This window comes from Seriola aureovittata, chromosome 19 (assembly GCF_021018895.1).
Source record: "Seriola aureovittata isolate HTS-2021-v1 ecotype China chromosome 19, ASM2101889v1, whole genome shotgun sequence".
NCBI lineage: Eukaryota > Metazoa > Chordata > Actinopteri > Carangiformes > Carangidae > Seriola > Seriola aureovittata.
The window spans coordinates 1,721,825-1,847,500 of NC_079382.1; the positions used below are offsets into that span (position 1 = coordinate 1,721,825).

The 125,676-nt window shown below is 41.6% G+C and overlaps 2 protein-coding genes across 2 annotated transcripts in view; one reads left to right on the plus strand and one right to left on the minus strand.

Annotated features, from left to right (window-relative positions):
- Positions 1-60,449: 60,449 nt before the first annotated feature.
- On the minus strand, positions 60,450-118,520 carry nmbr (neuromedin B receptor). Its single transcript, XM_056405149.1, has 5 exons — positions 117,659-118,520; positions 92,841-92,982; positions 91,918-92,133; positions 70,348-70,586; positions 60,450-68,171 (listed from the first exon to the last, which is right to left on the minus strand). The coding sequence occupies exons 1-5, from the start codon at positions 118,084-118,086 to the stop codon at positions 68,009-68,011; spliced, it is 1,188 nt and encodes a 395-aa protein (XP_056261124.1). The 5' UTR covers positions 118,087-118,520; the 3' UTR covers positions 60,450-68,008.
- A 5,348-nt stretch (positions 118,521-123,868) lies between these two features.
- The window catches only part of gje1a (gap junction protein epsilon 1a), a 2,963-nt gene continuing 1,155 nt past the window's right edge, over positions 123,869-125,676 (plus strand). Inside the window, exons 1-2 of the mRNA XM_056405165.1 lie at positions 123,869-123,907; positions 124,663-124,845. Of these exons, the coding sequence (XP_056261140.1) occupies positions 123,869-123,907; positions 124,663-124,845 (222 nt within the window). The remainder of the gene's footprint in view (positions 123,908-124,662; positions 124,846-125,676) is intronic.

A 125,676-nucleotide genomic window follows, 5' to 3' on the forward strand; every position in this document is an offset into this window, starting at 1 on the left:
ACTTTTGCAGCCTTCACAGGAGGAAAAAAAAAAGCAAATAAAGAAATAACACTCCCAGCATCGAAGACAGAGACAGTTAGAGACCAGCTGCTGAAGACAGTGGGACATCCAGCAGAGACAGAGAGAGACAGATGTTTCCCTCAGGAGGTGGTAGGAACAAAAAAACGGAGTTAAAAGACGGTGAATACTGGACAAACATTTATCACAAGTTAGCCATGACAATTAAGGGATAATATATCAGGGGTCGGTGTCCGTCAGCTTCTTCTAGAGGCCGAGTCAAAAAAGCAGCAAGGTCAACTTCTCAGACACACTGGAATCATGTCCATTACTGTTGTCTGCACCGTGCATGTTGTGCATAGCATAAAATAAAAACTAAGATTCATTCATATGAATATTTCAATATTCTATAATATTTAATATACAATGTTTTATTTCTATTAGTTATCATCTGATTCTGATTCTATATCAGTCCACAGTGGTTAAAACACTGAATGTAGAATCAGCAGTTTAAAGATAAATTATTTTCCATTAAAAATAACTATATCAAGAACTGTTATTGATCCCCTCAGTGCAGGAGTGTGTGTGAGGATAATCTGTTTAACCAGTGATCCAGGTGGATTATATAATTACCAGGCTTTAACCAAAGCCCCGGTCTTAAAGTATCTGTGGCCTGAAGCCCTGTCTTCATTAATTAGTCAGAGAGCTCTCCTGCTCTAATAACCTGCAGGAGATGTGGTGGAGCTTTCAGCCGGCTCTTCACCCTCCATCAACACGCTGGCGAGACGTGACGAAGAAGGACGACTCTGTGCCACAGGAAGCCGACTGGTGGGAGTAGAATGGGATCAGACGACAGGTTCAGAGCCACCGGGGAAAAAAACCACTGGAAAAGTGTAAAATATGGGACTTTTAAAAAAAAGTGCAGATTCTGACTCTCAATACAAACACACGCACAAACCTTCCACGATAACAATTTGTAGGATGCTGTTGTTTTAACTCCACCAATGCTGTGCTAAAAACTACAAATTAACGAGCAGCCATAGCAATAGCTGACTCTTATATATTGTATGGCTTCTTAAGCCACAGCTCCTGGGTTCCTCTCTCAGAGCCACAACAGAAAAACAAGAGAGAGAGAAGAGAAAGAAATAAACAGAGAGTGTAATTACTCTTTCAAATGCCAGAGGACACGATTAAAAGAAATTCTCCATCACCGATTCATGTTTCATCACTTTATCACAACCACACCGACATCGGACCAGGAGGAGTCGTGTTACACCCCGCACGGACAGAGCTGATGGAGAGGCACAGATGCCAACATCTGTACTGACTGTGCAGCCTCATACAGCACAACACAAGAAAGTTTGCTTTCATGAAAGAACAGGATAGTGATACAGATGCACACACTTATACCTGCATACTTTACACCATGAACCTGAGTGGCCGCTGGGCGTCACACTACAGGTTTCTCAGCCTCAGTCTGGTCCAGTACGTCGCGGTGTCATGAACTGCTTTGGACAAAAACTCAGTGATGTTTGGCTTCAATGTTCCCCGGTGTTTTAGCTGTGGTCCAACAATCCTTTGTGTTTTAGTTTTGTTCCAGTATTTTTTGGTGCTTTAAACTTGTTTTAGTAAAGATTTGTGTTTTGTCCAATTTTCCCTTTGATTTGAGTTCTTTTCTGGTTTGATATTCACTGGGGTCCATTTTAGTCCAAACTACAGTTTGGTACAAAAGGGGGGTTTTAGTTTGGTCAGATATTCACTGATGTTTTTGCTTTGGTTTGTAGTGCAGTCGTTTATCAGACCTCATTAAAGATCCAGACCCAGCGTGAACCCCGCTTCATGTCACTGGTTTTCACACTTCCATGCCCACACACTTCTTACAGGCTCTCTCAGTCGCGTACATACGTTGTGATGCACATATTTGACACCTACACAGAGAGAGTTCAGGTTCAGGGGTTCACAGAGAGAGGTTTTTTAATTGCTTGTGCAGGGACAGTTGGATGGCAATGTGCAAAAGCTTCCCCGGATGCTGTCACAAACTGTCCCTGTGCATGCTGACCTATAATCCTGATTCCATCGAGCCTTGTATGATGTCAGTCAACTTTTTGCTCTTTAGGTTTGACTTTGTGCCCTTACAGAGATGACCATCCATCCATCCATCCTCTATATACCCTCTTAATTCTGATAACATCAAAGCACAGGAAAATACAACATATATTTCAACATCTCATAGGTTGATCTTGACACAGATAAAACTCTATGATGCTAAAATCATTTGATTTTGTGAGACGAAAGTTTCAAGCTGCAGAACCGGGCGAACTTGTGTGAAGGGGCTGAAACTGAAACAGAACTGAATGTAAGACATGCTGTGGTATTCATCTACTTGTGGCACTTTGCTGTTGAAATACATATAAGCAGAGATGTGTGTTAGACATTTGGCACGATCGCAGGTCTGGGTTTAGTGTGTTGTGTTGTGTACAGTGTGAAAGCCGTTCCTGTTGAAACTAAAGTGCATCAACATCATTACACTTCAGTCTAATTGGATTCTCCGTGTTTCACATCTCTGAAGCTTTTCTCCCAAAACCATCACCAAACACCATCTCTGTCAATCCTCCCGCCCTCCCTCTCTGTCTCTCTCTCTCTGTCCGTCCTGCAGAGCAGACTCCAGTCATCTTCATCATGAGATCCCTCCAACAAAAACGCTCCGGATGCAAACTCGTCTGAACAAATAAAGATACTGGGGAGTCCGTTTGATTGAGGTAAACTGCGCTTTGTACAAGCTTCGCCTTGAAAAAGAACCGACGGCCCAACTGAAACACTCCAAGCGCCGTACTCCTGTCCACAATGTGCCGTTTCTGTAGGAGAAAAATGGTGTTAATGTTAATCTACGTTTGTTTTGTTCCTCGGCAACCACCAATATTCTCTGATCCAAACACACATTGTGTTTAGATATTTTCTGACAATTTATTAGCAATAATTCCTTTGTTGATTGATTGTCATTATCTTCTTGGTTACTTAATCTCCTGTGTTCCTCTCTACCTGGCCGCTGTTGTTCACAAAGACAAAATCACGTTTAAACACCTTTTGAAACAACAATTTAACATTGATTTGAAATAATAGCCTTTTGCTTGTACTGTCCTGGCATTACCCTTTAAGTGACACAGATGCTTCATTTTAAATGGACATTGTGTCAGACAGATTGCAGCAGTTACTCTGAGCAGCTCCTGTGAGGCATGAATCTTGTTACACACACAAATGTATATAAAACGCAACAGCGGAGAAAAGTCACATATTTGCTCAGTCAAGCTGCGGTCGAGTAAACATTAATGGAAGTGATGGTGTGAATTCAAATTATAAACCGCTTGTGAGGAACGTCCATGTCAGTTTTTCAATGTGTGTGTTGACTTTTGGGAATACATGAGAGGTCATGAATGTATGTATGTCTGTAGCTTTTTTTTTTTTCTTTTTCCACCACTGTGCCCCGGAGAGCCTCCCGCCCTGCGCTGAGACCTTTTGCATGAACCACTTCTCCCATCGCCAGACAGCAGCAACGACCTTACAGGATGTCAGAGTCAATTCGTATTGACACTGGAGCTGCTCCCGCTAATCCCACCGACGTCAGCGAACGTACCCAACATCGGTTTTTAACATCATTGGAGGGGAAGAGCCTCGAGGTCAAACTGCTCAGTCGCTGGAAACGTAAAGGAAACCCTCACATCCACCTGCTCTCCGACTCTTCTTACACTCACACACAGAAACATTTCATTCACATCATTCCCACAGGAGTTTCTACTTAACTTATTCTCCTTGACTAAGTATAAGTAATAATAGTCTTTTAGTCACTTTACACCAGGTAAACTGAATGTCACATAAAGAAAATTTGTCAACTGTGTTGCATAAAATAACCAATGAAAATAGGTACTTATGTTTAAGGGGATCTCCCAAATTTTCCTATATTTTATTGTTAAATTATAACCTCAGTTGTTTCTATTTCCCCTTTAAATGCCGCCAAATTACATAATTTCTTTCAACAAGAAAATTACAGATCGCCAAAATAGTTTTTATGTGTATTTTGTATTCTGCATCATAGTTGGTTCAAAAGTAAAAGACAAATTTAAAAGTCACATCAGAGCCTCAGGTCTGATGGAATGTGTTGTAGTAGTATGTAATGGTGGAAGGACTATGGGGCAGTTTGTGGGAAACAGGCAGCAAGGACACAAGTGAGACTGATGAGCATTGTGGGTTGTCCACTACCAGCTACTAATATCACTAACGTCATCACAATTTAACACGATCTTACTTAGATCCAGATTCATGTCAGTGGACTGGTTGCTATCTGGTCGCTATGCAATGACGAGCTTTACAGTATGAATCCATTGAAAGGAATGTGACACGGCAACAAGAAAGGTCATTGTTGAAATGGAAACAGTCAGTTAAAAGCACAACTCTGATTTGACACCATTCAGTCAGTTACTCTTCTCTGGATACGGTCGCCCAAGGTGCGACTTTCTGAGTGGGTGTTTAGAATTGCCCAAGTTTCCCCAAGCACATGATCAGCGCCTATGCTTTCTCAATAGCTTCAATTCATTGTTGTTTCTGGTCTTTTCAGAGGATTTCTTAGCAAAATAATAGAAATAATAAATAATGATTAAAACACTTCCTCTATGAGCTTGAAACATTTCACATTTCAATTAAACTGACTCATTGGAGTCCATGGCTGCAGTATTGACTGATTCATTGGTCATTCATTCATTCAGGAGGTGAATGTGAATGAGGACTGTCGAGATGCACAGATTTTTTTTTTGTGATTTATAATGTCGTTTAGTCCTGTCAAAGAAAACGTTTATTGCCTTTTCAAGCAGACATCTCTCATATCTGAGTCTCTGGGTCGTTTCTGCTTTTCATGAAATGTGATACGACTATTAACTGCAACAAAGGTTGCGTCCATTTGTTCTTCCACTACATATTCAGATGAGCTCTGGACCTTTTGGTTTCTCACTTAAACCCCTCCCACCAGATTTCTGAATGATACAAACTTACAAAATGTTTTCCCAAGAGTCAATAAGAAACAGTAGTTTTTGGTTTGGGGATAATCAAGGGCCGTTTCTTGAAAAATTAGATATTGATTATTTGCAAAAAGCTACATCAACTGCCACTGAAAATAAAAATAACAATCAAACATAACTTCTAAAACATTTTCAGTCAGGGATCAAAGTGCATTTTATAGAAATCTGTGCACATCAAGTAAACCTTTCCCCAAAAACACAAGAGTGTTATAATTAAATCCATAAGTAAAACGTATCAAGTTGTCTTTCTGTTTAACTGAATTCAATCAGCTGTTTTTTGATGCTGATGTTTCTTTTCTCACGTTATGGCCTTTCATCAGCAGGCAGCACAGAACTGTCCTTCATGAATGTATTGTCTCTTCACTCTTTGAAGTTGCGTCTTTAATTGTTTTTCCTTTTCTCTTGACTGAGAAAAGGTTTCAATACTGTGTCAGAATATGCACATGAACCTTATTTACACATGAAGAAACACACTGAGGAACAGGACCCTTCTATTACCGTTGAGTTAACATCAGAAAATCAAAGGTAAAATAAAGTAGAATAATAAGTACCTGATAAAAGCAAATACAAACTCACTCTTTTAATGAAGAGCTCGAGCAGTTTTCCACACAGCTGAAGGACACAGTAAAAGAAGGAGGTTAATTCACTCCCTGCAATATTATAAACTGATCCATAATCCAGCAGCACTACATCTGTGGTCCAAATGAAGCTGCGGTAGTTCAGACAGACAGACATTTTCACTCACGCTTCAATTCAGCCAACATATGAAGAAGCACCACTGCTGAACAAGCTTTTCAGATTCAGGTATTTAGCCTTTTTTCTTTAATCGTCACTTAGTTTGATCAACTTTTAAATGGTCATGTTATCTCCGCTGCATGTTTATATGTTGATTTTCTTGAACAGGGCAAAGGTGAGGAGCTGAGATAAGTGATCAGGATGCCTCCCTGCTGCCATATTCTGGACACATCCAACTTGGAGAACACGCCCATGGCAGACAGATAACGCTGGAGGAAGTGTGTATATTACATCTGGACGGGGAACACCTCAAGATCCCTCAGTAAGAGCTGGAGGACATGAAACATCTGGACTAGCTCACTTAACCTGCTGCCACAACAACCAAGACCTCGATAAGTGGTTGAAAATGGGTGGATTGACATGTATTGCTTGACAGTGCCTTCGTAAACTGTTAGGAGATTAATGTGAGTGTGTTCAAGGATGAGTCACCAACAGCTGTCTCCAGTGGTGAAAAGCAACAACAATGTTAACTCTTGTCTCTATCACGTCTTTTCTTAAAGTTAGCATGCTAACCAGCTAGCCCCAGTCCGTCTTTTGCACAACCAGGTAACTGCAATTACTTTACAGGAGCTATTTGTAAGTTTAACTATTAATACATAGCTAACGTTAGCATTAACAGCTGTTTACTTACCAGTCTAGAAGAAACATTGCAAGTTCAGCATCAAACTTCTTTACTTAGCAAGTTATCCAGCTAGCCCCGGCCAGTCTTGTCACTTTCCAATAGCGACTCACTGCAGCCTCCAATCTGCCCTGAAGTTGTAGCGCTGCTCAGAGGACGTATTATAACCTCTTGGAAATGCAACAATGGGCATGAGTCTTGTCGAGCGCCAATCACCACCTTCTCCAGACAAGAAAACACATTCAGCGGAACAGATAACTTACAAACAGCCACTTTAACCTATTCTTTCAAACCATTTTTTTTTGATACCTCAAGTCCAGACAGCGTATTATTATTATTTATGATACTGCTATATGACTCATTGGCTTCAAATAATTTTGTTCTTGTGTTCTGCAATAAGTGGCTTCTCCTCTAGGAGTCGCGAACAGGGCTCTCGAAGCCGTCACGTCGCGTTTACAGCTGAACTCTGCAGAGATAAAGACGAGGAGGATGAGCTGCACTGGTGTTGTGGCTCGAGGGCCCTTGACTCACCAGAACAGGCGGCCCCCTTGTTTGCTTGCAAACACATCCATCTCGTCTAATGACTTTACCCACTGTGACTTGTTTTCTACAGACGAGCCGCTCGGAGCACAAGGTAGAAAGTAAGCAACATGGAGACGGAGCTGAAAAGAGGATGCACTATGAGGAGGAAGAGGGAGAGGAAAGAAGGATGAAGTGTGAGAGGGATATAAAGAGAAACTGGAAAGATTAAAAAAGAAGAATGAGGGAAGGAAAAGATGAAGATGAAGTGTCAGGAAAGAGGAGGTGAGAGAAAGAAGAGATAGTGGTGTAAGAGATGAAAAACAACAGATTAGAGGGAGGAGAGAAAAGAAAGATGAGAAGGAGAAGAGACAAGAAACAGAAGAAGAATGACAAGCTAAAGGTCTAGGAAAAATTAAAGAGAGGCTCCAAAAAGAGGAAAGGAGAAAGAGATGGATGAGAAGATATGATGATGAAGAAACAGCAACATGAGAGGGAACATTTTGAGATGTTGGGGGGGAAAAGAGGAGAATGGAACCAAGGACTAATGAAGAGAGGAATAACAAAAGAATCCAGATGTTGTGAAAACGGAAAAAGAAAAAATGAAAAAGGATGGAAAAAAATAACAGGAAGCATTATAGGAAATGAAGGAGCCAAGGAATCAGGGAAAAAGAGGGCAAGGAGAGAAGTGACAACAATGAGAAGGAGGAAACAGTGATTATAGCTTGGTCAAAGTGAAGGAGGAAGACCTATAAAACAGAAGAAAAAGGAAAATGAAAAGAACGCAGGATGAGAAGGGGAAAACAAAGGTGGTTTTAAGACTTGAAAGTCCTTTTATATCATGAAAGACGAAAAACAATTGAAACAAGTAAACAACTGTAATGGAAAAGTGAGGAAACTATTCGGGAAAAGAAGATGAGGGAGGAGATTAAGAGGAGATAAAGAAGAAAAGGAGGAGGGAAAGCAGACACAGTATTGTGTCTCTCTTTGGGTGGTATAAAGTGAGGCTGATGGCAGGTAATTCCATCACCAAACAAACTATTATCAGCTTTCTCTCAAGAAAACAACCACACACCAGCTGTGTTTGCTCTGCTCCTGCTTCCACACAGCTTCCTGTCAGACTCAACCATCTGTGATCATTAACTTTATTTCTTGCTCTCTGTAACAAACAAAATCCCCACTATCTGCGGTTAACGCTGGGATTTCACGTTTCACAGCCCGTTCAGGTTTCTGATTCATTGTTGCACCTTCAAACGACGACAAGACCGTTCGCATTTCCTCGATCGACACCTTTGAAATAGCGCGGAGGAAGTGAACTCGTCAGCAGTGTCTTCATAGTGCCTTCTATGAAAAGTGGCACGTCACAGTCCGGGGGGGGGGGAGAAGATTTCACTTCCGCCACTGTGGGTTAATAAAAAAGGCAGATTTGCCAGTTAACCGCTTCTCAAACCAAAAAGTTGCAACCAGCATCTTGGGGAGGCTTTATGTGTTTGGAACTGAGTTTGACCTATCAGACAGCACAATGTTTTCTGGGTAATTGGTGTCTGATTGTTGCTTGCCTACTCGTGGAAATGACTTCTATATACTAATCATTTGTCTTTTGAGAGAAACATAATACCACCTGAATGTTTGTATCATCACTTTATACATTTTGTCTGCCTTTGCAGACATTTAAGAGACTGGAGATGGGGAAAATTTCTTTTAATAAATGTCCCAAAATGGTTTGTATTGAACATGTCTGCAAACTGTTCACTGACAATGTATTTCACTTCTTCTCTATACGATATCTAATCTTGGAAAAAAGATTTTAAAAAAAGGAAAAGAAAAAGGTTTCCCGGTACGACATGAACACGGTGTAATGAAAGAAGCTATCAGGTTACCTGGTGAGAAACATAGGATCCTGATTCTCTCGGAGCTTGATACAGACTTGATGCTGCTGCTTCCTTTTTGTTTTTCTAGTTTGTCTCTTTACAACTCCTTCAACTTTATGGAAGCGCTACGTTAAACTCCTAAAGTCACTTTATGGGGGAAACTGGAAGCGGACAAATCAAATTTACATTTATGTATGAATGAATTTCACAACTAAAATGTTAAATTAACCATATGTTCTCTGTATTTTCAAAATAAAATGAAAAGAAAGTGCATCTTTGCAATTTGTAATTTAAATGTCATTTAGTTTACAGATGTCACAACAATGTCACGTTTCATTTTAGTGTGTTTTTATATAAATAGGCTGCGTGACATAAAACCAACACATGATGTGTCGTTTTCTTCTTGTTAGTTGTTTGTTGATGATTTCCTTTGACAGAGTTTTATTTCTGAACACAAGGTGCCCCAGTGCATTATGGGTCACTACAGTCTCTGCTGCGACATGGTCGATGTTTGTGTCAATAAACCAGGCTGTGAGACAAACACTGTGTTCCCAAGGTGCAGGCATAATGGCAAAACTGTTTGTGTGCGTGTGTGTGTGCGTGTGCGTGTGCGTGTGTGCGTGTGTGTGTGTGTGTGTGTCTTTCTTATGTCTGAGTTTGCAGGGTGTCTTTTATGTGAGCATGTGTGAATCTATTTGTGTGTTATTGAACTGCTCTTGACATTCTGAAGACTGATGGCTGAAATGATGAATGAAGACAGAGAGAGAGAGAGCAGGATGGAGGGATGGATGGAGGGAGAGGAGGAGAAGTCTGTCAACACTTTCAGTCAACACTTCACGGCGACTTGCAACATCAGCTGACAGGTCTTTCTTGTGCTTGTACTGAGTGTTACGTTAGTTTTTATTCTGCACATTTCTGATGAAAGAAGAGAGGAGGTGACAACAATGATGATACACTCGTCAGTTGTTACCACACACCCACAGCCACAGCTTGTGTTTTCATTTCTCTTTTTTGAAGTCCAGGGTTTTGACTCGCAGGCTACATACAGTTTTCCATGAAATCCATTAGTGGGGGGTTGATTTCACTGCTCAGCACTAAAACGAATGATTCCACATTTTCTATATGTAAAATTTTAGGGAAATAAAATATGAATGTTTTAATCTATGTTTTATTTCTGGTTAAACACAGTATTTACAGGTGTATGTAATGTATTTGTAATTGTATTGTATAATGTGCTGAAATGAGTGTTTTGATTTTTGGCAAAAAAAAAAAAAAAGACTACATTATACTTGACTGCAGTGGGAAGAAATTTAAAATACCCAGCATGCATCAGTAGATCAGTGTTTTGCATGTGGTGTTTGTGGGGTACAATGCAGCACCCTAAAGAAACTGAGAAAGATTGAGGAAATTGAAAACTTATGATGTTAATGCAACACATCACACAACAATGAGAAATATACACATTTCTCATGGATGGCAACATGGAGGTGAAAATCTTTATTAAGATATAAAACTTATATAAATAAATGTTTAAAAACTGCAGAAGGATTTAGGTTTTTTCCCCCTTAAGTGAAATAAATAAATAAATAAATGAATAAATAACTACGGTTCTGAAATTCTCCAGATGCTAGCTCATGTGATATGTAACTCTACACCACACACACACACATACACACACACAAATGTATGTACTAGCATTTATATAATAATTCAGTGTTTATCTTATATGAAACGGCATCATCTCAGATAAGATGTTCATACTCTTGACCATCTGTCTGCTGAGATTAAATGAAGTGACAAACTCTCAGACATGTACATGTAAAGTGACTCATTCATGCTGAAAACACACACACACACACACACACACACAGGTGAATATTCTAGTGGACTCATGAGGGTGGGATTGTATCTGAAATATGGCTAACCACAAATCTGAATTATAAACATCCATAAGGACCATCTGTGCCAATTTTGATTCCCATATGCTGGTGCTGAAGAGGATCTCTGTTTAATGGGCTCCGGCATCCTCTCAAATACTGCTGCTGTACTACACAGCTGTGTGGAAATACTTGCGAGTTAATGTTTCTTCATTAGCACCAGAAACTGGAGCTGCGAGTTGATGACAGAACCCGAAAGTAAATACCAGGAGCAGAAATGTATTAAACCAAATTGTGAGTCGACCAATTTGGTCCAGACTGAAATATTTCAACAGCTACTGGATGGATGGTCATGAGACGTTCATGTTCCCCTCAGAGTGAACTGTAGTAACTCTGGCGCCATCATCAGGTCAACATTTCAATTTTATCCATTACTTTGGTTTATGAATAAATACCATGATGTATTAGAACGAACAGGATACTGCTTGTGGACTCTGGTCATAGACAATATGTTGTGACAATGTTGTGACGAAACAAGTTTTCGTTTCCCTGGAAACTTCTTTGCTGTAACTCAATTCCTGTTGTTTACAATTTCTGTTGTTTCAGTATTTTCTTATGCAGCATGTCTCGTCATCCCTTCTGTACGGTCCAATCAGTGACGGTGTTTTGGTCGTAAGATAAGATTGTCCTTTATGAGTCCCGCAGTGGGGAAAGTTGCAGTGTTTCAGCAGCAAAGTGGACAGAACAAAAGAAATGCAAAATGAAAATAAATACTAAAACATTACAAAATTTAAATAATAGATAAATAATATAGCATAGCATTATAGTATGTACAAAAAGATTTGAGAAATATGTTAAAATGCAAAAAAGACATCTTCAAGCCTCCATAGAAACATACACTTTTACAGAAAGTGGGATTTAATTTGCAATAACCTGACATTTAAAAGATAATTTAAGATGGGATTTATTTTTGTGAGGATTTATTTGGCTATATTTTTAATGTTTATTGGGATAATTCATGCAATTTCCTTAATTTTAATTTGCCTTTTTTCTTTCTCTAATCTGTTTTTCTTAATGTCCGAAGACTGAAGTTTCTGATGGATTTAATGAGCTGATGTCAGTCAGTGACATCATATAATATTGTTCAACCTACTGGTGCCTTTGATACAAGGGGCACACCCCCACGCTGACAGATCTGTGGCCAGAGAAAACAGACTGTAAGGTAATCACCTCTGTGCTTTTATTAAATAAACTGATATTTCTTCCATTTTTATGGAGCAATTTAAGCAACACACCTGGTCCCTGCCTGAGACCTGAACTCATCTTCCTTTGACATCACAGTTTCTAAATCCTGTCAAGTCACTAAAAAGAGGGAGTGAGAGGAGGAGTGTGTGAGGCAGACAGGCGGATGAGTGTGTGGTTTGATGTTTGTGGTCAGGGCTACTTACAGTTGTCAGAATGTGAAGATTTAGATGAATTAGATGCTATACACCACCACCTGTCTGTCACACACACACACACACACACACACACAAACTGCTCAGGTGAGACTGATGATAATGCCTTGCACCTGCTGACAGTTCATTTATTTCCATTGGGAACTGAAGTGTTTTGTCCTCTTATATATTTTACGCTCTCTTAGCTTAATGAACTCTTCTCTTAAGGCTCCCTCACACTGGCGTTTAACATGGATACACTTTGTGGTGAAATCAATTCATTTGAATCAAACCGCTACAATCCATACATTCGCTTGTGAGGTGAGTTTTTCTGTGTGTCAAGTTCAACTGTGGCCAAATATGAAGTATGAGTTTGTGCAGTTGACCAATAGGAAGCTACTTTAGAATACTGAACTTTGATGGAAGAGAGAAAGGAGGAGTCAAAAATGGAGGAAGCTGCTTGACACCGCTGATCTCTTTCTAGAGCAACTGTTCTCCAACTGCAAGAGTTCTATTGACATTTAAAAAAAGATTGTATTGTTGTTTGAGACTGTTCCAAACCAATGACAGCCCTGTCACAGCAGACATTTCGCTGCAGGAAAAGCACTGATATAAATACTAAAATTAAAGATTTGCTGTTGCCATGTTGCCATGGCTTAGCCCTGCTTGAATAGAACATCACCATCATTAATATTATGAGTTATGAGTTATGAACACCTCTTTTTTTCCTACTATAACAAACTAATTTGACATTTTCCCTACAAGTGATTTTGTCTTTGTGTGAAATCGTCTTCTGTCATTGGCTGAGGCAGAAGTAGCGTGACTGTAGGTTGCCACTAACCCCCTAAATTCCCAGTCACACCAGTATTTGGAATGAAATGTGCCAAACTCAGTTCCCTCTTCTACGGTCAGATTAAATCTTTTGTCTTGAGTTCAACCTAGCTAACGTGAATTTGGATCACTGACAAACTGTCTTGACAGGATTAAGCAAACAAAGTTTTATGCTCTGCCAGAGAATGAACTGTTTCACAACAGAGGCAGTATGTAGCGTTATAAGAATAAATGGTACAAACTCTAAATAAACTGATCATCCCATCCCATTAGCAACCCATCTAATAAGCTTGCTCAGTAAATAGCATTTTTTCCCTCTCCCCTGAGTCTATATTTGAATGAAATAATGTCCAAATCTGAGGGGAGTAAAGAGCCCAGTGCTGAAGAAATAGAAAGTAGCTCTCAGAGCTATTGTAACTATTGTTAGCATGTTCCTGGATGGCTAGCATGTTAGTGGTTAGCTCAAAAGCTAGTGAGTAGTCAATATGACCAAGTCACTAGAACCAAATATTTCCAGAAGAGTGAATCTGTTTGTGTTACATTGAGACTGAAAAAACGAGCAGGTTATAATGACCCACAGTTAGGTTTTGTTGCTAGGCGACATATAGTGGTCGTAGTAATGATGACAGGAGCAAAGGGAAATTGCAGTGACGTAGTATAAAGAGAGACAAAGTCCATGTCAGGAGGAGGTTGTGGTGGATGGATGAATATGACACAGGAGAGCGATGTTCCATTCCCATGTGAAACCAGCGGTTTATGTTGTTTCTTTTATAAGTTAACCACGTTGTTATTATTGTAACCATGACAACAAAGATCGTCTAATGTTGAGTAAGTAGTTATTTGAACCAGAATCATGATCTTATCCTGAACCTAACCAAGCCATGACCATTATTATTATTATTATTATTATTATTATTATTATTATTATTATTATTATTATTATCATTATTATTATTGAGTGTTTATTATGGAAACCATGACAACCGAGGTACGGTATGCATGCTGCAGTAGGGGCGCTATTTCAGGAGATACTTCTAAGGATCGAATCAGATGGTTGGAAAAACCACCTGTATGGTTGGTGTGGTTGAAGGACTGGTTGGTTACATTTAGGGTGACCAGCCATCAGTAACTGTGGAGGTTTTGGTCTAGTTTTACTTGACACAAATATTTTAGTCTAAAATCCATCCTTTTTCATATTGTTTTTTTTTTTTTTTTTTTAGCTCAGTCAGGTCTTGAAAACTGGCCACATGAATCACAGCACATCGTGTGACAGGCCTATTGGGCCATTTATGGAGCGACAGACCAGAGCAGGTGATTTCACTGATTAGCACAGAGAGGGAAACACAGAGGAGCTAATGAGTGAAATCACCTGCTGTAGTCTTTGGCAGGGGAGACAATTTGCTCAAGTGTCCTCTGCTACAGAGATGAATAGCACTGTGTCCATGTCGCAATAGAACAGAAATGGATGCCTCAGTGCTCACTTCAAAACACTCGAAACTTTAGTAGCACAGTAATTTCTTTGACCTACTGTTGAAATTCATCAAGCATACAGCAAATGATGGTGTAGTGTGCAATTTGGTTCAAATCTAAGAAGCAAGGAAAGGGCAATAGCATTCATAGAAAAAAACATTCATGTTTAACCCTATTGTCGTTCAAAATTATAGGATAAACCCTGTTTTCATTATTGTGTTTATTCCCTGTATCCTTTTCTAATGTCATTATTCCTGCACCGCTGTTTTAGGAGTCAGATGACAAATAAAGGAAGAGGGGGAAGTATGCAAACCAGCATTCCAAGTTCAAGTGACTGAAGCATCATTTTTCTTACTCTGCAGCCTGTCACCTCTCGTCTTCAGTATGACATCACACATTCTGAAGCAAAAGATGGTGCGCATTTGTGTGGAAAACCACTGAACTCATTGAAGAGTTGGGCACAAGATGCACAAGTAGAGTGTGTGTGTGTGTGTGTGTGTGTGTGTGTGTGTGTGTGTGTGTGTGTGTGTGTGTATTGGTGGAAGAGTTTACTGGTGTAAGCCCCTTTACAAATTGATTTTACACCACTGGCACTTCACTGCAGTCTCACTCTGCAGTGAAGTGCCAGTGGTGTAAACTCAGCATGAAGTCATACTTCACAGCTGAAGAGCAAACAGGTGAAAGATTGTAGAAAAAAAAGCAAAGAAGAAAACTTCGGGATACAGTCACAGCAGCAGACACACGTCTTTCTCTATTATTTTGGAGTCAGCTGCTTGTTAAAACTCTGACAACTGCATTTTGTATAAGCTGGAGCTGAGATGAGACACGGCCAATGCAGGAATCAGTTTCTTTGCATCAGGAAAGCCAAAGATATGGTCTGACTTTTGCACTGGTAGAAAATAGAAAATGCTGTCCTAGTGATGAAGTCATTATGCATACCAAGGTTTAAATCTAAGACGAACCAGGAGTTTTACCTCTGGTTGAATCTGCTTTTACAATCAGCACTGATAACCATTATTTCAGTTTTGTCTAATTTAATTTTAAATAGTTGGTACCCATCCATCCAAGGTATCAGTTTAAACTGTTGGAATCATTTGTGGCTAATGATAGGTACATTTGTGATTTGGAAGCATTTTTATGAACATTTACACCATGTTGCATTTACATCATGCATGTATAATCAAAAAAAGAAGGGGACCAAGTATCGAGCCCTGTGGAACTACATGAAATTTAATGGTTATTTGAAACATGCTCTCATACTCTGTGTGAAGGGGCCTTCAGACCTGATGTCAAAAAAACTTAATCCATGTTTATTTCTTACATTTTAAAAGCCACCCAGTCTGATAAGAGTTCAGGATTACTACACAGTGGAGCATTTAGCAATTTAAGATACTGACTGTAATTTGCAAAGTCATTGGTTCGAGTCTAGCTGGGGAACTTTGTTGCATGTATTATTTTTCTGTCACCTCTACACTGTCATTTTCATACAAAGACATTTTTGTGTTTGTGATGATGTCAGTGTTTACAATTTGTCTGTATTCTGCTTTTTCAGTTTCCGCTTTGTGTCTGATCAAACAAGACTCCCATTTTTCACACCCACTCTGTAAAAGCATCATTATATTCTCCTAAATTAAATCTGAACGGAGTGACACTGCTAATGATTAAGAGCCTATTTTTCCTCCTATTGATGCTCTTGTCATTGGGTTTCGTGAAATTTAAAAGGCAAGTGTTCATCCCGAGTCACTGCTGATTTCTGACTTGCTGGACTGTTGGTGGATCAGTTAAATGTGTAGGTGGATAAATGTGGGGACGGTGGTGGTTTTCTGAGTAATTTGGTGGATGGTTAACAGGCATAATGTTATATCCATGGACTGGGGCGGGCTGGTGAGAGGGAGGGACTGTTAGGCTGATTCATGTTGTGCTGTACCCCCACAGCAAACAAATGAGCCTTTTCATTCATTCACATATTCATCAGGAGCATTGTATTTCAACAGTGGATTGAATTAGATGTTATTTTCTTCCTTCACTCTATAATCTGTCTCCTCACCTTCTTTTCTTCTCTGTCAATCAATTGAATGCATCATTTGCCCTCGTATCATCCAGAAACGCAAGCTGTTTTCAGTTTAATCAATTTGCAGACAAATGCATTTAACTGCAGAGAGATGTCCAATTAGAGTCCAGGGTTGTGTCGCAACTCGAATGAAATTAATTCTTCCACTAGGAGGATGCAAATTATTTTATAATGAACTGTTTGCATTGAATATCACTTTCAATTTGCATCAAATGACAATGTTCTAAATATATCCGGTTTTAAGAGTCATTTTACACTGAAATACATTTCTCCTTTCTGTTTCTGTTTATAAATTGATTTAAGGAGCAGGATCAGGTTCATTATGATGAAAGAAGCTGGATTAATTGGCTTCTTAATGGAAGGTTGTGAATTACAGTTTTTAAGTATTTTTTAAATTTTACTCTACACAAAGAGAAAAAAAAAAAACCCCACCCATACCTGCTGGTGAATAGTTCTTTACTCATCACCACTGCTTTGGTATTTTGGTGACTCTGTAGGAGGAGAGAGCCTGAACTGGGCTTATCAAAGGTAAAAACAGGAGGAAATTGACCTTGAAAAAAATAAATAATTTCAGCAATGGAGAAATTTATTTCTCAAATTCAGTAATAAGACATTCCATATAACAGTACAAATGAAGAGAATGTAGAATCTAATTGTGTACTCTACATCCATCCAGTGTTGTGGTGGTGACATCGAGTGGGTGAAATCTTATACTGAACTATGTCAGAAGCTACACCAGAGGAGCCTAAAGCTGGATTCACCTTTCAAGCCATCAATACAATAAAGAGAGCATCTTTGTGTAGATTTTCAAATTCTCATCAAAATTTTCATGAAACTGGCTCCATTAAAAGTAGCTGAAATAACCATTAACGGCTCCTGTTTGTACTCATGGATGTACAGTCAACTATCATTGTATTAATGTGATGCTGAAGACAGGTTCTTGAGATGTAAGGTGTGTGTGGTTTTTCTATGACTTCTTGTTTGGATTTGCTGACGTTCATTGACACCGAACATCAGATACAATTATATCTTCAGGAAATATAAGCCACACTGAATGATATTAATGAAGGTAATGAGTTATGAATCCCACATAGAGGATGATTTTTGACTCAAATTCACATCATGCAGTATATTTACCCCCCTTCAACTCCATGGCACCCCCATGCTATGGCTTTTTTCTTTCTCCCTGTCTATTACAGACCATTTCCTGCAAATTACAGATGGTTAACATGTCATCCAGAACATTAAGGCTTAAATTACCAAGGAGCCACAATGAATATTTCTCTTTCCCCCTGTGATTTTAATGCAGTCCAAATGGAGAATATATCAAAGTCAAGTTACAAGTTAAGTCTATTTTATCAAATTAAATCCAAAATCATGAGATTCATGACTCTTCTGTTGAAAACCAACCCATATGAATGAATAAATGAATTTCCCAGTTGTGGGATTAATATAGTTAATCTAATCTAATCTAATCTAATATGAATTCCAATAATAGAATTATCATTAAAGGGATTAAACGGATCAGTTTTAAATCTACCACTCAGTGCCACATTATCAGGTTAACTGTATCGTTCTAAACATCATTATGAAGGGGAAAAAGTAAATAGCACACGATGATAGCATGTGGGATTTCTAAGAACAAAGCTATTAGTGGGCAGTTTTTCTATCACTGTCTCTGCTTTGCCTGCTAAAGGTAGCTAATTAGCTGCAATAGAGAAGGGAACAGCTGTCCTCCCTGCTCATTTGCTCTTTGTTACATTTCATATAACAGATGCCCCCATCCAGAGTTAGTAAAAGTCAGCTGAAAGAGCAGTTAGATTTACATCAGATTATCTCTTCACTCTGACGGTATGGATTCCATTTAAAAAAAAAGGAGAAAAAAATCTATTGACTCTCTTCTATAAAGTACCACTCTCTCTCTGGTCGGTATAAGCAGCATGTGACGATTCATGTCACATTAAATGGAGGGAAATCTCCACCCATCCTGGACAAAACAGCACCGTGATTACTGTGTTATTTCAGTCATCTAACCAAAAACACATTAAAAAAAACCCATAGCCTCGCCAAAAGTGCTAAAATGCTAACTAATTTCCACGTTTTAGGATTCCTGCGGCACTCTGTACCGCTGGTGCATGTGGTTATATCGAATGGTTTTGCTGCAGACTTTTTTTTAAGGTAAAATATTCTGTCCATGTCTGTTTTAAAGTAGAGACACTAGAAACTTCTGACAGGCACAAACTGTACTCAGCCACTGCAAACAGCCAAAGTTTGTGTTTAGGTTGATCTTCTCCAAACACTTGCAATGCACAGTGAAATGTCTTCATTACTGTGGTGTCTGTGTTAAAAGAGATGCAGATTACATGTAGTATCAGACCATTCGAGGCCATGTTTTTAGATGAAATATATTTTACATAACTGTAAATAAGTAAACAAATAACAGTCTTGTTTTTTGTCAGGATGTAAGCTCATTTTTTCAAGGTAATTTGATTTTTCTCTGGTCATGCTCAAAGGAGTTGTTAGCAGCTTGTATCAATATTATCTTATATTCCTGATAAGGAAGTTGGAAAACTTTGGTGCAGCTCCAGTTAGTTTATTTTGGCATTTGATTAAACAGAATGATAAAACTGCTACTTTGGACCATGAATCAGTCACTCATCTTATTTAGATGTAATCTCATGCAGTTAAGGGCTTCAGTTTAGTTACACTTGTTTATTTTCATCGCTCAAAGATTGAACCAAATAATAAAAGCGTTACTTCGGACTGTCAGTGTGCTGGTCAGCGCTGATGGGAGGGGAGTGTTTACCTTTCATGTTGTCTGGGCCTTGACGTGATAAAATCAAGCCGTATTTCAAGATAGCACAGCCTCTGTGTGGGTGCCAGCCTTGACAGAGCTGGATCTGTTGGCTCTGAGAAGGAAAATGAAAGGACGGCTTGAGTTTTCGGCAGAGTTTTCGGCGGAGTAGACGTACGACCAAACAGGAGTAATAAAAGCAACAGTGGCATAAATTCGGGTGATGGCTACACAACCATGTACACAACCAGAAATGTGCACTTGAACGTATTTGATTTGCTACTGCAGCACCTTGTCAATTGACATCAATGGGGCAAAGTTAAGTCAGGTTCAATTTTATTTCTAGAGGCCTCTGCGTTGGCACCCCACTGTGTCAAGAGACTGGTCTCATTGAATTGATTGAAGGGCTGACGTTGGTCTGAATGTGTGAATGAGTCTAAATGAGGCCATGGAGGGAAAATACTGCTGTATAGCCTCCACTGCATCCCTGATCGGTCTCTAAGGACCCTTTGACTTTCGAGTGTTTTCCTTGACATTCATGGTGTTGCACTTTGAGGTTCTCATTAACAGTAACAGAAGTAGTTGTGAGTAAGAGAGCTTGACAGAGAAGGTAAAACCTGGCCCACTTTAACACCTCCATATACAGGAAGGCTACTTGTCAAACAGGCTCAAATCAAAAACCTGTTAAAAGGTAAAAATGTACAAATTTACCCATGTGGCTAACCTAAAAAAAGGTGTTAGTTCAGAAAAATATTAGGAAATGAAAATCTAGAATATAACAATAATATAGAAAAATTGGAAAAGTCAGTCCCCAGATTTAATACTTCACAGAATCACCTTTTTGCTTTAATTACTGCCATCAATCTGTTTGGATATGTCTAGCTCAGCAAACCTAGATTGGGGAATTTTTGCCCATTCTTCCTTGCTGGACTGTTGTTCAGTCAAATTCCATGGTGAGCAACAATGGACTACTTTCTTCAAGTCCATCTATTTTCTATCAGATGACTCTGACTTGGCCACTCAAGGACATTCACTTTCTTATCCTTGTTCTTTTGGTGGTATGTTTAGGATCGTCGGCACCACCTCTGTGTAGGCGAGTCAAGCTCTATGCCAAACTGGGGACACCATTTCTAAGGGGGGGAGATGGTTTCGTGAACGGTGACATTGTCATGTTTAAATAGAAAAGGAACAAATACAAACTAACAACTGTGAAATTGTCAACACTGAAGTTCTTTCTTACTAATACCCTCTGGCAGCTTTTCCACTTCCCTCCCTTTACTCAAGAAGCAGCTTCAACACATGTGAATGCCAAATATTCTTGTTATAGTTTTGTTTTGTTCCTCGCAGGTTTGTGCTGAAACCAGCCCCTTTATAAACCATGGTGCACTTGTCCAACAGTATGATCATCACATGCAGACACTGCTCCTGGAAACTACTTTCTTTCAGCTCCTCTGTCAGTGTCATCCTCAGTTTTATGCACATTCGGAGGCGTCTGTCTAGACCGAGGCGAAGAGCAAGAGACAACAATGCAGGAAAGAGAGAGAGACAGCGGGGAGAGAAGTGAAACTGAAAGTGAAGATGAAAGACTAGAGCAGCGAGTAAAAATCTTCTGTCAGTGAAGAGCAGGCGAGGGAGCTCATTACTGAAGGAAAGTTGACCTATGTGACTCTCCACACACACTGAGCATGATTGATCCTCCAAGTTAGGGCCACCTCCATGGGAGGAAAACCCCATACGGGCTTCACGTGGTGGGACTCAATCAGGAAGAAAGTCCTTCCATTAAATTTTGTTTTTCACAATGTGCCTGTCAGATTTACTCCATCAGATGCACTTCAACCTGTGAAAAGTTTCCCGACTGAGAAAGAGCCGATTCCACTTTTAATTCCTCTCTCAATATGCTTATTTGTTTGAATCATAAAAATGCAGACAGCAAAGGAGCAGATTACTAATTGGTTAAGATAAAAGCCCCCTCAGGTCATTTATCCATAATGAAAAAAGTACTTTTTATGCGTCAATTATTTTCTCAAACACGGACGTTTGCTTTTATGTTTTGAATATCACAACACTGTCTCTGTAAGGTCGTTTTTTTTTTCAGCATTAACTAATTTGCGCAGTTGGACATTTTTCTATTGAGGGCCATGAGCCTGTTGAGTGTAATACCACATCACCAGACTATACAGTACATACTATACGCTTTCATCAATATGTATTTATTACCCACATTAAGACTGTGATATTACAATAAATGTTCATTGATTTAAAGGCCAGAGAGACAGTACCATAAGTGAAATAAACAAATTGGGTGATATATTTGCTCATTTGATTGTTTCTAGAACCTTTTTTAAAACACATCAGTGAGTCTCACTGTTACACTGTGTGACATGTTCCTTCATCACCATGAAGACACACACTCTAGTTCATTTTGTGACCCCCCCCCCCCCCCACACACACACACACACACCATCCTTCTGCCCCAAAAACTCACTACAGCCCCAAATGTAGATTAATCCACCGCTGAAAATATTCCCCACTTATCGTCTATAAAAACAGCTTCTAGATTAAACATTGATTAACTGCTCGTAGACAGGTCAGGGAAGCGAAAGTACTGAGAGATGAGATTTTAAGTCTTTGCATTAGTGACAATTAAGTATAAATAAAGTTGTAGCTAAAGGTGAAAACCAGACTGAGTAACTGGAGTAAGTGTCACTCAGCTCCAAGAGCTTCAGTAGTGAATATCCCACACTCCAGTTTCAGAGTAAAAATGTAGGGAGATGATTCAGCTTCAAAGCTGCTAAATGTTGATCACATGTGTAAATGCAAAATGCTCCATTTTACAGTAATGTAGCTGAAAAATGAGTCAGCTTCTCTGCTGCTCACGTCTTCTCACAGACTGAGGATGTGAAAGGGCCACACAGGCCTGGAGTCAGTTGACTGGTGTGTGTGTGTGTGTGTGTGTGTGTGTGTGTGTGTGTGAGAGAGAGAGAGAGGTAGTACTGTATTGATTACTTTTTCTTGAGGGGGGTGGTATCTCTTGTAAGACGATGTGTCTCACTTCACGGTCTTCCGACTTGCCTGAAAATAGTGTTTGTCAGAGAAGACATGTTATTGTAAGTTTAGAAGACGTAAGATGAAACTTTATCGATCCTGTGTAGAAACCGAGTCTCTGCAGCAGCAAGAAACGAGAAAACAGAAAAGTTAAACACAATATGTTGTACATGGGGTCTTAAAGGTTCAAGGTGAACAATCTTTTCTGCTACATTTTGCATTTGTTATTCTTCTCTTCCTGCTCCATTCTTAATAAAATTACAGACCAGGGAAATTCACACCAGCTGTGTTTCTGCAGCAAGTTTGGTGTCTATCACTGTCTCAGATCAGATACAGCAGTATGAAAAAGTTTAGGCACCCCTGACAATTTGCATTATTTTCATTTATAAATCATTGGGTGTTTGAATCAGCAATTTCATTTTGATCAATCAAATAACTGATGGACACAGCAATATTTCAGTCGTGAAATGAGGTTTATTGGATTAACAGAAAATGTGCAATATGCATCAAAACAAAATTAGACAGGTGCATAAATTTGGGCACCCCAACAGAAAAATCACATCAATATTCAGTCGAGCCTCCTTTTGCAGAAATAACAGCCTGTAGACGTTTCCTATAGCCTCTAATGAGTGTCTGGATTCTGGATGAAGGTATTTTGGAACATCTCCAGTTCAGTTAGGTGTGATGGTTGCTGAGCATGGACGGCCCGCTTCAAATCATCACACAGATTTTCAATGATATTCAGGTCTGGGGACTGGGATGGCCGTTCCAGAACATTGTACTTGTTCCTCTGCATGAATGCCTGAGTAGATTTTGAGCAGTGTTTTGGGTCGTTGTCTTGTTGAAATATCCAGCCCCCGGTGTAACTTCAACTTTGTGACTGACTCTTGAGCATTATTCTCAAGAATCTGCTGATATTGAGTGGAATCCATGCGACCCTCAACGTTAACAAGATTCCCAGTACAGACACTGGCCACACAGCCCCACAGCATGATGGAACCGCCACCAAATCTTACTGTGGGTAGCAAGTGTTTTTTCTTGGAATGCTGTGTTCTTTCGCCGCAATGCATAAAGCTCCATGTTATGACCAAGTAACTCAGTCTTTGTTTCATTAGTCCACAGCACCTTATTCCAAAACGAAGCTGGCTTGTCCAAATGTGCTTTTGCAAACCTCGAGCGACTCTGTTTGTGGCGTGTGTGCAGAAAAGGCTTCTTCCGCATCACTCTCTCATACAGCTTCTCCTTGTGCAAAACGCGCTGAATTGTTTTAACGATGCACAGTGACATCACCTGCAGCAAGATGATGTTGTAGGTCTTTGGAGGCGGTCTGTGGGTTGTCTTCGACCGTTCTCACCATCCTTCGTCTTCGCCTCTCCGATATTTTCCGATATTTTTCTTGGCCTGCCACTTCTGGCCTTAACAAGAACTGTGCCTGTGGTCTTCCATTTCCTCACTATGTTCCTCACAGTGGAAACTGACAGCTGAAATCTCTGAGATAGCTTTTTTGTAGCCTTCCCCTAAACCATAATGTTGAACAATCTTTGTTATCAGATCATTTGAGAGTTGTTTTGAGGCCCCCATGTTGCCGCTCTTCAGAGGAGAGTCAAAGAGAAGAACAACTTGCAACTGGCCACCTTAAATACCTTTTCTCATGATTGGATGCACCTGTCTATGAAGGTCAAGGCTTAATGATCTCACCAAACCAATTTTGTGTTCCAATTAATCAGTGCTAAGTAGTTACAGGTATTCAAATCAAAAAAATGACAAGGGTGCCCAAATTTTGGCACAGCCTATTTTTCACATCAGATTTAATTTCATACAACTTAATATTGCTACACTAAGAATCTTTGTCTGGAAAATACCCCAGTGCTCAGCTTTTATTAGAAAATGAATGGCATGCCACTGTGATCATTTTCTGTGCAGACAGAGTAAATTATTATGCAGCCTAAGAGGGGCGCCTAAACTTTTTCATACCACTGTAGCAAATGACTCCACTTCATCAAACGTGTCTCATCTGCCCACATCACATACTGAGCTGAACAATGTGAACAGTGTGTGTGTTCATGGTAATGAAGGAACGTGGAAACAGTGGATTATAGTGGGAGCGCTGGGGGGGGGGTCGGGTGTGACTGTGTGGCAGTGGTAAGTGGTTTACATGGCTAACAGGTCAAGTAGGAGGGCTCCTTAAGAAAGACTTTCACTGAGGGCCCCCGGGGAGGTCATGGCTGGCACTGGGCAGGGGGTATATAAAGAACCAATAAATGATTAAAACAGATTTTTTTTTTCCTGTACACTCCTCATAGAGACTCCCCTAAAGTCTGACACCCTCTCACATCTAAAGACAATATGTCATAAATCATAGAGTTTTTAATCTCACTGTAACAGATCTTGCAGGGTCACTCTTTGCAAGAATTGACTGCTTTGAGATTATTTCCCACCATGATCCTGGTAAAAATTTACAGGAAGAAAAACGTTTTTTTTTTTTTTTTTTTTTAATCTCTCTTTGAAATTCTACCTTATTATTATTATAATAATTATTATTATTATAAAATTGGTCAGTCAACACTATAATTGTCATGATCTGACCCTAAAATGACTGTGTTTGGACTTTGTATTTATGATTAGCTTTTTTATTTTGAAATTATTTTCCTTGTGCCAATTAACCTTGCCTCCCTTATGTATTTAACACTGACTCACGTTCCTGCACCGTCGCCTCCATGGTCACTATCAACTCGGCTTCTTCCTGTTTGGTGCGGGAAAATTCGGACTTTTTGCATGAGCCGAGAAAACTTACGACATTAATCGTTAACATTGTTCGAAATGTTGTTTTGTTTGACGATCACCAAATCTCTGGTGATTCTATTGCCACATTGGAAATTAGTCTGTGACAGCGAAATCACTTGAAAAGTCTCCTCACCTCTGTCATTTCAGTTTGTTGAGATGATCTAAACCAATGTATGTGGAGCAGAGCATTCACTGATAGGAAACTTGAAACTTTATAGAGTAAGTTTTACGGTTTGTTTTTCCATCAGCACTTTATTTCACATGTGGCTTCATCTGAATATATTTCACACAGCAAATCCTCTTTTTTTTAATACTATTTTGCCTCAAATCTTTTGCTTTGAAACGCCACAGAATTTCATTTCCTTTTATATATTGATACTGCGGCTCCTAATCCTTATTTTTACTGGCCTTCGTATAATTACATCTCCCCATCTTCTTGTAAAGCGACTCGTGTTGTCTTCCGGATTTGTCTCCAGCTGAACACTGAGTGATGTCATTGTCCTCTGTGTATCTGATAACCTTTTTTTTTTTTTTAAATCCTTCGGGAAATTCATTTCTGTTGACATGGTTCTGAATCCCTCCTGTCCTCATTGTGACAAATGCAATTTCATCCATATATGTCGGAGCCACCTCTTATCAGCTGTCACTGCATTGAAATCTAAGCTTTTGTGTACAACCTGTTGTTATCTCTTTCTCCAACATCTGGCCCCTGAGAGCCTCCACATCTGACTTCCTCTGCAGATCCAGCTCCTCTGGTTGATATGTGCTGTTCTGCTCTGGTGGTCACACGAAGGTTTAGCGGGTCGTCGTAGATCAGAAGTTCGGTGGTTTGATCCCCGGCTCCTCCAGTCCGCATGTCAAAGTATCCTTGGGCGAGATGCTGAACCCCAAATGGCTGTTCCATCAGTGTATGAGTGTGTGAGTGAGTGTGTGAGTGAGTGAATGTGGCGAATATCGTAGAGCTCTTCTGAGTGGTCATTAAGCTCAGGACAGTGGGTTTGGTTTGTCGTACCAGCCTCTTTGTTGTAATGATTTTATTCAGTGTTTTGTTTGTGTACTTATCTAAGTCTACATCTAAAAACAACAAATACTGAGCAGAGTGCTTTACAAAGAGAGAGAAACACAATACATCGAAGAAAACTTTCAGCCATCTCGTCACAGACTTAATGTTTTTAACAACTATAACCACAATCTTCCCCCTACCATACTTGACACTGACTGATATTGTAGAAAGTGAGAATTTTCAAAAATGCAGACATTGGATTTAAAAAGAAAAATATTGTCAATGAACATAATCCAGGGTGTGGAAAGAATTGTCAATTTTATATTATCATTATATAATAAAGAAAAAACAAAGGCGTTTGTATGTTGAGAGCTGGTACCTTATCTGGCAAGTGAGGTAGACCAATATAAACATATTCCCATGTTATCTTGGAAAATCCTCCAATTTTAACCACCAAACATTCATCAATACTTCTAAAAATGACATGCGATCATTTTTGGATGTGATACTTCAACAGTATGGTTAAGGTTTGGATACATTTAGGCATCTAATGATCCTTGCTTGTAGCTTTTCTGTCATATAATTGGCATCTTTATATTTTTTTTAAAGCAGTATAACTGCACATCATGAACCATATTTCGGTTATTTGTCGTCTGTTTCGTGAGCCCATACAATCTGAGCATCATATGTTGCAGACACTTCATCTTCATTTGTACCGAGAGTTTTGAGCGTTGATCATTTCATCGCTCACTTGTATCTCTTCTACACAGCAGAGTACTTCTTCAACACTTAAGCCTCTTTTCTATCTGCTGGATCTTAGACCCTGATCTCTGTTGTTTTGCAGTGAGACTGCGCTTTTCTGACTTTCTGGCTGGACAATTGTTTTTGCTTGGAACAGAGTGCTGCCTTGTCTGTGTGTGCTCTGACTCACTTTAAAGTGGTGTCTCTTTCTATGGCTTTCACTCTGTTCCTTTGGCTCTGCATTTCCTGGAATCATGGCAGACACTTGGACGAATGAAACATCTTTTCTAGCGTTAACTTCCTCTCTTTGCTTTCATCCACCTCGACGCTGGCTTTTGATTTTGTGGTCACACTTTGGCTCCTTAACAGCAGCTGAGGATGTCCAATCACAGCTGCATCTTTTGTTCAGAGCTTTTTTTTTCCCCTTTCATACTCATATTTATACCGTCAATTTTCTGCCTCTCCTTCAGAGACGTCTGTCACAAAATATTATAATCAATCCCAATCCTTTTGACACAAATGTCCTCTGGAAACATTTGAATGAGCCCAAAGAAATTACAGCCTGTGACTGCTGCTGAATCCAAACTTTACATTTGAATCTCACAGTCATCAGTTATCAGAAAGTTGTACTTAAAGAACTTTATTCTGAAACACTGAATCAGCATTTTAGCAATTCTATTGTAGTGCTAAACCAGCTATTCCATAAGTACAGCCACCGATAAATTCATTTCTGTTTCAATAATCCATAACTAATATGACACATCTCCTAGTTTTTTCAGTTTTAAGTAAGAACACCAGTGTCACATCACAGGGCGAAATCAGTGTCTAAAACTTCTTCATAGTTACATTTGTTGGGTGGGTGATGATCAGGACTAGATTAGCCTAGCTTAGCATAAAGGGAATAGGTAGACTGGATAAGTCCAAAGTTCAAAAGTTCAAAAACCTAAGGGTTAGGGTTAGGGTTAGGTTGGGGTCAACACTAACCTACCAACATGGCTAAAGCTCAAAATGAACGAGTCCAGCTTTTCTGCAGGAGTCTGGCTCCAGATCTGGTGCTGTATGAGGCGACATAAAAGTTCAAACCCTGCTTACTATCTCATCCACAGCTGAGAAATCATTGTGTGAGGTGGGCGTGTGCATGTCAGATAGCTTTAGTTTCAGAAAGTTACAGTCGCAGTCTCCCTGGTTCAGACATCAGAAAGGAGTGGGTGGGGGGTGGGGGGGGGTGTTCATGGAGTCGCCTATCAAAAACTAAAATAGGTGGAGGGAAGGGATGGGAAGTGTGGAGATGTTCAGTGTCCTGATGCATTTGTGGGTTCATCCATTGATGCTTGCCGATTGTTGTACAGCGATTATTGTGAAATAAAAAGAGATAGAAAAAAAAACTGAAGAAGAAAAGGAGCAGGGTTGTCGAGGGGGAAATAGAGAGAGAGAGAGGTGCATGTTGCGTGTTATTGCTGTCACCATAGCAACTGATAAAAACACCAGAGTGTGTACACGGATCAGAAGAGACAATCATTCATTCATTAAATTCATTAAAATAAGAGAAATGTGGCAAGAAACAATGACATACCAAGATGGACCGGCATCACTGCTGCTTCATTAATTACGTAATATCTATCTTGTCAAGCCCACACTGAGATTTGTTTACAACTTGTGCAACAGTTTTAATGGAGACATGCTTCTGTAACTGCTCTGAGCTTCTGAGGAAGGTAAAGAAGGAGCATTTTACTGAAACTATCGGGATGTGCTGAACTCACAGAGCGACAGCAGAGAGGTGGAGGACGCCGCAGAAGTGGTTCGAGAAGGTTTTGGTTTTCTCCAATGAAAAATCTTCACCATTACAATTCATGTTAACCAATTAAACTTCAGCTGAACACAGTGCACAGGGTTGTGGGGAGTGTTTGATCCTCGAAAGATGAATTGTCTAAAGAGTTCATCTTTTTTTCTAAAATTAATAATTCAATGCATATTTACAGTTATGAGTGTGCACATTTGTATGCAGAGGTTGTCAAGGTTGTGTGTGTGTGTGTGTGTGTGTAAGCATGCCACATCTAAAAGCTGAAGTGGCCAATGAACTCTGACAGTTCCTGAACATCACCTTCCTTAAAGCGGATTTTAATGGTCTTTCAGCCCCATTGCCTGATGCACTAAACACCAGCAAGAGAGATGGAGGAAGGAGCGAGGACTGCACCCAATCCATCCTGACACCCCCGTTTCCACTCTGAAAAAACACAACTACTTTATGCTGCAAGATGAGATTTCTTTTACGCACAAATTAAGCTTAATTTAGAAATGATGAGGCACATCACAGTTTGTCCCGGTTTGATTTTCCTCTCGCCCCTCTGGAAACCGCTTTTACACAGATTCGCCATTTAAGGCAATTAATGACAGTAACAGGCTATAACTGAATTAACAAACTAATGTAATTAAACAGTCTGTCACTAGGTGGGTAACGTGAGCTGTCCGATATCAGGATTCACATAGCTTGAGAATAACCACTATATATGGTGAGCGATCTGTCTCTCTCTGCCACTCACTCACTCACTCTCTCTCACACACTCTCACACACACACACACACACACACTCGCTTAAGTCATAATTGGGGTTAGGTGTTTGAATACCCCCCAATAGGTGACACCACTTTCTAATATACTACTGGAAGTGCCCAGATTATGAAAATCACTCAAGATTGATTTTTTGTTCATACAGAACTTTAACCTTTAGAATGAGGACAGAGAATTTGAATGTCACATTTGGGGTCTTCAGCTGTACACAAATACACAAACTGATAAAACTCACCTTTGGGTGCCTCACATTCTTTTGGGGACAACAGTCATTCAATATTATCTGCATGTATTTTACAATATGCTTAGTAAAGAGAACATGTTGTAATGTGAAAATGAAATTCAACCATAAATCCAGTTCTTGTGACTGAGAAAAATGCCAATGCATAAAGTTAGGGTTATCCTACTCCTCTTCTGACTTTGCTGGCTGCCTCAAACTAACAGCAAATTGCTGAACAGGAAGGAAGTATGTACACAGTAGGAAATAAACCAAGAGGAACAGCTTATCAACATGCTGTTTGAATCACCAACACAGATTACTACTGTCAAAACATCAGAATCAGAAGCACCAGCCAAACTGAAAATGCAGAGACTGTAACCCATGCTATGGACCTGGTCAACACCCACAGGTCTGGGCACAGCAAAGGCACTAGGCTGGAAGTTTCTACTCCTGGTGAACTGTGGTCAGATGTTGTCTGCCGGATAAACAGCAAAAAATAAAAAATAAATCCCAATATACTCCTCCAGTGCTTAGTGAATCACATCTAATGACTGTTAATGCTAATGACAGCACTACCATGCAACGTGCACGGACGCACGTGCTAGCACTAGCCTCAGAGTTGATACCAACAAATGCATACTGTCTGTTTTTCCTGCCTGTTACAACACTGCTATTGAGCTACCTAGGTGACTTCCTGCTGAGTATGTGTTCCCATACACATAATTACAGCTTCCTGATGGTGTATAGTATACAGACATTAACCATTTTGTTTACCATCTCTTGTGTTCATGTTTTCAGTTTAAATTCTTAGGTGTGCCTATCTATAACAGCTGTGTTTCTACACATTTCTAATGGAAATGCTGGGTATTAAAGGATATTAAGAAGTTGATTGAATATGTCAGACATAGTAGCACCACAATGAAAATATGAATGAAAATAAACTCATCAAAGAGACGTACTTTTGCTGTTAACTTATGTTTTAGTAACATAATGCAAGAAGATCATATATAAACAGCCAACCAGTGGCGGCTGGCCAATAGGGGGCGCTAGGGCGCCGCCCTCCCTGATGGAAAGTGATACAATTTTTTTTTTTTTCCAAAATAACCATTTAAAATAATTAATTACTGCTTATTCTACAAATAAATGTGTTTTGAATTATCAAGAACGAGCCATATATATAAAATATAAACCATTATTTAGGGGGTAATTTGTGTCCACGGTCATTTCCCCTCTCTCCTGGGGGGCAAGAAAAGTCACCCAGCACTGCAGCAGCTCAGCCAATGGTAGACTGTTGCTGTGACACAAAAACACATAGCAACGGGTAATTTAGCCAATTAGCGTCATCAAATTTGTGGCGCTGAAAATATCACCCCAAGCCTATAAGTATTCAAGCAACCAGCAACATGTGTGGGAAATCGAGATGCCGTCGTCAAGTAGACAAGAAGAAGAACACGCAGAGCTTCAGCTACCTGTAAAATGTCTCTTGCTAAACCACTTTGAAAGGAGAACTTTAAGGGAAAAACTTTGTGTTAAAGAACTTGGACCTGAGAAGCCCGGTCTGAATTTAACACAGCAGACACAGGAGAAAGGTAAAACTCACCAGAGGAGCTTCTCTGTGAACTGGTATGACATGGATGCTTGGCTAACTGGATGTAGTTTTGCAAATGCAGTATTCTGCTTCCCGTGTTTACTTTTTAAAATGCCGGGGGCAGATATTACATGGACTGTAACAGGAGTTAGAGACCTAAAACATTTATCAGAGCGGATTAAAAAACATGAATGCTCGAAGGTGCACATGAACAACGCCGTCAAGCTAGCCGTGCTAGGCAGGACTAGCGTAGCTGGATGAAGGACACAGGATTGCGGTGAGAAAACACAATGAAGAGGTGGATAAGAATAGAGATATTTTATTGAAGATCATTGATTTTGTGAAATTCTGTGGAGCTTTTGAGCTGGCATTGCGAGGCCACAATGAGACAGCATCGTCCGACAACCCCGGCATTTTTCGGGGATTAGTCGACCTTGTGGCCTCGCTGGACGGTGTGTTAGAGGAGCACCTGAAGACAGTTCAAAACAAACTTTTGGACTGCATGCTGACGGTTCTTCCAGACCGCATTCTGGAGGATGTAAAAAGAGCAGATTATCTGCCTATTCAGGCCTGAATAAAGTCCGAGAGCGTTTTTATGAGTTCATCCAGCTTCCAAACGCGGTGTTGGAAAGGCTGAAGACTATTCCTCTTGAAGGACAACGGGGAAAACTAATCACCCAGGTCTATGACGGAGCTGCCGTGATGAGAGGAGCCACAGGTGACGCAAGGTTCAAGACGTGTACGGGAGTGGCCACTACGTTCACTGCTATGCTCATCAGCTGAACCTGATAATGCAGCAGGCAACATCCCACATCAGCAAGGTCGGAGCTTTTTTTTTTCAGATCTGGGTGGATTTGCTGCATTTTTCTCCAGTTCATCCAAACGAACTGCTGTGCTTGATCAAGTGGTGGGACACAGACTTCCTGGAGCTTCAACAACAAGGTGGAACTTTCACAGTCGTGCTGTTAACACCATTTATGAGCACAAGTATGACTGCCTGAAGTGTTTTCAGACCATCAGAGAGAAAGATGAATTTGATGCAACAACTGTGAGAGAGGCTGGGGGTTTTGAGAGAATGTTGGAAGATGAAGATTTTTGTTTTTTCCTGGCACTTTTTTTTCATAAGATCATGGCACATGTAGACATGCTGTTTAACCAGCTGCAGAGGAGGAACATCGACTCTGTCTACATCACAGGAGTCATTCAGAGGTTCACCATATTCCTTCGGGCTTATTATTATTCTTCCGCCAAATTTTGGCGCGTAACTCATCCTGCAGCTTTGAGAAAACCCCGGTAATATATACATCAAAACGCGCGTCTTGATCCCGAAAGAGGTGCTATGACTTTTGGTGTTAAAATTCAAATTTTTCCCAAAGTTATTCCCTAAATACTGGGAATAAATAATGCATTAGGAATGCATTGGAATTTTCTTTAGAAACCCACAAAATTTCACCTTTTTTCTACAAAATTTCACCTTTTTTCTGAGTCACCCAGCTCTCTCATACCTGCACGTAGAAATGTGATTCAAACTATAAAACAGAGGAAAACTTCTGCTCTCTCAAAAAGACAGGAACTGTTTTTACATAACATGTAAACTTTTCAAACTATGAGCACTCAAAGGAGGAGTGCAAATCACTTTTTCTTCAAAGTTAGAGTGAAAGCGTCAGTTGGCTAGAGTGCGTGAAGCAGTAAAAAATAACCTTTATTTTTATTTTTAACTCGAGCTCACGGCCAAACCGTAAAAAGGAGACAAATAATTCTTTCTCAAAATGTAGACATAGTTGTTGGGATTCATAAAATGTAACTTTGACAGGCAGGGTCTGCACAAAATTTAAACGGGGGTGCCGAGTCCGGCAGCAATACCTGTCTCACTCTCATTGACACCTAATGTAAATGTCTTTTTTTTCCAAAAGAATCTCTCTCTGTCTTCGCACTGAGCTTACGCACTCATTTTAAGGAATATCTGAATAAAATAGAGACTGTAGAAACTTCTGGCTTCAGTGTCTGGCACGGTCATTTCGGATTTCTTATAATTTGCAGTTGTTTGAAGCCATGTAGAAGCCAAATTCTGGGCAGATTTTCACATTGCCATGGCAACGGCAGCTCCTGACCTGTGTGCGTGCCTGCGTGCACCTAGCAACCAGATTACCAACTCTCCAAGCTCCGCTAGCTTTACATTAGCTGCATGTTAGGTCTTAAATTACATTTAGTTAGGTCTTAAATATGTAAGTCCATTTACTGCTTCCTTCGTTGCTTTTTGTTTTGTTTTGTTAAAAGAGTGAATGAAGTTGTGACGGTCTCCGCTGAGACAGAGGAGAGGAGAAGCTACTAGCCCTCTCTCGCTGTCACTTCTAGTCGCGTTGCTCTCCTCCCCAGTAATGTTAAATTTAGCACAGAAAAAAACATAATAGTGGTAATTTAAATAGCGGTTCATGGGATTTATTAACCCTCAGGGGTCCCTCTGTCCTTTTTTGGACATTTTCTTCACTTTTCTGTGACAGGTGGCTTAATGAATATGCTGAGAAGGTCCTGCACTTGCCTAAAAAAGACAAGAAGCTCCCTTCATTAGCAGTTGAGGACATGACACTGGGTAAGATAAGATATTCCTTTATTTGTCCAAAATATATATAATAAAAAATAAATGAATATACCAGAGATGATGTTGTTATTGCGCATAATAAATGGATAGTATGTGTATACTGCACACAGTAGGAGCTTATGATGGGCAGGCTGGGCCAAAACAGGGAAGGGATGGAGAGCAGGCCAGCTTGATGGGAGTACTGGTTAGAGGTGGGCGATAAATGGAATTCATGTGTATCCATGTATAAATATATCATGAAAATGACGAGGAATCAACAATGCTTCGCTACGCAGCAGCCGGCAGGAGACTCAATGCTGTGCTGCGCGGGAGGGGCGCTACGCAGCACCCGGTATAAATGGGTTAATAGTGATGTTATTTGGCAGTTAGTTGTGCCAACTCCGTTCTGTGCCCAAGTGTTGAGTTTAGCCCGTGATCATGGTCATTTGGGTGTTCGAAAAACATATCACCGCATCCTCAGATATTTTTTCTGGCCAGGTTTAAAATCTGAGGTGGCGAAGTTTTGCCAGTTATGCCGTAAGTGTCAGGTGGTGGGGAAGCAAAATCAAACCATTCCTCCTGCTCCGTTGCATCCAATCCGTTATGGAGGAACAGTTTGAACACATCTTGATAGAATGTGTAGGTCCACTTCCGAAAACTAAATCAGGCAATCAGCATATCCTGACAATGATGTGTGCCGCCACCCGCTGCCTTTACGCACGTTAAAAGTTAAAGCTAATGTGAAAGCGTTAGTGAAATTCATTTTGCCTTCCTAGACATATACGAAGTGACCAGGGTTCTAACTTTATGTCAAAAGTCTTTGCCCAAATAATGTCTCAGTTGTCCGTTAAGCACCGCACCTCCAGTTCCTATTACCCTGAAAGTCAGGGCGCGCTGGAGAGATTTCACCAAACTTTAAAGTCTTTGCTCCGCAAGTACTGTCCTGAGTCTGGTAATGAATGGGATGAGGGCCTGCCACTGCTTGCTGCGCGTGAAACCACGCAGGAATCACTAGGATTCAGTCCAGCTGATCCTGTCCTCGGACACAGTGCGTGGCCCATTGCGCTTACTCAGAGAAAAATGGCTGGCTGATAAACCGAATGTAGCACATAAGGCCAAATTCTGCAGTCCCTATTTCGTTGACCGCATGTTGAGTGACACTGATTATGCGATCAAAACACCCGATCCAAGGAAAAGACTCATTCATCGCAGTCGCTGAGGATCAGTAACGTCTCCAGATCAACTCTGAACAACGGAATGAAAAACTTGAAAACTGCGAAAGATCGCTGATTCGCTCATTTCGCTGTCAATCAAAAAGGGACTCAGCCTCAGACAGATCATCCAATCATCATGCAGAAGCCGAGCGTCCGGGCCAGCCCACTGTCCCATAGACCCCCAGAGACGCTGAGCGTCTGATGGGCGGGACAAAGCCCAGCATTTATCCAATGACCGTCTAGTTTCACTGTAGTGGAACAACCCACTCTCTGCTTCCCTATTGAAGTCAGGAGACGCTCGGCGTCTACACTGTGTAAAGCTCTGTGGCGCTGCGGGGATGAATGAGAAGAAGTCATGGCGGTTACCTGTGATAAGGAGCTGATTCTGAACAAAAGATGAACGTGTTCTAGCGCATATTTAGTCAATGAAATATTCACACAACAGCACATATTTGACCACTGATTTTGTTGACATTTTAGGGGAAGCTGAGCTTCCCTTGCAGTCTTAGAGCAATCGTCACTGGTTCACAGATATAAAAGGCAAGACGCAGATGCTGCAAGAAAACCTGAGCCATTTCCCGTGCTGCCAAACTACGAAAGAGCAGGTCTCTACCTCTGTGTTCCCAAAGTACACCAGTTTGCGGAAAAAAGCCGCCGTCTTTGATAAAGATAAACAAAACGTCACACAGGTGTCGTCTTACTGATGAACACCTTCTCTCAATCCTGAGGATTTCCTCAGCTCAAAGTCTGACGCCTGACATTGATGAACTTGCATCCAAGATGAGACACCAAGTATCTGGCCCAGACAAGTGAGCATCCACCAGAGCAGTAAACTGAACTTTAATGCATGTTTCTTTTTTTTCTTGCTGGTACAGGACATTTAGATTTTTCTTACAAGGAAATTATTTTGTGGCTGTTGTTGGCCTGTAGAAAAATGTTGTCAGTTAAAAATGAATCCAGAAAAGCTGCAGGAAGAGCTTTAGAAAATGAATGCAACAGATTTTTCTTGTTTTTAATGTTTAATGTTGTTGTTGTTTTTAGGTACAAACTGTCTTATAAGCTTTGCCAGTTCCAGGTTCAAGTATCGACTACTGTGCATCACAGAGTGGCAAACTGAGCTTTAATGCATGTTTCATTTTTGCACTTTTTTTCTTGCTGCTACAGACACTTTATTTTTATTTTTTTGCCTGTTGTTAGCCTGTGGGGAAATGTTTTCATTAGAAATTACTATGGAAAGCTCCAGATAAAAAGTGAATACACCTGATTTTTAAAATTTATTTTATGATTAATGTTGTTATATGCTTTGCAGGCTTTTTTTTATTTCAGGTTCAATTCATACAACAAGGTCATTTGCAAGTTCTCAATAAACATTGAACCAGTCCGGCACTCGACTTTTACCATCTTTTTTAAATTTTGGCCCACGGTGTATTTGAGTTTGACACCCCTGCGTTAAAGTGTTATGTCTCACGCGCCGACAGCCTGTCTCTGTTGATGGGGTTGTTGTGCCACCCCCAGTAGTGGGGATGATGAGTTGAGTGAAAGGCGAGGTTCGGTTTCTTGTGCTCGTCTGAACAATTCAGAGATCCTGTTGAAGTTAGAAGAGGTTTTGTCACATTTGCTTGAGCCAGCCCGTGGTGATGTGATCAGGCTTATACATAGCTATCTTGATCTTTTTGGTGACAACCCCAAGCAGACGCATGTTGTCTGTCATGATAATGACATGGGTGAGCATAGTCCCATTAAGCAACATGCCTATCGAGTAAATCCTACAAAACGAACTATAATGCAGCAGGAGGTTGAGTATCTCCTTCAGCATGGTTTTGCCGTTCCCAGCTCCAGTGCATGGAGCTCTCCGTCATTGTTAGCGTTAAGTTTCCTAAAATCATTACAGAACTGAGGGGTTTGATCTGATTTTGTCACTGTTACCAAACTAGACTCCTTACCACTGCAATTATAGATTGAATGAATGAATATCTAGTTATGCCGTTCGGGCTCACTAATGCTCCTGCTGTCTTCCAGGCCATGATTAATGATGTGCTAAAGGACATCCTTGACCACTTTGTGTATGTTTACCTTGACGACATTCTCATTTACTCACCTGACCTAGACACTCATAGAAATCATGTAGCAGCAGTACTACAAAGACTATAGAGCCGAAAAGAGCGAGTTTCACGCCGATACCATCTCCTTCCTGGGCTTCATCGTAGCCCCTGGAATGGTGCAGATGGATCCGGCCAAAGTTAGCACTGAGGTCAAATGGCCCACACCTGGTAGCCGCAAGAAAGTTCAGCAATTCCTTGATTTTGCTGACTTTTACAGGCGGTTCATCAGAGGCTTCCGTGCAATAGCAGCTCCTCTGCATGCACTCACCTCCTCGAAGGTGCGTTTCTCCTGGTCACCAGAGGCACAGGCTGCCTTCCTGAACCTGAAGTCCCGTTTCACCACGGCGCCGATCCTCACCATGCCGGATCCCCGGTGGCGATTCGTGGTAGAGGTGGATGCGTCCAACAAGGGGATCGGGGCCGTCCTCTTGCAGCGGTCAGAGCACGATGGGAAGATGCATCCCTGCGCCTTCCTGTCGCAATGACCGTCCAGGGCGGAGCGGAACTATGATGTCGGCAACCGGGAGTTGTTGGCGGTTAAGGTGGCTCTGGAGGAGTGGAGACACTGGTTGGAGGGAGCTGAGCACCTGTTCATCGTCTGGACGGATCACAAGAACCTGGAATACATACGCAAAGCCAAGAGACTCAATTCCCACCAGGCCAGGTGGGCGCTGTTCTTTAACCGCTTCTCCTTTTCTCTTTCTTACAGGCCGAGGTCCCGGAACGTCAAGCCCGACGCCCTGTCACATCTCTACGACCCTGAGCCTGTAGCCAAAGAACCAGAACCTATCCTCCCACTGACCTGTGTGGTTGGAGCAGTGACTTGGCAGATAGAAAATGAGGTTAACCCTCCTGTCGTGTTCACCTCCCACCCCTTACTTTAGTGTTCCCGGTCAAAATTGACCGGTCTGTTTTAACTGCTCTTAAATTAGCACAAAAACCATTTTTCACCACCAAATTTCTATTCAACATTCTTTAACTGTGAACAATGTCTCAAAGTAGTGTTTAACATGCATTTATAGAATTAGACATAAAATAACTGCAGTGAAAACACGAATAGACACTGAAAATGTATTACAAAATGAACATGTAATGTAAAAAGTAACTCTCCTCTCGTTTCAGGTCACTTGCCCTTCCTCATGTGTCTCAGTCTGATTGCCCTAAGTGTTTCCACCTGTCCCCTATTTCCCCTCCTCCTGGAGCAATTTTGTTTTTCTCAGACTTCAGAATTTAGTGACTAGTTTTTTCATAGCCATTTATTTTTCACTCTGTCTGAGGTCACCGGTGATTTCAATAAAGCTGTCATGTTTTGCTATGGCAGACACTTTTTGTTAGTTTTGTTTTGGACTTTGTCACTTCCTGTTTTATTTTGTAATAAGGTTTCCTTGTGTGTCTCAGTGTTTCGCTTCCTGTCTTGGTCTTGTTTTTGTGTAGTGATTGTCTGCCCCGCCCTAATGTGTTTCACCTGTGTGCAATCACCTTGCCTCCTGTGTCTATATAGTCTTTGTGCTTCCTTTTGTCTGTGTCGGTTCGTCTGTTGATTACTGGGTTTGTCTTCATCGGTTCACGTCTCCTGTTCACGTCTGGTTAGTCACAGTGCTGTTCACGTCTGGTTGTCCTCAGTCTGTTTATGTTGCCTGTTCCTGTTTCTTGTTTAAGTTCCTGTGTTTCCTTGTTCTTCCCTTGTGTTTCCCTGAACTTCACCTGTGTTTCCCAGTGTTGTGTGTTAGTTTCTTTGTTAAGTTTATTAAACATTCTGCACCAGACCTCTGTGTTGGCTGCATTTGGGTCCAACTTACCTCGCAACCCTTGACAAAAGCCCATTGTTTTCTTATTCTCTGCGTCTGAGTCCCGCCTTGAGTCCCTGCCTGACACAGACAGGGGCAAATCAAGGACTTTCAAATACTTTTTCAAGCGCTTATTTTTATTTTCAAAGATGAAATTGCTTCCTCCACAACTGTCCATCTGTTGCAAAAAAAATTCTGCAATTTCAAAAAAGGAAGTATCAATCTAAGATCATGATCATTCTCAATCACAACAATAAAAATGCTGAGTAAAAAACAAGCATTGTTAAAATAAATTAAATTGAAATAAATAATATCATAGTTTCAGCCATAGCTGCTTGAAAAGCTTCTAGACTCCTCCATGGAATAAATTGCAGCTTTTCCATCATATCAATTATGTCAGTGCAATCACCAAAGTGTATATATTCAAAAAATCCAGGAACTGTGCTTTGCTCAAAAGACTGCATTGTTAAATTCTATCAGAAAATATAGATCATAATGGATTGCTTCCTTACTCTCACTCACTGTGTAACCTTAGCATTAGCCATTAGCCTGCACACTGCTGCTTAACCACATGGTACCTGAAAATTGACTCAAGGCTCCAAACTAGCTTTTTCCACCCCCATCCTGGGAAAAAATCATTTCAACCATCCATAACGCAGTGTAAAGCAACAAAAAATCGAAATGTTATACTTCTCCTTTGTTTTTTCATCTATCGTAGTTATTTACATGAAACACATAATGGAAATGAATAAGAAATAAATTATTGCTTTTTTTATTTAGATATTTGCTCAGATTTTAAAAAGCTAATACACTGGTTAGATTTAGTTTTAAGAATTTAGACAGATCGTCATTCCCGCTCTAATATCTGTTTTATATTGCTATGAAAACATCAACACATTTCTCCTTCAAACAACTATATTTATTCAAGTTTCTTGCCAAAAACTGAATTTCACAAGATTACATTTGAACACACCATGATGTTAGAATTTACCTTTTCCCAATAATCATTTTTACTGAATAGAACTTGAACACATCATCAATGTAACTCTGCTAGCTGTTAGCTCAGTTAATTAGCCAAGAAATGCTATCAGCTAACATTAACTAGCTCTCCTCCTGCCATCTCAAGCCGTCAAGACTACTTAACCACGCGTGTGGTCCGAAGACGGCTGGACGTGTAGGCAAAGTTTTCAGGTTCTTGATATGGGACATGCCCCAATCTCCAGTATGTGTTACAACATACATAACAATGAGTTAGTCCTGGCTAATTCAGCTATAGGAAATTGTCTTGGAAGAGGAACGGATGTTTTTAAAAAATTTGCTGACATCCCATGACAATCCCGTGTGCTCTGCACTCTATCATAGCATTTTCAAACAGGTTGTCTCTGTTTGCCAGAATGGTGTGGTGACAGTGTGGAACGTCTTATCAGGACAGGCCACCGTGCATTTTAAGGTCACACCGGATCAGCATGTGGGGCTCACAGCCATATCATTTGATGAATCACAGCGCAGACTAATCACAATTTCCCAGGATGGGAAAGTGAGACTGTGGAACTTCAACAGTGGAACAGAACTTTTTGTTCTTCCTGTGACTGTGCCAAGGCAGGTGACAGGTATTGTCTGCATAAAGAATAGGTTGTTTGTGGCGGGAAGGAAGTCCAAGACCATTTTTGACCTAGATATGGAGGGACGTGACCACAGATTTTTGGAGCACGATCGTTTAGATGACATTACCTCCTTGGATGTGCATGAGAACACACTGATTACCGCCTCCAGCAATTAAAATATCATTATCTGGGATGCCGACACTTCCGAAGTACCTTATAGGGTTAATGCCAGTGAGAATCCTTGAACAATCATGGCAGATAAATGTGCTCTACGCCGGACTGGGATTGTGGCTGTTCTAACACACACAAAAATTCCTCTACATAAAAAATCTATACCTCGGATAAGGGTCAAGATTACTGGGAGTACCAGTCCTCTTGTCTGAGGACCAGGGTTAATCACTTTTTCCACAGCCACACTGCTGTCTTCTGCAGATGGCTACATCTATGCCTGGTCTGTTATTAGCAAAGGAGGCATGCTTGGAAAGTTCAGGGCTGTGAACGATAAAGGTGCAGTCGATACCACTATGTCAACTGATGTTAGCGAACAGATAGTATTGACAGGGGACAGCACTGGCAGGATTCACCTGTGGGATTTGGGTTTAAAAAAACTGATATACACCAACCCATTTATATTCTCAAATGGCCTTTTGTCTGTCTGTGTGTCCACCTCCACTGTTGGGCTCCTGGAAAGCTCATCTCACAGGGGTGGTGAGTGTTGTTTGTGATCCCACTTGTAATAACATAATCACCGCAGGTTTGGACAACAATGTCCGGGTATGGACAAACACAGACTGTCACAAAGGCCTCTTTGGGGTAGATCGATGGGATGTTCCACCACTCAGCCCTGAGGACAATGCTGACCAGGAACAGGAAGACAGCCCGCCCTCAGAAGAGACATTAATTGTTCCTTTGCCATTCCTTGAATCTCCACCATCATCATCCTCACCACAAGGTCAATGAAAAATGGTTTACATTGCATAATTACAATTCTGCAATGACAATAACTATGTGTATAAGAAAAACACACACACACAGGTTCAACAACTTCTGTGCGATGATAAAAAGTCTTGACCTTTTTAAAGAAAATCTGCCACACTTAACAATTGGCTTCATGAAATTCCATTTTAGAAGGAGAAATTTTACAGAACTGAACAGATAATACCGCACAGAAGAAATGACGGAGAATAAAACAGCTTCTCCACAACCACTCTCTTTGTATTCACCATACTATTCAGGGTCCATTTTCCTTTTTAAGGCAGTAATCCTGTTGTAGATGTAAAATTTCAAGCTCTGCCAGCTTCTGTTACTGAGAGCTTCAGGTTCAGCTCTCAAACATTTCTCACAGTCTTTCTTCGATGGTACAGTACAAGATCGGATGAACTGATTCATTTGCCTCTCTACTGCCCTGATCTCTGTCGCCTGCCAAGGTGTTGTTTTCTGTGGAGCTCTACCTGTAAGGAGACAAAAATAAAGGTTTTAGTAACAGTATAAAGGAGAAGCTACAGTTCCAAGTCCTGCGTCGGTACATACAGTACAAGTGAAATTATGAGGGTGATCAGGGCTGATATAAGCATCTGTCCTCAGTGATTTGACCCGTGTTCAGCTCTCAGTCATCAGTTTACAGCTGACATAAACCTACATCATATGCCAGTCTAGTTTTTGAGATACTCTACCTTATCTGAAAGACCTCATCATTCCCTACTGTCCCAGCAGAGCACTTTGCTCCCAGAATGCAAACCTTCTACTACTTAAGAGCTTTTAGTAAGGGCTGGTTCAGGTAGCCCTCAACCATTTTATAACTACGGCGCTATAGGCTTCGACAGCCACATGGAGCCCTGTCCTCACCTCTCGCACATTTTGAACTGTCATTATCTTTTGCACCTTGTAGTTTGGCCTTGGTGTCTTTCACTAAGTTTTCCACAGATCTCTTCAGAGTTCTGTCCCTCTGCACCAACCACTTCCTGCATCACCTCTTTTCCCCTGCTGTTAAACCAGCCTGCACTTCCTGCTCATGAACCAGTCTCAGTCTGCCATCCAGTACTCTCATTAAGCTGCTCTCCCTGCCTTTCATGCCCACCAGAAGCACTACATGTTTTCCGTATTCTCTAAGGTCTCCTATATATGAAATGGATACTTGTTAGGAAAATGAAAACTTAATTTGTACTGAAATACAGTACAGGCAAATGTACTCAGTTACAGTCCATCAGTACTTGGGGTCACCAGACTGAGGGGTAAAAGTCTTTTTTCATTTACCTCCAGTCTCCAAATCAACTGATTACTGCAATAATAATAATAAAGAAAAAAATCACCTTTGAAGGAATGCACTACAGGATTGACTCCAGAAGATGCTCCATGCTCTGCTGACGGCTGTTGGTGTTGCTTGTCTGTTGAGGAGTTTTCATTCCCCACAGCATCTGCAACAGTTTCCTCTGCTGATGGTACTGTGAAATACATACAGAATACATTTCATTTGTTGCTAAATCTAAGTATTCTATACCTAATAAATGATCAAGTTGAGACATTACCATGGTTACAAAGTTTGGACCTGAGTAGAGCTACACTGAGCTTACTGTGCTTTCCTCCACGACACATATAAACCATGCTCTGCTGATGGCTGTTTGTGTTGCTTTCCTGTTGAGGAGTTTTCAATCCCCACAGCACCTGCAACAGTTTGACATGGACTAGATCCAAATGTGGACAACTTCTACTCAAATGCAGTGTCCTCCCGCTATGTCCACCAAACATCCTGCATCCCATCTATGATGCAGCTCGGCAAACACAACTCAAGCCACAGCCAGCTCAGAACCCGCTTACCGGAGGCTACAAGGGGCTCGCCGCACACACAGGGATCAACTACCACCGTGAAACAGCAGTCTGTTAACAGAACAAAGCAGGTACGCTTACCACCCATCTCCGAAAAGGTTCATCTCACATGTGGCCGGACTCAAGATAAGCCACAGCCGCCTCAGACCCCGCCCACCACAGGCCGCACCAAGACCACAAAGAGCTCACCATGATTCAGCTGGGGAAAATATTACTACACCATGCAACCATACATAGGGGGTTAGGGTTTATGAGTCTGGGACTGGGACTGGGACTGGGACAGGGGGGGGATACAGTGGTACAGTGGTTAGCACTGTCACCACACAGAAGGTTCTTTCTGTGTGGAGTTTGCATGTTCTCCTCGTGCGGGTTTAAGACATGCAGGTTAAGTTAATTGGCAACTTGTCAAATTGACCCGTTTCAAATTTTTACAAGAAGAAAAATGGTACAAGTATAAATTTTTTCTACCTGAAACTCAATGGCCTTAGCTTATTTTCTGTGACAAACATGTACAACCAAAAAAAAATTTGAACACACATGCTACTATTCCCCACGCATTTCCATCCTTCATATGGTCTTCGGGTCAGTTTGACCCGCATACACAGAGACACACAGAAACATGCCAACACACACATACACAGACACAAACACACACAGACACGCATGCACACACACACACACAGATAATGTTACATTATTATAATCTAAGCACAGAGTAGCTGTTTGCTCTCACTTTCCCGCACTTTTTACCATCTGTCATGTGTCCACCTGCAAACAACACCAACATTTTCTCACACTATATGCCTCGCACCTGCACATCAAGGGGGGGGGGGGGGGGCAAAGGAGATAAATATCTCCAGTACAGTACAGAATCTTACACTCTCAGTATGACCAAAAGATTCAGCTGTCAGAGGGCTTTAGAGCTCATATTTGAAGAGAGTCAGGCACACAGAAGAACCCCACAGGCATATTTGTCTAAGAATGGACAGATTGAATGGTCTTCATCCCCAGTGAGAGAGCCCCCTCGCTCAGCTGCTAACATCATACGGATGGTACCAGGCCCCACACGATATGCAGTCACTCATGTTCAGGATATGAAGTCATCCTTTGAGCTGCTGATTCCTGACTCAATTCAGAAAATTATTCTGGATATGACCAATTTTGAGGGGAGACAGGTTTTTGGTGACCAGTGGAAAGAGATGGACATCATGCATCTGCATGCCTACTTTGGCATCCTCATTGTAGAAGAATGCATTATTAATCTGATTTTATGCTTTTATTGCTGATATGATAAGATGTGCTTATACACAAGTGACATCCCATAGAATGTGGTGTGCAATCGTGTGGGGAACAGAATGAACGTCTGATACTGGAAGCAACTGAGTGTGGGAAACAACTCCTTATATGGTAAACACCTTGAAAGAAAAGTGAGACAAGATATGAGGAAGCAGGGTAGAGTGTTGTTTCTCTTTGTGTGTGTGTGTGTGTGTGTGTGTGTCCTTCACAGATCAACCACCACAAAGGCTGTCCCGCGTAGTGAAGTCAGATAACACGAGGTGGAGCAGACGAACAAGACAGCATTATGGACTATTCAGAAGAGATTCAACAGGATTTGTGGTCCTGATTCCTTCATCAAACCAACACGCGAGTTCAGGTGACGAACTCAACATCATTCTTGCTGGTGTCTACAGGTCAAGAGGGGAGTTGACTGAAAGTCTGTGGGATGCTGAGACAGGGAGAGCGATTTTTAGAGCCACAATGTCTCTGAAGAGCTTCCATGTATTCTCAAGGATCATCAGATTTGACGACCGGGAATCAAGACCTGTTAGATGGCGGGGGGGGGACAAGTTGGCAGCAAGTGTGGGACCAGTGGGTGGACCAGCTTCCCCGTCTTTACAACCCTGGGCCCAATGTAACTGTGGACGAACGGCTTGTGGAGTTTAGAGGCCTCTGCCCTTTCAGGCAGTATATGCCCTCAAAACCAGCAAGGTAATGGCATCAAAATCTTGGCTGCCTGTGATGCCGTATCATCTTATGCATGGAACATGCAAATTTATACAGGGAAGCCAGAAGGAGGAGCTGCTGAAAGAAACCAGGTGACACGAGTGGTGCTAGATATGTCACAAGGCCTCAGTGGCCACAACATTACATGCGACAATTTTTTCACGTCGTACAACCTGGGACAGGAGCTTCTCAAAAGAAAGCTGACTATGGTTGGAACAATAGGACAGAGCTCCCACCTGAGGTTCTAAATGGGAAGAAAAGGCCAGTCTGTCATGGTCTCAGCCTGGAGGCTCCAGGGTTTTGGGTTTCTGTTCTGGGTTTTGAGTATTTCTGGTTTGGGTATTTCTAGTGTCTAGTGTAGTCTTCCCTGTCTTGTGCTCTGTTTCCCCGTGCACTTCCTGTTTTATTTTGATAGTCGTGTCGCCCCAGCGTCTGAGTTGTAGTTTTGCTTCCTTTGGTTAATCATCCCTGATGTGTCCCACCTGTGTCTGCTTCCCCACCTGTTCTCCATCGTTAATCAGTTCCGTTCCTTTAAAAAGCCCTTGCTCTGTCTTTGTGGGATCATTGTTGGATTTGAGGTTTGGTGTATGTTTTGACTTCGGCATCTGCTTGTGTATGGCCTGGGACTGGACACTGGTTCCTCCTCCGCATCTGAGTCTCTCACCCTCACCCCTGCCTCATCAGACCGTGACACAGTCCAGTCCTCCAACTTTATGTTCACGGCCAACACTGCCCTGGTATCTTACGTACCAAAAAAAGGAAAAAATGTGGTGCTCATGAGAACTCTGCACAGGGATGGAACAATAAGTAGCCGGGAGGACCGTAAGCCAGAGGTCATTTGACTACAATGCCACCAAAGGAGGGGTAGACAACCTAGACAAGCTGCTGGCCTGCTACAGCTGTCAAAGAAGAACGCTACGGTGGCCACTCGTGATCTTTTTCAACATCCTGGATGTCTCGGCCTATAATGCGTTCACAATCTGGATGGCAGTCAACCCAGACTGGAACCAAAGGAAGTTCCAAAGAAGAAGACTTTTTCCTTGAGGAGCTAGGGCAAGGCACTGGTGACACCGCACATCCAAAGGAGACAACATGTGCCCAGGACCCCAGCTTCTCTAGCCACAGTGAGGAGACTGGCAGAGGCTCCAGCTGTCCCACCTGCACACAACCACAACCTCAAGCTTCTGAAGTAAGTGTCCTGTGAAAATTACATTTTGTGTGTGTGTGTGTGTGTGTGTGTGTGTGTGTGTCAAAGGACACAAACCACATGCAGAAACTGCAAAAAGTACATCTGTGGGACACATACTGCCAAATTTTGTGATGCCTGTTTTGTAAACAGGCATGCCTGTCTTTTTTTCCCCCAAGCACCACCACCTGTTGCAGGGACTATGCCTCAGTTGTTAATTTCATAAGATAAAAGTGATTGATTGTTGATGTATTGAGAGTTTGCATTCAAAATAATAAATGTAAATGAAAACATTGCCTCACTTCATTTTTTCCAAGATAAGCATAATTTATGAAACTGAAGTCTTGAGTTAAAGTGGATTTTTAACAATAATTACCCGAGGGTCCCAAAAGTGAAGACAATACAAGGGTTAATAAACAAAAATACAAATTTAAATCCTGTGTACATTGTCTGGAAGTGTTTGATTCATTTAAGTTTCATGAACAAGAACGACTAAATTAATTATTAGCCAATGTTATTGCACCAAAGAACTGTTTGGTAATTTATCCACATCATTTTAAACAAGGTGACTTTTCTTAGAAATATCTGTACAATGTACAACATCAAGGTGTAAGATGCACGCACACTCTCTCTCACACACACACACACACACAGAAGATTGACACAAAGGCAAGATGAGAGCTGTGAGGGATGAAGTGGTGCTGGTGTTGCATTAACCTGTAACACCTTGTCAAAGCAGGCCAGTCAAATTTTCAACGATACCAGATACAGTTTTACACTCACACACACACACACACACACACACACACACTGAGATCCTCTGTCTGTGTGATTAAGACTCTTTGACTGTTAATCAGTTTAATTATGCAGCAGTGTGTGGTTTGCTGGTCAGATAGAGGAGCAGGAAGTGCTGCTCTTTGTTCGCCCATTGAACTCAACAGTGAGCTTTTACTAACTCCAATGTAACTGTAACACTCAGATCCTCAAGTGTCTGAACACACTGAATTGGCCTCCTATGGACTTTCCAGTTTTGTCTCCATTCAGTGTTTCCCAGCAACATCAGCACACACAGTTCAGAACTTACCTACAAACTGTGTCAGATTTATTATCATCAGGTTCCAAAATGTTCATAATTTAAAAATGGTAAAAAACATTGTGTTATTAATTCTTTAGTTTGTTCAATATGGTGAATAAATAAAGTATTCTTATTAAAAATTAATAAAGTGAATAAAGATAACTCTTTATTGTTATTTAACAAGTCCTAAAACTTAATACCACATGAACGTTAAAAGCCTGTTGCACATTTCTGCCACTGTCCCTCAGTGTCTCGCTCACCTGACTCTCTACAGCCCACCTGCTCACCTGTCTCCCACTTCCTAGTCACCAGTCATGTGCCAGGTTGTTACGGCCTTCATCGTTTGTATTTTGTTGCGTTTTTGCCATCCTGCTTCCTGTTTACTTCCTGTACCTGCCACCTACCTGTCTGTAAGCCTTTATTGTCGCTATAAAATTGCTGAACCGTTCTGGCCTGATGGTCAGTATTTGGGTTCCGGTCCTCCTTCCTTCCACAACCTGTGACAAATTTTGAGACATTAAAGGGTTATGTCATTTTCATTGCCTTCGCAAAACACAAAAGTTAAACTGTAAGGAAGGAAGCACTGTGTTTGTCTGCTGTAAAGTCAGCTGTAATCGTTAGCTTGTGCAGCATGAAATACAAGAATAACAGTGCCTTATGTCATGTATGAAACCATCAAGTACAATTTTAAGACCATTTTATTTGTTTATTTAAGCAATTACTTAGTTTAATATACTGGCACTGCACAGATTCAGAACAACAGATGTAAAATAAAGGGCATGAGAGACAGATGTAATATACAGGGCATCTAGCTGATGCTAACAGTCCCCACCCCTAAAAGGATTAAGCTGGAGACATTAAAAAGTCAGCCGCCCCCACCCCTGAAAAAAAGAAAACTACTATAACTATAACTACAGCTGATCAAACTTGTGTGAAATAAAAAAGTTATGAGTTAAAATGAACATTTCTAATTTTGGAAATGGAGATTTTGATGGACATAGCAGCTGCAACTGAGCGGAGCTTAGTGTGTTTACCTGCCTCTTAGCAACTGTTCCCATTCAGCCTTTTGTCTTCACGCTCTTACCATATTTGCCTTGCTTGATTTGTCCTTTTTAGTTTTTATTGCCTCTTTTGATTGACTGACACACACACACACACACACCTTCCTTACACACAGCTCACATCATTTCCTAAATCCATGCCCAGCTTAATCTGAGTGATTTCTTTCACCAATGACATGCTAATTTATTCATGACTGTCTCATTACAACCAAAGCTCGCTGATGGGAATCCTGTGAAATGGGAGTGGACGATATAGTTTTGTGTGTGTGTGCGTGTGTGTGTGTGTGTGTGTGTGTGTGTGTGTGTGTGCGCGACGATCCAGGTCAATGGAGATGACAGAATGTAAGAGGATTTATTTTCCTGAACAGTCTGTTTCTTAAACTCTCATTGCATCTTAAAAAAAAAAAAACAATCAGCATCACTCTCCCTGCTGCTGAGTCTGTGAAAACACAAATGCACTCAGTGATGTAGTGGGATGTTAAGATGTGGGTGAGCTAAAACATCCAGCAGATGATTATCATTAGGAAAATAACCGACGAATGAAACGGCAATCAACAGTAACACAGGCAGCATCGGCTGTTGCAGCGCTGGCGAGAGTTTGCGGCGCTCAGGCTTCGTGAGCAACAAGAAACAAACAAATCAAGCGTTTCTTCTCATCAAAAACAGTTCAGAAGCTTTTATCGTAGCTGCTTGTGCATGGTATTACAAATTAAAAGTTGCACTGGTGTGTTGAAGTCGCCCAGTGGGTTATTGTCTGCATCACTTTTGTGTATCTGGTTTTAAAAAGGCCCATGTGGAGCTTTTAATGGACACAGTTCTACACAAAGTAATAACTGACCTTTTACCTCGAGGTGTTCTCACAGCACTTTTACAGATGTGTCTTATATAATATTGATCAATGGGAAAAACCTCAGTTGGCCACCTGGGTAAACTGGCAGCAAGACTAACTCACTGGATCACATCACCTGTATTAATTGATCTGTGGAGGCTGCCAGATTTTTCTCTTTGGAATGTGTCTCTTGAACTTCAGGTCAGTTTCTGTGACTCCACCTTCTTAAGCTGCCTTGTTTAGGAGTGTAGACACAAACCCCTCCTGTGCACAGTTTGCATGAATTTAACTAATTGTAGTTACGAGAGGTTGTAATACGTCCTCTGAGCAGAGCTACGTCTCCAGGGCAGATTAGAGGTAGATGGGCTGGGGCTAGCTGGTTAGCGTGCTAACTTGAGTACCGTATTTTCCGCACTATAGGGCGCACTTGTCAATGAATGGTCTATTTTCAAACTTTTTTCATATATAAAGCGCATTAAGCGAAACAAAAGTCAGATAAGTCAGTCAGTCTAACTTTATTAAACACGTTCACAATAACTCTCAACATTGTTCAAATGTTAATGAGCGTATTCACAATAACTCCCAACCTTGTTCAGTTGTAACACGTAAAAAAAAAAAAAAAACAAAACAGTCTGATACCGCTAAATCAAACGTTAGCGTATTCACAATGACTCTCAAAATTGTTCAGTTATAACACGTAAAATACAACACAATACACTCACTTTTTCAGTTCATTCCTCGTCCACAAATCCCTCAAATTCTTCATCTTCAGTGTCGGAGTTTAACAGTTGGGCGATTACGGCATCCAGCATGCCCGGATCCCTGTCGTCATTATCCGAGTCAGTGTCGTTGCTGTTACCTGGCAGTTCAGTGATGATTCCGGCCTTCGTGAAAGCTCGGACCACAGTTGAGACTGATACCTTAGCCCAGGCATCCACGATCCATTGCCATAACAACCAGAATTAATCCATATATAAAGGCGCACTGTCGTTTCTTGAGAAAATCAAAGGCTTTTAAGTGCGCCTTATAGTGCGGAAAATACGGTAAAGGAAAAGATGTGAAAGACGAGTTAACATTTGTGTTGCTTTCCACCATTGGAGAGACAGTTGTTGGTGAGTAAGGGATCTCGCTGTAACTGGGTGTGGTAAGACCCAATTGCAGCACAACCAAACAGGTGAATAGTTGGTAATGACTTTTATTAAAGAACCGGCAGAGATATTGCACACAGGTGAGTATAGGAGATAGAGGAGAATGGGTCCAGGGCTGGAGATGCGGAGCAGGTGAGTGGAGCGGGTTGGGGAGGCTCACACACACACACAGGGATGAGTTGGTTGGAAGGCAACGGTACCGTTAGGAAGCAGGCTGGAGACGTAGTCGAGGGTGCAGGAGGATCAGAACCAGGTGTGCAGTCAGTGGGGCAGACGAACCAGGAAGGAGCAGGCAGACGGGTAATCGGAGTCAGACGAAGGATCGGGAAACCAGCAGGGAAGCACTCACGTTGCAATGTCAGAGCTGGAGAACGCCAAACAGCCACAGGGACAGGCAGACGGGAACCAGGAAGCGCACAGGCAGAACTTGTGGTTGGGGAAAGAAGGCTGAGGCGTTTACCGGGGCAGAGACGAGGCAGGATGGTCGGGGATGAGCAGAGTCGATACAGGGAAGTCAGTCTGGAGATGAACGCTGGAAAGTCTTGCATAATACTAGAACAATCTGGCAAAGCGTGAGTGAACCGGGGATGCATATATACTGGCTAGATTAGAGATGGAGTGCAGCTGGGGGCAACAGGTGAGGACAGTGAGGCTGATGAGGAGGTGTGGCAGAGTGGAGAGTGAGACAGAGGCAGGGTGAGTGGAAAAACACTGGCTGTGACACTCGTAATGTTTCTTCTAGACTGGTAAGTAGAAAGCTGTTTATGCTAATGCAAGCCATGTGGCAGGAGCAAAACTTACAAATAGCTCCTTTAAATATCCCATATTGTAGAAAGGTAGATTTCCATGTTTTGTTTTGTTTTTTTTTTTTACTATAAAGCAGGTTTAGGTTCTATATTAATACCTTGAAAGGATGAAAGTGCGCAATGCACACAGCCTGTATTCAGAAACTGAGCCTTAAACTGAGCCGTCATGACTTCTGGAACTTGATGTCAAAAGAAAGCAGTCACTGCTCTCAGCCACGCCCCAAGCCCCGCCCACCTGGACCCACCATCCAACCTTGTAGGATTTGGTTTCTCTGAGTGTTTACCTGAAATCTGCTATATTTGTATTTGATCACTCACAGAAAACTGGCAACCAATCAGAAGAGAGCCTCAGAGCCTCCTCTCTTCTGTTTTGCTCACCAACCTGTTGTTACTAGAGAAGCCTGAGAGAGATATAAAACTACACTGAGATGGTTTTTGGTTCTTAAAACCATAAATCTTCTTATAGGACCTTTTTTAAAGCATCAAATCAAGATAGGATGTCATCATTAAATGACTTACCTTTTTTAAAATATTGTTTTCTGGAGAGTAAAAGCTGAAACTGCCTAAAATAAAAAGCAACAGATACAAAGAAGTTGCATCCGTCACAAAGTTATTGTTCTAAAGTTGTTGTCTTCTGCCTGTAGGTTTGCTTTTTACATCAGTTTTCTGTAGTTTTGCACATAGCCACATTATATAGGCTTATATTTAATTTACTGAGTGGCTTTTATGAGATTTAATGCTTTCAGAAATGCAAGTTTCCCTTGGAGAGACAATAAATAGTATATAATTATGTGATCAGTGGCCAAAGTTTTACAAATTATATCTTTATTGATTTTAAGATGCATTTATTTCTACCAGGTACACACATTGCAGAAGGAGCTGGAAGATATTCCTGGAAGCATTTAGTTATAGAGGGTTGAAAATGCCTGGCGTGGTGCTGCAGGAGGGTCAGTACATGCTGTGGAACTAGCACCAATTGGCAGAGTTTCTGGATCCCTTCAGCCAGTCTCCTGCCAGCCCCAAGATATCCTGTTCAGCTCTGATAACAGTCAGCTGGTAGAAGGAGGAGGAGGAGGAGGAGGAGGAAGAGACAGATAACTCGGTTGAAGATGATGAAGAGGTGAGCTTCACACAGGGGAGAGGAAGATGATTAGACACAGGTCCCTCTGCCCCAGCAGCCCCACACAAAGCAGCATCTACAAATCAGTCCCCAAATCTTTAGTTATTAAATGGCAAAACTCGTCTGTAGTTGTTTTCCCAGCATACTGAAAGCATTACACAGTTTTGACCCTTAGCTTCATTCAGCATTGTGACATGCTGCTATGAAATGTGTCATGCAAACATAACTATTAAGTCTTTTCAAAAATAATTCAGAAACCATGTAGATCGTCTTTATCCTGCCTTTTCACCTCAGTGCTACATTTAATTCTAAACTGCTCAGGTGTAGAGTGAAGATAGTCGCTCTCACTTGGTGATATTTGCTTTGTCTGCCTCAGATGAAGCACCGCTAAGTGTCCCGGTGTGGATATCGATTGGATGCTTTTGTGAGTGACTGATAAAACCTGACAGTGGCTTTAAGTGAATCAGAACCACATCCCAGTCTATTCAAATGCTGCTTTTTTCCCCCCATCTTTTGACAGGTGCAGACTGAGATAAATCTCACCAAGTGCTGTCTTCTTTATTTTTTTTAAAGATAAATCCAAAAGATAGGTAATAACTGGCAAGTTTGATATGTAATAAATTCATCTGCCAACCAGTGTCATAGCGATGGAAGGACAGCAGGGTCAGAGGGACAGATTTCATCTTTTGATGCTTGCTAAACTGAAATTTGCACCACAGAGTAGAATAGGAATGAAAACTCAAATTACTTCTGCATCTCCGGAAACTTTAATCCAACCTACTTTGACTCTGTTCTGACACATGGATCAATTTTGAGCTCTTCACCATTATTTTACTCTATGCAGATGACACCATTATATTGTCTTTTCACTTAGCCATTGGGAAAATACAACTCTCTTTTAATGAACTGCAAGATGCTATTATGCACTGCATTTTGTAGAAGTGGGCAAAAAAAGGAAGAGAACCCAAAACCATAAAATGCTTCATGTAGCTTTGCCTTGTAAAATCTAGCCCCTTTGACTTAATGCTCGAAGCTGGAAAATAGTTTTTCCTTCTGTGCTACACGGGGCACGACAATCACACTGAAATAAAATTGAGTCTGAGTGAAACATCAGTGATTATTTAACTCGTAGACCAAGCGGCAACATCTGAGGCTGAATAATGAAGGCATCACTGAAGTGCCAAAAACAGCAGTTCGTCACCGGCGGAACAGCTCACTCTGAGCTTCAAAATTGCTCTTCAGAAACCTCTGGGTGACGTCACGGAGGCTACGTCCATCTTTATTTACAGTCTATGATGTAGGCTTATAATATGCGGTGTATCTCAGTTTTATGTATCTGCATTTTAAGGCTTGTGTGCCCTTTGCACATGCTATGACCTACATTAGAAAGTAGTGGTGTGCAGTGACTTTTACAGATAGACAAACAGAGCCAAACAACCCCCCCCCCCCCTTTTAGCTTTCTTTTGATTCAGATCTTGGTTCTTCCGACCCTTCATATTTACATACATGCAGTGTGTTGAAAATCTGTAGACATATGAGCAAAACATAGATAGCACTGGGAAATTGAACACATTTCTGAGTAACCTCACTTACTCTAAAAATGTTAAACAGACTGATATCCAAGCAAGAGCAGCTGATCTGTGTGAGTTGCACAACTTAAATGTTCTGTTTATGTCGTCCAGCTGTTGTTTGCTGCGGCTTTGACAGTGTGTGGGAAACCGTGCCAATAATGTATTTGTATTTAAATCTAAATAATTAAACGAGGAGACACAAAGTCAGAGAACACACGGACAAAGTATGGACACTAAGCTGAAGGGAAGAAAAGTCAGAGATAGACATGGACAGACAGAAAGGAGGCAATCATGTGGCTTGGAGCTGAGCACAGTGTAGCTGGACAGGTGATTTAAGTCCCATTCTGCTTCATAAAGGCTGCAGACAGATCAATAAGGTTCTCCTGGTAGGTAATGAACATCATCTTCGACCCAGTGATTCTTAAATGCCTCATCTGAACAATGCTGAGGCGCAGCCGACTCACAGGCAGGTCTTATCGCTCTTAATATAAAGCAGGAAATGGTTTGAAACCTACAGACACTTTGGCTCAATATGAAAGGCTGACCGGTCAGATTCCAGATTGCTTCATTCGTCCGCCCCCCCCCCCCATTTTTTCCCGTCAATGTATTTCATTTATGTCTTTGTGTATGGCTCATATTTGCCTGACCAAGCATGAGCCATTGAGAAGCAGCTGTGTTACGGCCTCCAACAATAAAGCTCAAAAGGGGCAGGAGGCTGCAACATATATAAAAAGGACACCAGACAAGAATATCATTTCACCCAAGCTTTATTGAAATATCCCCAAAATTATTCATAGTTCAACCTAAACCAAAGAAAACAAAAAGGACCGGAGACCCCGGCCAAAATAAACAAAAGGACAGGTAAACGCTGGGCCAACCACGCATTGGGCCGATTGCAGCCAGGTGTGCACCAGGCAGAGGGAACTGGGAGGCAGGTGCAGCCAGAGAGGACAGGACACCAAAACCAGGGCGCACGCAACAAGCTGCAATGGAATCAGCAGGGGAAGTGCTTGGGGCTTACACATGATGCTCACATAGCTGCACACTGGACACTGCAGACAGAAAGGTGATTGAAATCTTTTTGTTTTTTTTGCCATGATCATTTCTCTAACTTTTTGTTTCTCTATTTTTTTTTTTTTTTTGTCATGGAAATTTTTTTAAATATATTTGTTTAAAAAGAAAAAAAAAATTTCACTTGCGAAAACAAGCCCGGAGTGAAAAAGATTATTTTACAAAGGGATCATTTATCATTCATCATCATTTATCTTTGAAAAATTAATTTTAAAAATGTAGCCTCGGTCTCAAGTCAGGTTTGAGTCTCAAACTTGTACCAGGTCTCTCCATCTGGGTCTGAAACGTCCAAAAAAACCCAACACAGTACTGTTCAGTCAGCTCGCTTCTCCCGTCTTAAAAACATCATCCTATGTAGTTCCCAGGAAATAGATAGTTTCAGTGATAAGATGAAAAAACACACCAACAACTGCCAGATCTGTCTGTTACATAGGCACATGCACATGCACACACACACTGCCCTCCTCTCTCTTCTATTAATCTTCACTTGTGTTGTCGTTTGTCTTATTATTATTCATTTTCAATATTCTTTTGCATACTTGGCTCCTTTAATCCAATCAGCAACTACCAACCTTGATTAGAGGTGGACGTGGCCAGACAGCGTCTGGCCTCTCCGAATGCTAATCCGTCACAGCAGGTTTGTGTGATGAGCCGAGGTCAGATTCACCGTCATCTAGCCCTGACTGCAGTACGTCAGGTTTCATGACGTTTGTTTTATCCTGTTATGGAGCCCAGGTGGGGGGAGTTTAATATGTCAGCACTTTTTTTTTTTTATGTGACGGGGAAGTTGTCAGTCAGGGTGACTTTCAGACTCTTCTCCTAACCTCGTCAGTGTTTTGACAAATATAGTCGCCACCAATACAGTCGTCCATAACAACACCCCACACTGCTGAAGGAATGACTGACACTCTGGTTGCTTCAAGGTGGACCTATGTCAAAATATATAACCTAGGTTTGTTTTTAAGTCATTTTAATGCAGAAAAGTTACATATTATACTTTAAAAGATCAAAAAGCACAAGTAGCAAGTTGAAAAAGGACTTTATTCCACTGTGTTGATGTGGGATAAATGAAACAGAATGCATCCCTGCTGATCTATAACTTTGGCTTTTCTCCATTTTAACACAAATCACTAACTCTCACAGGTTTGCCGCTGACAACCACTTTATATCTGATGTATATACATGCAAATAAACCATCCGACTTCTCAGCTCTGTAGAAGTGCTGGTCATGAGGAGCTTAATATAAAGTAGTGTCGTTCAATCTCAGTGATAAAATACATCAGACGCAGTTTAAACTGGCTGTATTGACCACGGAGGGGTTTCAAACTGCAAAGCTATTATCAGCGGGTGCCAGTTCTGCACTCACTCTCTACACAGTCCCTCCTGTATCACACAGTGGATCAATAATGTTGATTGGCGCTGTGTAAATGTTTATGCTGCAACATGTTTTTCCTTGTGGTTTATTTGTGCAGTGATCAATTAGCGAAGCTCTCTAGGAGCTCATCAGTACGTTTGAGTTTCAGGGGTGAATATAAGGTTAAGTTTTTTGTTTTTTTTAATTCAGTTATTTGCTGAATTGATGTTTTTTATCTTCCATCCACTTCTTCTAAATCTCAGTAACTGGTTTTAAATCCACGTTCAAAAGACATTTTTATTGATAATTTAGTGATAAAAACAATACCTATCTGATTAATGACTAAATGATTAGACTGACAAGTCATTTCCTCCAAAGCCAACAGCTTTGGATTGGCTATTAGGTTGGTAAGTTTAAAATATTCATACAAAAATTTACAATAGTTGGACCAGATTGAAATGTAAATGAAATTTCACAGTGGATTTGCACATGGGGCAAAAATAAATCCACACAAATCTCCATATGTTGAGTTCAGCTTTGTTGAACTTTCACACATGAATTAGCATCATTGATCAACAGTTAGCCGCTGCGCTGTCCAGAGCAGAGGAAGTTATCCTGTTAATAAAAAGGAAAACAAGAAATGTCTTTTTGGATAAACTGTGTGAACTATTGTGACGGACAAGAATAATTATTAGCAGTTAACTTCCCAGCTATTGTTCATCAGTGAGCCCTTAAAGTAGTCGCTATGCTGCTGCTGCTAATCTGTGTTGCCAGATTGCCAAAGACAAGAATTTTCATTTTATGCAAATCTATTGGACAATAAAGTTTTATTTGATTTTATCTGTTAGGGAAATGAAATTAGTTTAAAATGCACTTTTTTTGTCACCTCCAAAACCTCCCTTTGCAGCCTCATCCAGCTGAGCTACATCCAGTCCAACATGCATTAGAAGGCTGATTTTCCCTCACACATACTCTGCAATTGAATTTATTTTTCACTTATGGCCTTTTCCATTCTCATTCACAGTCTTGTCAATCTCAGACATTAGAGTAAATAAACTCATTCTCTTTTTATCAGGATAATGCAAATGCATGCTCACACACACACACACACACACACACACGGAAAAACCAACCAACCAATAAATCAATAAATAAATCCATGTAATCTTCACACCTCTACCTGATTCTTCCCGACAGCTTAATGACATTTCATTACTTCACTGTCAACTGGTGGATTCTGGTTGTGCTGTCTTTTTAGTTTTTTTTTTTTAATTTAAAGTTTGAGTGTGTGAGAGGCTGCTTCGGATGCAGTGCTGCAACAAGGTAATGATCGCAACAATTTATACATTGATTTTTCTTTTTAAAAACTAAAGCTTATATAATGTTTGTCTAAACTCTGACAGCCTTAAGCTTCCTGCCCAAGCCTGTCGCGACCTGTGAACTCATCAGCCTGGTAAAATCACTGTGTGTTTCTGTGGACGCTGTAACGGAGGTTGGAGTTTGGATTAAATGGACATTAGTGCTTACACAACACTAACGGATTTTGGGTTAAGCATCCTCACTCTTCTCTGTTTTAACAAGATCAATAAATTACTTGTAAAATGTGCTATTCTGTCCTCTGTGGCTGGATACCGATTGTTTACATGGCAAAATAATGTTGCAACACGTATAGAGTATGTGGAGAATTATTTTTGCATAAATGATTTGTGTGGGACGTGAAAAAACACAATGCAAAGCTCAAAATAAAATGCAGACTGCACCAATTTTCAACAGATGATATAATAACATGAAACTTCTTTACAAAGACAGGCTTTATATGCACTTAAATATGCATTTTTTTGGTCCAGCAGAAACAAGCTGTAAACACTACACTGACATATAATCATGTTTGTGTCCAGCTCCCATATCCACTCTCCTTTTTTATCTCTCTTTGGTCTCCACCAGCTTCTGTATCGCCCACTGTCTTCACACACTGTCAACACACAGCTGGAAAACCTGTGACTGCACTTTAATGAGGGCACATTACAACACGCATCGATGTGGTGGCAACACATTCAGAAAAGTAACATCTGTTTGCGTGACAAAAGCATCAGAAATACAGTGAAGCAAAATGCATTAACAGGGAAAACTTAAAGCAGACGGCATCATTAAACCAAACCCCACATGTTATAACACCTTTACACACAATATAATTCAACACAATGAAGTTTTGTTTTTTTTTTTTTTATTTTCTTGTCTAATTTATTCATCATCTTGATCAGGCTCTTTGTTTTTTAATTTGAAACTTGCTTTTCTCTTTAACTTCGCACATAAACTTCAGCATCCTCATTCAGGGACATTTTCTCAGACAACTTCTCCCACATGTACAGCAATCTAATTTGATGTCTTTTCTCCTGGAACACAGTAGGAGTAAAAAATTAAATTCAAACATGCGCACAGGCCACCTGGTCCCATTGAACTATTTTTTCTTTAACATGCTTTTTCCCTGGAAGGAGAACAGAACCCTCTGATCCTTTCATCCCTGCTAATTAAAGTCTTTAATGTGTTAATTGCATGTTGGTCCCCTTGGCCCCCGGGCCCAGAACTGTACTCCCCCTGTACTAACAGACCAGGAATGGTGACATAAAGCAAAGTAAAGTTTACCCCAATCCACTGACGACTAATGCATCCCTGTCTCCACGTTTGGCTCAAATTGGATGAGTAGTTAACAGAGGCTGACACTCATTTTCTTAATCTTGTTTGTCCAGAGAATATTGGCTCCTCTTTCTCTCCACAAAGACCTTCACATTTATTCGACTGCTCAGCCTCCGGAGGTGAGATGGGCCTAATTAAAGCGCTCAGTGATGAGGCCGTGTTAAAATCCCAGATGATACAAGCTACTCTGATTCAACCCCTCTTTATTTTAAAAGGTGGACGCTATGGTCAGATAATATTACCTGTATTTATACTTACACACTGTGTTCAGCTTGAGCATCTATTTATAATGTGATCTTTGACATAGTTAGCAGTTACCGCGGTTGATTTCCTGCATTTTCCACAATGCATCTAATCAGAAAACATCCAGCTGTCCATCTGTAAAAAGACCAAAATCAAGTTAGTCCGTCTCTTAGCTACAAGCCCGTTGGTTCATAATGAAGACGCATTTGTTGTGGACTATTTTCAGCGGCAGATGAATCCACATTTGGTGTTCTAGTGAGTATTTGTGGCAGCAGGACAGTGCGGCGTGTGTGAGACTGAGTCAAAATAAACTACAGTGTGTGTAGACATGAAACGGTACAGACATTTAATATCATGATTATAGCAACCGAAATAACCACGGTTTTCAGTATTATCACGATATTGTTAAAATGCGCTTAAAATGTTCAAAAAAATAATAAAAACAACCTGAAATCAATTCACCAAGTGACTGTTTGCATTTAACCATTCAAATAAAACATGTCCAGCACATCTATCAGCATCAGCCAACTCTGGGAATCAAGGGATAGTTTGATAGTCGTCATTGCAAAATGTGTCTCTGTTCTGCCCCAGTCATTAACCTGACGGTGCGTCTCCATCTATGAATAAGATACATCTGTCATGATACTCCACCCGCCGACCAGATGTCCTCGAACCTTCCACCTGCTCACCTGTTTGCTATTCCCAATCGCTGGAACCTCAACGCCCCCTTACACACCTGTTCCTCATTTCCCTCATTTGCTCCCCTGTAGCAGCCCTTTCCCCCCAGTCAGCTGTCAGATGGGTTATTCATGTCTCAAGACTCTCGGTCTTGTTCCCTTGCCTTCTGCCCCCCACCCCCCACCTCCCACCACACCACACCAAAATCTATTTTTTCCAACTGAGAAAGCACCATAAATATTTCCCTCTCACTTAAAATAAAACTGTTCTGTAGCTGCAACTGCGCACTGTAATTTGGTATAATTGTAGAACTTGATTACCATAATCATCTTTAGTTTTCAGCAGCTTTCAGAAGTTCTCTCTGTGCCTGCATGTTTCCTCCCACAGCCCAAAGATGTTAGTCAGTGATGTTAAATTGGCTGTAGGTGTGAATGTTTGTTTCTCTCTATATGAGAGAGACCAGACCTGTGCAGGGTGTACGTTGGCCAATTTATCCAACTTGAGCATTTATACTTTTAACTTTACATTCATTCACATCAAGGAGTTGCCCAGTTTACCCAGCTGGAGTAACTGGGGATGCTGAGAGTGTTTGGTTCAAAGATACAGGGAGAGTAATGACAAAGGAAGCGTGTGTGTGTGTGTGTGTGCGTGTGTGTGCGTGTGTGTGTCCTCACCCAGATATTCTCCATATTAAAGCCATTTCAGCCTCACCTGTGGTGCTGTAAATGACCACAGTGGTAATAAGTCCTGTAGCAGCTTATTATAAACTCCCTCCTGTGAGAGACATAAACTGTGTAGTGTACTTCTTTATAACTTCATTATATTCAAACCACGTCTTCTTGAGCAAATGTAAGTTAGCCAGTAAGATTTTTATACTCTTATTTTAGTGTTTGAATTTGTTTTGAGTAATTATGAACACTGCAGTTGTTAGATTCAGTTCTGAATACAACCCAATGTTACTTTACATGCTGTAAAATGAAATGTGAGGGAGTGTCTTTATCAGAGACTCTTCTCTCCATGTTTATATTCAAATTAATAAGGAAAATATATTTATTTATGAAAGGTCCATACTGTATTATAAGTGAGATGTCCATGTGTTGTTTGATTATAGATCAGCTCTAGCTTCTATATTAATACTGTGAAAGTATCAAAGCCTCAGTCCACAGAGAAATGCACACAGCCTGTATTCAGAAACTGAGCCTTAAAACCAGCCGTCAGGACTTCCTGTAACTTTGTGATGTCACAAAAAACAGTCACTGCCCTCAGTCATGCCCCAAGCCCCGCCCACCTGGACCCACCATCCAATCTTGCAGGATTTGGTTTCTGTGAGTGTTTACCAGAAATCTGCGACATTTTTTTCTATCAATCAGAAGAGAGGCTCAGAGCCTCCTCTCTTCTGATTGGCTCACCAACCTGTTGTTACTAGAGCTCCAGAGAGAAGTCTGAGGGAGGAGATGTAAAACTACACTGAGATGGTTTTTGGTTCTTAAAACCACAAATATATCTTCTTATGGATCAACACTTCAAATAAAACACTGGAAAGGTATAAAATCTGGGACTAAAATCAATCAGAGACAAACAGCTTCATATTCACCGTACATCTCATCTACATCTGCTCAAAAAGTGATATGTATTTTCCAAAATGTCAAATTATTCCTGACAATACACGTCTTTGCAAAGATTAAAGAAATGCAATAAGAATATGATAGAAAATGAATGTGTTTTCTGTTCAGGTTCTGACCTCAAAGGCTCCATGTAAACATAGCAGCATGAACGGCTCTCTGCATTGAAAGTTGTTATTAGAGAATGTACAGGAGAGCGGGGGGGGGTCTCTCTCAGGGGTAGTTGGAAAGAAAAGCCATGAGAGGTGAGTAGATAAAAAGGGGGGGGGGGGTTGCAGCCAATGAGAGACAAATGAATAAGAGGTAGAGAGTGAGGGAGGGAGGGGGTCGGAGCGACAGAGGCTGTGAAGAGAGACGCTAATGGAAAAAAAATGAGAAAGAGAGCAAGAGTGCGGGAGAAAAATAAACGTGTGAAAGATAAACAAGGGGGCACGTCTGGAGCCTCTCTCACTGCCCTGTGAGGCTCAGACTCATAATGTGCAGCGTGCTATCTGCAGAGAGCTGGATGCAGATCAGTGCACCGGACTCACTGGATTTCTGAGGCACATTTTGTATTGACATTTCTTTTTTATTAAAAGGCTTTAAACTTAGGCTACGTCCACACTACTAAACCGTCTCTGTCCAGATGAGCGTTTTAACTCCGTCTCAGAAACGATCTCTGACCGTACAATCTCACATCCACGTACACTGAGTGTGTGTGTGTAAACAGGAAGCAGACTGTCCATTCTGCAATTGATTAGTTCCATAGAACACTACTAACGAGGAACAGTGAAGACAGTTGTAGCGTTAAAATGCAGAGTTTAACTCCGCAACAGCTGCTAGCAAAAACAACAAGATCAATACCTCTTGTATTTCACTATCCATCTTGCATTCACCACTGGTAGTCAACCCAATCAGGGATCGACCGTTTGTGTGCACGTCATCGTTTCCAAAGGTTTTGGTTTCTGCACGTCCAGGCTACAATGCAATCCTGGAGTTGTCACACTAAAACAGGTCCAGCAGCATTTTCCAAACGTTTCCGTTTTTGGGGGGCTTGAAAATTTCAGAGTCTCGTGGACAGCAGGTGAAAACAAGGCAAAGGGATGCATTTTAACACGAAAAACATAGTAGTGTGAACGTGGCCGTATGCGTGTCAGATCCTTCAGAAGCATATTAAACATCTACTCCCCACAACTTATCACATCCACCAATCAAATGACATCACACGGGTGTGAAAGAAGATGGGTTTGAGCTTATCTGTCAAACTGTCGATTTTTATGTGATCAACGGTATGAATGTCAAGACAGGTGTGTCCCATTATTCCCCAGCTTTATAATTCATTGTGTCTCACTTTGATGGCAGGCTATTCACATTTGCCTCGAGATACAATCAGATCAGCCTAACCCTCCGTCCCCTTTATCAAGCAACATATACTCTGAAACTGGAACAGCTGCACACATCCACACAGATGTACCAGCGGCCTCTTCATAATATTGTTGGGAATATGTTTTTAATGCCATAGCAGTAAAGCTTGTATTCTTAAGTGAGCATTCAAATTTTAGTTGCTGAAATGATATTAAAATGTAATTCTGAGGCTTTCAGCAATTCAGTCATTAGCATAAGAGGTTGTGAACTGAAGCGGTGGTTGAGTTAGATGTTTGGCAAATCATCCAGTAGCTGTTAAGACACTGGACATGTTGGACAAATGCTGAGAATGAAAAAGCAAAGCCAGAGAGGTGAAGCAGAGAAGGAAAGATTTCAGATTTCAGCACTGGCAAAGTGTTTTCTCATTATTTCTGTCATGGCCACCGTTGCTTTGATTGGTGTGATTGGATGCAGGGAAGCAAACCATTATCAGAGGATGAATTGTAAGCTTTAGCATAATAGCTACTCAGCCAATACACTTAGATGTTCAAATTAAATACTGGTGTTACTGCCTGTCCCATTTAAATAACATGCACACACAGCAGTCTCCACTCCATCCAAAACATCTCACAGTTACAAGCTCAAAGTGTAGTTGTTGCTCTGCTGCTGTTATACATCTAGGAGCTGGCTTGTGAAAGTACAAATTAATGTTAAATTAATGTTTATTGACCAGCAGGAAAAGCCTCGGATGGGCGAGTAATGGAAGAAAACTGTCTTCATTCCTTTTTTAAGTACAACTGTCAAATTATCTCTGAGATGCACTTTTCCCCTGTCAAGATGAGCCCAGACTCGTCAGACACAGGTGTAATTAACAGCGGTAAGTGATGGCTCGGGATTGAGAAATGAAAGTCATTTTTTTAATGAAAAAGATTTTTCTGCTTTGACGAGTGAAAATATCTGTCCACAGAGAGATGTCGCCATACGGAGAAACAAATGACCAAGCTTCTGTTTAGGATCGTGCAACTGTACTAACACGTGATCCAAATGAACCAAGAAATCCTCCTATCGCTCGCTGTTCGAGAGTTATGAGCCAAAACGTGAGACGGTGCTACTGTTAGTTCAGAGCTGCACCAGAAACTGATACGTTCCTGTTTCATAGTCTTTGCTAAATTTCCTTTAAATGTGTTGTCTTTATTGAGAAATTTTAAATCTTTTATTTTTAAACTAAAGTCACTGCACATAATCAATGTGCGCTTTTACCGGATTTAAATTTACTTTGTGTGGTTTATATTAAGGTGCGTTCAAAGAGCCAATGGTTCGCGCTGATGGCTGCACTGATGTTTTGCACATAAATGAGTGGTGGCTCCGCTGCTGAATCTACCAGCTACATCCAATACAACAGGAGTACAATAGCATGTCTAGTATTGCGTTCAATTACTCTCAAAAGCCGCCGTGGATAAAAGCCGCGCACGTTCTGTGATGCGAGCGCACGGAACAGATCAGTGAGTGGAACACCCACCTCGCGAGGGAACATTTCTGCTCCGCGAGCGAACAGCACACACGGAGCCTCACATCGCGCTCACAATGTTTCAACACGCCGCTCGTCAAGTTGACTTGTGAGACTTTGTAGGCGGGGCCAGTCGCTAATGTGTCTGCTCCTTTGATTGGTCAGTTTGAACACCTTTAAGAAGAAGGAGAAGAAGAAGACGGACTAATTAAACACCCTAGTTTAGCTAACTTATATCAATGCCATTGTTTATTGGCCCCAATAGTCAAACTTGGTGAGGGGAATTCAGATATTTCCTCATGTAGGTTGCCATGGTCACACAGAGCTGTGGCAACAATAAACTAAAGTGGCGTATGTTCAGGGGAGTGGAGGTTGTCCATCCTCTTTGCTTCTGTCACCTCCCTCAGAAACCGCTCGCGGCCTGAAAGCTCCTTTGCTGCTATTCAAGCTTTCCTTTGCTTCGTCAAGACATGGCCACCTTCCTTAACACTGATGCTAATGTGCAGATCCTGGTGGATTTAAGTCAGTGGCTGAAGCTATTCAGCAGCTCCAAGCGGATTTAAATAAAAGACCTGTTGGAATCAGGTCTCTGCAGTGAATCCTGTCAAAGTGTCTGAAATACTCAACCCCTGCCCTCATTTTGAATAAGCCTGTCTCGATAATGTCTGAAATACAACAACATAATTTTTTATTCAACTTTGCTCCAGTTAATATGTGACATGTCAGAGGTTTTGATGAACTAACAAATGTCCAGCCAACCGCCACTCTCTCCTATATTGACACCAACAGGTGCGTTCAGACACCCACCTCCTTTCTGTAAATTCAGCTTATACCTGATTGTCTATTTGAAGAGCTAAGAGCCCATGGTGACAACTATTAGTTAGGCTGCCGTAAATGTGTCCTGTCTCAACCTTTTAAAGTTGCTGAAAAAAAGAAAAAAAAAAAAAAGATTTCTATCAAAATATGTGAAAATTGCTGTAGTCTGAGAGTTGATGTGTTTGTGTGCTCGTATGGGAACATTTATCCCGAGTCTTTATGAGAGTCAAGCATAATTTTCGAACACAGAAAAGTGAAGCATGCCTGGCACTGAAAAACACATCAAACATCTTAAAGAAGAGAAAAAAAAAAACACCATCAAAATGTAATCAAAAGTACGTCACAGCATAATCTTTTTCTGTAAGTGGTTGTTGTGAATATACAACACGTTGATCTGCGCACACGTCATCACCTGTCGGGTCATGCAAAGCAGCAACATAAAGTGTAGACACTTATCATTTGCACGGCTCTGTTAGTCTGTGCATCCACCAGGAACCTCTAATGGAGACTTTGAAGGGGTCCCTGGCTCTCGGACCCCCAGAAGCCGGAGCAAGTGGTGACCATCTTGAGTGATGGAGAACTAAGAAGTCAGATTATACCCATACATGACATACAAGTGATTTTGCTTTGGTTGACAGTATTATGGAATGTGTCAAGAAATTAGTTTTGTTGTGATTGACAGACAAAGCTGGTTAGGGTCAGTAAATGTAAAACATAAGAGGGTCTGTGGATAGCTCTTTTTCAGAGATTTCTTTGGAAATATTTAAAAACTATTTGTAAATTATGGAGCTATAAAGTAGTGTTACCTTAATTTGCTGTCAGTTCTGTTTGCTGTTGACATAATGTTCCATCTGTTTCACATTAAAAGCCTTCCACAGGCTCAGGGAAGATAATCCTTTCCCTCATATTCCCTGAAAAGGTTCTGCTATTAAAGCTCTACAGGAAGTGTGGAGAGTCACTAACACCTACTTAATAGTGTGAAAGAATGTCAAAGCAATTAATGCATTTCTGTTACCCAGAATTTACTTGGGACTGGTCATTACTGGGCTGGGCCACCCTGTGAAGGAAACTCATCTCAGCCACTTGTATCAGTGATCTCATTCTTCTGGATTCTCCTCAAACTCCATTACCACGTGCATCTTGGGAGCTTTGACTTCCTTTTTGGAGGTTGCCTGTCAAACTAATGTTCTTAGCCTCTATCATGAACAAGATACTCAAGATACTTGAACATTTTCAGTTGGAGCAGTGACTCCCTTCCACAGTTTTCCAGCACAGACCCTTGGCCTCAGACTTAGAAGTGCTGACTCTGGGCTACTTACTGGTCTAGTGTGTGCTGGACCACATTGTCTACAAAAAGCAAAGATACAATCCTGAGTCAGTCATGCCAATACTCTCATTACCTCGGCTAAACATTGAGAATATGCTCATGAGAATCAAAAACAAAATTGTTGAAAGGCACAACCGTGGCAGAACCCAGTGCCCAACTGTTGCACTGGTTTTTCAAGGACCAGAGGAGTGGTAGCAGTGGTCCCAGCACACCATATTCCTGTCACGGATCATAATGGTCATGTAGACTGCATGGGCAAACTCTTTTAACAAAGACTGTAGGTCTTGCTGGATGTTCTGTTTAGCAAAGGTACAGTGTTTAGGGCTGAATGGAACCCAATGGATACAAAGAGTAACAGAGCCACAAACCAAACATATACTTAAGAGGTTTTCCTCTACCCAAGGAGATATTTTGGTTTGCAAGGCTTCTGGTAGCGTTTTACTGCTGTACCTGTTTTCAGTTGATCTCCAAATCTCCATGATTGTAGCAGGAGTTCAGAGAGAGAGAGAGAGAGAGAGAGAGAGAGAGAGAGCATCCTGTAACTGGAGAATCAAATGTTGGTCCAATGCTCCCAACCATCCATCAGAAGACTTGTTCATGATTCAGTTGGTGTCACCAAAAAAGATGAAAATGGCTTTTTATATCAATCAATGATGAGCATTCCAGCAACTTAAGCGCAGAGAAACAGCGAGTGACATGCGAGTGTGGTATCCATGCTACCAACAAGAACGTCCATCCTCTCAGTCTTGGATTTGCAGTTTGTTAAACCTTCCCTTGCAAGTTTTACCTCTCCCAACACATTAAGTAAGATGTCTGAATTTATCAAACATATCTTGATAAATCTGTTTGAGGAATCTGTAGAAGAGTGAAGCATTTTTTCAGTTTGATAGGATTTTTGCTTCCCTTTGATTTCTGACCTTGTATTTCCGAGAGGCACTTTTTGTTTGGTTGCCAAGTTGAGGGTGGAGATGATGAAGCAACTGGTACAATCATCCACTTGGTACAAGGCCTGTAGAGTTTCCTCTACCTGTCCACACAGACTACTTTGCACTGAAGTACCTCTCCTGGTCTTGCAGCTGCAGGAGTCCAAGTTCACAGACGTCCTGAGATGAGGTGAAGCTGTAAGTCCTTGACTCCGAGCCTCCCGCTTCACAGAGCCACCTCTTGTCTGTTGGAGCTACCATTGGCTGCTGGAGCAATGATGGCTGCGGTGGGCGTGGTCTTCTTGATGGAGGTGAGACGTATGTGGGAGGTGCTATGCAGGTAGCTGGCCTGGCGCTCAGGGCGGTGACCTCGACCACATCGCAGCTGACTGAGCAAGAAGAAGAAAGAGTAAAGTGAGACCATGAGACCTTGACAGAAAAACTAATGTTCTTCTCTAATTCCCAATAATTTTACTGAATCATGTTGTAATATTGTATCTATGTCGAGGTTCAAACAAAAGGGGGGAAAGAACATGATCTACTTCCATTTCTGTTTCCATTTTTTTATTCACTAATATTATTGGTTTCTATTTCCGTTACCTGACATTTTAGACTTTAACATTTCTGTATTCAATCACAGACGGGCTTTTTGTAACAACAATTTGGTTCCACAAATAATTGATATCTTGGAAAAATGACAAATGATACAGAATGAATTCAGATTGAACTGGACCAGAGTATTGGTCACGTTTCCTCTTTCCTTTGTTATAGGCTTCACTGTTCTTATCTATGTTTTAATACTGGCACAATAATTTAGAGCTACAAGCACCTGTGTTACATTGCCTATTCACTAAAGGTAAATGTAGACCTTCCAACCAATCAGAATCAAGACTTCTCAGGTGACATGGTGTAATGCAATATATTGCCAAACTGCAAGTGGCTAATTGAAAAAAACTGAAAAAAACACCAATGCTAACTCTAGGGTTATGTCCAAAGATGTAATCCTAAAAATCAGGGAAATAAAGAATGTTTTCTCCCTTGGTAGAAAAAGTCTAAAGATTTTTGTATTAAATGGAAATCCTCACACTTGGACCAATAACATAGTTCAATGAAACTTCCCTTCAAGTAAAAATAAACTAAATCTGACGACAGGTAAATTATCACGTTCTTCTGATGTCTCATTATAATTGCTTCCCTAAGGTGCATTTTATTTTTCTGACATATCCTCTGCTGCTTGTGCGGTGTCAGGATTTGCCTGCAAATCTGACCCAAATGAAAGCGCAAAGCCTCTCCCCAGGTTACTGTTTCTCACTCTGACAGTCACAGAGAGGATTGTGCCAGAGTCGGCATGAAGAGCTGAGGAGGGTTTCCACCCTGCCGGGGTAGAGTAATGAGAAGTTGCAGGATGTTTAGTGGGAAGTGGGAGCACTCAGACGGAGACGAGACCATGATTGCTATATTTTGTGGCGAGGTTACGAGTCCGTTCACAGTGAGAAATGAAGTGTTTGTCACCTGGTTGTTTCCTGAATCTGAGTGCTCGGTGTCGTACAAATGTTCAGACTTCGGGAAAGTTTTGATTGGTCTGTACAGAGAATAAAAAAACATCAGCAGCGCCGTGCCAACCCCTGAGCCAGCAGCCTGTCAGAGCAGAAGCCAAGTCTCATCCGTCTGCAGGCGTTTTGATTTGTATCCTCCCATCGTCTACGTCTTATTTATTTGCATTATATAAATCCAATCAATACAGACATAAAGAATTGTTCAAGCGTTCATCCTCTACGTGTTTTCCATCTTTTTTATGGTGCGGGCAGTTAATCCCAGCAAAAATACAATGTCCTTCTTTTCTGTCTCTCCTTCCTCTCTGTCAGACTGCATGCTGAAATGTGGAGGTGCAACATTTTGTTGCTCAGCAGATGTAAATATTTTAGGTATTAAAATCATCACGTTGAAAATGTGGGATTTTGTACAGATCTGAATATATGGTGAAATGCATAGGACCTCTGAATCTAACTTGGTAATCTCTTTTTTAAATGGGTGAAGTAATTTAAATATGTAATGATTAAGTCATTTTATGTTTTTTTGTGGGACATTTTAACATTGAAAAATGAAATGAACTTGTCAGGAGCCTATCCAGAAAGCAGAACTTTCAAAACTAACTGTATGATCATTTGCTGAACATGTGTATTAATCCACTGCAGTGCCCAGGTGCTTCAGTAAATCACTGTGGGAAAAAAAAAGAAGGATATTTGTGAGGATTTTGAAGGTTCACATCTTCAGAAGAATTCAGAGCCACAGACAGTCAGTGTCTGGGGAGGTCAGGAAGTGTTGAGACATTAGTGTCATTCTGGGGTTTTTTTAGATGATATGAAAAATACAGAATAAAGGTAAAGCCTCATCCTTTAAGAAATATTTGTATGCTAAGGTCAAACTGTTACATGGGCGGAACAGTCAGTGGAAATGCGCTGCTGATCTTTCCTATGTAATTTATTTCCACCTTGTACCTCACAGGGATATGGAACCATGGGTTATGTCTGAAAGCTGTCATTATCGATAACACGACCTCCCGACCTGTTGAAGTGCCTGCGGAAGCTCTCGCTGAGCAGGTAGAGGGCGAAGGGGTTGACGCAGGAGGAGGAGAAGCTGAGGACTCGGGCCAGCAGGGTGATGATGAGGTGGGCCAGCGACAGATCCATCTGGTGGTAGTGGAAGGAGCGGTACATGTAGAGCACGTGGTTGGGGAACCAGCACAGGGCGAACAGACCCACGAACACCAGCACGATTTTGGCCAGGCGCTTCCTCGTCTCCATCTGTAGGGGTGGAGGGAAAAAGGAACGATGACAGATCGTCAGATTTTTCTCCCCAGTTAGGCACAAAACTGAAAATGCTATGATACAAATGGTTTCAGATCAATTCACTGTATCTTAAAAATCCTAAAGTGTATCTTAAAAGGATACTTAAAAGCAAAATTGGTTTTAAAAAATAGAAGTAATTTTACACCCACGGTCTCTTATTTTGGAGGAAAAATGTAATCATGCTAGACAGGACTAAAGGTTTGACTCCCACTGGGACCTTCATGCTAAAAGCTTCTTCCAAACGTAGGACAGTATGATGAAATTAATGGAAAGAGGCGAAGAGCTGCACGGAGGGAGAAAATGGATTCGGAACCATGTTTAAACACCGAGTGCATTAAGTGAACAGTAACGTACGAGCAGTGTGACCTTGTTAGGCGGACGCTCGGAGATCGCCGGAGACACGAGGAAAAGGTCAGTTTAATCGGCCGCGTACATTCGGCTCAATACAAACACACATAAAAATGTCAACAGTGTTTTGCGAAGTGCCTCTCTTGTGTACCGCAGACATCAAACGCATCAGACGCTGTGACCTTTTGATGTACACACTCCTGGCGCTTTCAGAGCTCAAAGAAAAGAGCAGCAGACGGACGAGGTTCTTCTCTTCGCTCTTGCTTCGAAATCCATTATAGTTTATGTGCATAAATTAAACCCTGAGGAGCTCATTAGACCTTCTCACCCCGAACATAAAGAGAAATAGAAAATCAGCTCTGCAGCGCACACGTATACTGTTGACACATAAGGCCACATGGAGCGATTGGTGGAGGGTATTTATTTCCCTCTGGTGCTGGAGGGCTTTTTTTTCTCCTCCCCTCACCTACATCTGTTTGATATGTTGGTGAAGATCTGTGAACCAGACTGCTCTGCAGGAAACTGGAAGAGGTTTTCTTAAGGGCTCAAAGTTCTGCATAAAAAAGTATTTACAGTATAAAAATGATTGATTATTATTGTTGACGAAACACTAGTCAATCTCACAGGACCGTCATGTTGGTACGTCTGTATGTTGGCTGTTGTAGAGTTTGACCCTGGGACCTCCAGAGCTGCTCTGTTGAGGCTGTTCTGTTTTTATTTTGTTTTTTTGCTTTTCATGGCAGCAGCATGGCCGAAGAGGACAGGATGAGTTTTCCACTCTGTGGAGCAATAAAATTAATCTTGCATCTTGACCTGGTGCGACGTCATCAAGAAGTTAATTTGCACACAGACGGAGGATTATGAGATTTTGGTAGGAAATTGAATCGAGGGGGGATTACATTTGTAGAAGTTAATATTTCAATTCCAAGATTCCTTTAATTAATGAGATTCTGTTTAGCGAAGAACACACGTGGGCTCCAGCTGAACGTTGTTCGGTCCTGACGGCATTGTTTCACCTTGGCTGACTCGCCTCGTAAAGACGAAAAACAGAATGTTTAAAAAAAAAAGAAAAGAAAAGAAAAAGTTAACCAGCAGCAAACTGCTGATTACGGAGCAGGGATCATCTCTGCGCTTCCGGCTGGCTGCTGCTGATTTGTGTTTACTCTGATTTGCTGCCAGTGGTCGGGCAGAGTTTTGGCGTTTTTCCTAAGATCCTCTTAGGCACCTGCAGCTCCAGGCAACAACTCATCTGGAAGGGCGGATTATGTGAATGTGTGCATGCATTCGCTACCTACCTGCAGCTGCCTCCATAGCTGTGAATGTATTCAGATCTCTGTAATAGAGTTTCTCCTCAGCTCATTGTTGATAAATCCTCAGCGCTCCCCGGCAGCGCCGCTAACTGCTGCCTTTGTCACCGAGCAGCAAGCCTGCAAAGCCTCCTGGGAGCTCCCATTAGAGGCACGTGGGAGACAGATCGACACCTGAGGTGACGGCGGTGCAGCAAGACATCAAGTTGTCACATTTTTATTTTGCTCCAAATACTGAAAAATGCAGAAATCCGAGGCAAACAATTTATCATTTGTGCACTTGTTATCCTGTCAGGGTTGCAGATGAAACACATCCACTGTATATAGCAGATGAGGTCTCCCATCATGCACTAATGCAAAAGCTAACATTAATCATTATTCTGAGAATTTGGTGCAGTTACAAAGTGTAAACACCTCTGTCTCCTTTGATTATAGATCAGGTCTAGGTTCTATATTAATACTGTGAAAGTATCAAAGCCTCAGTCCACAGAGAAATGCACACAGCCTGTATTCAGAAACTGAGCCTTAAAACCAGCTGTCAGGACTTCTGGAACTTTGTGATGTCACAACAAAGCAGTCACTGCTCTCAGCCACACCCCAAGCCCCGCCCACCTGGACCCACCATCCTACCTTGCAGGTACAAGTATTTTTACCTGTAATCTGCTATATTTTTATTAGATCACTCAGAAAACAGTCAGCCAATCAGAAGAGAGGCTCAGAGCCTCCTCTCTTCTGATTGGCTCACAGACCTGTTTTTACTAGAGCTCCAGAGAGAAGCTTGAGCGTTTTTGGTTCATAAACCACAAATATATCTTCTTAAGGATCAACACTTCAAATAAAAGATAAAGTATGGGACCTATAAGAAGATCCATATAACAACACACAATTTATCATGTTAACGTAACAGTAAGATATGATATGTCGTAATAAGAAATGTTTCTTAAACAGAATAGTTAAATGTTATAATAAAATGAAAAATATCTTGTTAAAATATAAGAAACTGGATATTTTTTCCTGTTAATCAATTTTTCACTAGAAGCACGTCTGGCAATGAAATGACAAAATACTGAGATGGAGGTTTTTGATTTGATGCCAAGTAAAACATAACATCATTTTTCTTTTTGGCAAATTGCTGAACTGACACTGTTGTTTTTCTTGGGCGGACTCCAAGACACCATGTTCATTTAAAGAAGCTGTTACTGTCACCTCACACCTGCCACTCCTTCATTAAGAGTTTAGAGTTTAGAAGCCATTTTGAACTGTTGATCAGAGATCACACACAGACCGTTCACTGGACACCGAAGAGCCGCAGCTCCATCCCGTTCAGTGTTCAACGCTTTCAAAGTCTCAGCATATAGACACATCCGCTCATCTTCATCCGTCCCAGCTTATACATCATCCACCTCTATGCTGCAGTCATGTGACAGGGTGACACCCAGACCTGAGGGTGCAAAGCAGCTACACGACTGAAGACCGAAGCTTTCTCCAAACATCTTCAGCTGTGGGAAAGACCAAGCTCACTCTGGTTTCTCCAGATCAGCTCCCCTTCACACTGATGCAGGTGAGTGGAGGTTATTTAGCAAACTGATCGCTGCAACGACAAAGCAATTTATTTTTTGTCGGTAGTGTGATTTCTACCGACAAAATGAATTATGTAAAGTCTTCTTCTCCTCTAAATCAATTCAATTTATTATTCTCTGCATGATAACACGTTTATTTTATTGTTGGAGAAAGTCGCAAGTTTAAAGTGTTTAAAAACTGAAAGGCTTGAACAGGATGAACTCCTTACACCATCTAATCAATTCAAGAGCGCCATAACATGTCATTTGAGCCGCGCTGTTACCCACCAACCCCGGAGGGAAATGTCTGCCACTTTCTTCACCAGATGCTCTCTAACTGTGTCTGGCTGCTGTCTGGCTGCCGAGCGGGTCGCGACGGCGGCTTTATGGGGGAGATGATGAAGATGAAACATCTGCCTGCAGCTGGAAACACTGAGACTGAACCAGACTGAAAACATGTTGAAAGTCGCTCTGTAGAGCTCATCTCACGTGACACACGGATCCACTGTTAAGCAAGTGTGTTCAGCAGGATTGGTTTTCGATATTCAAGGTTACCAAAAAAAAGCGGCAGGATCTGATCAAGATAAGAACTGCCGGTCAGATTAGATGAGGGAGGCAGAGGACTGTTTGGTCTCTGTTCCAGTATCTCAGTGAGTAAGAGGACTAGCGCTGGAATTTCAAGTCTTGGGTTTGATCCTCAGGATTCTGGAGTGACTTTTGAAATCCAGGACCCAAAAGTAAAACATTCAAGTGCTCCAGGAAATAAGTGCCAGTTGTCTGACCAAATAGCTCATGGTGTTTGAGGTGTACTTGGAAAGTTTGAGGTTGGGAATTTGATCCTTGGGTGTCAGTGAATTTTGAAGAACCAAAGAGAAGACTGAAAAGTTCTCAGTGGGAACGGGACCTGGTGCAGTTTCTGGTGTCAATCAGACTTGGACAGGACCGGCAGCAGGACCTCCCTGTTGGATCACCAGTCCACTGTTGGATAGGCACACAAACACACACACACACACACACACACACACACACACACACACACACACAGTCAGTCTCCTGCAGTTTATTTCTGTAAACTGTGTGCGTTGCTTGAGGGTTTGTCTTGTTTTTCAGTTTGTCAGGGATCATGAATAAACATGAACTCCTGTCATTGTTTTTTATATCCGAGCGGGAAAACAGAAGTCTGAGTGTGTGTGTGTATGTGTGTGTGCCCTGTGTTCCTGTGTTTTCTTATTGTATGCAAATAGGTGTGTGCCGCAGCCGCGCCGTCATTGGTGGAAAGGCTGTGCACCCTGGTCGGTGATTGGCTGCAGCCCCTGGTCACCTGATATATAAGGAGCCAAGATGGCCGCCGGCTCGTCGCTCTCATTCTCTTCTTCTCCCAACCGGCCACACTGACTCAGCTTTGTGTAGTTCTTGGATTCGTTTGAGTGAGTAAGGGTGGGCTGCCAGTTTTGTTTCTCTGGTTTTCTCCTGTTTATCTAGTTAGGCAGGTGAGTTTGTTGTCATTTGTTTTCCTTTGGTTAGATTAGTTATTTATTTTCCAAACAGGGTTATTATGTTTATTATGTTGGCCTTAGTCCACCCTGAAGCCTAAAGTATTTATTTTCTATATGTTCACTTAAAACCTTTATGTAAATAAATCACTTTCTTTACATTTAAACCAATCATTGTTGTGGCTACTTGGGACTTGGGGAAGATGGGGCCAGTTTATGTTGTGTCCCAGCCCCCCCCCCCAGACTGGGGCATAACACCTAGTTAGAAATTCAGATTCAACATCCGGGATACCAAGGATAAGCAATCCACCAGCGTCCAGCCAATCAAGTTACACTCCAGTGGTCATGTGACAGATGCTGAATTGATGTTGAATTTTTCATTCTGAATTTGTGAACATTGAAAATAAACAGTGTAAGGAGTTATTGAGAATTCAGGTGAATTCAGAGATTTCAATGCAAAAAAAAAAAAAAATTTCAAAGGCTTTTAAATTTCAAAATCTGGTGACATATTTGCTCCCGTAAATAAACGTCTGCAGGAAATAGTTATTAGTGATAAACTGGATGAAGCTGCTTTTCGCACCTGCACTTTTTTCCCTCTTTGCCTCCTCACCTCCCTCTGAGTGCATCACCTCTCTCCACCTCTGCTGCTGCTCTTTTCCTCCGCAGACCTCCCTGCCTCTCCTCTTCTCTCTCTGGCTCGCCGTCGGTCTGAGCAGCGTCGAAGTTCGGAAGCAAACTTTGTGATTATTCAGCGTCAGGCTCTCGTACGGCTGCTCCGCTCACTCATTAACATTTATATTAAACAGAGTCGGTAACAAGCTGTTTTCTCTCGTTTCCTTTTGCTACAGAGATCTGCATTTAAACATGCCGCTTTTCATTCTACGCTCATTACTGGTAGATTTTCTCATCTATTTTCACCAAATAGGATCAGAATATTTCCCATAAAATCAATAACACGTGATTAATTCTGTTGTTTATGTTGTGTTTTGGTAAAAAAAAAAAATCTGCTCTCTATTGAAAAGTTCTTGTAGGTCTGGGAACATTTGGCTCCAGTGATTCTGCAGAAAAACCTTCTGAAACTGCAGCAAAAATTTGATTAAACAAAAGAATATGAAGAACTTGTCACCTTGCGTTTAACCACACTCACTCTGTAAATGCTGCGTCACACGTTTTCTCTGGAAAAGTTTGGGATCGCTTGTTTTATCCTTTGCTGGGTCACAGAGCAGATATTCACTCAGCACCCACCTGGACTGGCTGGAGGTGGGTGGGTTCATTTGCATTGTATTTCTCATTCTTTGGGCCACATGCTTGTGTTCCTCCTGGTCCGATATACACAACACGGTTCCACAGTTTATTCTTGAATCCAGGTGGACGTTTGTAGCATATTTGAATAAACCCCCTCAAGGTTTTACTGAGATATCACGTCATAGTGTCCCACAATGCTTTGTGGTGAAACAGTTCCAGAAACTGCTCAGAAAATGGAAAAAAAAAAAAACAATCTTTGGGCAAAACATGATGCTGAAGCTGAAGTGACATTCTGCATCGAGTGCTGCATAATGTCCTGTTATATAAGACGGTAAAGTCTCATAGAGCAACTGCAAAAGTATACAGGAAGGATTAGTGTGTAGTACTGAGAAAACACAGGGACAAAATGAAGATCAGACGCCGCGCTGCGTAAAGAGTCACAAACCGACTCATAAATGAGCTGAGAATGTATTTTCATCCTGCTGTCAAACACTCATGTAAAAAAAAAAGTCAGCCAAGCAACTCCAAACATAATTGGGAACGTGGCTGTTGTAAGTTACAGGGCGACTCTGCGTCACAAGCCGAACAATAATCCTGGAGCACGCCAGAGAGAAGACGGCAGCTCTGCCTCCAGCGTCGCTGCCGCTTCTCCACATGATTTACGCCGAAGCGTTAAAGTGGAGGCGGCACATGAAAACTGCTCCGGGTGCAGCTTTAAGGAAAAGAAGAAAGTATAAGTCGTTAATTTTACTGCTTGTTAACGTCACCGCCTACAGCGGGGGTGACGATGATAAATCCGCTAGAGGACGGACGGCGAGGGATGTTTTTCCAGGAGGAGCAGTCAGTTGATGGATTCACCTGCAGGAACATTCAGACAGGACACATCAGCTGATGTCAGGAAACTGTCAGTGTTGATGGTTTTTTTTTTTTGTATTAATGGACTCCAGAGAGACAGGATGTAATATCAGACTCCGGCTTCTCTGAGGACACAAATTCAATCTCTCGCTGTTTGTTTTTGCTTTTTTTTTTTCACTTTAATTTGAACAAATAAGTAAAGAGTGGCTGCGGCAGTTTTCTCTGTTCCAGCCCCGGGTCACAGCTTTACCTCATAACTCTGCTTTATTCTCATTTGTCAATGAAAAATGAAAATCAGCAACCCTGGAAATGCAGGTTGATGTGTCTGCTGCTGGTGTTTCTGTCTGCGTCTCGGGTCGATCATGTATCTCGATCTGCTCTGCTTTGTCTTTGCACATTACAGTATATTTCTGTCTATTTCACCGTCTTTGTTTTTCAGTTAAACCTACAACAGAGAAACATATTATCATATCCTGTTTGATCATCTTTTTATTATTTTATTTATTTACAGCAGCAGCCTGTATAATATCTATAATATACAGCTTTTCTGCATTTATAATACAGCATCACATATAGGCCTTTAAGATTTTGTTGTGTTGAATTTACATTTCAAACGAGATTCCCTCTGTGTCTCAGTGTTTACACAATGTGCACAGTGATTTGTTCATTTAAGGCCACATCTAAACATGTGTTTCCTTTATTACTGTCTGTTAATGACGTATTTATCTTTATTCATATAATTCGGTGTCCTTGAGTGCCAAGAAAGGCGCTTTTAAATAAAATGTATTATTACTATTATTATATTTGAATGAGTTTATTACAAAGGCTGTGTTAGCGATAACATGCTTCACTGAGAAACCAGGCAGCCAGCCACCAACATAAACCTCCTCCATGGGCTTCTTTAACCCCCGGGTTCCTCAGAGTGTAGGATCGCCACTGCTCACATGTAGGGTGTGTTCGGCTCTACATTTTGCATGTATTATTTAATTTAAAAAAAAAAAAAAGGTGAAATTATCTGGTATTATTTTATGTGTGTTAACTGACAGTTGATGATTTCTCTTTTTAAGCATTAAAATAATTTGTGTGGACCATTTCAACCCTCAAAATGTCCATTAGCTTTAAAATGTTTCATATCATGCTCTGTTATGTTCTGCATCACCTCAAGTGTGCTAACTGACAACTGATGACTCCTCCTCTCATCTCTCCCACTGCTCACACAAGGAACTCAGTGTTTAGATTTCTTTTCATTTGCATCATTTTTTGCATCCAGCACCTTTTTCTTGTCGGGTGGTAATGCTCTGGAGCTCTTATGCTCAGCATCGACCGGATCAATCAGATATTAAACTGTGAATCGGCTCAATTTAAGCTACAATCCACAGAGGGAACAGAAAAAGTTAGCTTCTGCTGCTGTAACCCAAAACAAACATGGGTGCTGTTGCAGTGTGTGTGTGTGCGTGTGTGTGTGTGTGTGTGTGTGTGTGTGTGTGTGTGTGTGTGTGTGTATGCAGGTAGTGGAGGTCACGGTCAACTTGTCTTTTTCTCAGCAGACAGAGCGTGTGCTAAAACAGCCTCCATCAGCAGAGGGTCTGGGCGATGGTGGTGAGGATGAGGATGAGGATGGTGATAGTGATGTAAGCTGTCAGCTGAAGCAGGGAAGTGACGCGGCCTGTTGAGATCGCGTGTTACATCCCGGAGGAGAGAGACCGTCTGTGTCGGTGAAGACTCAACATTGATTTTCAGAGTCATGAGTCAGTGAGCGACACTCTGCAGTTTGAAGAGACTTGAATTCTCTGAAGCGGAAGTTTGCTCCAGAGAAGCGTTTCATAAAAAAAACTTTTACTTTCCTAAACCGTCCCACTACAAAAACTTTCATCACTTGCAATCTGAATAATATTGAGTTTGGTTCTTTACCCTGAATTAAATCTTATTCTACTTAAATTCCTGTTTTGCCAAACAAAGCTGGAACTCATGATCCCTGAAGAGGATTTTTTTATTAAATCGTGCACATTTTAACTCACACTAAACATTATAATCTGCCAGAAGCTGTGGCTTTTATGCTCACACACTGTACGGACCGACTGACGCTGAACATGGACACATATTGTAAAGAATTCCAAAATTATAGCCACTGGATGTATATTTGCAGAATCAATCCAACGCAGACGTTATTGATACGTCCTGGATCACTATCGTCAAAATGTCTTAATTTGACCAAATTCATAATGTTGCGCATCTTAAAAGTTTATTGAACCTCTTTAGTTTAGTGTTGCGTGTTATAAAAACCAGCGTTGTTGCAACATGTTCTATAACTCCTGAATTCCCTCTCCCAGCTGTTGTTGAGTGATTGAGGAGTGCTGGAGAGGTCTGGAGTGCTTGTTGCTGTTTTAATGCTGTAAGTGTGTGTGTGTCATGCTGGCCACACAGACACCAACAGAAGGTCTGAGGCGGTTTCTTGTCACACATCCGTTCGTACAGCGTTTGCTTGGTTTGGTCGTGTCCCGCTGCTGTCGATCAGCCGTCACTTGAGATGAATCAAGACACCGCCGCCACTGTGCCAGTCCAGACTGGGACTGAGCTGAACTCTCAGTAGCTTAAAGCAAATCTAACTCTGGTCATAACTTTTTAAACATCTTAAATGAAGGGATGTGCAGTGACAAACCTCAGGAGAAATCTAATTATTTCAGGTAAATGAAAGCTGAACTCTGGCGGCAGGAGCTGAAGTTAAAGGGATTCAGCAGCAATTATTTGGATTATTCAAGTGTTGAAAAGTGGCGCGCACAAAAACCTGACTCGTATACAAAATCAATTGCTCTTCTTGCCTTCCGTCTTCCACTTTTCCAGTAATTTATTGTCTGACCAGGTTTCTTCCTGTGTTTTAGATGTCATGGGCCTGAAAGTTGAGTCTGCTGCACCTGCCACATCCATGCACATAATGCGCTCAGGTCTGATCGATCCAGCAGCCAAATGATGATAGTTTTTTTTATGTAATTTCTGTCAAATGCCTGAGCTTGAAATGATTTTGTTGTTCTGGAGCTGTCAGTCAGCTGTCGCCTCGAATAAAGACTCAAGCCTGCTGCTGAAGTGGCAAGTCAATAAATACAAGTCAATAATGACAAATTGACAAAAATGTGTTTGTGCTTTCATTTCTCTGAAACGAGGCAGCGTTTGTCTTGAGTTAAAAGCTTTTATCCAAAAGTAAAAAAAAAAGATCAGGTCAAACTGTTTCCAATATAAGTTATTAATAACTTGTTGCAAGAACTTTCTACAAGCGAGTAGCATTTTTCAGGTGCAACAGTAGATTTAATTTCTCTTGTTTCAAGAAATGTAGAGATAAAAATGACTTGAAAACAGGACTGTGCGACTCGTGAGTCCTAATTCTCCTGATGTAACCAAAATCTATTGGAAAAATGTTTGAATAGCCACCAAAGAGGAAGACGTTCATTCACTTTTTCAAACCTATGTTGTGTAAAATGCTGTATCCAACAATGAGAATCTCTTTGTGCTGCTGCAACCAATGATCAACTACACAAATTGTTTTCTTAATTAACGAATTCATTGTTTCGTCCATGAAATGTCAGAGAATTGACAAAGATCCATCTCAATTGAGTCGAGGGTGACAGCTTCAAATGTTTTTTCGACAGTCAACAACCCGAATATATTCAGTTCACAAAAACATATAAAACTATTTAAATAATTTTTTAAAACGACTTAAAGGGGCTATATGTTTTCTCCGCCACTGAACTTGGTTTCTTGCCGGGAGCAGCTGGTGGTGATCGTCGCTTGACAAGATGTTCAGTCATCGTTGCGTTTTAAAAGTCACAAAGTTATAATACGACCTCTGAGCAGCGCTATGTTTTCGGGGCAGATGGAGGTTGCAGTGAGTCTCTAGACGGGCTGAGGCTAGCTGGTTAGCGTGCTAACTTCGGTAGGGGAAAAGACATGATAGAGACAACAGCTAACGTCGGTGTTTCTTTTGAGACAGCTCTTGGTGAGTAAAGGAATGAAGTTTCATGCTGAACTCACAACGTTTCTTCTAGACTGGTAAGTAAACACCTGCTAATGCTAACGTTAGCTTTATAGCAATAGCAAAACTTACAAATAGCAGTTTTAATGCTATGTAGCGAAAACCTTTATTAAACAAAATGTATTAACACAAGAGGATAAAAATAATGTTAAATTACAGCAGCAGGGGGATGAATAAAGAGATCTGTCAACTGCCGACGTCGTTTGCCAACCGATAACCAGATGTTTAGATGGAGTTATTTTTGGATTGACTTACTTATACGTGAAACCATGGATTAAACTTTAAAACTGAAATAAAACTTGTTTCATTGCTTTACAACTGCTATAACAGATTATTAGCCTATTAAACCGACATGACTGTACTGGGATGATCAGATGTTGTTAATAGATTAACAAAAAAACAGCGGCAAAAAGGGGCACGCCAAGGACTTTGGGCCCCATGAAAAAATATCACATTGGGCCCCCTCACCAAAGGCCACAAGAACCCTGTGCAACTGCTGTAAGCACATCTCCAGGATCCAATCGACCCACTCAAAAGCTTTACATAACTCTACCTTTTCAGCTGTCTTGCCTCTTGTAATCAAATATTTACTGTATGACTGACAAAAATGGATGATTCACTGCGCACAAGGTGACTGATTTGCCTCTTCCTTTATTAAGTCTTCATGGCTTCATCATGAACAAGCACAAAATAAAAACAGGAATCAGCTACATAAAATGAAAAGGTAGCGCAACTTAGCATGAATAGGAACATAAGACTCAAGAAACCCATTTTTCTCAACAAAAAAAAACAGCTCAACAAAATATTCAGTCTTGATTGTACACAACAAGGTTTATGGCGCACAATGACATAATCTAGCCATTCCTGTGAGACATATCTTGATCTCAATTTGTTCAAAGCCTTTGGGCATTATGTCTGTAGTAGTATAAATAGCCATGCCATTTTACAGTTACTACTGGCCCTTGCTTAGCCTGATTCACCAAGAGCCCAGCGCCGAGCCTTCCTGTTAGCAAAGTCATCTATCAAGTCTTTGAAATCCAGCTTTCTAGCCAACTGACTTTCAATGGACAACATGGCAAGACTACAAAGTCTGTCCTGGGACATAGTGGACCTCAAATAGTTTTTTTTTTACCAGTTTTAACTTACTGAAAGCTCTCTCGGCTCCAGAAACGGTAACAGGCAATGTGCAGAACATACGCGACACAATGCACACCTCTCCAAATATGCTCTGCAGTTGCATCCCGTGAATTGCATTCAGGAGACCAAGAGGGGGACATGTTAGGGGGGGAAGTGGCAGCATACACTGTGTTCAGGTGTCTAACTTCATTTTCAAACTCAGATGTGAGATCTCTGGAATACTTCTTGATAAGTTCACTAATCTGCCCAACTTTCAAAACAGCATAGAATTCTTCAGCTATTTCTGCAGTGGAGTGGAACCTAGTGTCCAGGTCACTTATGATATTGTCCATAGCAGTAAAAACTACTCTGTTCCGAAACACTGTTGCTGCATTGTCCTGAGCTGTCTTTTCTTGAGAGGTCTCATCATGGAATCTCTTCCTTTTCCTCTGGCGGCTGTGTTCCTTGTTAAACTGAGGTGGAACATCCATTTGTGTAGCAAGCAGTGTTGCCTCAGGCAGGAGTGAGTCCCATCCATCTCTAAGAGCCTGCATCTCTTGTTTTAAGGCTGAGATATTGGCTACTTCTGTTTCAAGTGAGATTTTTTCCTGACTGGAGAATCACATTTCTGTCATCAATGCATTGCAGAACTTTAAGCCAGACAGTGAGGAGGACAATAACATTGAATGACATAAAGTAGTTTTTTAGACCACTGGCTTCTGATCTGGCCTCACTGGTGAGACTGCATGTCATGAGAATGCTGTCAAGGGCCTCAATGACCGAGGGTAGGTGTTGCGCTACAGGTTTAACAGCATCTATCCTTGCACTCCAGCGGGTATCAGAAAGACGATGCAAAGAGGAGCCTGTTTTCTCTTTGTAGATGGCCCATCGCTCTGGGCTGGCACTAACAAGTGCGTAAAGGCGATTGATGCAGCCAAAAAATGTTGCTACTTCTGGGCTTGACTCTGCAGCATGCACACCTACAAGGTTTAGGGTGTGGGTGGCACAAGGTGAAAATGTAGCCAGATTATTTTTCTTTAGTATTTGGGCTTGGACCCCCTTAACTTTTCCTGACATGTTCACCCCATTGTGATATCCCTGCCCTCTGCAGTCCCCAATGTCAATCCGTTTGTCATGAAGCACATTTTCAATCATTTCTGCTATCTCACTTCCTGTCTTTTTGCGAAAGTCCTTGAATTCAAGGAACCATTCGTTAATTTCCCAGTCATCTGTTTCTTTGTCGTAATTCACATATCTTATGAGTACAACATTTTGTTCAGTATGGGAAATGTCTGATGTGGCATCACAGATGACTGAAAAATAAATAGAATTCTCTCTTTCCTTCAGAATTGTTTTCAAAACTCTTCTACCACACAAATCAATGAACTCATTTTGACTGTCAGAGCTCAGGTAGTGTGTCAGCCTGGTTCCTTGTTTTTTGTCCCTGACTTTTTGCAAGTGCTCATTAAGCAGTGGGTCATAATGAGACAAAAGCTCTAGTGTGCCTAGAAAATTACCATTATGGATGTCATCTATGTCTTTGGTTTTACCCCTGAAAGTTAAATTTCTTGATGCCAAGTGCAGCGTTACATCCAGGATTCTCTGCAACAGTGCTCTATTTTTTTCAATTTCTGTTTATATCTGCTTCTGCAACTTAGCAGTCTCTGTGTGCTTTGTTCTTTTCATGGTCTGGGAATTTATCATACATTCGACGCCACTTCACATCAGACATTTTATATCCATCTTGACTATTCAGTGCACTAAGGGATGGTCTCTTCTGCTCTTTGGAGAAAAGGACACATGGGATGGAATACAGTGCATCAGTGCTTTTGCTGTATGTCACCCAGTCTCTCTTCACCTTTTCTCTCCCATTGGCTGCCTTTGTATACTTGAGGTACTCAGGGAACGGCTTTGCCTCTGAATCATTTGGCATGTCCTGATCTTCATCTCTGTTGGCCATTTTTCTTACAATACTCTCCCTTTCTGTATCCTGTAAATTTGCTGGCCACAAACCTGGGTCATTGGACTCTAACACTGCTTTAGTGGAATCCCTATCACATGAATCATCAGGTTGACTTTTAAGTTTTCCTCCATCACTTCAGGTCTCTCCATCATCTGAGCTGTCCCTCTCTCTCCCTTCTTCCTTTACTTCCACACTTTGTCCTGACATACAGTTAGGCCCAGAAATATTTGGACAGTGACACAAGTTTTGTTATTTTAGCTGTTTACCAAAACATATTCAGGATACAATTATATAATCAATATGGGCTTAAAGTGCAGACTGTCAGCTGTAATTTGAGAGTATTCGCATCCAAATTGGAGCAAGGGTTTAGGAATTACAGCTCTTTAATACGTAACCACCTCTTTTTCAAGGGACCAAAAGTAATTGGACAATTGACTCAGAAGGCTGCAAAAAAAAAAAACAAGGCTGCATGGGCTCTTCCCTCGTTAACCTGTCATCAATTAAGCAGTTAAAAGGTGTGGAGTTGATTCCAGGTGTGGCGTTTGCATTTGGAAGCTGTTGCTGTGAACACACAACATGCGGTCAAAGGAGCTCTCAATGGAGGTGAAACAGTTCATCCTGAGGCTGAAAAAAAGAAGAAATCCATCAGAGAGATAGCTGATAGATGTTAGGAGTGGCCAAATCAACAGTTTGGTACATTCTGAGAAAAAAAGAGTGCACTGGTGAGCTTGAGAACTCAAAAAGGCCTGGACGTCCAAGGAAGACAACAGTGGTGGATGATCGCAGAATCCTTTCCATGGTGAAGAAAAACCCCTTCACAACATCCACTCAAGTGAAGAACACTCTCCAGGAAGTAGGTGTATCACTATCTAAGTCTACCATACAGAGAAGACTTCATGAGAGTAAATACAAAGGATTCACCACAAGGTGCAAACCATTAATCAGCCTCAAAAATAGAAAGGCCAGAATTGACTTTGCCAAAAAACACCTGGAGAAGCCAGCCCAGTTCTGGAACTGCATTCTTTGGACAGATGAGACTAAGATCAACCTGTACCAGAATGATGGGAAGAAGAAAGTTTGGAGAAGAATTGGGGCAGTGTGATGGCATAGGCATGCATGCCTTCCAATGGCACTGGGTCACTTGTGTTTATTGATGATGTGACAAAAGACAGAAGCAGCCGGATGAATTCTGAAGTGTATAGGGATTTACTTTCTGCTCAGATTCAGCCAAATGCAGCAAAGTTGATTGGACGGCGCTTCACAGTACAGATGGACAATGATCCAAAACATACTGCAAAAGCAACCCAGGAGTTTTTTAAAGCAAAGAAGTGTAATATTCTGCAATGGCTGAGTCAATCACCAGATCTCAACCCAAATGAGCATGTATTTCACTCTCAAGACAAAACTTAAGGCAGAAAGACCCACAAACAAGCAACAACTGAAGACAGCTGCAGTAAAGGCCTGGCAAAGCATCACAAAGGAGGAAACCCAGCGTTTGGTGATGTCCATGGGTTCCAGACTTCAGGCATTCATTGCCTGCAAAGGATTCTCAACAAAATATTGAAAAGTAACATTTCACTTAGGGTTATGTTAATTTGTCCAATTACTTTTGAGCCCCTGAAATGAGGAGTTTGTATAAAAATAGCTACAGTTCCTACATGTTTAATCATATATTTTTGTTCAACCCATTGAATTAAATGAAATGAAGTAGAGACCTTTGATATACATTTTATGAAGACAAAGGGACCGTTTGTTTCATTACTTTATTTTGAATAAAGTATTAATTCTGATTTAAAAAGGAGGCCCCCTGTCAGTCATGGGCCCTTAGAATCGTCCTAACTTTTCCCCCCCTTTACAGCGCCCCTGGCTACTGTCACATTTCATGCCAGTTGCCTTCGCTTGAGGGAGGAGTTGAGGGACAACACCCACTTAGGAGACCGGAGCTGTGTCCCATTTCATATCGTTGGCGCTGCCTGTAATGCGGCATCTTCTGTATAGAGGATCTTTGTAGAAACAACAAATGGATAAACACTGAATTTGTCATGTATCTGCAGTTAGAGATGCTAACGCTGCTGATGATTCATATTACATACAGTGTGACTTGTGTGTTTGCAGCAGTCAACAGAATAATGAGTGGAAGGTGACTGTTGCTACACATTTAAATGAGTTCATTGTTTCTGTTTGTCCTCCAAAGTTAACAACTAAGTACATTGTTTATCAATGTCAAAAACAACTTAAATTAGTGTTTTTTGATCGATGGTGTGGTCTGAAGTACGGCTTTCCAGCCCTGGTGTGTGCATGCGTGTGTGTGTGGGGATGCGCCTGCTGTGTGTGCGCCCTCTAATGTATTTCTTATCTCCGGGAACATAATGAATTAGCTCTGCCCTCAGATAAGACACAAGGCTTGTTTGGTATTGATGTGGGCGTCTGCAGTTAATGTAGCAATTGGCTTCCAACCTCTAAAGATGTGAAGAAGATACGGGGGGTGACGTGTGAAGAGGCGTCTCCCGTTAAAGAAAGTTGGGGGGGGGGGGGCGTCTCTCCCCGAGGAGGCGGCGCAGACGGATTTAACTGTAATGAGATGAATTAGACGACACACATGATGCCGTGTGACAGACCGAGACGAAGAGGGAGGACGACGTGGAGAGAGGCCCAACAATTTACTTGCTTTCACCTCTTTGAAGGGTCTCTAATCAAAATCCTGCCAAACCACAGGTGATGTGCACTAAATGGCCAAACGTATGTGGACAGCACAACAAGCCTTTCAGAGGGATGCAGCACTCTTGGAATTGCTAAGCTATTGGGGCGTGATCACCGAACCATCAAACGTTTTGTTGCAAATAGTCAATCAGGTCGCAAGAAACGTGTTGAGAAAAAAAGATGCAAATTAACTGCTAAAGATTTGAGAAGAATCAAACGTGAAGCCGCCAGGAACCCATTATCTTCCAGTGCCGTCATATTCCAGAACTGCAACCTACCTGGAGTGTCCAGAATTACAAGGTGCTCAGAGACATGGCCGAGGTAAGGAAGGCTGAAATCCGACCACCATTAAACAAGACATAAGTTGAAAGGTCAAGACAAAGGTTTTATGGACTGATGAGATGAGAGTGGCTCTTCCCGTGGCTGGATCAGTAACGGGCACAGAGCTCCACTTCCAATCAGACGCCAGCGAGGTGGAGGTGGGGTACCGGTACGGGCCGGTATTATTAAGGATGAGCTAGTTGGACCTTTTCCGGGTTGAAGATGGACTTAAAATCAACTCCCAAACCTACTGCCATGTTTTAGAAGACACTTTCTTCAAGCAGTGGTACAGGAAAAAGTCTGCATCTTTCAAGGCGGCCATGATTTTTATGCAGGACAATGCTCCATCGCATGCATCCAAATACTCCACTGCGTGGCCACAACCGGCAAAGGCCTTAAAGATGGAAGAATAATGACATGGCCCCCTCCTCCCCTATAAACCCTATTGAGAACTTGTGGGCTCTTCTTAAACGGGAGATTTACAGTGAGGGAAGACGATGCACCTCTCTGAACAGCATCTGAGAGGCTGTGGTTGCTGCTGCACAAAAAAATTGTTCAACAGATCAAGAAGCTTATGACTGCTACTGAAAAGAAAGGTGGCTATATTGGTCACTGTATTCTTTTTTGGAAATGTCAGAATTGTTTATTTGTAAATTTGGAGTTGTTTGTTTGTTATTCTCACTTTAACAGATGAAAATAAACAAGTGAGATGGGAAAATTTTCGTTTTTCATTTAGTTGCATAATAATTCTGCACACTAATTGCTGCCCAATAATTCTGCACAAATGCATATTCTCCTAAGAAAGCCAAAAACTCACTTTAACTGTCTTATATATTCAGATTCTAGGTTTATTAACATTTTGGATTGACTGAGAGCACTGTATTTGTTCAACAATAAAATGAATCCTCAAAAATACAACATGCCTAATAATTGTACACACAGTGTAGATGGTTTTCTTATTCATTTTAAACATTCCCATTCTAGGACAGTGGTCTCAGACTTTAGGACCCTGCTGTTTATAATATCAACAGGCTTTGGGATGGATATATATTTATGTAACATATGTCTACAATATAAGAATACATACATAAACATGTATTTGTAAAGGGTTGACATGTCAATGTATGACATTTTTACATGTTTTCTTCTATATATTCCATATATGGAAATTCAGTATATTTACATATATTACATTTGAGTATGAGCAGCAGACCTGCTGTGCCCCAACTGTGTTAAACTAGCTTATTAGTTAGTAGTTAATTGCACATGTACCAGTTGAACACGCTTGTCAAATTTAGCTATAATTAGTGCCAAATCAAATGGTGCTTTCTGGGAAGTTATTTGGAATTTCATGACCCGTAAAATAAGGCACTACCAAAAGCATTTCTTTTACAGAGCTGGCCTTGTGCACAGGGGCAGAGTCATATTAAAAACTAAACTCAAACTAAATTGGAAGAACACTGTAGTCTAAAATATCCCAGCATGTTGCAGCATTACGATTTCCCTTCATTGGAACTAAAAGATCTATAGACCAACTAGGAAAAAAGACTCTCATTAAAACGAGAATTTCTCCATGGCATCTGATCTCTATAGTCAACTGCTTGTACAGTCATTACTTAGGGAGCAGATACATATGAAGGTGTTATCTGTAGCTACAGTATAATACAAACAAAGCTGTACTTCACCACCGCCTGACCCTTATAGCCTGTTCACATCTCAGTGGCTGTCTCCTGATCCTCCTCCTCTCTCAGCTCTTTGTGTCAGGAGTTGATTCACTGTTTGTTAGTCAGCGACTCTCCATTAACCCTGAGTTTGTCGAGGTCAACGTCCCTGCAGTGTGTCCTGTTCAGACCTGCAGAGCCACACCAGGCAGCAGCGGGGCTCTGCTTTTTATGTCGCCGAAATGACTTCCCCCCCTCAGTATTTATGTGTTTTCATGTTGGCAACTTCGGTTAATGAGCTCCGTGAAATGAAAAAGGAAAGCAAGAACCACAACAATACCAGAGCTGGTTGTCTTATAAGTCTTAAATCTCTGGTCTGTTGAAAAGAAAAACTGAAAGAAAATTGAAAATGAAGCTGCAGCTCTTTCAAAGCTTGTGAATTCGGTTTGAATGATTTCACGCCAAGTCCAGTTTTGGCCAGAGAAACTTCTACCACTGTTTTCACTGTTAGTTTTAATAGTTGTGATAACTCTAAGACGTCCACTACTACTGTTACTGATGTCAGTTAGTCAACACTTCCTGCACAGATGCATCAGAATAAAAGTCCAGCAGGTTGGGGCTTTTAAATCTAAATGAACAGGAAGTGTCACTTTTCACTGACGGTAGCTTCACTAATTAAAAGCTAATCGGAAACACCTGGAAACAATTAGTGACTAAAACCGCCGCTGTGTTAAAAGGAGAAGCTGAGAGCAGCAGTCTGGTGAGTGTGACATGACTCCTCTTGTACTGATGAACTTACTGCTGTAAAGAGGGACATTATACTGGATTTACCATCAGCACTGATTGTTATCACGATAATCCACTGAGGTATATTAGTAATTCTCAGCTGCGCTGCTCCATCATTGATCATGTACACTGGATCTGACCTGCCGCTGTTGGGTCTTTAATAATTCAGCTCCCCCCTCCCTGTGACCTCTCCTCCATCTGTGAAGATCAAGCTGGTGTAAAGTGATTACTCATTCCCAGCTGACACAGTCCTCCACTAAACCTCCCTCACGGCTGAAATATTTACCGAGGCCTCTGAAGCCGCTGGAGTGGGAGGTGTGGGTGCAAAAAGCATCGCATCCAAGTCGATCTCCATTAAACTAAACTTCGGGCTGACTATCTTTTCCAAGAGTTGGAAATCACAGAGGACACTATTTTTTTTTTTTTGTTGTTGTTCTTGTTTCACTTTCCCCAACTATTTCATTCACTTGCACATTGACTTGTTAGGAGTGAAAAATCAAGTTTCAGAGAGACCAACAGCAGCAGCTTTCTCAGACAGCAACAGGTCAGGCTGACTGTGAAGTTTCCGCTCCCTGCTGGTGTGCAAGACAAACCAAATCAAACACTCCATCACACTTGTTGACTGAGAATTCAAAATTGTGATTTTTAAAATTTGAACAAATCATTAAAGATTTTATTTTTATTTTTATTTTTTCCCCAATGAAAATCAATTTTTCATGATTTTGAATTTAAAGTACAGAGTGCCAGCTTTATCATGCAGCCTACACATAGGCTGTGTCCCAATTCAGGGGCCACATCTTTCCGAGGACACGGTCTACGAAGGTGTGGCCCTTTGTAGCCGTCATAGACGACCAAGGCAGTCCGGTCTACAGAGAATTCCGCAAAGTGCGGCTCCTGTTGCCGAGAAACCTACACGACATGTAGCTGTTCTTTCACGAAAACCTGAGGTTTTAAGGCCCTTGGTTTTAACAGTTATACTGAAACCCAATACTTATCATTAAAAGTGTAATCTTGAGCTTTCTGTCGGTGTTGTCTGCTGCCATATTATTTTCATTACCGGCGCGCAATGAATCTTGGGATATGCCGGGCTACGAAGGACGGAGCTGTCGGAGCCTTTGTTTCCCAGGAAAAGGACGTATTCCTTGGAAATGAGACATCCCCTTTTGCTGCTGTGACACAAGCCTCCGAAGGACGGAGCTACACAGCTGTTGTCTCATCGTTGGACGGATTAAATTCTCATAATTTAAAAACCATTTTTATATCTTTTATGATCAGCGTTATTTCAGTAACTAAGTGACCTTTCTGTAGTTTCATGAATGAAACGATCAATGCTCTCGATCGTTTGGCTGCTGTGAAAACACAACATCTGATTGAAGGTGCTTTCCTCCTCTTAGCTTCCTGCTGAGGTTTCTTTCTCTTTTTTTTTGGAGGGTTAAAACTCTGTGATTTGGGGTCACATATAAAAAAAACTGTATTGATTCGACTTGACAAATACAACCAGAGACAGAGTAGCTGCTCAAGGCCAGTTTTCTGCCCCCAGTGATACATGTGTAATTTTCCAGCTGAACTCAGTGACCTGTAACTCCTCCGCTGTTGCCACCGGTAACCACATCACCAAAATCAATGGGGACTGAAATCAGAATGAAGATATAACTAAAAAACTGATTCAAATCAGACTGTGAAAATGCTACAGCAGCACAAATCAGCTGCTTTCTTTAATTTTTTTTTTACGACATGAAGCCGCAAAAAGACACCACCTATCATCAACAGTCATCTTGCATCAGGAAACAGCAACAGCTGTTTGCGTTGGAACATAAAACCTATAAGTGAAAATAAGTGTACACGTATCAAACCGCTCCTTTAGATAAATCATTCATTCATTCGCTCATTCATTCATCCATCAGTCACCTGTCTCTTGGTGTGTTCGCTGACTTCTCCCGGCATGTCGTGGGCACTCTTGATGAGCGTGCGGGCGATGTGGTAATAATACACAGAGATGATCACCAGAGGGATCAGGAAGTAAACCAGGAAGATCATCACAGAGTGGATCTTTGGATGCATCGGATTGGACAGCGGGTACGGCACGCAGTTCACAAAGGTGACGTTCATGTTGTCCCTGTGACCCTGAGAGGGAGAGGAGGGAAGGGGTGATTGAGGAGGAATTTGGGAGAAAGGAAGTGATGAAAGAGGAAAAAGAGGAGAAAGAGGAACAGCAGGAAGAGAAATTGATTGAGGAGAGAAGAAGGGAAGAGGGCACATGAAAAGGAGGGAGGAGAAAGAGCCGAAAAGATGAGGAAGCAAAAGAGGAGAGAAAATGAGAATAAGGGAAGAAATTGAAGGGAAAACAGTCAAAGGGATAGAAAACATGAAGAGAAGAAAGAGGTGATGCAAGAAAGGACAGTGAGAGGAGAGGGAGAGAAGAGAAAAAGGAAAGAACAAAATGGAAAGAGAGAGAATGAGAGGATAGAAGAAATGGGAGAGAAGGGAGGAAAGGAGACAACTCGAAAGGAAAGAGGATAAATGAGCGCAGAATTAGGAAGAAAAGGTGAGGAAAGAGGTGAGACGGTGGAGGACAGATCGCAGAGTCAAATCATCATCTATAAATCTGACTGTGAAGACTTGGCAGCTGTCGGGGCTGATGTTTGTCTGGAGGGAACGCCGCTGAGACGCCGCTCGCAGAGTGTGAACTCCTTCACCCGCTCCGCTGAGCGGCTTCCGCCTCTTCGTAAGACTCTGCTTTACAAGGCGTCATGTGACCCGTGCTCTGCCCAGCTTCTGTTGTTGCGGCGTACGTTGCGGCGCGAACGGGACCTGCTGTTTGTCGATCTTACCTGCAAGGAGACGACTTGAGAGAAAATGGCCTCGGGGACGGCGAGCAGGACGGACAGCAGCCAGATAGAAACAGCTTTCAGACACGTCCAGAAGACAGCGCTGGACGTCTGGATGTCCATCGGGTTCACTATCGCCTTGTACCTGTTGAACACAGAGAGGGAAACATCAATTTAATAGCAACAAGAAAGTTCACAATAAAACACTCTGAAAACAGCTGAATTATGAATAACCACAGAGAGAGAGAGAGTCAGATCAACCCTGGAAACCACTTCATCTCAGTGATTGAATATTTTAGACACGTTTTACACAATATGAATAGTTTACTTTTTAAAAAATACAGGACCAAGGCCGCAGAGTTTGATTTTATGATGATGTAACATTGTGGTAAGAACGAACCCGATGAGCCGCAGAGCGAGACCCTCAGACCTGCAGCGGGGCGGGAGTCTGCCACCCGTAATCTTACAGCCGGTTTTAATATTCATTGCAGTCATGCATCTAATTTTCATCTTTCATTCATCCTTCTTAAACTATTCTATTCATCTATCATATATCATACAACAAATGTAGCTGAGATGGGACTGTGATAGGCCGAGACACCTGTCAATCAAGCAAACGTGCCCCAAAGTCACACCTTTACTACACCTGACTGGGATTGTCTCTCATAACTGCCGAGAAGAGAAACCAGATTGAGACCATGACCTCTGTCTTGTGGAAATATATTTACTGCATTTTTTTGGGGGGGGGGGGGGGATTAACACCCTAACCTCACAAGAGTTCTAAAAAGTCCTGTCACAGACACTCCACACTTTATTATTCTGCAGCACACACACTAACTCAGATATTTTGGCGACATTCCAACAGGGATCTTTGAATAAACACATTAAATTAGACTTTGAAAAGGCTGCCACTGTAGACACTATATTAATAAAAGAGGAAAAACCATAATGAAACAAACCCATAATCACACTTGAGGTTTTCTGGCCTGAAACCAAACACAAATCATTGAATAACTCTTTTCCCCCCTCCTGACAGCATCGCTGGTTCCAGGCTCTTTGTTAGTTAATGAGAAAACTCCATCAGCCATCGGACGGCTCTGGCTGCACACTGGAGGACAAAGAGAGGAAACAATGGGGCCGTGTCACTCTAACCATAATTATTCTTTATGTGTAATCATCAAGCTGCATTTTAAATTCCTCATTAGGCGGAGCAGATCAGTGATTAAGCTGGTCGGGGCCTCAGCACAGGAGTGACAGCCATCTGGTAATCCAGATTCCACAAATTACATCGTTGAATTTAAGCTTAAAAAATAGAAATTTCAGGAAAAGAAATGGAATAAAAACTAATTTTATAATTATTTATGGACTGCAATTTTTCTACGATAGCTATTTCCATTCTCTGTGTAGCTCTATGGTATTTTTTTATTGGGGTCTGCCTTTCCCACAGGAGATTCAAATTGAGATTCAGAGGGGATTTCCTGGTGTTTCAGTGTTACTTCAGTGTCCCTGTTCACTCATCGCTGCACAGCTGTATCACAGCTGGGTCAAAAGATTACGCTGGCGATATTGATTTCTGTTTGTTCTTTTCAACAAAAATCACGTGAAAGATGTTCGTCCGTCTCCCAATTCTTTCGGAGTTTTCCACCAGCTCTCAGCTCAGAGCTCATTGGTTCCTATGTCCTCGTCGCCCCTGTGCCTTACTGCTTTGTCTGCTATTGCCCTGGCTTCCTGGTTCCTGGGAGACTCCGCCTACCTTGGATTGCCGACCGGCTGCACCTGTGAGGAAGAGCATAAGAGTTTGGGCCTCTGGTTCCTCACTGGTGCTAGCTGATCATTTAAAAAGTGTCTTTTTTTTATTTTTTTTATCGGCTATTCATTTTGAAATTTTGCAAGAGAGGAAATGAAAGGAGAAGAAGCTACGGTGAGGTATTGGATGAAGAGCTGTGAGCCAGGCTGCACACATCCAACACGAGATAAGCTTTTACTATGCCTGAGCTGATGGGATGATTTGTTTCCAGCCGAAGCTCCTGTTTCATTAAAACACACGGATACTGCCAGAACCGCCAGGAACCACATCAACCCGCGCTGAAATCTTAAGGATCACAGATTTAACTAGTATACACAGCACCAGGTCCCTGAGGCCGAGGCTGCCCAGTGCACCTGTAGCACTGCATTATTTAAACCTGTGCTTTTCACACTGTGGCTGCGATAATTTGCAGTTGAATGTTTACGTGAGCAAGAAAAGTTTAGCCCCATATCTGCAGCAACAGACGGGCAGGAACAAACATTTCCTGCTGCTGCTGCTGCTGCTACATACCAGCATTTGTGTATAAATATGAAATGGAGCCTCCTTCATCCCCAGCGATGCTTGTATTAGACTGTCAGCGTGTTAAACTGTGTTTACGTTACTCTGACTGATTCCAGACCTTGTATTTCCACCAGGGTATGGTGAAGTTGTGCTCCGTCAGAATACAGATAGGGACAAAAAAACAAGAAAAAGAAAAGAAAAACGTTCTCTTCCTGCTTTACACAAACAGGGTCAGAGTGAGGTCAGACCAGCGCTTCATTCACCCTGCACGCTCATTCATTCATTCATTCATTCATGGACCTGGGAGTCGACTCACCTCAGACTCTGTCATACACTTTTTGGCCGATAAATCTTGCATCAATTTGCTGTATCGTAATTGGCTTCGTGTATTATTGATGTAATGATTCATTGATTATTTATGTTATGTAGGAGCTATATGTTTTAAGATGTGTCCTCAGGCTGTAAATGTTTGGCACATAAAGTCCGGGAAAAAAATGTTGCCAGCAGTTACTAGTGTGTAAGAGCAACAAGGGAAATGGTACCGAGCGATCGTCATCACCGCCGGCTCCTGGCAAAGAAACCGTGTTCTGCAGCAGAGGAAACTCACCATTACAGCCATATGTGATAGTGTCGCACATGGCAGCAACACTATGGGGATTAATGTGCTGCTCTGTCAGCCTCCACTCCTCTACAGTTTGAGTCTTTCCAGCAGATGCTGAACCTGTTGCAGGGTGATGCCATTCAGTCTCCGTAGGGTCAGTCAGGTCCAGCGCTGATGTTGGGTGATAAGATCCGGTTCACACTTGGTGTTGCAGTTCACCTCAAACATGCTGGACGAGGCTCAGATGCAGACCCGTCAAGTTTTTTCCACACCAAACAGGGAAAACAATTTGTGTATGGAGGGATTGTCATGTTGAAACAGGAAGCAGACGAACATGATGTCACTGTGTACTGTAGCGTTAAGATTTCCCTTCATTGGAACTGAGGGACTCAAACAGAGAGACAAAGCAACTATTGTTCCAACTGTGAAGATGCCCTTTAAAAAAATAACAGCTGTTTAGTCACAAACCTGGCAAACAGAAGGCAGTGATCTACAGGTTAACCTTCCGGGACACTCCCTGAGGATGGATTTTTCACTGAAGAGCTGTTGACTGAAAAGCTACATTATGTACCTGAGTTCCAGGGTCGCTATCATCCATCTGAATCTGCACAAATGTTCAGGATAAGGGTGCATGCCCTTGCAAATACAATAAATAACAGTCTCAGTTCTATTTGTGAAAACCGATCAAAGCTGGAACTGGACTGAGTGCAGAGCAACAGGCTCTGCACTGCTAAGTTATCCACATAACTGAACTAAAGTGATGTGTGTGGCACATAAGAACAGAGGTACAGGAAAGGCAAACTAGGCAAAGGTTTAGGGGCCCCACAAGGCCCCTCCACAGTAGCACATTTTGCAATGACATCTATAAACCCCCTTAAACCTCGCATATACAAATACACAAATGTAAATTGTATCGTCTGCCAATAGTCTGCACGGGGGGGGGGGGGGGGGGGGGGTCGAAGAGGTGGAGAGGTTCACCTTGTCGCCATATGTAGCTGCTTGCGCTCGCACCGATCAACAGCAACTAAACTGCCGCTCATCGTTGACGTCAAACAACCCCTTTGGTTTTCCTACCAGCCCCAGTCAGCTGCGTGCAGTGCAGACTGCGCAAGTTGCCCAAGGTTACATTTAACGGCATATATTAATGAACCACGTGAAGTTTCAGAAGCGCTGCTCATAAGTCACCAGCCCTGGTGTTTACCGCTGTGTCTGCGGTCGAGGTTAGATGTCGTCTGATGTTGGATTGCGTATTTAAGAGCAGTGAGTCAGAGCAGGTTCCACTCCTGTAGAAGCTCGGCGCTCCCCCCCCAAAGGAAACCTGCACAACACTGACTCACTCATTGCTGCCGTATTTATATAGTAGCCTACATTATCTGCACAACACTCAGTAAAGTTGTGCTTCCCTCCGACGCACTTGTAACACAGTTCTTAATAATACACTGAAGAATAAAAATGTGTAGCAGCAGGTAAGTGTCATTTCCAGGAGGCGGGGTTGTTTATTTATGAGTTATCCCCACGTGAGAAGAGAAAACAGACACTTCCTGATTTCATTCACTTTTATTTCCTTTTGCGCTTGAGGCACACACACACACACACACACACACACACACACACACACACACACACACACACACACAAATCAGCTTAATTTTATGAATGGCTCTTGCTGTTGCAGTATCATTATAAATGACTCATATAAATAATGAATATGATCTCAGTATAAGTAGACTTGCACCTGAGCTGTTTCCAAAGCAGTGCAGTCTAATGAAATGAGGACAAACTATCTAAAAGTTATATTCTATATATTACTGTAAACACTGACTGTTTCCTAATAACTAGAAGTGATAAATCCTCCTCCTCCTCTGAGCCACAGAGCTCCAGTTTCCAAAAACAATTAAAAACAAATCAGTGAGTCTCACTGTTCCTCGCCAGAACACGAAATGTAGATTAATCCGCCAGTAGAAATAGTCCCAAACAAATGCAGCCACACTGATTATACAGGCAACAGATGGGATGATAAATGTAGAGAAGTTATGAATAAGTGTGTGCAGGTGAAATGGCTGGGGAGAGTGTGTGTGTGTGTGTGTCTCATACACTCCATTATAAAGTCTGATTCGCCTGAACCTGGAGCGCTGATCTCCAAGGTTTATGTAGAAGACTGAGCAGCGTCTCACTTGGTCCTCAACCCCTCTATTAATGACACCTGGAGGACTCATACCTGCTTGAATATTTATCTATTCGTGGAAAGGGGACACCTCCTGCTTCACATTCATACATTCAGTCACACACACACACACACACACACACACACACAGCCATATCAGGAAGAAGCTAAGTTTTCTGCTTTTGGACCAGACCACACAGCGGCTCCTCTGTTGGAGTGTAGTGGATCTGGAAAAAACCCAATAAGCTGTGTGTGCCTTGGGTTCAGATTATATCCACATTCAAACAACAGTCGGGTTAGATCTATGAGTCTATAGGAGGAGGGGAGTGAATGAGCAGCTTCTCCCCAGAGGTGGTACAGTCCTACCTTGCCTGCAGGGACACAGCAGGCGTCCTGTTGCATTTTAACAATACAGTACAAGACGGAGCGGAAAGTGGAGGTGAGGGAACATGTGTCAAAAAATAATGGAGCAGGATGAGGACAGCTGCGTGAAAATAAGCAACATACCGCAAAAAACCTTCCCCTCTCCGGCTCTGCCGTTACTCTGTATCAAATAAAGTTAAACTGGCCACAACAGCGTGAACCAGGAGACTTGATTAGGATTATAGCAAGTGATCCAATGGCAGGAGGCTAAGCTGTAGAACATGGAGGTGTTCTTACTGTTGTTTGGCTGGATGGAGGTCAGGCTGGGTTAAGGAACTGTGTGGTTGTATAATCCACAGTCTTTGATTTTGTCTGTTTGTATTTTTAATGTCGTATTTGCAGGCAGAGCAGAGGGAGCATGATGACGATGATGATGGTGATGATGATGATGATGGTCAGGAAAGAAGCAGAGCGACAGATTTAAAAAAAAAAAAAAAGAAGACCATTACGTTAGTCACGACTCCCTGGAGGTAAGAGACGAACCTGAGAGTCCAAACAGGATCTAAACCAAAAATATTTCTAAGATGATTTTTCAATGAGACTCCATGTGTTTTTGTTGGAGCTGTGTCACATTAGAGCAACTATTTCCTGCTGGGCGGAACATGAGACCCACCACCTCCCATCAGAGTCGTTTCTCCCCACTTCACTTCAAGTTAAGTAAGAATGTTAAATACTAAGTAATTTTAAGAAACAATAGGTCAATCAGTTAATTGACAATATTTCCAGTCAATCGTTGTCGTCTAAAATGTGAATTTGTTGATGTTTTTAGTCTCTATGGGAGTAAACTCAGGTTTTAAATTGTTGGTCAGACAAAAAAAAACAATCTGAAGTCGTCGCTTTTACTTCATACACATAGGAAATAATCTGCAGATGAATAATGAATAATCCAAATCATTCTCTGCTTTTACTCTGAACAGAAAGTGAAAACTCCAGGCAACATTTTGGGAAAGTCTAAGGTCCTCCGATAACATCCTAACAAATATGAGTAACTGAGCTATCTGCCACTACAGGAAGCAGCAATATCTCAGCATGGAGGACGGTGTGTTCCCTCTTCAGAAGGAGAAAATTTAAAGGCCACAAAGGAGCAAATTTACAGTCATAATCAGGTGGATCACTGATTACAAGTATCTCCTTTCTGTGACACAGTCAGTAATTGCAATTCACATTCACTCTGTAATTTGAGCTCTTAAGAATTCTTATCCCAACTGAAGTGCTCCGCTATTAGAAGACTGGAAAACTCTAAAGCCCTGCTGGAGCCTGCAATAATCATTTATCCCTGCCATTATCAGGAAAGTATCCTATGACCTATTAGAGGCTATGCTATATATTAGCAGCATTAAGCTATTAAATTACAGCGGCGGGCGAATTCATATTAAATTAGTATGAAAGCTAGTTCATACTTTATATACAAACTGTTTTCATTCATAATGTATTTACTGTACTGATTTTAGTCGCCCCAATCGTTCATCTCTGTAGTAAAGGGATTTCAAAGGAAATGAGGAAACTACCCATTTGGTCCGTGGTGCCGTTACCTACTTACAATCTGGGGTTTGAGTATTAAGGGTGAGGAAAAGTTACATTTCAATAACATGTTATTTCTATTTTCTCTCTCTCTTTCTCTCTGTAGTCCAGTGTCATTGTATATGCAGTCCAGTGTGTGTATGTACACATACAGTATACAATCTTGAATCTGTCCCAGGAGTCGTCTTTGTGTCTTGCCTGTTTCCAACCTCTCAAATATCTGTCACCTTCGCGGTAAGCTGGACCCCAAATGCAACCAACACACGTGAGCAAGTGCAAAATGTTTTAATAACAAAAAGTAACTACTTACAAAACTCAAAATCAAAACAGGGAAAAACTGGGGAACCAACTGAACAGGAAACCTAAGCACGAGGGCCAACAAAGAACTACAACCAGAGACACAGGGGACAACAACAGCAGGTAAAGCCGAGGACAATAATGGCAGACGAGCCAACCCAGACGAAGGGGAGCGCAGAGACTAAATAGACACAATGGAGGCAAAGGTGATTGGACACAGGTGAAACACGTTAGGGCGGGGCAGACAATCAACAAGGAGTGAACAGGACAAATACAGGAAGTAAAAACATCAAGAGACACACAAGGAAACTGACTACAAAATAAAACAGGAAATAGCAAAATCCAAACAAATTGTCCGTCATGGCAAACCATGACAAGATCTGGTTGAGATCTAGTGACTGCAAAGTTCATAGCATATGATTCCATCTTCATTTGTAGTATTTGGGTGAAAATCCTTTTTAAATCTACAATTACTTGGATAAAAAGCAGGATCTGGGTGGAATAAACCTTTTATGGCAGTTAATTACAGTCCTGAAACAGTAGCCTGTTCCTGCAGTACTCGAGGCTACAGTCACAAGCAGGCGCACTAAAGAGTGTGGTGTTTCCTGAAGGTGGCACCAGAGCAGAAGCCACAGAGCCACTTAAAGTATAAGGGTTCTCGTCAGTGGAGTCAAAATTATCACAAATATGTAAGATGTAATATAATACAAATGGAAAATAAGGTTTACAAATGAGTGTAACTGTGTGTAACTTCGGGTTCTCACACATCCACACATCACAACCTAACTAAACATGAATATTTTTCATACAGATTTTGACCTTGAGTCTCATTTTTCTCTGTAATCCTCTTTGAAATGTGAATGTGACGACTGTTGGTCTGACGCCATTAAATTCAATTAATATTTCTTGTGTTCAAATTGAAATTTTAGACCAAGTGCGAGTCTGAGCTGAGTTCTGTGGGTGGACAGATCCAGTGTGAGGCTGAGGAGGAAGTGTAGACCTGGTGGGGCGATTGCTGATCCCATGACTGTGACAGACAGATTACAGAGAAGGATAAAGGCTCACTAAATCCTGAATCTGTCCTCTGGGGACTAAATCCCAAAATCAGGAGCATCAAAACCTGACCTAGAATGGTTCTGTGATGACCGTATGAGTGTAGCTGAATTGCCATTTAATTCCTCAAAAATATGGGTTCTCCTCTGATGCCAGCAGTTACTGTTGCCATTTCCTGGTCTCAGAAGTGCTGAGGAGGTTATCTGAGCCAAGCTCAGTTTCATCTCATTGAGGATGAAATTGGTGCCGAGGTTGGAAATCATTTGCTGTTTAGAAGTAGATGTAGAAATACAGCAGGTACAGAAAAGCCAAGTACAGAGGAAAATCATAGTTAATAATACAGCAGAGTAGCAGAAGGTATTCGGCAAAGCCAGGGGCCTCTGTAGTAGCTAGAGGGTTTTCCACAATGGGAAAGAGTTTGTTGGGATAAGGTTTCACCAACTATGTCCTCCTTTGCTGTTCAGAGACTACCGTCAATATTTGAACGACTCTAAGAGGTCACTTGTGAAGAGAATGTAAACACTGGAGAGAGAGCGGGTCCCTCAGTTGGTAGTCTGAGGGGTCCAAACAAGACACTGAACCACAACTGCTCCCAGTGGTGAGGCTAAGACCTTGTATCTGAATTTATATGTACTATAAAGGAGTTTTAATAGTTTGAACAAAGGACTGATGGTCTTCATCCACCCTTAGGTTTCCCCAATAAAACTGAAATCATTAGAGCAGAGGTCACTGATAGGTGGACCGTGGTCCGGGTCCGGACTCGGACGCAGTCCTATCTCGACCCGGATGCATTACCTATAAGTTGACAGAGCGTTTCTATCAGTCAGTGAGTGGGATACACTTTTGTCCAACCTGACCTCTTTCACTTTTAATTGAGTACCCGTGCATTAGAGGCTTTCAAAGAGAATCCTTCTATGTACTTGAGTTCATCAAGGGCCCTCATGGCACATTGTGCGGTTCCCTTATTTTTTTTTTTATTATTCCCCCGATGTTAAAGAGAGCTTTCACAACTCTTCTAGGGTGGACTCACTCTAAAAGAGCAGGTTGAGGGATGACAGTACTTGCCCCTTCCTCATTAACGCCACTGGGCTGGCTTTGACTGATGCCCTGAACCCCCAACTGCTCCAGCTAAGCTTCCTCAGACCTGACACAAATAACTACCGTCTGACAGCACTTTTCTTTTTTTGTCCTACAGCAGCTACAATGGTTTAATTCACTGACGGCCTGAGGCTGCAATGTCCCACACAACACAGAATTCACTGCATCTCCTCTCAGGCTTTTCAGCAGAGATCACACTCCCCTTAAAGCCTTTGTAACAAACTTCGATTCGACAATGTGCTCCAGATTCAATGGCTTGACATGTAGTGATGCACATGGTGAACACGTGGCCGCACCCACCAGCACCAACACCTGTTACCATAGTTACCGATCTGGTGCAAACCTAAAAAGTTGTCTTTTTTTTTTTTTTTTTTTTTTTTTAAAGAAAGGCTTTGTCACTGAGCCATAATTGTGACTCAGGATGCCAGCGACTCTCTCAGCATGTGGAGAATGTAATTTTCTTGACTCTGCGGCCACACTGATATAACCCCGAGGCCGGTGAGTCATGAATCAACCTGTGGACGCAGAGACTGAAAGATGGCACCATGCCCCAGTGGAGCTGATTTACCATGAACTGCTACCAGCTTTTCTGGGCTGGGTTCAGGGTTTTGTTTTGTTGTAACAGAAACAGAGGAAGATTGTTAAGGGTGAGCAAAAGGAAACCCTCAGAGGCCGAGGAAGAACATGTCGCCTGTACTTAAGAAAAAGAGACGAAAGTTCAAGATGGCGAACTCGGCAAGAAATGAAACCAAAGTTTGTCATCACAGTGGATCCTGCTGTTATGATGGATGACTTTGCTTTCTCTCTGGACATTTATCTCTCATTAGCTCAAATCCCTTCCTGTCCAATCACTTCTTTTCTCTGTTCTTCAGCAAGCTCCATTCCTCGGCCTCCCTCGCCTTTTCTACTCTAATCGCCTCTTACTCATCTTCTGTTTCATATCCTCTCCTCTCCTCTGACCACCCTGTACCTTTCAGAATAAGACATCCTCTGCTATTAAAACCCTTCATCAGGTGATTTCTAACTCCACCATCACTTCATAAAAAAAAACGGGGCAGCAGATGTTTTTTTTTCTTGTCCTCCACAGACCTCCTGCTGTTGACACCTTAGTGGCAGAGAGCTGAAAGAAAAATTGATTCCACGAACAAAGCTGGAGAGAAATTCCTTCTTCCTTTCCATCTCAGCTTTGATTCCCTTTCCTGCCAATTCTCTATCACACAAACCCATCTCCCAGGGCTGCAGGAATATATTGTTCTCTCTGTTGTCAGGATGATATGACTCTGATCTCAGAAAGTCTGATATCCCACAAATTAGAATGGATTTGGCAAACAGAAGTTGCCCTCTGATTGGATTTTGGTGATAATCACAGATTGTGTGTTATGGTGCATTCATGTGTTGGTTGTAAGGTCTGTAATAAAGAATTCTTACAGTAAGTCTTTTGTTACAAAACAAACCAAAACCTGAATCCAAGATTAAGAAGAGGACAAATGAAAGCTGCATCTTTAAAAGTTGGAGGATGGATGTGGACATTTGCTCTCCAGCGAGTGCCTTCTAGAGGTCAGTGAGACTGTATAAAGGTGTTAAAACTGACATCTAAAAAACAGGTCAACGCTTAAAGACATTGTTTGAAATGTTAGGAAATGTATGTATTCATTTTTGAAACCACTCTCACATCGGTATGCTAAATATGAAGCTTGAGTCAGCAGATATTTAGCCTAGTCGAGCAAAAAAATGAAAGCAAACAGCTAATTCACAAATCCACCTACCAGCTCCAAGTACCAAAGCTCAGTAATTTTTCCAGAGTTTTTTACAGCAGACTAAAAGCACAAATGTTACTAGCAACATCAACCATGATTCAGCACAGGTTGTATAAACTCACTTTAAAGGAGCTATTTGAATGTTTTGCTAATGCTACATAGCTGCTACATGTCCATTACTTACCACTCTGTAAGAAACGTTACGAGTTCAGCATCAAACTTCATTCCTTTACTCACCTCGAGTTGTTTCCACTGGTTGAAAGCAACTCTGGTCTCTATCACGTCTTTTCTTCTACTGAAGTTAGCATGCTAACCAGCTAGCCCCAGCCCGTCACTTTCCAATAGCGACTCACTGTAGCCTCCTGTCCACCCTGAAGACATACCGCTGTTCAGGGGGAATTATAACCTCATGTCTTGTAAACACAACAATGGCTGAAGCTTTTGTCAGGCAACAATCACCACCGTACTACCTGCTCAGACAGAAATCTCTTAACTGTTAGATGGATGGCAATGACGCTTTTTTACAGTTCTCTGAGGATGAATCCTACTGACTGTGCTGATCCCTTAAATAACTTAGATAAATCTAAGTATTTGATAGTTTCATTTTCTGTTTGGGGGAATGGACACCATTCAAAGGTTGCCAGATTGGGAACAGGCCTGGAGGCTGCCATGATTGCCATTATGGAAATGGACAAATGCCATGTTCAGTGTGTGATAGCAGCCGCACATTTGTATTCTGGTATCTACAGTGAGATGTGTGCCCTCCTGTCCCTGTTTGACCATCTTGTTACGGAGGGTTTGGCCACCCAGCAGTCATCAGCTCATGTGTTTGTGGACATACTCAGCTGAACTCCGTAGTTGTGTGCATCATCTTGATAGGAAGTGATTGGGCTCCAGTAGCCACTCCAATCATTATGTTAATTATGCATTAGGCTGGTTACGCTTATCAAGGACCTTCAGGCAAGTTAAGAGCCGTTATGGGCTCGTTAGTGGCTTTTAGCCTCGTTAGGGGCTCATTAGGGACCATCAGGGTCAGAACCACAGCCGAATTGCTGCCCGAAGCTGTGTGATCAGGAAATGAGTTTCCTGTTAACAAGCTGATCACCATGCTTCACAGGGACGAGGATGCTGCCTGTTGGTAAGCAAAAAGCGGCTCACAGAGCGGGAACAGGAGGCCCAGCGGTGCCACTGAGCTCTGCAGCTGCCACTCACTCATTCATTTAGCAAATTCTGCCAGACACTGTCCTCCCAAGAGACGTGATGGCGTCAGTTATCCCTGAAAACACCAAATAATGACATGAGTTGACACTGAATTGACAAAGGTGAAAACAAAGATGTTATTATAGAGACAGGAGGTTAGAGTGGAGGTATGAGTAAAGAAGACATCAAACTTTAACATGTGAGATCACCATTTCTTTCCCGTTTCTTATAGACAACGTTGGTTTCTCCTAAACGTGACCATGATCTTTCCCTGATCTGAACCACGTTGTTCTGTGCCTAAACCTCACCAAACCTAAACTATAGTGTTTTCACATCAGGAAACACCTTTTTTTTTTTGCGTCAGATCAGTGCTCCATTGATTTAGTAATCAGACTCTCAATGGAAAGAAAAAGGAGAAAGGATCAAAACGGGTTGAGCAGAACAAGAGCTATCGTCTTTTTTTATTCCACGCATTCTTCATCTTTTCCTACAATATCCACAATGCAACTCGGTCACCAACAGTTGGGTCAGAGATTGGGGTGAGGTAGCAGCTAATGTAGCCTGGAGTTGAATGAGCATGGGAAACCTCCGGTGGAAGACGTCCTGGAGGATCCTGATCAGATTCCCGAACGACCTTTCAATGCAAAGGAGGGGCAACTCTAATATTAACTCGGTCAATGGATGGATAAGAGAGACCTTTTTTGGGGGGTTTGAGTTTGGAGGACTTAGAGACTGCCTGACATCTCATTTATGACCGTCTACAACAAACTTTCAAAGTGTCCATGAGCAAGAAGTCATTCAAAAATGAACATTTGTGCATAAATTCAGACTAAACATACGTTCATGAAAGAGCCTCAGTTTGTACAACCCAATGTTGAGGATTCACAGATTCACAACAGTAACTTCTCTGAATTCAGATCCTTCTTCTATTTACAGCTTCCTTTCCATTTACATTGTTTTCATCTCCGAATCCACTTCCAGGAAGACCATTTAACTCGCGTGAGCGCACGAGCCGACGTTCCTCACGCCACTCTTCCCTGTGCAGAAACATTTATATGTATCAGAGGCATAATTTCAGCTTAAGTGGCAGCAGTCCATTACTGTTGACATCACTTCAAAACTGAACACTCACAACAAACAGCATACTCCAGAGTAAACATCTGTGTATGTGTGTATCAGTACAGTTGTAGTTGATGTGGCTGTGGCTAATTGATGGGAATCTTCATCACAGACACAGACTAATATCTCTCCCTTTCATTTGATATATTTATGGCTCTACAAAGCATTAAAGAGACAGTGAGTTCAAGTGAGAAACCCTGTTTCTACTATGATGCTAAAAGCCAAGACAAACAGACGCCTTGCTACTGTATAAATGTAGAGCTGCTTGTGTTTCCTTTCGTCTTCATTGAGTTTCCATGTAAAGGTCAAGCTCTGGATTTAAGTGGAATTCAGTTGCACTGACATTCTGAAGATTTCAGCTGCTCCCATGCATGACACATAAAGTACTGACCTTTACCTTTACTGCAGGAAACACACACACACACACACACACACACACGTACACACAAACTCAGCACTGAGTTGTCCCCTGAGGTCTGTGCTGTCTGACCTTGAATCAGAACTCAGATCAGATCTCTGTCTGTGTGTTTGCTCTGCTGACTCGAGTCTTATGAAAACGGATTTCACCCCTGCACCCTGTCCTGTCAATACACACGGTGTAACAGTGTATTTAGGATAAATAACTACCAATCACTTCCATCACTGCATCTAAAAATACAAGTCAGCAACAAGATGTGATGAGGTCCCTTGAAATAAGACAATAATGGAATGGGAGGCATGAAGTTTTGTCCCAGGCTAAGCCTGACTTTTCTGGCCTAAAACCCAAATACACAAGGGTGTGTGTGTGCTTTAAGAGATTGAGTTTGAGAGAAAAAAAATCCTAATTATTAAATATCTAATTGTACATATATTATTATCTATTATTTATCTTTTTTAGGCATCATTAAGCATTATAATACTGCCAATTTCCCCACTGTGGGTGCACTTTTTTCCAGCAATCCAAAGTAAATTATAAAATACACAGTGTGCATGTGGCCCTTTTTAAAATCTATTTTTTTGGGGACTGACACCCCCATGGTGAAGGGTCAGGGATCTTGGTCAGGTTTTAAAATTTCGACAGGAAACAGGGAACATCAGCGGAGTAAGTCGGATGCGTCTTGGACCCATCAATCCAACCTGACCTCCTCTCTCTGTGCACTCAGTGGCTCTGTAATAATGTCACCTGTCTTCCCTCTTTGCTCTTTGCATTTTTGGGTATTTGCTGAAATGACTGATGCTGACACCTTCCTTGGGAGGACAGTCTCAGCAACCTCCAGTAATAAGATAGGGCAACCTCTGTTTTGCCTGAGAGGCGAAATCAGGGGCAAACTACAATTACCACTTTGCGGCTGTCCACCAACCAATCAAGTTGGAGTTTACATCCATGTCTGTCCTGGATGTTGCTGCAAAGAATCTACAAATTCTAAAGCTTGTTTGATTGAAAAAGCAGCAAAGAAGATCTATGCCATCACCACAGGTTCAAGATGGACACCCAAGATACGTGTCAACAATTCATTAAACAAACCAAATGTGAAATATTCCCTCAAGGCGTTACTGAGATATTGTGTGCACAAGGCCGGTGAGGTCACTGTGACCTTGACCTTTGACCTTTTGACCACCAAAATCTAATCGGTTCATCTTTGTGTCCATGTGAATGTTTGTGCCAAATATGAGGACATTCCCTGAAGGCGTTACTGAGATATCGAGTTCAAGAACTTCAAACCTGAAAAACAATACGCCTCGACCACAGAAACATCACACACATAAAAACTCTGCAGATCACTCACTGATGCTGTGACAGTTTATTGCTGTGAATGCTCAGTAATAATTCAGACGATTCAGACGAGTCTATCAACATTCTCATCAACTCCTCTCTTATCTCAGTCAGACACACAGCTTGGAAAGGTCTTAGTGAGGGAATTAAACACAAGCTGCAAATGAAAAAAAAAAGCAGATGCTGATTCACTCTCTCTAATACACGTCTGTCAGCTCCCGTTCATTCATATACACACCTGTCCCTAAAGGGCAAATCTTTCCTGCTTCACTTTATTGAAGTAAACCAACTATAGCTGCAGACATTTGTGGCTGAAACACATGCACATGGAGTCAGAATGTTCTAACAGCTCTCTGCTCTGTGTCAGGATGTGATTGTGTGACTGTGTAGTCATCCCGCAACGCAACAAAAAAATAGGACACGTTTCTATTTTTGAGCTTCTTTGTCAGGATTTTTTCAGACGTTCGGTGCTGGTTGAAAATTGTAACCAAACTGGTACGTGATGAATTTCATTCACATACGTCAGCATGTTAACTACAGCTACCAGTCCTCTAACGTAACCCCTCAGGAGCCCATCACCACCCCCCATCATTAGGTGCAGGCGGTGTAGGTGACACCACACACCTGACGCTGTTTGTTTGTCGTCGTGTCATCAATTCAAAGTGCTGGATGTTGCCATTTGTGACCCTGCAGTTCATCTGCTAATTTGCTTCACACAGATCATTCACACAGGGACACGAATATCAAGTTGCTAACGAGACATACTACAGAACACTATACAAAATATTATAGAAAACCACCTGCAAAAAGGAAAAAGTTTCTTTCAATGCAGAGCTAATTGTTGTGATACATATGTGGATACTGGTTTTGCAGCGTGAACCGCTGTGGAAAGCAAAAGCATGCTAGCTGCCCTGCGACATGAAACAAACATGTAATTAAAAGCAGGATAAGTTATAGGAGACCATAGTGTGCATGTTAACAGCTGACACCACCGTAATGATCAAGCTGTGACACATGTGCTCACTCTGTTGCTCCCAGCATGCACCTGTAGGCTTCCAGCTGCTCATAATATAAATAGTTCACCGCTGCTCCTCGCCTTCTGCACACTGGCTTTTTACTCCTGCTCATTCTCAACCCCTCTCTCTCTCTCTCTCTCTCTCTCCATTCTTAATAGCCTCTTACCCCTGAAGCTCCACTGCAGTCACTTCATCTTTTATCTGCAGCCGAGTTTCCGTTGAGTTTCTCGGAAACATTCATTTGAGGTGTACGTCACATACGTTTAACAGTTGCAGCGCCGTTCGCCGCGTCGCTGTGACCCAGTGAGTTCGTTTCACACTGAGTCTTTTCATTCAGCGGAAGTGAACCTGCTGAAGATGTTACAAAACCAGGATTCATGCTGTAACCCTGTCTCCATGAGCCATGACACATCCATTGATGCTGAATGCGTCATGACTTAATTCAGTATGACTCAAGTCCTAACTGTTTCCCAACTTCATTTACGACTTTAAAGGATGGCTTCTGTTTTGGGTCTGTGTTTCCTGCGTTGGTCCAGTGATGGTAAACCTGGATGCTGCAGCATACAGTGATATTTCAGACAACAGCGTCCTACCAACTTCGTGCCAACAATATGTTGAAGACTCTTTCCTGTCCGGTCTTCATCAAAAGAGACAAACGAGAACTGAAACTATTAGGCCCTTAAACAATAACATATCTGCAATTATTCTGATAATCCACTAGTTGTGTTCCAAGAAAAAATACCTTAAAGTTCCTCCAGGCAGTTTTTAAACTATGTAAAAATCCTCTGCTCAGATTAATATTTTGTTTTTCATGGTTTTCCCAGAGAAGAAAGTGAAAAAAACTGGGTCTGAAGCTCATCTCCTCTTACTTCCTGATTGAGAAATCTGGATCAGGCCTTGAGCCCCGCCCCCCGTCCCCACAAGTTGACAGGATTGGTTCCTTAGGTTTGTGACGTATGAAACCCTGGCTGTCTGAGTATTTCCACCTTGAATTGCAGTGAACTAGTCAGTCTCATAAACACAGATTCAGTCATGGTGTTGGTGATTATTTAACTCATCATATGTCCTGTATTATATAAAAAAGATCATATGGATGTTAACGAGGTTAAATACTTGGGGCATTTACATTTGCTGGCTCCAACCTTTGAAATGTGAAGATTTCCAGCCCGAGTTTGTCTTACGTGATTAAAAGTAAGTTTCCTTGGTTCCTGAATTGCATAATGTAAAGATGTTATATCGGGTTTTAGAAACTTGAGATCTTGGGCGTTGACATCTTACAGAGCAAAACGTCTATAAAACCGTCACAATAATCGTTAGTTGCAGCCGTAAACAAGAAAGATAAGGTGAGAAATTCCCATAATATCATTAAAGCAGCGGTTTCTACCAATACTGACTCATATGCTTGTTGAACTTTTCACCTCTGGAAAAACGAAGATTGTGCGTGTTGTATTAAACTAATTTAAGATTATTATCAGTTATCTTCATGCTAACCCCTATTTTATTGGATGTTACAGTAGGTCATCTGGTCTGCAAATGTCACGGGCAAATCGAATCCCACCTCAGAAGCCCATTAGTCCATGTGGCACCCTGAGGGAGATCTGGCTGTCAGCACCGCTTTACATCCCAAAACACAACAAGATTCTGGCATTTACTTGTTTCCTCTCTCTCTCTCTCTCTCCCCTTCTGTTCGTGTGCAGCGTCTTTGTTGCAGTTTCCAGACTGAGCTGACCTTGGATTTAAAGCAGAGAGGAAGTCCTAACCCGCACTGATTGCTGTGTTTTAAGAGGGCGTGTTGAAGGGAGACGGAGGGCGAAATATTTCATAGAGGAATTAGGCTGCTAATTGATAATTAAGGGAGTGTTTCATGCGTCATCTGAGAGTTTGGTTGGTTAGAGGCAATTACACAGCTTCTCTCCGCCGTTCTGATGAGTGTGCTCACAGGTCAGGAGTGACGCCATGACGAGCAGCAGACAGGAAATGACATCTGTCACGCGTTCGGGCAAATGATAAACCTCTGTACGTTTTGAGTGTTTAGGGAGTGTCAGGCGGTGAGTTGTGGCCGTCTGCAGAGCCTGAGTCAGCCTCGCAGGCTGCAATCTCCCCCCCACCCCCCCCCCCCATGCCTCTGAGAGCATAAATTCTAAAAGTTGTTGAGCTCTGAAGCAACGGCTTCGCTCCACCCGACAGAGGATGGACATGAGAGGATTCGGAGTCGGGTATCTCCTCTCACTGCGGCGTGGGCACAGTGAATCCAAAAATCTGATGTGGTACTTTTTCATTATTTATTGAGTCATTTTATTTCCCCCTTCCAAACTGAAATCTTTGTGGAAACTTTATAGCACCTCAGCTGTGGATCTGTGTTTACTCAAACTGATTGTAACTGTCTACTAATTCATCACGCTGCTCCCCGACAGATGCTGGAGACCTGAGGCGGAGACTGGTATTGATGTGAAACAGCACAAAGATTCAGTCACAATACATCATTTGTGGCATATTTGTTGCGAGGATCCCTGAGTTCCAGTTATTACAGGATTATTGCAGATTTGTGGTGAGCCGGTCATTGATCACCTTGTATCATGAAAGATTGAAAACTGCTACAAACACCATCCACGAGTCGTAGCATCAACTGAATGAGTGAACGTGATAAAGATGTGACGTATCTTTCGAGGTGATGTGGGTCATTGTAGGTCATTGACAGACTGATGCATTACAGTATAAACACACTACAAACATTAGAGAAACTGTCTGTAACACTCAAGTTCAACTTCTTTGTCTCCACACGTGTCTCCAAAGACAACTCGTGATAGGATCTCACTGCTTGTGATGTCATCTTTCCAATAAACCAACTAACTACGTGGTGGTAGCTGGTAAGACGACATTTCTACAGCATTATTACTGCTACTTCTATTACTATTACTGCAAATACAACATCCAGCATAAGTTCAACTGCTCCGTCTAAAACAGAAAAAGCTCAGTAGACAGACAACTACACATTTTTTATTTATTTCTCTCCCGCTCCTTCATTCATCTATTCATTCATTCATCCCCTAAACTCCACTTCAAGCTTGAGACCCGCCTCCTTCCTGCTTCTCTCTTTCCAGTCGAGAAAGCATGAAAATGTACCGCTGCTCTCTCTGAGCAAACAGGAGACAGTCACCGCTCTGTGTGGTCTTCGCTGCATGTGGAGCTCCTGATGCTCCTGATGCTGATATTTCATATGCAACCGCCACCTTCACTGCAGCCGCCAGCATCACAACTCCCCCTAAAATCAGACTGATGACGGTCAAGGTGGGTATTAACAGAGCCGTTTCTTGCTGTGTGCATAGGGCCCCCGCAGCCAATAGGGGCCCCCAAGCTGCAATTTCAGCCTCAATACATTTGGGGAGAATTAAAATGACCTGTCTTTACTTGTAGCCAGCAAAGCCTCCTCATGTGTTTAGTGAAGCACTTATATGCTCAAAAAATGAATGTAGGATATAACGAAAACTAATCTGCATTGGCAGGGAAGCTGTGGCTTGTGTTTCAGGGGGATTCATTATTAGGTTGTTATGCAATGAGTGACGTCTGCCGACAGGTATGATGAGATGACTGACAGTTGCACGTCACGTCAGTGAGCAGAGTAACGGTAGCGTTAGAAACAGTATCATGGCATCAAAAAGGACATATCCCTCTGGTGCAGATAAAAGAAGAAAACTGAAGAAGAAACCCGCCCACAGCGAAAAGGTCAGGCATTTGTTAATGATGTAGATTCACTTGTGGGGTGGAGGGGGAGCTATAATGGTAGCCAACTTTTGAGCAAGTTTGCTACTTTTGTCCTGCTGGCTAGCTCAGCTAGCCTCAGCTAAATTGAAACATTAGCTAGCTCAGCTAGCTGGCTAGGATTGTGTGTATGCAAATAAACCCAGCTTTATACAGTGTGTGCTTTATGAAAGAGCTAAAATAAAATGATCATTTGAATGGACTGTGCTGTGGGACTGACTGACTGTAGTGACACCCATCATGTCGGATTATAGGAGGCTGCAGAGCACTTTGTTGCGGCTGCTCGGTAACATTACACTTTGGGTGTGTTGTTGGGCAAAGTTCTGCAGTGGATTATTCATATAGCACTATGAATTTTGAATGATCACTGTGTTAAGAACGACCTATTCTCTCTCCTACTGTATTTTATATATGTATTTTGTGGTTAGTTAACAACTCTGCTGACTTAGTTGCAGTCTTTGCCGCATTTATTACAATATTTATTGTGACAATGCTGTTTGCTGATTTGAACAAACCTCCCTCTATTCCTACAATAGAGTTAAGTTTTGATGTAGTGTATATGTTTTTTATTCAACACAACCATAATAACACAAATTAAAGTAAATTTAATCTACTATACTGTATGTGACCTCTAGTCCTGCCCTCAGTAAGAACACAAGGTAAGACCATATCATCAGTCAGATACAAGTTGTCCACTTTGTAATGCCCTGCAAAATATAAGTAAAAATACTCCCTCTATATCATATAGTGCTTATCACTAATATACCATTGTTTTAATTACTTTAAAGAGTACAACGTGCAGATGAAAGCAGAAGAATCCTGAAAGTGACAACTTTGAAATTGGGTGCATACTTTAAAGGGACACTGTATATTGGGACACTGTATATTGCAATGTATATATATATATATATATATATGTGTGTGTGTACAAAAAATTATTATGAATTTCTGTATAAGTGCGACATAACTGAAATCATACTGTAGTAATATTTTCTTATGACCAATTTCTCTTGGTAACCTAAGGAGCTTTGTCTTCGCAGGTGCAATCCTGAAATACTTTGGAGTTTTGAGGAAGATAATGAAAACATAAGACTGATCATACAGATCATGATCACAAAGTAGTGTCATCATGTTATACAGTTAAAATGGTCCTGAAGGGGTTGTAGTGTTACATGTGAAAAGCTCCTTACTACCTGCAACATTAGTATTATTCTGACTAGTTTTTTGTGTTTATTGTTTGCACATTAACACATGGATGCTGGTTCATTGTATTTTTATTCTAAGTAATAGCCTAATTTATTTTCTGTTCATCTGGGCAATGGCCCCAATGTACTTATTTTCTTATTGTTTCAGGTGGGAGGGGAGAGAATTTTTTTGTTGAGTTATGTTTCATGTATATTTAAAACAACATTTTTGAAGAAAATGCTGCATCTGTTGCAGTTCTTGACATAGGGGAACCTCATTGTTTACCTTTTATTATCATTTTCTATAGGTTTAAATTGCTTGGATCAACTTGAGATGTTAAATTTGAATTTGAGAGAGTTTTTCACGAATCTAGCCTTTTTTCCTCTTAAAGTGTAACAGATTGATGCATCTCCACGGATCATCTTAAAGGGTTTAGAATCCCCCCCCCATCGTAGTTTGACAAAGTAGGCCCCCCAAACAGCATCTTGCATGGGGCCCCCAAAAAGCTAGAAACAGCCCTGGGTATTAAACCCTGATGAGTGAGTTTAAATCAAACATACCGCTACACTTTCTGAACCAGCTTCTGGTTGGACAGACTGTGATGTTTTCAACACAGCACTGAATGTAAAATCCACCCACAGTGATCCCATTTAAAGACCCAGATATCATGAATGATAAACAGCCTTGCAAAATGTAATATCTCGATACAGTCCAGCCCACATATCGTGATATACGATATCATCGCGTAGAGGGTGCAACTGATGTACTGCGTATCATTTTTAATAACTGTTTGACTTCACACGTTCTCTCTCTGGCATTCTATTAGATTCCATTTTTCAGTCTGAGTTTTCTATGTCATCATCCTGTCGTCACATATTTTGCCTCATCATACTCTTCCCACCTCTCAGCTCTCTGTCTCTCTCCCTCCTCTCTCTCTCTCCTACTGTACGAGCACACACTCGCCCTCTGCACACAAGCACACACATATATCCACTGCATCATTCTCTGAGTCTCAGCACATACACACACACACACACAGAGAGAGAGAGAGACTGTGTATTAAGGGTTAAAATCCTGAATGACAGACAGGACTCAGAGCTGGACTCAGGTCCTTAAATACGCCAGAGAATAGAAATATTTAGTGAGCCGCTGTCAGAGCAACCAGGATTAGATTTCTATACATTTCTATATCAGCGGTTCCCAACCTTTTCCAACTCATGGTCCCACTTGAAAATCTCAAAAATATTTCAGCGATAATGGTCGAACATTCAGGACTGAGCTGAAAGATGCGGAAACTCAATTTTCTTTTTTGTTTGACGAGGGGAGAGATTCACCATCTGTCTCTCCAGTCTCTTTCATTCTTCCTGTTGCTGAACGGTTATCCGTTTCGATTCACCAGTTTTTGCCATGGATGTGATCTATCAAGCAATCAGACTGAGATAGCAAACATGTAAAGGATGTGGTCCAGCCAGTGGCAACAAAAAGGTTCCTATCGTTGGTTTTTCACAGTGAAAGGTCTCAGGAGAAAGGAGAAGGAGAAAAAAAAAACAATCAAAGGAGGTTTTTAAAAATCATTTCTTTTTAAAAGATTTAAAAACATTATTGTACTGTTTTTCAAAATGATTTCTTGGGCCATTTGCAATATGTTCACAGCCCACCAATGGGCCCCCGACCCACAGGTTGGGACCCACTAGTCTATGCCATCCGAGCTAATTATAACATCAACCTAACACCAGGTCTTAGCCCTTAAACAGAAGTGAGGACTGGGGGAAAAAAACATCCCTGTACTTTTATTTCTAACAAACATCTTGATGTATGAGAAAAGTGACATCACCTTTCACTAACGTCCAGACTTTCAAAATCATTCCTACTTTTTTAAAAATGCCCAAGAATGATAGTCACACACTTTTTTATTATCAGACTTCCTCCTCTGTTGTGTTCTATTGTATTATTGTTACACTAATCCTGCAAAGCTTTTTCTCCTTGTGTCACTGTTCTCTTCAGTATTTCCTGTCTATCCTGCTGCTTTACTCTCTTATCATCGGCGTGCACCCCTGCTTTCTTTCAGACAGGGATGGACATTATCTAATACTAATCAATGCTGCTCCACAAATCAGCTTAAGCAGCTGTAATTATGCTGCATAGTAAGTACAAGGCTCCAGAGACTCTTTGTCTGCAGTTCCAAGTAAATCATAAATTCATCAAACCGTCGTTTTAAAAAGCGACTGGCAGCTCGGTGTTTAACCTAGAAATATCCAGAGGAAGCTTCGTCACCTGAATTAATGTCCAACTGTCCACAACCTCAGACCTGCTGGTGAAGAAGACCACGTCCCTCCACTGTTTTCGTTCTTTTAGAGCTTCTCATCAGCTCCTGTTACAGTGAATCCAGACACTTTGATCACAGTCAAAGCAGAGCCTCCTGCTGTGACCACTTCATGTCTATTTCAAATGAGAGGAAGCAAGGAAGGAAGGAAGGAAGGAAGGAAGGATACAACACAAATCATCCAGCAGAAGCTCTTAAAGGAACATTAGGACATTTAAAAGGCCGTAAAGCTCTTAAATCCAGTTCCTCTGGGAAATTTGTGTGAATTTTATAAAAAAAAATAATGACGGAAGAAATATTGACATCTAAAGTAAAAATAGCAACAGAACAGTGTAAAGGTCGTGCACGACAAGAGAAGCCCTGCATTCAAATGTTATTGGAGAAATAATATAGAATAGAATAGAAAGAGCAGCCGAACACAGAGCAACACACTGTATCACACTGTGACTTATAAATAAATAATGTCATTAATATTGTTAAAAGCCATCAGCTACAGCTTTGAATCCAGGTGCTCTGAACAGAAAGTGACACCCGACAGAGGTGTGGCAGGTGGAGGTTTATTCCCTATAACAATGCTTCATATTTTATAGGAATACTTTCATGATATGTTTTCTGTGCAAAATCTTAATCTTAAAATATCAAATAAATATAGTGGCAGAGTGTAATGCAGTAAAATAAATGTTTTACTGCTGAAATTTCCAAAGAAAAAGAAGTACACAGTAGGAAATGCAGGTAAAGTACAAGTACCTTCGAAGTGTACTTAAAATACAGTATAGGATACCACTGCAAAGTTACTGGGGACCTTTCATCGCTGTAGTGATGATGTAGATAAACTTTTTACTGTCTTGTAAAAAAAAAAAATACTCCAATGCAACGTCCTGCATTTATAAGCTTCATCAGAAAAATGTAGTGAATGTAGAAACAGTGAAACAGACATTAACACTATTAGACTGTCATTGCTGATGCAGTAATTTTATCAGCAATGGTTCCGGTTCAATCTATAATAACGCAACAATTAATATATCACCATTTATATTAATTAATATTTTGTTTTGTAAAATCTTGATAAAATAAATGTTTCCACCATTTTAAAAAAGGATCATTAAAAACATGGATCGTGTCTTAAAGTGACTTTTTGAGCATCGCACACACTCATGGTTTTAGAATAAGAAGGATTCACTTTAATAGACTAACACTGAAGTTTCGACTCTTGTCAGACTCTCACGTTCGCATCACACCCTTACCTGTCCGCGCTGAGCGCCGTCAGCGTGAACACGGACACGCCGACCGAGGTGAGCTGGATGACCGGGATGAGTTTGCACGCCGCCTCGCCGAACACCCACTCCTCGGAGAAGTAGCGGAAGGCGTCCACCGGCACGCAGGTGACCAGCAGCAGCAGGTCTCCCGCCGCCAGGCTGGAGATGAAGATGTTGGGCACGCTCCGCATGGCGCTGTTGGTGATGAAGATCTTCACCAGGGTGATGTTGCCCAGCAGACCCACGGTGATGATCAGGATGTACACCGAGGTCATGACGCAGCGCACGGCGAAGTGGACCGTCTCCCCGCCGTCCGAGGAAGCCCACCAGCCGGGCTCCTCCGTGGAGTTGGGGCTCAGAGCCTCGGAGTCTCCGGGCGGATCCGGGGATAAGTTGGAGAGGAACTCGTCGTCCATCGCCGGTGTGGGCGCGGGAAAATCCACAGGGGAGCCGGGGAGGAGACGCAGTGTCAGAGGGGGGTTTTCACTCAGAGACACCCCGCCAAGAGAGAAAGAAACTTTTTCTAACAACTGTGTCTGACTGAGGAGCGTTCATGTGACTGACTGACTGACTGACTGACTGACTGACTGACTGATGAGAGGCGACTGATGCCAGAGAAGAGGAGGAGGCACATCTTTGACACTGGTTACAGTCTCTCTCTCTCTCTCTCTCTCTCTCTCTCTCTCTCTCTCTCTCCCTCTGTGTGTGTGTGTGTGTGTGTGTGTGTGTGTGTGTGTGTGTGTGTGTGTGTGTGTTAGAGAGAAAGAGAGAGGGTAGATAGATAGAAAAGGGAAAAAGATGATGAAGAGTAAAAAATTGAAAGGATGGGAGAGATAAAGATGAAGCGATAGAAAAGGGGAGAGGAGAGGAGAGGGAGGAGTGCAACAGGGAGGATAAGAGGAAGAGACTGTGGATGAGAAGAAGTTTGTTTGGCGGGGGGGGGGGGGGGGGGCTGACCAAGACAGATGGATCACTGTGAACATAATGTGATAAAGAGAAGAGGAGGAGAGAGTGGCAGAGAGACACTGGAGATGATGGAGAGAGAGAAAGAGAGGACTGGTGCTGGTGTAGAATAAATGAGGGCTGTCTAAAGTGTTTTCAGTTTTCATAATAAATTAATAGCGCGTGTGTGTGTGTGTGTGTGTGTGTGTGTGTGTGTGTGTGTGTCAGTGGAAGACAGGCAGGGAGGGAGGGAGGGAGGGAGTCTGAGGGCTCGTCCATGTTCATGTCTGACATCAGCCTAACACAGATATGAGCCTGCCCCTATGTGTAACTTCACTGCATCACTGTCAACATGTAACACATCTGTCATTAACGTCTGTCAGCGGTGCGCAGCCCTCTACAGGTGACTGGGGGAGCTGCAGGTGTGGCTGCACATCAGTATTTTGGGGTTATTTGTGTTTTTAATCCAACATCTTTTCATTTAAAGAGACAAAATATTCACTAAACGGTTAAAATATCTGTGCTAAATAATGCCTGTGGGTCAAATGATGATTGGTTAAATACTAACCTGCGATGATATTAAGAGTGGAGAAGTAACCGCAAACTAATTGAAGGATTTCTCACACACACACACACACACACACACACACACACATTAAGGAGTCCACAAGAAGCGTGAAATGTAGGGTAAAAGAGATTAGAGGCCTTATCGTCTACTAACACCTGCATGCAAAAACCCAGACTAATCAGCGTATCATTAAATGGTCCAGGTTTCCTCTGATCTGGTTTGTTTTCCAACAATTAGCAGGGATGTAGAGGGGGAAATAAAAGGAGGGAGAACAAACAAACACAAACAAAAATCCTTCCCGTGGTCAGAAATGTTGCAGGATGATCGAACCTTTCTCAGACACAGTCGACAAACGAGCCCGAGGTTATTATGGTATGGTGATGGTAGGGTGACTTCTTTGCTCCAGGTGCTGCAGTGAATGTGGCGCAAAACGCTCTCACACACCCATATGAAATAATGTGAAGTCATGGACAAAATTTGCACATCTGCGAATCAGAATGTAAATTCATGCGATTGAGAGTCGCACATCTGTAAAATATTGTTCTCACAAACTTTTTTTTCTTGGATATCTTTTATCGCACAAACACAAGTCAGTAACTGCAACTGCTTGAATCTTCCGCTACGAGTCTCAAATGGCAAGTTCTGCACGCTCTGACTTTTGCACCAAATGTGGATCATAAGGGATCCGCACCTGTGGCACCTCAAGCCACGCCCACCCGTTGGTTGGACATAATGAGGACTGAACTGCACTGCATGTAGTTTTACATTTCACTATTGTTACTCTGATATTTATTAAGTTATAATTGTTGTCATATTATTATGTCCTTCCGTGTCCAACCGTAGCAAAAAATGTGAATGTATGAGTTTCTTAATTTGTGATTAGTAAAACAGGATGTGTGCACCTGCAATGAAGAATCTGAGAAGGTGTAACTGTCGTGTTGTGTTTGTGGGCGGGAAAAAAAATCTACAAGTGTGCAACTCTTTTTTCTGTGACCTCAAATTTACTGATACACACGTGTGACTATTTTATATAACTGAAAAATTCACTGTCACAGGTGCTCAGTTGTTTTGCACCAAAAATACTTTCATAATTATCACCCATAGTTACATTTTGTTGCTAGGCGACATCTAGCGGTCGTAGTAAGACAGGAGGAGAGACAAGGTCAACATCAGCAGGAGGTTTTGGGGGGTGTTCACTTCCCGTGTGAAAGTAGCAGTTTATGTTCTTTCTATCATACATGAGCGTTTAATCTTGTTACTATTGTAACCGTGACAAAAAATGATCGTCTAATGTTGAAAAACTACCAAGCCATGACTGTTATTATAGTAACCATGGCAACCAAGGTCCGATACCACCCGCTGCAGTATTATGCACTATTCCAGGAGACACTTGGGTCGTATCGGAGGGTTGAAATGGTTGTTCAGGTTGGAGGAACACTTCTCGTGGTTTGACTCTGCACTTGTGAAAACAGCAGGCAGTTTGGTCCCTGATCGTCGTCCTGTTAAATGAGGCGAATGCAAACAATGGCAGGTTCAGGAAACAAGTCACACACACAAAAGCAGCTCTCAGAAAAAAAGCCTTTTACTGGCCAACACCTCATCTGAAGTGAAAGAGTAAAACATACAGGTGAAAGCCTGGGAGTCTGTGATTCGTTCACCAACCATGAGCTTTAATAGTTCCACTCTCTCCTCGCACTTTTCTAGTTTTGCCCCGGCACTGTGAGGCTTCACCATCTGGAGCCTGTCGCTCTGATGCTTCAGCGAACACAAATGGACTTTAAAGTTCACTCTCACGGGCTGAGCGTGTCTCCGTCTGCAAATGGCAGCGTAAAGACCTGCCACCGCATCAGCTGGAATATGATCCGGAGGTCATTTCCCGATCACTTCATTTAGAGGCGTACGTGATTCAAGAGTTATCAGAAATTGGCCTTTTGTGTGTTTATGGACTGATTCAGCCGGTTCAACCAACAGGCCTGGTTCTTCTGCTGTAGGTTTACTCTCTACCTTAAATCACCTGAGAGTCAAACAGGAAGTGGCAGCATGTTCCAGAGTTTATCATGCTTCTGTCAGACTGAAATGAGTGGGGATAACTGAAGGTGCTAAGAGGACACTTGATGCTCTTTGATGAAGCCTTCATGCTGAGTCACTTAGAGGAGGGTTTGGGTACTTGTGTGATTTCTCTAATATTCCTGGTTTAAAAAAAACAGGCAAATATATTATGCGTGGGTCTCGAGCAAAGATCGGACTGGTCCTTAGAGAATGAAAGAACATGTGAGATATTTCTTAACAGAGAGACTTAATTATTAGGATGATCAATAAATTGTGACGCTGAGCAAGAGCTGTGCAAGACAATATTTTTTATAAACATGAGACTCATTAGGAATACATTCATGTTTCATTTGAAAGGAGTAAGTTAGTTTATTCATATCTCTGTGATCGCCTTTGGATTGCACCCAGGTTAAAATCTAAAAACATCTCTTTATTTACGACAGAAGTGCACAGGTTAGTGTAGCATACATCCATCAGCTCTTTGGTGGTTAGAAAATGTAAAATGGTTTTTCACACTGGTCGGTTTTCAAATGATTGATGTTATTATAAGATGAGAATTTTAGAAACTTTTGAAATTTCATTTGAATTTTTAGAAACAGAAACGGTTTCATCTGAAATCTTGAAATATAGAACTTTTAGTAATAATAATTACAATGATTGTGTTTGTTCCCATTTTGTCAGACCCTGTGCATTATCATGTGTGCTTTTGTTTGGATGGTTGAATGTAGATGTAACAAGCTTAATGATGGGCAGGTGCTGGGTATAATAGTTGCACATGACTATATAATGGCAAAACAAAAAATACTGCAAACATTATTTTCCACAAAATCTAGGTGAAAACTTACTTTAACGTTTCTTATCTTCATTTTTCTTTTCTTATCTTATCTCGTGACTGATGAAGGTTTCTATGTTTTTAGTCATCAGTAAATGAATGGAAGCGTCTGTGCGCTGTGTTATTGTTGCAGGTTGTGTGGTCTTAGTAATTTTTCTGTGAAAAAATCCCATAATCAGCTGACCTCAGATCAGATCAGTCAGTCATGATGTTTTTGTGACGTCACAGTCAGAAATCAATCGACTCCCGGAGACAAATAAAGTTGAAACTGAGCGTCTGAGCCAAGACGCACAGGTTCTGTCCTCTGGCTTCTTCACGAGCCAGAAGTTTGCTGTCAAAGTTGCATCAAGTTTGACATAGTTAGGACGAGTGACGCCGGAAGCTGCGGGAGTGGGCCTTCAGAATAAAACGAACACTAAGCGTTTTGAGGATTTTTATGAACAATTTTCTTAATGAAAAAGAATTACACATTTCTTCACGTGTTTCCGCTTCGGGTTTTTCAGCTTGTTTTCTATTTGTGGCTCATCAAAATGTTTTATATCAGTATAAACAGTTTTTGTGGTTTTATAAGTCGATGTTTCTATAGCCAATTGTATTTACCTTTAGCCGACATCATACTTTGATGTTCAAAGGTATTTCACTTTTCTTTTCCAGTGGATAAATATCAAACAGCTACAATGACCCTTTACATTCATTTATTTTTGTTTTATTTAATTCCCATTCCTGGAATTGAGTTTAAATAGCAGCCCAGGCTACAAGCCTGTACATTTGGGGGCCATTCTTTCTCAGGCGCCTGTGTTTATTTTGAATAATGTGAGCGGAAGTGCACCGTGTTAATTCCCTCTGACTTGACTCTGCTGTCTGTCCCGCAAGGTCCCGCAACTGGCATGAGTTTAGGATCCCTGAGTGGAAAAAAGAGGGGGGAATGAACAACACGCCGCCAGGATTACGGTTGGTGTGTGGACTTCCATTTTATTTCACTTTGTCCAGTTTTGGCTTTTGGGATTTGAATTTTGATCGTTGGTTTCTTTCTGTGTTGGTGGCCGGTCGCTCGTGGCTCGCCAAGGGACTGTATTTGGGACAACAGCAGCTCCGTCAATGCTCTTCCAGAAGTATTTGCAGTGCAGGGTGTGTTGTCATCATTGTTTTTGACTCTTTATTTTGGTAATAGAGATTTAGTCATGTGTTCATATAAAACAAAAAAATGAAAAACAAACTCCTTAAAAAACCAAAAAAGTAATCTTTGTGTCAAAAAGTGTGAATATGATCATAACTGATTTATTTATCATATTTAAAGTAGAAATATGCATCAGAATGGTTCAGTTCTGACTCAGCTAAAATAGACATTTGTTGTGAATGAAGCTCAAAATCTTAATGGATTTTTCTTCCATTTTAAAAGTTACATTTAAGTTCAGTTGAGCTCCTATGATCCTTTACCTAACTAGGTGCATTGTATTTTTGTTGCATGTTTGCCATCTCTCTCTCTGCATTGTGTGCCACAGGAGGTTGTTTTTTTTGCTGACATAGTTCTATAGGGATTATAATGCAGGGACCACATGCCCTCCCAGGCCATTGTTGGCCCCTCAGTCTCGTTTGTCCTTTTTCTACTGAGTGAGTCAATTGATGGAGGGATAAAAGGCGAGAAAAAAAAAAAAATATGCATTGACACGGGCTTTCAGGACAGAGAGAGAGAGAGGGAGAGGGTTCAGTTGGAGATTTGGGAGCCTGACTGTTGGTGGCCTTTAACTGGTGCCAGCAGCAAACCGGGCCATGAGGGCCCAGAGCAGGGGAGATCAACAAGCAAACCATGTCTTTAAACTACATCAAAAACTTCTATGAAGGATGCGTAAGTAGATCACGATGTGACTGCGACTGTGGGGATTTTATTGTTGCTTCCATCTAGGCCTGACACTTTGTAGCTTACCGTTCAGGATTTGACAGTTACAGAGGAGCAACGCGGAACAATTATCCCTCTCGAGGCCCAAAATGAAAAGACATTCATCAGGTTACATTCTTCGCCTTTTTAATCCATTTCCTTTTACCTTTGTCTTCATGGGGCTGAGTGACATATTTGTAAGCCAAAAGGCTCTTTGCTTTGTGAAAGTGTCATTTAGGCCTTTTTTTCTGCAAAACATGACTCAGTGTTAGTGTCAGAACAGAGCAGGTAAAGAGGGGAGATGGGAAATGTTTCCTCTGAATGGGTTTTGTTTTACCCTTCAGAGCTCAGGGCCTCAGTGAGCCGCTTTTGCAGCTGCATTTATCTGGCTGACAGAAGCTATTTTCTCTTTGTCTCTGACTATGTGTGTGTGTGTGTGTGTGTGTTGTGTGTGTGTGTGTGTGTGTGCGTGTGTGTGCGTGTGTGTGTGTGTCCTATGCACATTCGTGTGTCGCATGTCTGTGCCATGATAATGTGAATGCTTGTTTGCATGCATTATATGTGTGACTGTGTGTGTTTTAATGTGCACTTGTTGCATTGTGTAATTGTGCCTGTGTGTGTGCTGTTCACGCTCACCTGTATGTGTCTCTGTGCATTTCTGTTTGTGTCTGTGTGTGTGTGTGTGTGTGTGTGTGTGTGTGTGTGTGTGTGTGTGTGTGTTCCAGCTCAGGCCTCCTACGGTGATAGGCCAGTTCCACACCTTGTTCTTCGGCTCGGTGCGGATGTTCTTTCTGGGCGTTCTTGGCTTTGCCGTCTATGGGAATGAGGCGCTGCACTTCAGCTGCGACCCTGATCGCCGAGAGCTCAACCTGTACTGCTACAACCAGTTCAGACCCATAACACCTCAGGTATGACTTAACTTAACTTAACTTAACTTAACTTAACTTAACTGTAAAGTGCAACTACATTAATGTAGTCCACCAGTACAACCAGTATTCTAATATATAACACAGCACTAAGGATGAGATAGAACTATCTTTCATGTTATAAAACAGTGACTTCATTACATACTTTGTCCACCAGAGGACTCTGACAAGTGAATTTTACATCTGTAAAATGTCCCTAATAAAATTCTTAATAACAATCATAGACATACTTAACAAAAATGTTTTTTTTTTTTGTATAATAGGAAATTGTATTGATATTGTTTTGGTCTCAACAGCTGAGTAACTGCCTGGCTTTACGAACTGTAGCGTAGCTACAACAGCTCAGATCCTACCATAGTGCTAAACTCAACTGGCTTTATACTGCTAGATCACAGCAGCTAAACAGAATTTTATAACTATAAAAGGTAGCTAACCTAAATTATGCAAGATTTTTGCTAAGTAAAATAAGATAATCTTAATGCTTTGAAAATCTTACCCATGAAACCATAGTTTTTCTAGGTGCTAGCTAGAATTTAACTAAACTCAGCTAAATTAAAAGGTACAACTAAATTACACAGGAATGAAGCCTGTTAGTACAACCTTTTACAGTCCGCTAATTTTTCTTTCTCTAATTTGTGCAGCGGCTCAGATGCTAACATTGTAAAAACTAAACTAAATGGGTATAACAGGCTGTAATTTGGGAGCAATTAAACATTTCAGCAATCATTGACCCTGCCAGCCACAGTTACCAAAGATATAAATACCATATACAAATACATGTACAAAACCCTTTTTTTAATTTTTGCACCATCT

Bases quoted from the DNA above. Each gene is read 5' to 3' on its own strand.
- nmbr (XM_056405149.1), bottom strand. From the start codon at position 118,086: ATGGACGACGAGTTCCTCTCCAACTTATCCCCGGATCCGCCCGGAGAC. The intron at 92,983-117,658 runs GTAAGGGTGTGA...TGTGTTCAACAG, and splicing joins ACGGCGCTCAGCGCGGACAG to GTACAAGGCGATAGTGAACC. The intron at 92,134-92,840 runs GTAAGATCGACA...TCTCCCTCTCAG, and splicing joins CTCAAGTCGTCTCCTTGCAG to GGTCACAGGGACAACATGAA.